Source organism: Molossus molossus, unplaced genomic scaffold, assembly GCF_014108415.1.
Source record: "Molossus molossus isolate mMolMol1 unplaced genomic scaffold, mMolMol1.p scaffold_m16_p_17, whole genome shotgun sequence".
Classification (NCBI taxonomy): domain Eukaryota; kingdom Metazoa; phylum Chordata; class Mammalia; order Chiroptera; family Molossidae; genus Molossus; species Molossus molossus.
In genome coordinates, this window is record NW_023425352.1 from 71,063,587 (window position 1) to 71,202,617 (window position 139,031).

A 139,031-nucleotide genomic window follows, 5' to 3' on the forward strand; every position below is an offset into this window, starting at 1 on the left:
GGTTAGAACATCAGCCTGCACACTGCAGAGTGGAAGGTGTGATTCCCTGGTCAAGGTCAAGGACGTGTACCTGGGTTGCAGGTTCGATTCCCACCCCAGTCAGGGCACATACAGGAGGCAACCAGTAGATGTGTGTCTCTCACATCCATGTTTCTCTCTCTCTCTCTCCCCCTCCCTTCTTCCCTTCCACGCTCTCTAAAAATCAATGGAAAAAAAATATCCTTGGGTGACGATTCAAAAAAGAAAACAAAATGCTGATGACTATTAAATTCTTTCTACGTTCAAATTCACCACTCACATTAAAGAATGTAAAGCAGTCCTGAGTTGAAAGAGTTTGAAACTGATGTTCTATGTAGTAATGGGTTATTCACTGTAGTATCAAACTACTGGAAACAACCCAGAAATACATCAATGACAAACTAGCAAAAATAATTTTGGTATATCCATATAATGAAATACTATGCGACAGTAAAAGAGAATGAGGAGCAGTTAGGCAATAAAATAAAGTAAAACACACCCAGATTGGACAGGGAGATGTAAAATTATTATATTCTGAGAAGACAAAACATTGCTTAGAGAAAATTTAAAAGATACAAATAAATTAAAAGACATCTCATGTTCATGAATCAGGAGATGTAATATTGTTAAAATGGCACTACTTTCCAAATTAATCTATAGATTTGACATAATCCCAATCAAAATTCTAGCCAACTTTTTTGCAGAAATTAACCACCTTATCCTAAAATGTCTATGAAAAGTCAAGGGACTCAGAATAACCAAACAATCCTGAAAAAGAACAAAGTTGGATGACTCATACTTCCTGATTTCAAAACTTCTGCAAAGCGACAGCAATCAAGACACTGTGGTACTAGCATGAAGACAGAGATATGGGCAAGTGGAACAGAAATGAAGAGTCCAGAAACACACCCTCCCATTCAGATCAACTGATTTTTGAAAGAGTGCAAAGACCATGCAGTGGGGAAGAAATAGTCTTCCAACAAATGTTGCTGGAACACATGGATGCCCACTCGCAAGAATGAAACATGCCCAGCTGATGTGGCTCGGTGGACTGAGCATAAGCCCATGCACCAAAAGGCTGCCAGTTCAATTCCTGGGCAGGGCATACATCTGGGTTGCAGGCTCAATTCCCAGTGCAGGAGGCAGCTGATCAATATTTCTCCCTCACTGATGATTCCATCTCTCTCCTTCTGACTTCCTCTCTCTAAAATCAATAAAGACATATTTTTTAAATAGTTGGAGTTTTTTTAAAAAAAGAAAGAATGAAAAGGAAATCTTTACTCCATATACAAAAACAAACTCAAATGGATCAAAGACCTACATGTAAAAGCTAAAACTATAAAACGCTTAGAAAGAAACACAAGTGTAAATCTTCATGCCCGCTGATTACACAGTGATTTCTTAGACATGACACCAAAAGCACAAGCAACATAAGAAAATATTTATAAATTAGACTTCATCAAAATTTAAAACTTCCGTGTTGCAAAGGACACCATCAGAAAAGTTAAAACACTTGCAAATCATATATCTGATAAGGGATATACATCTAGAATATATACAGAACTCTTACAACTCAACAATAAAAAGACAAATAATATAATTTTAAAATGAGGAATAGATGTGAATAGACAGTCTCAAAAAAGATATACATGGCCAATGAGCAAATGTAAAGCCACTCAACATCTTTAGCCATTCAGGAAATGCACATCAAAACCAAAATAAGCTACAATTTCACACCAGATAATAACAAGGGTTGAGGAGGATGTAGTGAAATTGGAAGCTTCATACACTGCTGGTAGGAATTAAAATGGTGCTGCAGCTGCTGGGAAAACAGTGTGGCAGTGCCTCAGAAGGTTAAACACAGGTTACCATATGACCCAGCAATTCCACTCCTAGGTATATAGCCGAGAGAATTTAAAACATATGTCTAAACAAAAACTTGTACAAGCGTGTTTATAATAGCATTATTCACAATAGCCAAAAAGTGAAAACAACCCAAATGTCCATCAGTGATGAATGGATTAAAATGTGTGAGCGATCCCTAGAATGAATATTCTTCAGCCATAAAAAGAAATGAAGTATTGACACATGCTACAATACGGATGAATGTTTACAACATGACGCTGCCCTGGCCGGTGTGGCTCAGTTGGTCGAGCGTCATACCATGCACCAACAGGTTGCCAGTTTGATTTCCGGTCAGGGCACAGGTCTGGGATGTTGGGAATGCAGGAAGCAGCCAATCAATGTTCCTCTCTCCCTCTCCCTTCCTGTCTCAAAAAACCACAAAAATCAATGAAAACATTTTTTTTTAATTATACTAAGTGAAAGAAGCCAGTCACAAAGGACCACATATTGTATGATTCTATTTAAATGAAACGTCCACCATAGCCAAACGTCAAGAGGTAGAAAGTACGTATTACCTTTCTAATTAAATTACTTTAAAAACAACTATGTTGTTCATGTATTTACGTTATGTCTTCCTACATACTAAATTCTTACTCTAGAATACTTTTAAAAGCACTTGGAAGCACAGAATGCTGTAAGAAGAAAGCCCGAATGGTAACACAGCTAAGAGAAACTCACAGACCAGAAAGGCAGACAAGTGATTTGTCTGCTGAATACTTCCAAATGACCAGAATTCCCTTCAAGTTCAATTCTGGCCTCCTTCTGAACTGGAAATGACTACCAATAATTAAACTTTAATTTGCAAAATTTCTGCATACTTTATAAGGGCAGTCACCAATGTAAAGCTGAAATTCACTAGATTTTTCATCATAGTAAGCAATTTTAAACTACTTAAAATATTTCTCAGAATAGTAAACACAGCATAACCTTGGAGTAGATACACGGGTTTGAATCTTAGCCTGCTGTTTACCAGCTAGGTGATCATCAATGTACTTGGTCTCTGTAAGCCTCAGCCCCTACTTTGGCTACATCAGAAATTAGAATACTAACTACTTTAGGGTGAAAAGAAACACTTCAACTATTTACAAAATGGGGGCAGGGGATAATTTCACTTTTTTTTAAACCTATCTGTACTGTTTGAAATTTTGTACATGTATATAATTTTAAAATACAGTGATTTTAAAAATAAAAATATCTGCTTTCTAGGGATCTTTGGAGCCATTTTGTAAGATATCCACACATAGCAGACTCCGGGTTAAAAATAATTTCCTCACTCCTTCCATAGCCCTCTGCTGCCGGAAAGGTGACCTGGCCCTTGGCGGGTCTGCCTCGGGCTGGCTGGTTCTGTGTGGGTTCTTGCTTGGTGCAGTAAATTTCACAACATGAGTCCAGGTAATTTTTAGAGGATGTTTATCAAAGCTGGGGACAGTGAAACAAGAAAGGGCTGGGGAAATGAGCCTAGGCTGGCCTGCTTCGGCTAAGAAGTCAGAGAAAAGGAGGCCTTGGGGACAGGTTCAGGGGGTGTGCCTGGGATGAGCTGCAGCTGCCCAGTGCTGCCCTGGTGGCAAGCCTCCTGTGGTTCCTTAGAGTTTAGGAGACCCATGCCTGTGGGGAAATGGGGGGTGCGGGCTTGCTCCTGGGGGAGAGAGCATAGTGGGATATTTGTTTTGAGAGGTTTAAAAGGTTGGGCATTTAGGGGGTCTTATGGAAGGATCTCAATAGAATATTCATCAGTTTTATGCTGCTGTACCAAAATGAGATTTATTCCCTTAACTTCATCTGTCTTGGGTGTGGTTGGTAAATGACACTAATTGGATTTCTGCTATCTACCTCCTTGAGTAGGGTAATTTAAGCTATTTACCCTCCAGCTGGGGAGAAGTGTAAACCATTTACTCTTAAGTGTCCCTAGTTTAGGGAAGATAGAACTTACCAGATGAGTGCAAACTGCTATTTAACGGTCTTAGTTACCCTATTCCACTTGTCAAGGAAGTGTTCTAGCTTCTTCCTGTCCTGCCTACTTCCACTTTCTTGAATTCGGTGAGCAAAACTTGGAGAAAGCAAAGTTAAACATTTATTTTTCTGAAGGCAATCGTTATCAAGAAAGAGATAAAAAAGGGCAATAAAACAAAGTTTTTAAACCACTTTCCTCAAAACATACCAAAGAAGTTCATGTAAAGAGGAAAAAAATGTCCACATATTTACTGATTCTAATCACTTTATTTTGGAAAATAAAGGTTTTGTGTTTGGGGAAGGGGGGGTTGGCCATGTTAATGACAATACTATCAGGTGACAAGGAAATGTGGTACCTTAATCTTTTGAGCAACAAGACAAATTCAGGATTCAGTTCAAAGAATATTTTTCACTAAAAAAACACAATACAAATATAAACATGACTATTTTATCAAGCAAATTTGGTAAAATATCATCTCCATCTTTTGAGAGTACACTGAGAGATGTCATTTAACTTATCTAGGTTGTCATCTTATACTTTGCAGGATATTGTTAAGAATTAAGAACATTCTCTTTCATATTCTCATGAGTAATAGAATAGATGAGTAATAGAGAGTAAAGCAGAATGTTCTAATAGATGAGTAAAGTGAAAGTCAGAAAGCAAAGTAGTTCTGCAGGTCAAAAAGGTGGTCTTTAAAACCTCCGAAGTCCACTGGGATCACTAGAGGCGGCAATGTGGCCTTTGGTAGCTGTCTTACGAACAGAGTTATTGCTTTTACAAGCATGAGCATACCCACAGGAGTGATTAACGTCAGCCTGTCTCATCAAGTATGCCTAGGTACATAATTAAACCTTCAGAGAGGGTAAAGTTCACAAATCCTCTTCTGGACCATTTAATACATACATTACTGAGAACGAATTTCCTGCAGGGTCTTTGTTTTTTTCGCCTGTTTCCGAAACATAGTTCTGTTGCGTAAGAAGCGTCAAAACCTGCAGCGAGTTTTTGAGTTTCTTTGAGCCAAAACTGAGGGCAGTGCCAGGAAGCAAGCTCTCAAGGGCTCCCCAGAGTAATACTTTGGCGGTTTCGTTTAGGCCGTTGGAAGGAACCGGGGACCACAGGGGAGATCCCACGGCCGCGGGAGAAAGCCGGCAGGGGTCGGAGGAAAGGAGAGATATGCGCTCCCTGGGTGGTGACACCCCTTACAGGAGGCCCCGGGGGGGGGGGGGCATTCCAGAGGGGTGCTGACCAGCAGCCCAGAAACAAAGGACGGGCTTGCCAAGGCAAAGGTGCCCTTACTCAGGCTGTGTGTCCGGGTGGGGCGACCCACCCCGACCTGTCGGGTCCGGGGTTCACGATGCATGACAGCAGCCCTGCTCCTCCACACTGAAGGGGAGCACGGTCCGGACACTGTAACAGCGAGCTCCGGGCCTTACGTAACTCCCTGATGTCAACATCCTTGAGCACCGAAAGGGACAAAGTTACAAAGTAGCACAGCCAGCGGGGAAGGGGTTGCCCCGCTGCCCGCCGCCTCCTCTCCGGGTCCTGCGACCCACCGCAAACGCGGCCCCGCGCCCACAGCCCGGCCCTTCCGCGGGCCTCCGGCCGCCGCTTCCCCGTCTGCCCCCGGGACGCCAGGACAGGCCGGGGACAGGGCGGCCGCCCCGCCCCGGGCGGAAAGGAGGGGCTCCGGTGACTCACACTCCCCGCGGCCTGCGCCAACCGCACCGCCTCCATCCCCGCGCCGCCCCGGCCCGCCTCTCAGCGCCCCACGCCCCCCCGAGGCAGGCGCGCCCGCTCGGACAGCACCCCCCGCCCCGGAGAGCCCCCCTCAAGCCCCAGGCACTCCACCGAGGAGGCCACGCACAGACCTGAGACCGCCTCCCGGGACTGCAGACAGCCCACGCGGGCCCTCGCCCCGCCCCGCAGCTCCGCGGCTTCGCGGCTCCGCGACCCCGTGAGCATGCGCGCCAGCCCTCGCGCGCCAGCCCTCCCGCGCCTGCGCGGCCCCGACTGCCCTGCGCGGCCCCGCGAGCATGCGCGCCGGCCCTCCCGCGCCTGCGCGGCCCCGACTGCCCTGCGCGGCCCCGCCGACCCGCGCCATCGCCCGGGAGGCTGGGTGAGGCCGCGGCGGAGGCGCGGCTCTGCGGGCGGCGCGCGCCCCCCGCCCCGCCATTCACAGGCGACGTTGCCCGGCGGCCCCGAAGTCCGTCCCCCTGGTTAGGCGGCGAGCGCCGGAGGGGAGGGGACAGCCGAGCCAGGCAGGAAGCCGCGGCTTAAAAGGGCAGCGCGCGCCGGCCCTTCCCCTCCCACGGCCCCGACCCTCCGCGAGCGCCTCGGCTCCGCGGCCTCCGCCCCGCCGCCATGTACCGCTGCCTGGGCGAAGCGCTGCTGCTGTCCCGCGCCGGGCCCGCCGCCCTGGGCTCGGCGGCGGCCGACTCGCTGGCGCTGCTGGGCCGGGCCCGCGGGCAGCCCGCCGCCGCCCCGCAGCCGGGGCTCGCGCCGCCCTCCCGGCGGCGCTACAGCGAGGCAGCGGCTGACCACGAAGATGACCCCAACTTCTTCAAGATGGTGGAGGGCTTCTTCGACCGCGGCGCCAGCATCGTGGAGGACAAGCTGGTGGAGGACCTCCGGACCCGGGAGAGCGAGGAGCAGAAGCGGAACCGGGTGCGCGGCATCCTGCGGATCATCAAGCCCTGCAACCATGTGCTGAGCCTGTCCTTCCCCATCCGGCGCGACGACGGCTCCTGGGAGGTCATCGAGGGCTACCGGGCCCAGCACAGCCAGCACCGCACGCCCTGCAAGGGAGGTGAGCGCCGACCCCCGCCCCGGCCTCCTGCGGGTCCCGGGCCGCCGCTCCGCCCCGCTGGCCCCTCCCCGGGCCCCCGCCCAGCCCCCGCCACGGACAGTGCTGGCTCCGGTGGGCAGTGATTTTTCCGCCTTAACCCTCCGCGGAGTCGGTCCTCCCTCCCTCCCCCTGGGGCTTCTGCGGGTGTTGATGCTGTGTGCAGAGTAGACACTGCCCTGCTCTGTGGATCCCAGTGTGTGTGACACAGGATATGGGTCCCGAGGAAATGCGCTTCTGGAATGGGGAATGCCTAGCCCGTCCGATGGTGCCTTCTGCAAGTTTTTGTGAGCTTCTATGACTCATCCGAATGCAGATTATGAAATAGTTTTCCGAGTTTGGGGTACTCTTTCCACACCGGTGACAGATACACAGTAACATACCAAATGAACTGCCTTCCAGGTTTGAAATCTAGACAGTTTTGTTAACCAAATGAGTGTAGTAATGACACGTTGATCTTTTACATTATTTTTCTACCCTGACAGCTTTTGTTTGATACAAAATAATAATACATGAGCAACGTAACATCTGACAAACACCGGGCGTCCTGACAGTAAATCTAAAGGGTGTAGACCGCAGGATGGCCCGCCAGCCAATGGAATGAAATAGCCTTGGGGGTGTGTACTGGTCCTGGCTGGCACGGGATTGAGCTAAGGGAAAAGATAAGTAGGTGAAGAAAGGAGTTGAGCGGTTACAGTTTGGTAACCACCAAGTTATCCCATACATGGTTTAAATTTTGGAATGTGGATTTGGCATATGCAGTCATATTGCTTTCTTTGAGAAAATAAAAGCATGGGGTTTGTGTGTGTGTGTGTGTGTGTGTGTGTTTCATTTTTTCCTCCACTAAAGTGCACAATACATTTTTCAAGGTGCTTAAAAGTAACCTAAAATAAGGTCTTGCTGGAGTTTGCAGAAAACTCTAGGATTGTGCCCTTTGTCTCCAGAAACAGGTTACAGCGTTCTGTTACACCTGCTGACTTCTAAGAATGATTTTTAGAAACCTCTCTAAAAAGAATTGAGCACTGCTGGCATTCTCCGCTGGGGAACAAAGGTTGCTTTAAACTGTTAAATAAATGATTTACTTAACTTGCTGAATTTGCATTGACCCCACCCACTCTTATGACTTAATCTACAGAGCTTTCTTTTTATCTTTTCCTCTGTTTCCTGTTCTAAAATCAACATTGAACCTCTTTGACCTCCGATTTCCCTTTCCAGCTCCAAAATTATATAAAATGTACATACTGTCAATCTCCTACATTGCCTTCCTTCTTGCCACTCTCTTATTCTCTTAACCAAGTATACAAATTCAGACTCCCAAGCAAAGCAAAAAAGAATGTTGGAGAAAGGAGAGTTAGCAAATATTAAGCTGCAGTGGTTCTTTAAATGGATGTCAAGTTCATATTACTATCTTGTTATCACTATTTCCCAGTTGCTTAAAAGATATACAAATAAACTTTCTTTCTGCAGAATCTGATCTGATTACTCCAGGTTCTTTATATTCTTCGGTTCTTTGTATGTCAAGCCCTCACCTATCTCTAAATCACAGCTCACAAACTCACTAAAGCAACTCAAGTTGACCATAGTTTGTCAGTCCTCTTCCTCTTGTTGCCACAGCAGTTTTAATACCATAATATTGAACCTAGCAACAAACTGCATCAGCCATCCTGAAGCACTGTTATCGTAGCACCTGCTGACTAGAGTGTGGTACGATTTTCTGTTCCATTGTGCCATTTACAAGACTGCATGCCACTGAAAGTTCTATTAACTCCAACATGTAAACATTGAGAAACTGAACTTTAATAAGTAGTAGCAAGCATTGCAAGATAGTGTACCATAAAAGAAGTTGACCTCTATAAAGTGATAGGTTTATTCTTTTTTTGGAATTTGCAAGTATGGAAAGAATAGGTTTGAGGAGGGCTGTATCGCTGTGAAAGTTCTACAATATTTCAGTGTGCTTAAGGTAATGAACAGTGTACTAAATGCGTGATCAGGAAAAGTGTGGGTACCGCAGACTTCCACGCTCTGCTTTCATGGCTCTCCAGGTCTGCCTACCCATGGATCAATCACCCTTGTCTGAGTGCAGAGAATGTATATTCTAAGAGGAACTTACTTTCAGTGGGTTTTTCTTCTCCAATTAAACATTTAAAGCTTATATTTATTTAAAAGAAAGTTGTTAACCTCTTTGGTTCCACTCTGGTCTTAGAAATACAGAAAATATTAAATATCGAGATTGTAAAAGATGCTTTGGATTATCCCTATAAACGTCACTAGGCCTTCCCCTCTTGAGCACACTGAGCACACTTCTCCCCCCCACTCTCTGCTGCCTTCTCTGACAGTCTTTACCCAGAAACCTTGTCTGCCCCTCTTTATCCTTTTCCCAACCCTCAGCCTTCAGTATCCAATCTGTCCTCAAGAGCGACTTTATACCTGAGTTTTCCTAAATAAAATTCTCAAGGTTAAAGCAAAGAAATAGAAGTTCTCATTATAATCTCTGTATGGGTAACAGGTGGTTTTAAGACCCAGGAGTTGACTGACGTGTACTTTATTCCCAGTAAATATTTAATAATACATGTTATTTCTGTCTTCTCTCTTCCCACATACCATATTTTACTGAAGCCATTAGATTTTCATCTGTTAAGGATTCGCAAAGACCGTGCAGCACACTCATAAGGGCATTTTAAGGGAAGCCTTAATATTTTCAGCAAAGATGAACACAGAATTTCTGCTAGAAGACTTTTTCAAAAGTTCTTCTTTATGTGTTTAAAAACATAAAGATTGTTTCTGTTAACTTTCTCAGAATAAATTCTGTATTTTATTGGCCATGGCTCTGCCTGAGACCAATCTAACCTTTTAAAGGAAGGTTATCATTTAAAAGTTAGTTTAAGCCCGGCCAGCATGGCTCAGTGGTTGAGCTTCAACGCATACACCAAAAGGTTGCTGGTTCAATTCCCAGTCAGGGTATGTGCCCAGGCTGTGGGCCAAATCCCCAGTGGGGGGCATGCAGGAAGCGGCCAAGGCCAATCAATGTTCTCTCTCATGGATCTTTCTATCTCTCTCTCTCTCCCTTCCTCTCTGTCTCTCTCTAATATCAATAAAGAAAAAAAAAAGGTTTTTTTTTAAGTCAGTTTAAGGGGAAAGTACAGATAATAGCAATTAATTGATGTTGGAGCAATTTGATTTTCTCTTCCAGCCTGTCCTTCCCCCCTCTTGTCTTCATAGTAAAACTATTAAGTTAAAATTTCCTGTGACTGATTCTTCCTATGGTAGAATTTTCTAAATTATCATCATTTAAATAAAGTTGATGGGCTGTAAGTAGAATCCTTTGCTATATTAACCCTAAATCTTCTATATACCTACAAATATAGTACCCCTCCAAAAAAGTGTTCCTTATATTAAACCATTGAGTTGTTTCTTAAGGGCCAGAATGCAAAAAGGAAACTGTAGGAGGTAGATGGTCATTGTTCTTGTCTTTGGGCACCAGGAGGCAGGGGTGGAGGCAGCTGTCCATGCCCTTCAGCCTCTGGGGCACTATTGTGTGGTGAAGGGTAGACTTTGGAGAAGACTGCAGAAAGTGCTGTAACACCTTCACTGAAGAAAGTGTTTAATCCGGAAGTTCAGTTAGATGACAGGAATTCATGTCTTCTACCTTGTAGCCCTTAGCCCTGAGGTTTTTGTTGCTGCTGCTGCTGCTGCTGCTGTTTCTCATGTTTTTAGTTGAAAGTGGAACTGTGTTGCTCTTGTAAAGGCGTCCTGCTCGCTCATGCGCATGCGCACTTCGCAGGAACTGCATCTAAAGCGGGCGGATAAGCACCAGTGTGTGTTAAACTCCAATAAAACTGACAGTGTTGAAATTTTAAGTTCAAGAAATAACAGTTAAACATGAACTTTCTAGTTTTAGTGGAAAGAGGGTTTAGCACTGTTTTGTTTGTTTTTAAATGTTTATATTGATTTTTAGATAGAGAGGAAGGGAAAAGGAGAGGGAGAAATATCAATGAGGGAAAAACATCAATTGGCTGCCTCCTACACGCCCCCTCCTGGGGATTGAAGCAACAACCCGGGCATATGCCCTGACCGGAATCAAACTGGTGACCTCTTGGTGCATGGGACAATGCTCAGCCCACTGAGCCACACCAGCTGGGCTGTTTGTTTTTTAAATTGATTTTAGAAGGAGAGAAATAACCATTTGTTCCACTTATATATGCACTCATTGGTTGCTTCTTGTACGTGCCGTGACCAGGGATCAAAACTTGCAACCTTGACATGTGGGGACGACGCTCTAACCAGCTGAACTACCTGTCCAGGCCAGAACTGGTCTTTTTTTTTTTTTTGGTCCAGTTATGTTAAAGATATTAAGGGTTCTGCCAGGAATCAGTAAAAACTATAACTTGAATGTTGAAGAATTCTTAGGCAATAGTCTCTGACATGAGGTTCTAGTATTTTTTTCCTATTTATTTTGCATAGTAATTAGGTTTTATTACCTAATAAAGAAAAAAGCCTCTAATATTTTAATGCAGTGCATCGATTCATAAGTGGCCTATAATCGCTCTACCCAGCAAACCCTAGGTAAGATCCGTGTGTGGCCCCGCTGGTCCACGCAGCGGGAACTGCAGAGTGCGAAGCAAGCGGCTAGGCCCAGTCCTTCCCCAAAGTAACTGAACAGTCTTAAACCCAACCCTTACTTAAAACCGGGCTAAATATCCAGATGAATCAGTGTGTTCCCCTTTTCAGAGACAGAAATGAATGCCTTTATTGATGTTCTCAAAACAAAGTATTGATGTGCAAAACCCTGTTGATAATGCCAGGAAAGGTTCTCTTAAGGGCGAGAAGACTGCCCGGGAGTGGGCTGCTCGGACCTTTGTAACTGCCTTCACAGAGGGATAGCAGTGATAGCTAACATTTACTGAGCTCTGTGTCCACCAGGCGTTTGCTAAGCTGTTCACGCACCGTCGCTTTTCTTCCTCATAGCAACCTCGTGAAGTGCACTCTTGTTTCCAGTTTTCAAGTGTGGGTCCCAGGCTGAAGTGTGAAGTCTCCTTTGGCAAGGTTACACAGCTAGCAAGCAGTGGAGTTGGGGCTTAGACTCCAGCCACCCACCTTCTTAATCTTATTGTCTGCGATTTATTCATGTCAAAAGTTACAAATTGTATCTGGGGATAAGCAATGATTGAGAACCAAGTCATGCCGTGGACACAGTGATTCTTAACACTTTGGATCATCTGAAATTTGTTAAGAGCATTAGAAGACCTACCTTATTCCCAGAAAATAAATGTGTGTTCAAACTCGGTCATAGGTGAAATCTATAGAGGCCCATCTATTCTAGTTAGTTAGTTAGTTAGTTAGTCAGTTAACAAAATAACATTTTGAAGAGTTTTCCATTAAAAGAGGTTTGAAGAGCTTTGATACGTGAATAGTTTAATGTGTAGCCAGAACCAGCATTTCTCTATTATATGTATCTTTAAGGGTTTTCAATGGAATATTTTTTAAATGGCTTTCTTCTGAGTGGCTCTTCCTTAAAAACAAACATCTTTGTTTATCAAGAATTGCTATTATTTCTCTTGATTGTTCTTAGAGTCAGACTCTGAGACCTAATTTTCTGAATTCTTGGCTGGAGGAAAATATGAACATGACACAAACAACAATTACGAAGGTTGTTAATAATGTGACCGCTTCTGCCATTTATCATTGTCACAGATGTCAACACACACCTTTCAGAAAGCATTTTGTACGCACTGGGCCTTAGGCTTAACATGAACCCTTTTTAATCTCTTACCAAGAGAGAAACAGCAAAGGAATAATCAAAGGTAATAGTACCCAAGTTGGGAACTATGTTCGTTACAAACTATAGACTGTTTTCCAAGTAAAACAGTTTTTCCATTCTGTGGGGTTTTTTCCTTGTAGGCGACAGCTTTAAACTTTATGTTTAAAGAACATTATTCAGTCCATGGGGATTTCTGATAGTTAACGTGTTTATTGCATGTCTGTAAATTGCCTTCTCTGTGTCAGGTACCATACTCTGTGCTGGGGAACTATCCATAAGGGGGTTTAAAAAACAAGAACAAGAACAGATTTTTGTTTGTTTGCTTGTTTTTTTAAATGTATTTTCATTGATTTCCCCCAAAATACAGCAGAATCCAAAATATCTTCTGCACTACATTGTTCTCTCTTTGTTTTAAGCTCAGTACGTTTTCCTTTTCCAGAATTGTCTTTAATGACAAGGTACAAGCACACCGATGTGTTGCTGCGGTAGGAGCTCGGAGATGCTCGGGAGAGGCTGTCTTGATCTGGAAGTGGGGAGGCTATAGAAACTGAATAGGGGAAAGGTCATGTACGAGAGAGAAGTGGAGGGTCGGCTTCAGTCCAGGCCTGAGCTGAGACTGTGTGATGGGATCATGGGGACAGGCTTCGTAAATGTGAGAAGTAAGGTTTTATGACATAATAATGTTAATGTGTTTGGTCTCTTGCACCACCCTCCCTCCCTTCCTAACACAGAGCTCCTAATATCTATGTAATTCCTGAGTGATAGGGATACTAGAAGCATCTCTTGTCCTAATATTTGGTCTTTAACTCCAGTTCCCCCTGCACAGAGCTTCTAAAACCCTTGTCATTTCCTGGGTAATGGGGACACCTTTTAATCTAATGAGGCAACTCTTGGTGGGCTTCTAGATGGCTTCAAGATGGCGCTGTCCCCCGAAAGATGAGGCCTGGTAAGAAGCTTGGAACTCTCAGCCCCACCATCCTCCAGGGAGGGGAGAGGAGCTGGAGGCTGAGTTAATGATTCATCAGGCCTGTGTGAGGGAGCCTCCATAAAAATGCCGGAAGGACTGGGTTTGGAGAGCTTCCCGGGAGGCATTCATGTGCCAGGAGGGTGGTGCACCCCAACTTCTCAGGACCCTTTCAGTAAACCAGTACACGTAAGTAAAGTGTTGCTCTAAGTTCTGTGAGTCATTATAGCAAATTATGGAACCTGAGGAGGGGGTTGTGGGAGCCTATAATTTGTAGCCAAGTTGGATAGAAGTGTGGGCACCCTGAGCACTCGATTTTTGTAACTGAAATGGGGAAGAGTCTTGTGGGACTGCGCCTGTACTGTGGAGCAGGCAACAGCTCTGGAGTCAGTGTCAGAAGTGAGCTAAGTCACAGAACACCCAGTGGTGCTCGTGGAGAACTGGAGAACGGCTTGGTGTGGAAAACCACATGCATTGGTGTGAAGTGTGTGAGCAGAAAGTTTTCCTTTGCTGTTTGCTAGGTGGGTAGTGAGAAGCCGAGAGGGCACAGAGAGCGAGCAGCAGTGGACCTGGGAATGAAGGGGCGAGTAGTATCAGAGGAAACAAAAGGAAGGGACAGATCAAACATTTTGAAGAAAGGACATTGTTACCCAACAAGTAGTATGTATGGATTGAAGAGTCAAAGATACCTCAAACTCCTAGCCTGAGACACTGGTAGGAAAAATGGTGATATCAGAGACAGAAAGGTGTTATTAGGAAAGAGGGATAGAGTTTGAAAATAAAGGAAATCTGGTTCAAAGTGATCCTTAGGAACATTGGAAATACAGGCAAAGACTTTCTCAACCTGCCCTTGCAAAGTGCTGTCTCTGCCCGCGGTGCTTGCCCCTGCCTTGTCTCCTGTCCACCTGTAACTATTTTCCTCCCTTAAGATCCATCTCACATATCAGCTAGACTTACGAATAATTTATATGAAACTGGATGTCTGAAATTTCGAGCCTTTACCCTTTTGAACCTTTTTATACCACGTTACTGTTACCTTTTGCTAAATGTTTTCCAAGTTCACAGTCATCAGTTTAACTGGCATCCTTTCCAATACCTGTTTGGGTTGAAGGTGTGACTAAGTTCACCGTTAGAATTATCAGAATAAGGAATCTATTAAAAATGAACAAGATTCCCCCTTTAAGTGCATATTCTGTGTTCCATTCACTGAGCAGTAAGTTAAATACTGAAGCACAAAACGAAGCTGTGTATCCTATAGATGTGTGTGTACATAGATGCAGGGAAGTGGTTTGGGAGGGCACATGTACACTCAGGTTGCTCAGAATGGTCACCCCACTGGGGTCACAGTGGTATTAAGGAGACTTTAGCTTTTTCCGTATTTAAATTTTGATAAAAACATGCATGTGAGTTATATAATTTTAATGAAAAGAAAGAATGACATATTTTCCATTTTATTTTTCAAACGCCAGTTAAACATTTGTTTCCCAGAAAACTTAAGTTTGTCTCTTCAAATTGCTTAAAATAAAGATTCTGATCATGAGTAAAACACTCAATTGTTTGTTCCCTGTGTTCTTTTTCTTTTCTCACCCGAGGACATTTTTCCCCCCATTTTTGTTCAGATAGAGTGGGAGGGAGGGAGGGAAGGGAGAGAGAGAGGGAGAAACATCCACGTGAAAGGTACACATTGAGTGGCTGCCTCCCCCACATCCCCAACTGGGGCCGGGGACAAACTGCAACCGAGGTGCATGCCCTTAGCGGACACTGAACCGGGCCTCTCTGGACCGCGGGCCGACACTCTAACCGCTGAGCCAAACCGGCCAGCGCTGTTTCCCTGTGTTCTTAAACAACAATGCTCGTCACTGTCTAGAACTAGTAACGTGTTTGACTTTGCTCAGCGCCCATACTGGAGCTGCGGGAGGCTCCCCGAGACTGCCAGCAGTTCACGTGCTCACCCCCATGCGCCCTGGAGCCTCTGTGTTCTGCCGCTCCGCTCCTCCTCTTTAAGTTGTCCCATCCTATTGAGAGTTAGGAAATTATATTCGTATTAAGTGAGAAAATAGATTCTACTGAGTAAATGGAAGAGTGCTACTGCATGAATTTTAAGAGTTCTGAGGCTTTTCTGGGGATTCTGCGGTTGCTTATTGACAAAAATAGTTTCTGAAAAGTGCGAGAATACAGTTGGAAATTGGATTTCTGATGGATAAATCAAACCCTGTTAAAAGATAAAAGTTTTGCCCTGGCTGGTTTGGCTCAGCGGTTAGAGCATCAACCTGCGGTCCAGAGGGTCCCGGGTTCGGTTCCCACTAAGGCACGTACCTCGGTTGCAGTTTGTCCCCGGCTCTGGTCGGTCATGCGGGTGGCGGCCACTCGACGTGTCCCTTTCACGTTGATGTTTCTCCCTCTCTCTCTCTCCCTCCCATTCTGTCTGAACAAAAAATGGAAAAATGTCCTCGGGTGAGGATAAAAAAATTAATTAATTAATTTAAAAAAATAAAAGATAAAAGTTTCACATAATTTTAAAAACCACTTGAGTTTTCATGAATGTGTTGAATGACTCACCCTAAGAAACAGTGCTGACCTAGTTGCTGGGAGCTGCGTGCTTCTGGCTCGTGTCAGCAAGGGGAGAACACTGGGCAGATGCAGGCTGTGGTTTCCAGCCCTTTAAGCTGTGCTGTTTTCTTCATCACCATGGCAACTCCCGCTGGTTTGTTCTTGGTTGTTATTTCTCCTACAAAACTTGGTGCGCACCAGTCGTCAGGCTCCTGCAGACAGTGAGGAAGCCGTTGGTAACGAAGCAAAGGGCAGACCGCTCTGTGCTGGTGTCGCTGGCGGAGGGCTGCATCTCATTAACATTCCGAGACATCTGGATACCAGTCGGCTCAAAACTCACTTCTCTTGAGAATAAAAGGGATGATTTCAAAGTTCCCATTGTAAAGTAGGTGCTTAATTCTATCACCAGCCCTTCCTCCAACTTGACCGAATTTGATAAATAATAAACATTGTCATGGGTGGTGTTTCCTTCGTTTCTCTGGTGAATTGAAAGCACAGATTACTCTGTAGTCCATCAGAAAGCTGTACTTGATTAACAGATACTGCCCTAAACTCTGGATACAAAGAAAAACAAAAAGGTTTTAGACTAAGGTTTTTACCTCCTCATTTCTGCCCCTGTGTCCCATCTGAGCTCTGGCCCTGCTCACCGGTAGCCTGGAGGAGAGGCTAGGTTTTATAGAAAGGGACAACGTTCAGACTGCAACTGTGATCCTCCTGGTTCATTTTGGTTTAAAACATTTTAAGGTTCTCCGGTTCCCTGTATGTATATGTATATTACCTGTTATTTGGTGTTATTGAAAACTTTTTTTTTTTCAAATTGAGTATTCTGGAAGTATCAGGCGTCCAAAAATGCTAGGTTTTCCCTTCCTTTCAGAACTTTGAAGTCTCTGCCATCATTTTGCCCTTCAGTACTCCAGTTCGCTCATTTCTCCTGATCCACTGAATTTACCATTTTAGTGAAGTGTATCTGCTTTTGCAGCCATTCTTGGGGCCCGGTAGAGTGTGCTGCAGAATCTTCAGGTGACAGTGTGTATTGAGGACTTGTCTTTGGTCTCCAAAGAGGGGGGAGAGCAACTAGCTTTCCCTGCCTGTGGTTAACACCTGCATTACTGGAGTTTGTTTTGTCTTGAGTGTTGCTTCAGAGTATTTTATTTATGGTACTTTGAGATTTTGTGTTTTTCAGATTAACAGTTTAAGTAATTTGTTCTAGCTTATCTGCCAAGTTCCAGAAATAAAAACATTTCTGTACCACTGATTAGTTAGAAAGTTAAAATTAAAACATGTTTCTTCTTCAACCCCAGCAATACCACCTGCATTGCCTCTGGGCCTCTCTGAGCCCCACCCTAGTCTGTGCGGCAGCTTCCCTTCCCTGACAGCTCCTCCCCGCCTCCAGCTACCGGAGGTTCTTCATTGGCTGGTAGCCTGCAGGCCTGCGGTGGGAGGTAGTTTAGTTTGGGCTGCTGCTGCTGCTTCCTCCAAGCCTTGCAGTGGAGCTGTTGATGGGTGTGACTAAGAAAGAAAATTTCACTTTGCAAACCAGAACTCCTGAGTTCTGTCCATTGGAAACCTGTTTTTTGTTTACATGTACAGTTCTGACTCATCATTCCAGGACTTTTGCAATGAATGAGACTTTTTATTTACACCCTTTTGTAGAAGGAGGGGTCTAGTTTCTAATTAACATCTGTGTCTAGAATACATGTTCCCCCTGCTGTCCAAAACTAGTGTTTCTGTGAAACCTTTTGTAAGGAGAAATGGCATAAATTATAGAAGAAATTACCATTAATTTACATGGGAAAAGTTTTGAACATTCTCAGATCCAAAAAATGACATGCGAAATACCACCTAAAGCCTAGAGCAACACTAACGTATTGGAAGCAGTGCCTTTTGCCCGCTCAGGGCGCCTGCTGCCCCCGGAAGGGCCGTGGCAGAGCCGGTGCTGAGCACCCTTCCGTGTGGTGGAAGTGCGTGTCTCTGAGTTTCTGATCAGCATGAACAGGCACGGCGTGGGTCCTTCATAAAGTGAAGAGGGATAACTCGGGCCACAGGGTGGCCGCAGCATTAGGATTGCTATCTGATTTATGAGTATTACTGTTTCAAGACACTTTTTAGTTTCCTGCTGAATGTATTAATTATAAGCATTGAGTAAGAGAAAGTAACTTAAGACAGCAAGGAAAGTTAAAATAACTTAGTGACTACTTCCACAGTCTCTAAAGGGTAAAAAAAAAAATCAAAGTTCATTAAGCTGCTTAAAACCTATCAGGTTAGACTTGAAAAGAATTCACGCTTGCCAACACTTTGTAATACTTGTAATAGCCGTGGTAGCAGTTGAAACTGAGGTGTCGCCTCACGGGCATGGTCCTATGCAGTCCTGACAGACGCCTGGGAGCAGCGGTTGCCCCTCCCCGGGAAGCAGGTGAGACACCCAGCAGATGCCCCAGGCTGGGTCAGTGGCCAGAGAGTGCTGGGCCCAGGCCTCTGGCCTAACGCAAGTTTCACTTTTCATTTGAAAGGCACAAACACTTGGGTTGGTTTGGTTTGGTTTTGCTTTGCTGCATAGGAGGCTTTTGCGGAGGAGGAGACAGCTCAGTCTTCCCAGAAGACAAGCCACGGACACATCAGGACCTGCCACAGGCCTCAGTGCAAATACTTCATTTACAAATTGTATTTTGATTTTATCTGGAGTACATTTTAGGTACTAGTACTTTTGCTTTTTAGTACTTTTTAGTCCTTTCATGATATATATGGACACTTGGGGTGAATCATGAATAATTTAACATGTATATCTGAATTTAGTGCCTGGCTTTTCTCCTTCCACCTTAGTTTTAAGAGTCAGTAAATATTCATATGTTGTTCAACACGTGTTTGAGTACCTAATGCATGCCATTTCCTGTGTCAGGAGTTGGAGCAGCAGAAAAAGCAGTCTGTCCTCATGGGGAGGCCAGGCTGTCAGCAGAGAGAGGACACGGTCAGTGGTCAGACACTGAAGAGGCTATAAGGGGCCGGAAGGTGGGGAGGAAGCAGGGTGGTCAGAGAGGGCTCCTTGGAATAACGGAGTTTTCAGTAGGGACCTGAGAGAAATGGAGAAGGAAGCAGGCTATGCAGACATGTAACCAAGTAAGTTTATCCCACAAGTATTCTGAGAACCCACCTTTCTAAATATAATTATTTTATTTTTCTAATAGGCCAAAGAAATATGTTCAGCCTCTGAAGTTGCTCTCTATGATCACATACACAAAAGATAAAATTCTCTTAAAACATATAGAATATGTTTTCTGAAACAGAAACTAGGTTTTAAAATGACTAGGGATGTTTTCTCAAACTACCAGTTCATTATTGTATATTTCTGTCTGGAACTCTCTGAGCTGTGCCTGGGTCCCCCACTTTTTGTGACTCCCCGTGGAAGTTGCACCCACCTTCACTCAGATGCCCTACGTCACACAAGCACACACAGTGCCCGGAGCCCCGCCCAGGGTGCGGTCCAGCAGCAGCCTCGCTCAGGCCTACAGGGGCCAAGGAGCAGTAGGCCCTTGGAGTACCACATGGCTTAGCCCTGCAAAACCTGGAAGGGTGATTGGCCAAGACCCCGAAAACCAGAGTGCTGGGCACACCTAATGTGTGCCCCTCTGCCAAACACCTGTGCCGCTAAGTACGGGGCACCACGGCTCAGAGGCGCTTGTCCGCTCGGCCACCGCCCTCCGCAGTGAGAGGGATGCTCATCCCGGGAGGGAGCCGACTTTCTCAGCTCTCGTTCCTGGTTGGAAGAGGCTGGCTGTGGGTGCGGGCAGGGACAGCAAGGCTCTGAGATTCCCATTTGCAGTGAAACCTCTGTTTAGCCATCTGACATCCCAGCTGAATCTGTCGGACCTGTTGACCACCCGTTCGCCCATATCTGTGTGTTGTCAGAATGCAAACTTCTTTGAGTCCCTGCTACCAAGTCACCCAAACCAAAAAGTAGAAGAAAATAAAGCTTTTGCTGAGTTAGTTGTCTTCCTAAAAGTGTAAAAACCATTCCTTTGAAAGTAATTTTTCCTGGTTTTTCAGAAGGATGTTCTAAATGCACCCCCTCTTTCTCGCCCCTCCCTCTGTGAACGCCAGGCATTCGCTACAGCACGGACGTGAGCGTGGACGAGGTGAAAGCGCTGGCCTCCCTGATGACGTACAAGTGCGCTGTGGTCGGTGAGTGGCCGCCTTTGCCGTCACCCGAGAGCTCTTGGGGAAGTGTCTGTAGACAAGGTGACTTTTAAGGTGTTAGAGAAATAGGCTTTAGCAGAACTGATCTGTTTGTTTTACAATATAAGGCTTACATCATTTTTCAGTTAGTCTTAATTAAGATTTAGTATTTTTTTAATGTTTGTGTATTGTTTTTTTATTGGTTTTAGGGAGAGAGAGACATCAGTATGCGACAGAAACAGTTGGTTGCCCTCCTGTACGTACCCCAGCTGGGGACCGAACTCGAAACCTTGGCCTGTGCCCTGGCCAGAACGAGCAGGTGACAGTTCAGTGCACGGGCAAAGCTCAGCCAGTAGAGCCACGCTGGCCAGGGCTCGATTTAGTGGTTTTTTTTAATGGGAAACTTTTTATATCAAGTGATTGGATTTTCTCGAAGCGCAGAACCTTTGTTTAAGGCCCTTTCCATATTCAGTACTTAGACCAGATCAGCAGAAGGAAAATAAATGTGTATTTGCTTTCAGAAGTAGTGAGGCCTACTGCGCAGGCCCGCGCGGTAGTGAAGCATACGCGCAGGTCCGCGCGGTAGTGAGGCCTACTGCGCAGGTCCGCGCGGTAGTGAGGCCTACTGCGCAGGCCCGCGCGGTAGTGAAGCCTACTGCGTAGGTCCGTGCGCGGTAGTGAGGTCTGCGGCGCAGGTCCGCGCGGTAGTGAAGCCTACTGCGTAGGTCCGTGCGCGGTAGTGAAGCCTACTGCGCAGGTCCGTGCGCGGTAGTGAGGCCTGCGGCGCAGGTCCGCACTGTAACTTGCCTAGGCTGTCATTTCTGCATGCTGGAATCTTAAAGTGCACAATTTCAGAAGAGGTCCATGTGCGTTTATTGCTCGACTTTTCTACAGTGAAAGCTCAAAGCCTCGCACATCTTTGTAACATTGTGCAGTGCCTTCTTCCTCTTTAAGTGTGTTAGCCTTTCTGCCAACAACTTTTGGCTTCTCTTTCAGATGTGCCATTTGGGGGTGCCAAAGCTGGCGTGAAGATCAACCCCAAGAACTACACTGTGAGTATCAGAGTGAGGCCGCACGTGGCCGTGCACAAAGGGCAGGGCCGCCAGGTGTCCGTCCCCCAGACCACTGAGGCTGGTGCGTGGTCTCCATCTATTGCTGTCAAAGGAATGGACAATCAAGTAGATAATTAGCTCATGAGTGTTCGCCATACAAGAGGCCCCCTGCTTAACGTCAGTGTCCTTCCTCATTTTCTTACTTGTTCAAGGGCGATGACTCTCCGTATTCTTAGGTGCTTAAATCCATGTTTATAGTTGACTACGATCTGAGATTTTTGTATCAAGGTATCAAGATTTAGTGACAAATAACTAATCTGGTAAAAATCTTACTGTTTATGCTGTCAGTCCAAGATAATTAAGCTAGTTGTTACTATGTTTTTTATAGTACCAAATTAATATCTGTATACAAATACAATAAATATGATTTTATTCTTTTAAAAATTTGCCACTTAAATGAAAGTATACCATAGAGATTGCTCACACGGTTTTATATTAATGAAGAACAGGAACTGAGGTTTGAGCCCTACTTCCACTCTATCGTCTGTGTAACCCAACCTCTCTTCTCATTTTCTCATCTTTAAAATGGAAATGCTGCTTTGTGAGTTGTTCTGAGAAAGCTGAGAAGCTACATAAAAATGTCCTATAAACAGAAAATCCGATGCGACTGTTCTCTGTGCACGCGGCCTGTCTGGCCAAGCCCCTCACTGCTTTGTGGGTTCTCCGCAGGACAACGAGCTGGAGAAGATCACGAGGAGGTTCACCATGGAGCTGGCCAAGAAGGGCTTCATCGGTGAGTGCCGCCTGCCGGCCTCGGCGCAGGGGCCGACTGCAGGGCGGCGGTCTTCGCCTGCATCCCGCTTCGCACATGTGCGCATGCGTAGGGTTTTCTGCTTGCTTGGCGAGGCTGGTTCTGTGATGAGTGTGGTGGGGAGCCCGGGCCTCGGCATGACACGCCGCTCGTGGGAGCGTTCAGGGCCCGTGTGCGGTGTGGACGCCGGAAGAGGCCACTTCCACCTCTTCTTGTACATGGTAACGGTGTTGGTCACTCAAACAGCACTGTACAGTCTATTACAACTTCCAGAAAGACCGAGGCCACGCTTTCAGGAACGGATAATGCCCGTGTCATAGACATTTTTACAATGGAAAAGCAGTCTGCATGGTCCTGCTGTTCTGATAGCGCTGAGAAACCTGGTGCCGTTTGGAACGGGGGCTCGCGCTCGCCTGTGCCTTCAGGGCCGTGGGCACCCGCAGAGGTGGGAGCGCGCTGGCGGCTCGCTCTGCTGTCGCTGGCCGGCTGGGTCCTGCGGGTCTTCTCTGTGGCTGTCTTGCACCCATGTCAGAGGCACTGGTTGTCGGCACACCTCCTCTTCCTCCCACCGCTGGGCTTGCACTGGCCAGTGAGCTGACTACCTCCTGCGCAGAAATGCCTGCTACTCCGGAGATTGTGCGTTGAAGTCATGTTCAGCCTATGGATAGACTTCACAATTTTTTATATCATATTTCCTTTTCCCTTAAATCTCAGAAGCATTTCATAGTCTTCAGTGGTTTCGTACTTTATTTAGTTGTATTTATTGCCCATTATCCAGAGTATATTCTGCTTAATTTTCTCTATATTGACAAGTATCTTGGAGTTCCAGAGGTTAAAAATCTGGAGTTCCAGAAGATTCATTGAAAGTGAAAGCTTAAATACCAGCAATTTGACTTGTGTGCAAAGAAACTCATTCCTTCTTAAACCACAATGCAGCCAAACCCTCCTCTGGTCCTAGAGATCTTTGTAGCGTAAGATGGAAGCAGAAAGATTCTTTCTCTCCCGCCAGGGCACACGCTTGTCCTGGCGGACCTGTGGACTTGGTGATGTTTATAGCTCTTGTGTTATGCCTCCCTTTCCACGGAGAGCAGCAGGGGTTTTGTTGTTGTTGTTGTTGTTGTTGTTGTCTTCTATTGTTTTTTTTTTTACAAAGACCTCTCCAGGGTTCTTAGGAAATGTTATTTATTTATTTATTTTATTATTATTATTTTTTTATCCTCACCGGAGGACATTTTTCCATTTTTTGTTCAGATAGAGTGGGAGGGAGAGAGAGGAAGAAAAAGAGAGAGAAACATCGACGTGAAAAGGACACATCGAGTGGCTGCCACCCGCACAACTCAACCAGGGCCGGGGACAAACCGCAACCGAGGTACGTGCCCTTAGCAGGGACCAAACCCGGGTGTCTCTGGACCGCAGTCCGACGCTCTAACCGCTGAGCCAAACTGGCCGCGGCGAGAGCAGCGGTTTTAGCCTGCGTCTGAGTCCTGGCCCTTCCACACTGCATCAGCTTTTCAGTTTCTGTGAATAGCCTCAGCCAGCGTTGACGGGGTCGCATTGGCTCTGAAGGCCAGTTAGTGAAGTGTTGCTGTCTGAACCATGTTAAGTCTCCCAGTCCCTGACACTGAGTGTCTTTCCATTTGTTTAGGGTTTTAATTTCTTCCAATGAAGTTTTGTAGTTTTCAGTGTATAAGTCTTACACTACTTTTTTAAACTTTATTCATAAACATTTTATTCTTTTTGATGCTCTTCTAAGGAATATTGCTCTGTGGGATCTTCTCTTGTGAGATCTTTGATGTCAGGATAGTAGTGGCTAATAGAATGAGTCAAGAAGTATTCTTTCCTTTTCTATTTTTTTAAAAATTTGTGAAAGGTTGGCGTTAATTTTGTTGTGTGAATTTAGATATCACCATTGTAAACTGTTATGTTTGCAACCGTTTACTTTGTAAACTTTGTTTAAAAAAAAATACCCTTGCAATAGCCCAATGTCTCCAGTAGAACCCTTTTGTCAGAGGATGAGGTAGAAGACAGCATTACTCCTTGTCAGTGGGAGGCTGGGCTTGGGTAGTGAGACTTCGTGAGATTTATAAGATGCCTGAAAAGGTACCAGGATGCAGGCTTCCAAACTGGATGGGGGAGGAGGGCAGAGTGAGGAAAGCAGACAGTGACGTTTCAGTTGCCTTAGGCCAGTCCTGTGTCCATTGCATCTTAACTTGTACCGAAAAGTGCAGTGTTTAGCACCTTGGACCCTGAAATGCAGAAGAACATTAAAATGTACCTATATTGCTGCTTTAAAAGGAAAAATTGTAGAAAGGACTTGAGTATAGGTGTTAGAACGAACTTTATTTTGGGGAGACTTAATACTTTAACCATTTTAAAGTTGTATTTTTCCTTTTATAAAAACACAGTGGATTTGTATTATACAATCGAAACAATATAGAAAGCTGTAAACAAGGCTGAAATTCAAACCCAATGAACAAGTTTGCACATATATTTCTAAACTCAACACGTGTGCACGTGGAAGTCTGTGTGCATAGATACTATACAGAGAGAGAGAGAGAGATAAATGGGATCATATACATGGTGTGTGGAACCTGTATATTCTCTCATGTCTGTTTTGGTGATGGTGCCAAGTCATTTGCATGGGTGTAGATCATCCTTTTTTTTTTTTTTTTTTTTCTTTATTGGTTTTTGGAGGGAGGAAGGAAGAGAGAGATAGAAACATCGAACATCGATGAGAGAGAACACTAATTGGCCACCTCCTGCATGCTCCCCACTGGGGATCAGGCCCACAACCTGGGCATGTGCCCTGACCAGGAATCAGACCAGCGACCTCCTGGTGCAGGGTCGACGCTCAACCACTGAGCCACACCAGCCAGGCTAGATCATCCTTTTATTCTCACTATTATTGGTACAAGTATTTCTACGTATTTCTGCCTTTACAGATTTGAGTGAGCATCATTTAACACATTTCTATCTGAATCTTACTGTGGCATCAGCAGTGTGTTGTCGTGGGCACCTGCTGCTGCTGTGGGCCAGCTTGTTATTCCCCAACTGTGATCTGAGGATTGAAAGCCAAGGCCTAGAACTTACATACACTGAGAAAGTTTGAATGGGAGGTCAGAGCTGCACTCCATCACGGGGAGAGGCGTTACGGGCGCACACCATTGCTTTGGCAATGTGTCTTTTTTCCGTCTTCTATTTGCTGAGAGGAGGGCTTACACCTCTAGTAAGCAGTATGTTGCTATGCTATCTCACACACATATACTCTCTAACCACAACAGTCCTCTCTTTTTAAAATGTGTTTTTATTGATTTTAGAGAAAGAGGAAGGGAGAGAAAGAGGAACATCGATCGGTTGCCTCCCATACACACCCAGACTGAGGATCAAACCTGCAACCTGGGTATGTGCCCTGACCAGGAATCAAAACTGGCAACCTTTCCGTGCACAGGATGATGCTCAACCAACTGAGCCTCACTGGCCAGGGCCACGGCAATCGTCTTCTTCAGAGCAAGATGGCATTGTCACCTCTGACTGCAGTTTAAGGGACTGAGATCGAAAAGGCACTTGTTTGCCTGTGCTCACATGTGCAGAAGTCCTGCTGAGGCTGTATCTGCACATACAGAAGTTCTGCTGAGTGGCTGTATCTGCACATACAGAAGCACTGCTGAGGCTGTATCTGCACATACAGAAGTCCTGCTGAGTGGCTGTATCTGCACATATAGAAGTCCTGCTGAGGCTGTATCTGCACATGTGCAGAAGTCCTGCTGAGGCTGTATCTGCACATGTGCAGAAGTCCTGCTGAGGCTGTATCTACACATACAGAAGTCCTGCTGAGTGGCTGTATCTGCACATACAGAAGCACTGCTGAGTGGCCATATCTGCACATACAGAAGCACTGCTGAGTGGCTGTATCTGCACACAGCTATTTTCCCAGTAAATGCCAGTGGGAGAAATGTTCATGTAACACTGTGTGTGTGTGAATCTGGTGGTGAAACATTTCATTAGTGTTTTTATGACTTCAGTTACCTAAGTGAAATCTAGTTTCCTTGCCATGGTAGCTTTGTTACAGAGAATTACAAGGATCTTTGTGTTTGAGATGAGTTTGTCTTCAACCTCAGGTGATGCCCTTTCCTTGCCCCCCAGGTCCGGGCATTGACGTGCCTGCCCCAGACATGAGCACGGGCGAGCGGGAGATGTCCTGGATCGCCGACACCTATGCCAGCACCATCGGGCACTATGTGAGTACCCCAGCAGGCCCAGCCTCATTCGCTGTCTGCAGGAATAACATGTGTGTTGTATGTGGAAGCAGAGACGTCACCGGGCTCATCTCCCCGCCTTGCATCATACCTTGACGTCCACGTTATTTTACTTCTGTGTCTATTCTTAACGTATAAATGTAGTGAACACGGATTGACTTTAACTTACATGCCTCCTATTCTGGATGCTGGGGTGGGACCCTCAAAGAGGGACCACCTCCCTGGGCAATATACTGTCCTAAGACACGAGAAAGAAGCATTCAATTCTAACTTTTTCCTCAAGAACTTTCATTTAAAGAGGAATTGAGACACATAAGCAAATAGGTTGTGGAGATCGTGGTACAGGGTGGGGTCACGGTTTCTGAAACGGTGCGGAGATCGTGTGGTACAGGGTGGGGGTCACGGTTTCTGAAACAGTGCGGAGATCGTGTGGTACAGGGTGGGGGTCACGGTTTCTGAAACGGTGCGGAGATCGTGGTACAGGGTGGGGGTCACGGTTTCTGAAACGGTGCGGAGATCGTGGTACAGGGTGGGGGTCACGGTTTCTGAAAAGGGTTTCCTGGAGGAGGTGTTGGGGCTGGATGTTGGAAATGGGAAGAATTGGAACATAGGGAGGTGAGGGCGGAGGAGGAGCAGCAGAGCCGGGGGGTCTAAGGTGAGGCATTCTTAGGAAGGGCTGTGTGAGGGTGGAAGGTAAGTGGACTAACGCAACAACATTGAAGCCTGGCGTTTTGTTTGTCCTGCTGGTCGGATGGGAGCCTCTGATGCTGCCCTCCCTCCAGGGGGTGGGCTGGAGGCAGCGTCAGGCTGAGCCAGAGCAGAGAGCCTCCCCTGTGGTCAGGACCGCGGGAGCCGGGCAAGCATTGGGCCGAGATAGACCAGCAGGATGGGCAGGGCCTGTGGGGTCGAGGCAGACGATGCGGGGTCGGAGGGAACCGGGAGGACCCCAGCAAAGCGCTGCCACGAGACAGAGCACAGGAAGGGGGGCACGTGTGTGTCCCTGGAAAACAGACATTCGAGGGGGAGGAAGAGGAAGGGAGCTGAGAGACGTCCATCTAAAACGCATGGGGCGTGCCTGCTGTGCGCAAGGCTGCGGTGAGCAAGGTGCTCCTTGCAGGGGGTGGATACTAGGAGTTTCCACGCCATGGAAACAACGGGAGCCTGGCGAAGACTTTGGGGATCAGATTAGAAAAGGCTCCTTTCAGACACCAACTCAAGTAAGGGCGGGGAGGGTTACAGGCAGAGGGACGCACCAGGCTGAAGATTCCAGTGTGCTTGAGGGGCACTTGAGAGAAGCCCAAGGGGCCAGAGTAGAGGGCCAGACTGTAGGGCCTAAGAGGCAGCAGATTACCGCCCTATCGTGACAGCGGGCTCCGCCTGTGCGCACGGATGTGGACAGGTGAGGGCGAAGTGTGCCTTCTCAGCCTCACTGCAGCAAGCATGGGATGGCAGGCAGGGCCCGAAGGGCCCAGAAGGAGCGGCAGCGCAGGCCTGCTCGGCCTTGGAGGGGCGGCCACGTGGTCGCAAGGGAAGTGCTCCACTAGAGGGGGGTGCGAGCACGGGCGTGTCCGTGTCGTGGGCGTGGAGGGGGAGGGCTTTCAGACGGGAGCAGCTCAGCAGCTGGCTGGTCCTGGGGGCGGGCGCCGCGGGGGGCAGGGTAGAGGGGAGGTGGGCCATGAGAGTAGTCTCCACTTGACAGACAGGACAACGGAAGGACGCTGCTGTCCCAAGAAGGGGGGTGTGGTCCATTCTGCACACTGAGTGGCTCTAGGCCACAGGCGCCCGGGCAGGGCCGGCAGGTCAGAGCACAGCAGCCGCTCGAGACTCCACAGGAGTTTTGGTTTTGACTGTCATTCCCAAAAAGGATGTTTTTCCAGTCACCTTTTTCTATTCGGTGAGCTCTGGGTTTGTTTTCCTCTTCTTTTTTTTCTTTTTAAGCAAGACACTAGACTGAAGAGTACACAGTAGTGGACAGGATCTTGTTCATAGCTCATTCTCAGTGGTGACAGCGAAAGAGTGCTGTGGGCCCGTCAGCTGGCACCTCGGGGTGGCCTGGGCACGGCCTTCCTCCTGTGGGCCCGTCAGCTGGCACCTCGGGGTGGCCTGGGCACGGCCTTCCTCCTGTGGGCCCGTCAGCTGGCACCTCGGGGTGGCCTGGGCACGGCCTTCCTCCTGTGGGCCCGTCAGCTGGCACCTCGGGGTGGCCTGGGCACGGCCTTCCTCCTGTGGGCCCGTCAGCTGGCACCTCGGGGTGGCCTGGGCACGGCCTTCCTCCTGTGGGCCCGTCAGCTGGCACCTCGGGGTGGCCTGGGCACGGCCTTCTCCTGTGGGCCCGTCAGCTGGCACCTCGGGGTGGCCTGGGCACGGCCTTCTCCTGTGGGCCCGTCAGCTGGCACCTCGGGGTGGCCTGGGCACGGCCTTCCTTTTCAGAATGATGGGAAATTCAGAACCAGGACTTAGGTAAGGAGCCACAGTTTCTGCCACTTGTTTGCAGACGTGGACCTGGACCAGGTAGCTCCCTCTGCCAGGCCCCCCCTGGAGAGCCCGGTGCGAGGAGACTGGCCCTGCCTGGGGAGCGGGCGGGCACCATGCCCGGCCTGTCAGCGCCAGCATTTGCATTTCTGTTGTTCAGAAGCACTTGGCATAGACTTGCAAGTCTGTATTCATAAGTATTCATTATTCAAGGGGGAAAACTGTGGGAAAACTACTCATTCTGTAAATCACTTTACCAGGCTACTTTTAAAAAATTACTTTTATTTATTTATTGTTGGTAATTATATGAGTAACAACAATTCTCAGTTCTCTCTTTAAAAATATTTAAACACTAGAAAAAACACCAGACCACTTTCTACCTCACTGCTGAGGACATCTGCGGGGTCGGGGCGAAGTGGGGCTGGTTCTTGTTCCCGTGGTGGCAGGTCGCCTCCGTTATTCAGTAGTCTGTCTGTACTTCAGCCATGATGCACAATGCTTTCTTCACTTTATATTGATTTCCTGTATGTAACAGGACTATCTAGTTTCTCTGTCTCACTGATCAATGTGTCTATTCTGCCCCAGGTGCTACAGTTCATAGTACATTTGAAGCCTTCCCAAGACCTTTCATCTTTTTCTAATTACACTTGTTTGGGAACAAGCACACATGCACACAGCTCAGTGTACTGAAAGGTGGTGTGAAGACTTACCCTCCCACTTCACTTCCCAAAGTGAACCCCTGACACCCCAGTACTCGACTCATGTAGGTATGGGCCTCGATGCCTTACCCATGTGTACTTTTTGTTTAACCCAAATGAAACCATACTAAATATACAAAAAAATTGAATTTCTCGAAGTAGAATTTCTGGGTTAGTGGGCATTCTTATTTTGGTAGGTTTTCTAAGTTGCCCCCTTTTTTTTTTTTTTTTTGTACGTGCCCCTAGCAGGAACTGAACCCTGGACTCTCTGGCCCGCAGGCCGACGCTCCAGCTGCTGAGCCAAACCAGCCAGGGCTGCCCCAAATTATTTTGATTTCTTTTTTTAAAGTGGCATTTTACTGAATTTGTAGATTCATTTGACAAAAGAATATCTTTACAACATTTAGTCTTTACATCCAAGAACACATAATGCCTCTTCCTGTCCGAAGCTCTGTTTGGGTGACATACTTGAGTCTTTTTATTTGGTACGTGCCCCTTAGCGGGAACCGAACCCGGGACTCTCTGGTCCGCAGGCCAGCGCTCCAACCGCTGAGCCAAACCGGCCAGGGCCATACTCGAGTCTTAATGGTAGATGTTAAGACACTTAAGGGTGGGATGTACCCTGACTTAGTGAGGCTTAAGTCTTTGTGGAAGGAATAATACTTTTAAGCTGAACTGTCTCTATTTTTGCGACATTGTATTTGAGGTTAAATTCCTAGATGCCGTTTCTCCACTGGGAAGTGTGGTCACTTTCATACACTCCTAGGAGCAGAACCTGAAGCAGCTGTGTGGCTCCTGATGAATGCACACCTCGGGCACACCCTCCTGACGAGCGTGTTCTCGTTCAGTACGAACATGTTGCTTTAATCCTTCATTTCACTGGTTCATCATATGGAATTCTCCTTGAGGGTTCATCTTTGAAGTCGGACTCTCCTCTTGCAGGACATCAATGCCCATGCCTGTGTCACCGGGAAGCCCATCAGTCAGGGCGGGATCCACGGACGAATCTCTGCCACTGGCCGGGGCGTTTTCCACGGGATTGAGAACTTCATCAATGAAGCATCTTACATGAGCATTTTAGGAATGACACCAGGGTTTGGAGATAAAACATTTGTTGTTCAGGTACAATTTTTGTTTCTTAAAGAATAACTGATCATATATATACATACACATGCACACATACATATAGTAAGTTTTTAAATGTTTTTAGATTTGCAATTTTTAACATGTTTCTTGTGTATCTCTTAAGTTTTAGAATGGTGGTTTTCAGAGTGTCACATCCTTTATCGTTTGAACCATTGTGATTTGTGTGACTAGACTCATTTAAGTGTCCCGGAGACATAGGAAACTGTCACAAGCTTCTTTGCTCGATATTTAAATTGAAACTGTATCCAGAAGGGGAGTGTCTTAAACTGTTCAGAGTGCACACAAAGAATTTGTCTGGTATTTGGTTATTTTATTTAGGAGGATTAGGTTGAGTGCTACTTTAAAATAGAATTCATATTCCTCCCAATTCGTGACTTACCTTTTTTGTATTTTTTCCATTGATTTTTAGAGTGAGTAGAAGGAAGGAGTGAGGTGGAGAAAAGGAGAGGGAAACATTGATGTGAGGGAGACACATCAATTGGTTGCTTCCCGCATGTGCCCCAACCAGGGCCAGGGATCAAACCTGCAACCCTGCGGTGCAAGGGACAACACTCTAACCACTGAGCCACACTGGCCAGGACAGTGACTTGCCTTTTTATGACCATAGCACTTCTGGTCATGAGGACCTGGTGGTATGGTTGACACCACTGTCATTCGTTAGAAATCAGCAAGGCTGCACTGGCTCAAGTCAAGGTCTCCTTATCACAGGCGACAAAGGGTGGCTCCACATTATTCAACACAGACATTTATTGTTGAAGAGGAACCGCTTAGTTCCTTGTTTCTTTTGGCAAAAGGATGTTGAGAATTGCTTCTAACAGAATGTCAGGCGCATTGGGCGGCATGTGACTCTTCCATTTACCTGTGGTGAGAATGTGTTTGTGCGCCGTCCGTCCTTGTCCCTGCAGGGATTCGGCAACGTGGGCCTGCACTCGATGAGATACTTGCATCGCTTTGGTGCTAAATGTGTTGGTGTTGGTGAATCTGATGGGAGCATATGGAATCCAGATGGTATTGACCCAAAGGAACTAGAAGACTTCAAATTGGTATGTTAATCTAATAGCAGAGCAGTTTAATTATCCTGAATATTGTAAAGTTGCTATGAGTTTTATTTAAATTTATTATTCTTTTAAATGTAACTCAAAGAGTCTTAAAGATAACTTCGCTTCATATCATAGACACCAAGTGTAAACATTTAAACTCTGGTGTGGCTGTTAATTCTGATGTTCAATTAATCACAGCAACATGGATCTATCCTGGGCTTCCCCAAGGCAAAGCTGTACGAAGGGAACATCTTGGAGGCCGACTGTGACATCCTGATCCCTGCTGCCAGTGAGAAGCAGCTGACCAAGTCCAACGCGCCCCGAATCAAAGCCAAGGTAAACGCAGAGAGGGGCTGGGCTCGCCGTCCGATCCCGTGGGCTGACGTGGGAGGGCAGAGAAGAGTGTTCATTCAGGGCAGCCTCTTTTTTACCTCTTCTTGGGGATATCATGCACATACACATACGATATAATGCACCCAAGTGTGCAGTTCAGTGGCTTCTAGTGTGTTCTGAGTTGTGCACCCATCACCATGGATTTCCTCTTAAACCATACTTCCTAAAAGTGGTCATGGAAATAGAAAGGTGAAAAATAGTTTTATATACTTTGCTTTAGAGCAAGATGGCTTTTGTTTTTGCTTTCAATTTCAGAGATAGGAAGGGAGAGAGAGAGGTATCAATGAGAGCAAAACATCTGTTGGCTGCTTCCTGCATGCCCCTGCTGAGTATCAAGCTCAAAACCCAGGCAGGTTCCCTGACCAGGAATCAAACCCGTGATCTCTTGGTGCAGGAGGCAGTGCTCCCCTGGCCAGGGCAACGTTCATTAATTCGCTAGGAACTCAAATTGCTCTCTCTCCACCTGCCTCCCGCCCATACGTGCACATCTCGTGCTCAGTGGGGGCTTTGGTGATGGGTTGTATTGCCCTGTTCCTGGCTTACAGATCATCGCCGAGGGTGCCAACGGGCCGACAACTCCAGAAGCTGATAAGATTTTCCTGGAGAGGAACATCATGGTTATTCCCGTAAGTCATCTCTGTGTGCCAGTTTTTATATGTGCTTGGAATCAGAATTGTTTTTGCAAGGAATTAGGGGGAGGGGCCGTTCGTTTCCCATGCTGTAGTGAATTCATCTTTAGTTTGCTTTTTTTTTAAGTGAATCTCTTCCCCCAAATCTCAGGCCTTGAGAATCCTCACCCAAGGGTATTTTTCTATTTATCATCAGATAGAGTGCGAGGGAGGGAGAGACTGAGGGAGAGAGAAACATCAATGTGAGAGAGACACATTGATTGGTTGCCTCCTGCATGACCTGACCAGGGCTGGGGACAAACCGCAACCGAGGTATGTGCCGCTGGCTGGCATCAAGCCAACGACTCATTCGTTGGTCCCCAGGCCAACACTCTAACCACTGAGTGAAACCGGCCAGGGCTTTAGTTTGCTTTTAAGAAAATAAAATAGAAGCATGATTGTTAGTGTCAGTTTTCACCTGAACATTTTCTTCTAATTTCAAGCTCTTTCTTGAGTATGTCATTAGCCTTCTTAAGAACCTGATTACATACATGTGTATTGTGCTAGAAATACTATTCTGACTTAAAATTAAAGATTGCTTTTATGATTCCCAACCTTCTACATTTCAAATGTTCCTGCTGCTATACGCAAAACTAATATGAGGAACACAAGTTGGGTGTTTCAGTGAGTAAGCATGAGGTCTATACCAAAAGGCTATTGAAACTTGGAAGTTAGTGTGGGCTTAGGGAGCATTTTGAAGAACCCCTTTGCTGAAAGCACTTAAAAATTTTGATGTAACAGAACTAGACTGCCCTGAGGCGGTGGCAGAGGGGCCATCCTCTGGCGAGAGGCCCAGGCGACCCGCTGCCGCCGGCAGCGCTAGGTCAGAAAGCAGTCACAGGAGAAGAGGCTCTGACCGTAGTTTATTAAATGCTTGATTAATAAAAAGTAAAAAAACTCAGATGGATTGGGAAGAGGTGTTGCTAAACTGAAGTGTGCCGTTCTTGATACTACCTAAGATACATTCGGAAGGTTTGAAGCCTAGTCCGCTTTGATATGAAAATTGAGATCTTACCTTCATTGTAAGCTTTTATTTAAAAACCACTGTCTCCCCACATGTTCCGTGTCTTCTGTTGCATCCTCGTGTCCAGGATCTCTACCTGAATGCTGGAGGGGTGACCGTGTCTTACTTCGAGTGGCTGAAGAACCTGAATCACGTCAGCTACGGACGCCTGACCTTCAAATACGAGCGGGACTCGAACTACCACCTGCTCAGTGCGTTCTGCCGCTCCTGTTCTCCAGAGTAATCTGTGGGCCGGCTGGGGGCTGGAACAAGCGTAAACTTAAGACGAGTTTATTTATTTATTTGTAATCCTAAGGAATTTAAATTAGTTTCATTACAGAAAAGTATATTATTCTATCTCATGAGTCTTAGACCAAAATACACAATTTCTATATGGATAACCAATATATTAGCTCTTTTAAATATATTTATAGTCAAATGTTTGTTCTGTGGTACAATGATCCGAGAACATGATCTACAGGTTGGTAGTAGAAAGGGTGTCGTTATAAACCGGGAACTGCTGGTGCGCACCCCACTTCTGCCTCCGGTTGCTCTTAGTCAAGGCCTGTTAGCTCGAGAATGCCCAGTGTTCTGGAGGACAATGCTGGTTTCCTTTGACAAGAGCGGCTGCAGAGTTCACAGCAGAATTCTCATCAAGCTGAAATAGACCAAGACCTCCAACCGAGCGTCTTTGCTCGGCCCCACTCAGTCTGGGCGGGGTGACCCGTCTGCTTCCCTCTTCTTCCCTCTGCGTCTTCTTCACAAAGAGCCCAGGGAAACCCTGGCAGCGGGTGCCATGGAAACAGCCGCGACCTCAATTCGCTTGTGCCGAGGGAGCGGGCAGTGCTGTCGGGTGGCAGCCCCTCACGGCACTGCTGTTGAGGCTCTGGACTGAGTCTGCAGGTTGTGAATATAGCTTGGGACAACTTTCTGTGCTACTTTATTATTGTTTGTAACGAGCATTGTCTTATCGTCTCTTGGCTTTCGTAGTGTCTGTTCAGGAGAGCTTGGAGAGGAAGTTCGGAAAGCACGGCGGGACGATTCCTGTCGTGCCCACGGCAGAGTTCCAGGACAGGATATCGGTGAGTGTGTGCCGACGCCCTCCGCACGCTGCCTCTGCAGACGCAGGGAGCGCCCTGGCTCACCGAGCAGCTGCGGCTCTGGCCCGGGGCTCTGGGTGCAGAGGCCCCACGGTGACGCGGCTGTGGCGGCGGACGGTGGTTCTGCCTCCGCCTCGCAAGCTGCTGAGGATGGGAAGTGCGAACTAGAACTGCGGGGATCGGAGTCGCCGGACGGACGCAAGTGAGAGTGAGAGCAGATTGGAGAGGCACTCACGCTAAGTAGCAGGCGGCAGGGCAGACGGACAGTGCAGACCGGCCACAGAGGGCTCCCCACCGGGAGACGACTGCAGAGAGACAGGTCGGGGGCATAGGCCTAGAAAAACGTTCAACCTCACTGTCGAAGAATACAGGTTAAAGTAAGGTTCCTTTAGTCCATTAATCTGACAAGAACAATAGACCTTATACTCTTACCGTGTCTGTAGGAAGCATTTGTACCTTTTTTCTTTTCTTTTTTTTTTTTTTAATTTTTTTTTTCCTTTATTGATTTTCGAGAGAGGAGAGGAGAGGGAGAGAGAGAGAGAAACATCAATGAAAGAGGACATCGACTGGCCGCCTCCTGCATGCCCCCCATTAGGAATCGGGCCCACAACCTGGGCATGTGCCCTGACTGGGAATCGAACCTGCGACCTCTTGGTGCAGGGTCGACGCTCAGCCACTGAGCCACACCAGCTGGACTGTACCTTTATTCTGATAAGAGTGCTAAGTTTGACTTAACTGTCATATACAGCATAAAAATGGCTCAGTTATAATGTATCTTCTTATGAAATAAAACATTCAGTCATGGGAATAAGACTATGTCAGTGGTTTTCAACTGTTGTCACCTTAGGCAAACATCAACTAATTACTAAAACTCTGTGACACACCAAAAATATTGAATTTTTTGCCGATCTGACAAAACAAAAGGTATAATTTTGATCCATTCACACTGGACAGTTATTGTTGTGTTGGCTGTTGTCATTTTTCCATTTGACAGTCTAAGGGAAAAGGGCCAGTGCCCCTGACTGAAGAGTCGGCACTGCATGTTCTAAGATTCTGGTGGCACGCCAGCGAGAATCGCTGGGCTGGACTGAAACGTGGCGAAAGTTAAGGGCTTGTTTGGAAGATGCTGTAGCCACTCTGGGTACTATCTCTTCCCCCGAATGAATCTTCCTCTGTCCCAGAGCCCTGTCTCTGTCGCGATTCCTCTCTCAGAAGTGCCCTGACCCTCCCCTTGCTCAGGTGTCTCTGCAACCTGCGGCCTCCCTGAGGTGCCCCCTGCCAGAGCTGCGTGCCTGCTCACGCCACAGGTGCCCTGGCAGCGCCGCTGCCCTTCGGGGGGCTCCTGCTCCTCCCAGTGGCCACCCCAGGTCCTGGCACCTGCCTGGCACAGGCCAGTCAATCAGAAACCTCCAGAATACAAAGATGGCAGCAGCTATGATGACTTTGATCTTATCCTTTCAAAAGAATCACCCAATGCCCAGCCGGTGTGGCTCAGTGGACTGAGCGTTGTCCCATGGACTGAGAGGTCCCGGTTCGATTCCCTCCCGGTCAGGGCACATGCCCGGGTTGCGGGCTCGGTCCTCAGGGAGGGAAATACAGGGGGATATTTCTTCCTCACATCGATGTTTCTCTCTCTCCCTTCCTCTCTCTAAAAAATCAATAAAAACATATTTTTCTTAAAACATGTTTAAATAAAATAATCGCCCAATAGGTTGGTCTCCCAATTTTCAAATGCTCTCGGTGCTGCTGGTTTTAGACGCCTGTGCTGTTTCCCACCTCTTACTTACTGTAGGAGTCTCGTAATGAAGTGCAGCTGAACAGCAGTTCTTTTCCAGCTCCTTCCTTCCACCTCCCCTTCCCCAGCCAGTCTGGCCCTTCCAAGACCTAGCGTCTCTCACTGTCCCTCATCACCACCAGTGTCTTCAGTTTCCTCTGTATCTGACTTCAGTTCCATGCTCCGTCATCACAGTGACTCCCTACTCCAGCTTTGCTTCATCAGGCCCCCTTGTTAACACCTGAACCCTGATAAAATCCAGACCTCTGCCCACTGCATGCCTGCCCCCTGTGGCTGGAGGCTGTGCATGCTGTTCAGATTCTAACCACTAGCCTCGGATCAGCCCTCAGAGCTGCCCAGTGTGATACTTTTCCCTGTTCCATTTATTTTCTCATCTCCTGAATGGATGTCCTGTCTGCTCCTCTCTCCTGCGCTCCAGCTCTGTGACCTGGTTATGCTCACAGAGAAAACTGATGCAGTCGGAGAACTTCCTCGTGTGCCCAGGTCCTGGCATCTTTCCTGCCCTGTGTCATCGCTCCTCCTGTTACTGAGCGACTCTCTGCCTTTCCAGCTGAGCCTCAGTCTCGCTCTGGGAATTGGATGGTCCATTTTCAACTTACCGAATGCACAGCTCAAGCAGATTGTCCCTCTTCTGAGCGTCCATCCCTCCCTCTGTGCGGTCATTGCTGTCAACGTACCGAATTGTCCTCTTCTGAGCGTCCATCCCTCCCTCTGTGTGGTCATTGCTGTCAGTGTACCGATGTCCTCTGCAGCGTCCATCCCTCCCTCTGTGCGGTCATTGCTGTCAGCGTACCGAATTGTCCTCTTCTGAGTGTCCATCCCTCCCTCTGTGCGGTCATTGCTGTCAGCGTACCGAATTGTCCTCTTCTGAGCGTCCATCCCTCCCTCTGTGCGGTCATTGCTGTCAGCATTCCGAATTGTCCTCTGCAGCGTCCATCCCTCCCTCTGTGCGGTCATTGCTGTCAGCGTACCGAATAGTCCTCTTCTGAGCGTCCATCCCTCCCTCTGTGTGGTCATTGCTGTCAGCGTACCGAATTGTCCTCTGCAGCGTCCATCCCTCCCTCTGTGCGGTCATTGCTGTCAGCGTACCGAATAGTCCTCTTCTGAGCGTCCATCCCTCCCTCTGTGTGGTCATTGCTGTCAGTGTACCGATGTCCTCTGCAGCGTCCATCCCTCCCTCTGTGTGGTCATTGCTGTCAGCATACCGAATTGTCCTCTTCTGAGCGTCCATCCCTCCCTCTGTGCGGTCATTGCTGTCAGCGTACCGAATAGTCCTCTTCTGAGCGTCCATCCCTCCCTCTGTGCGGTCATTGCTGTCAGCATACCGAATTGTCCTCTTCTGAGCGTCCATCCCTCCCTCTGTGCGGTCATTGCTGTCAGCATACCGAATTGTCCTCTTCTGAGCGTCCATCCCTCCCTCTGTGCGGTCATTGCTATCAGCGTACCGATGTCCTCTGCAGCGTCCATCCCTCCCTCTGTGCGGTCATTGCTGTCAGCGTACCGATGTCCTCTGCAGCGTCCATCCCTCCCTCTGTGCGGTCATTGCTGTCAGCGTACCGAATAGTCCTCTTCTGAGCGTCCATCCCTCCCTCTGTGCGGTCATTGCTGTCAGCGTACCGAATAGTCCTCTTCTGAGCGTCCATCCCTCCCTCTGTGCGGTCATTGCTGTCAGCGTACCGAATTGTCCTCTGCAGCGTCCATCCCTCCCTCTGTGCGGTCGTTGCTGTCAGTGTACCGAATTGTCCTCTTCTGAGCGTCCATCCCTCCCTCTGTGCGGTCGTTGCTGTCAGTGTACCGAATTGTCCTCTTCTGAGCGTCCATCCCTCCCTCTGTGTGGTCATTGCTGTCAGCGTACCGATGTCCTCTGCAGCGTCCATCCCTCCCTCTGTGCGGTCATTGCTGTCAGCGTACCGAATTGTCCTCTTCTGAGCGTCCATCCCTCCCTCTGTGCGGTCGTTGCTGTCAGTGTACCGAATTGTCCTCTTCTGAGCGTCCATCCCTCCCTCTGTGTGGTCATTGCTGTCAGCGTACCGATGTCCTCTGCAGCGTCCATCCCTCCCTCTGTGCGGTCATTGCTGTCAGCGTACCGAATTGTCCTCTTCTGAGCGTCCATCCCTCCCTCTGTGTGGTCATTGCTGTCAGCGTACCGATGTCCTCTGCAGCGTCCATCCCTCCCTCTGTGCGGTCATTGCTGTCAGTGTACCGAATTGTCCTCTTCTGAGCGTCCATCCCTCCCTCTGTGCGGTCATTGCTGTCAGCGTACCAGATTCTGTCTTACAGATACCTTCATCTTGGTCCCACTTCCTCTTCCTGCCTTGCCGTTCTACTTCCCTTATTGCAGCCTCCTTGAGAAGTGTATGGAGCCCTGAGCAGTGGTTAGAGCATCGGCCTGCGGTTCAGAGAGACCCGGGTTCGGTTCCCGCTAAAGCACGTACCTCAGTTATAGTTTGTCCCTGGCCCTGGTTGGGTCGTGTGGGTGGCAGCTACTCGATGTGTCCCTTTCACATTGATGTTTCTCTCTCTCTCTCTCTTCTTCTCTCCCTCCCACTCTCTGAACAAAAAATGGAAAAGTGTCCTCGGGTGAGGATTAAAAAATATATATATATATATGGACTCTGTGTCCAGTTCTTCTTCTACACTTGAACCTACTCCTGTGCCCATCGCTCCACTGAAGTTGTTAAAGCTGTTCTAGTCGAGGTGACAGTACCACCAGCACCACCAGGTCCAGTGGTCATTGCCCAGTCCTCGCCTGCCATCGCCGTCTGCCGGGCTGTCACAGTGCTCCCTTCCCCTGAAATGCCCTCTCCCCTTAGGCCCAGGACCACACGCATCTGGGCTTCCTGCCCCACTAGCCATTCCGCCCTGTTCCTTCGCTGACCCTCGCGGCCCTGCACTGCCTGCGCTGGGCTTGTCCCGGCCAGTTCTGTCTGAGTTCATCCTAACTTGATAGAACTAAATAAAGTTTAAACCAAATGTTTCCTAGTTGATACAAATGTTATAGATATATACCTTCTTAATTGAATTGTGTTAACTGGATGACGTTCAGCATAGATACCTTATATTGGTGACCCACTTAAAGTTTTAATCTAGCATGTCAAGATACGTGTTTGATCACTATGTATGTCATGTTAGGAGTGGTGGTGATAGTTAACTGTCCCAAAATGAGATGACTGGCATAGGAAAGAGATTATATCCTAGCTCTAAAAATAGCTATTGGTGAACTTGGTCAACTTCTCTGACAGTGTCCTCATCAGTAGAACCAGGGTTAGTGAGGGCTGCTGACATCCATCCAGCTCTAAAAGTTGGTGACACTGCTGAGTGGAGAGTCAGGAGTGTACCCCAGAGCTGCCCCTGGGGGTGGCAGGGGCTGTGTGGCTGGGCCCAGGGGTGGCAGGGGCTGTGTGGCTGGGCCTGGGCATGGCAGGGGCTGTGTGGCTGGGTCTGGGCGTGGCAGGGGCTGTGTGGCTGGGCCCGGGCGTGGCAGGGGCTGTGTGGCTGGGCCTGGGCGTGGCAGGGGCTGTGTGGCTGGGTCTGGGCGTGGCAGGGGCTGTGTGGCTGGGGCTGTGTGGCTGGGTCTGGGCGTGGCTGGGGCTGTGTGGCTGGGTCTGGGCGTGGCAGGGGCTGTGTGGCTGGGTCTGGGCGTGGCAGGGGCTGTGTGGCTGGGCCTGGGCGTGGCAGGGGCTGTGTGGCTGGGCCTGGGCGTGGCAGGGGCTGTGTGGCTGGGTCTGGGCGTGGCAGGGGCTGTGTGGCTGGGTCTGGGCGTGGCAGGGGCTGTGTGGCTGGGCCTGGGCGTGGCAGGGGCTGTGTGGCTGGGTCTGGGCGTGGCAGGGGCTGTGTGGCTGGGCCTGGGCGTGGCAGGGGCTGTGTGGCTGGGTCTGGGCGTGGCAGGGGCTGTGTGGCTGGGCCTGGGCGTGGCAGGGGCTGTGTGGCTGGGCCTGGGCGTGGCAGGGGCTGTGTGGCTGGGGCTGGGCGTGGCAGGGGCTGTGTGGCTGGGGCTGGGCGTGGCAGGGGCTGTGTGGCTGGGGCTGTGTGGCTGGGCCTGGGCGTGGCAGGGGCTGTGTGGCTGGGTCTGGGCGTGGCAGGGGCTGTGTGGCTGGGCCCAGGGGTGAGCACAGAGACATGAACGTGGAGCCTGTGGTGTGGTGGCACTTCTGGTTGGCTGGCGCTCACGTCACCCGGGCCTCGTGCCCTGTCCTTGCAGTTTCACCATGTGAGATCGCACTTCATGAGTATTTGTTTGCTATCAAATACAATGAAAAATAAATTATGGTTAAAATACAACTACCTAATTAGGCATGAAGGTATTATGGAGAAATTGGAGTATCTTTATAGTTCTTTCTGGCTGTATATTGACTTAAGAACCCTTTGTGCTCACACAGGTGGAGCGTGTTCGTGCAGTTTTATTAAATGTCTGTTCTCTCCCTAACAGGGGGCGTCTGAGAAAGACATCGTGCACTCTGGCTTAGCCTACACCATGGAGCGTTCCGCCAGGGTACGTGTGCCGCGTGCGCGTCTGCTGGGGCCGAGGGCCGGCAGCCGTCACCAGCCCTCGCTCGTGGGGAGGAACACAGGGAGCGGCGTGGCCATGGGAGACGTCGTCTGTTCACACGTCCTCGTGTGTGCGGCAGAAACGTGTGCTTTTCCCATCTTAAGTGATAAACATTGTTTCCGGGTCTTCGGTGTATTTGCCAGGCCATGGAGATGACGTGTAACACCGAGCAGGAGGAGTGACGTCTGGCAGGGAGGTAGATGTCAGGTAGTCGGCCGAATTGGACGGCCGCTCAGCGCATGCTCCGCTGTAGCCACAGGAAGCCGCCTCTGATTTAAACAGAAGGTTTTGACCACTCGATTCTTATTTCAAGAATTTAAACATAGTTTAAGTCCTAATTTCTAATTTCTTCTTGAGTTCAGATTCTGTCTGCTTGGATCTGAGTTGAAACAGCACACACATATTAAGAAGAAGGTTTTTGAGATGCCCCTTGGCAGCCTGAGCACTTGCCCAGCTGTGCCGTCAGCACCCCTGACTAGAGAGCGTTTTCCTCGCTCCAGTCTCGGTTCTTGGGAGTGACCGCAAAGTACGCAGAACGGACTCCCTCCGATAGCAGGGTGTCGGGGGGCACAGACACCCACACCTAGAATTCTCGGTTCTTGGGAGTGACCGCAAAGTACGCAGAACGGACTCCCTCCGATAGCAGGGTGTCGGGGGGCACAGACACCCACACCTAGAATTCTCGGTTCTTGGGAGTGACCGCAAAGTACGCAGAACGGACTCCCTCCGATAGCAGGGTGTCGGGGGGCACAGACACCCACACCTAGAATTCTCGGTTCTTGGGAGTGACCGCAAAGTACGCAGAACGGACTCCCTCCGATAGCAGGGTGTCGGGGGGCACAGACACCCACACCTAGAATTCTCGGTTCTTGGGAGTGACCGCAAAGTACGCAGAACAGACTCCCTCCGATAGCAGGGTGTCGGGGGGCACAGACACCCACACCTAGAATTCTCGGTTCTTGGGAGTGACCACAAAGTACGTAGAACGGACTCCCTCCGATAGCAGGGTGTCAGGGGGCACAGACACCCACACCTAGAATTCTCAGTTCTTGGGAGTGACCACAAAGTATGAAGAACGGACTCCCTCCGATAGCAGGGTGTCTGGGGGCACAGACACCCACACCTAGAATTCTCAGTTCTTGGGAGTGACCACAAAGTATGAAGAACGGACTCCCTCCGATAGCAGGGTGTCGGGGGGCACAGACACCCACACCTAGAAAGCTGAAGGGCAGCTTTTTACTGCTGCCCAGACACTGGCTTGTTTAATTCCAGCGCATTAGTCCTTCCTGGCTGGGGTTACTCTGCGCCTGAGTAGCTCCCCTTGGGCTGCCCACGGCCTGCACTGAAATGGTGACGGGTGGCTTGTACCCGCCCACAGTGCCTGGTGTGTGGGTGCCTGGATGCTAGAGTTGGGGTGGTCTTCACTGCTTTTTCTGATTCCTCTCAGCAAATCATGCGCACAGCCATGAAGTACAACCTGGGGCTGGACCTGAGAACAGCTGCCTACGTCAACGCCATCGAGAAGGTCTTCAAGGTGTACAACGAAGCCGGCGTGACCTTCACGTAGGGCGGGGCAGCCATGCTCCGCCGCCTCTGCCTGTCCGTCGCAGACCTGCACGCTCACATGTAACCGCCGACCTTCCTCATCCTTCCTAGCTAGTGGACACCGTCCTCAGCACATCCATCCCCGTCAGCCCGAGTTAGGGAATCGTGTACAGAGCTAACAGTAGGTGCCAGAGAGCCCTGTGGGTGCTTTGCCTTTACATAGAGTCCCTTCTACCTGGCTGCCCCGCCCCGCCCCGCCGCCCCCACGCAGCTGTGCGGGACACCTGTGGCCCACGGCCGTCCATTGCTCGTTGCTCCAGCTCTGGCTGAGTCTGAGACGTGCTGTGACTTTGACGCGTATAGAAGCAAGTGTGTGGCATTTCCCGAAGGCAGCGTGGTCCTGGTCCTCAGTGAGTTATTGGTATTTCATATCAGCAAAAGAACTCAATTCTATAGATGGATGGCAAACACAAATAAAAGCTGTTTTTCCTTATGCATTTATTCTTTTAGAATAAAACAAGTACATGCTGCTGTAATAAAATTGCCTTTAATCACTCAATAAGCCTAACCTTGACTCCAGCGGTGAATGCCTATAAACATGAAAGAAAAAGCTAGTATTTTTATAACACAAAACTGTCATTTATAGCCCATCAGTAGTATATTGTCCAACAAATCAGAAGCCAGTGGGTGCTCAGTCACCCTTGCGCATGGTCCTGAGCAGCAGATGACAGAGGCCGTTTCTGTTAAGACCGTTGGAGTCTATTAACCACGTTTATGACATTAGTCCAAAGGATGCAGTAACCTCCTCATGTTAATTGCTCTTCTCTTCAAAATCTATTGTGTTGACTGATTGAACAATAATTCAAGTAGTATCCCAGAAAAAACCACCTGGCTGCAGCTCTGAGCATCGCAATAACGGCCCTGACTGTGGGTCCTCTCCAGGGGCCTCCCCCAGCCAGCGTCACCGGCACGGCCGGGGCTGGTGGGGTCGTGTGCGTGCTTTGCCAGGGCCTTCTGAACAGCAGTGTCTCGATGAAGTGCTAGATATTTATGTAAGAATGAGCTTTTTCTTTTTTAACAATAATATCCTTTCAGAAATTTCTAACTACTTTGTAACTGCATGACTTAACCTGGTGATAAAAGCAGTTATTAAAAGTCTACCTTTTCCAAAGTTTATGTTTCTTTTCTGTTTCTATATTAAAAGTGTCTCTTAGATGGTAAAAATGCAATTAGGTTTCTGAAATTTTTGATGCAACCACCTGATAACATTACTTTCCACTGTATTGTGAGTGATCAGACTTTGTTGTTGAATTCTTTTGTTTCGTTCTGTTGAACAGTATAAGGGGCTATTCTTGGGGAAGAGTTTCTAGTGCTTAAAGCTGATGTACTGAAGTAATTTTTAATGCTTTTTTTTAATGAAGGAAGTTTTCATTGATTAGGATTTGCTTTTTTTTAATTTTTTAAAATCCTAATCAAGGATATTTTTCCATTGATTTTTAGAAAAAGGGGGAGAGAGAGATAAAAACATTGATGAGAGAGAACATCGATTGGCCACCTCCTGCATACCCCCCCCACTGGGGACCTCTTGGTGCATGGGTCGATGCTCAACCACTGAGCCACACCTGCCAGGCTAGGGTTTGTTTTTAATAAATTAGCCACACGTCCTGGTTTGTGTAGCTCAGTGGTTAAGTGTCGTCCCATGCATCTAGAGGTTGCCAGTTCGATTCCTGGTCAGGGCACGTGGCCAGGTTGCAGGCTCGATCCCCAGTGGGGGGCGTGCAGGAGGCGGCTGGTTGATGTTCTCTCTCACATCGATGTTTATATCTCTCCCTTCCTCTCTAAAAGAGTCAATAAAAACCTATTTAAGATAATAATATTTTAGGACAGAATCCTAACCATAATCAGCAGAAGTGGATTCGAGACCTGATCCCACCTATTACTTAGCTGCCGAATCTGGAGCATGACTTTGAGCTCGGCTCTGCTTCGCCCTGGTCAGGGCGGACGAGCAGGCCCGTGGGCAGCGAGCCCACACTCCCGGTGTCTGCACTCGGGCCGAGCACGAGCAGGCTGGAGGGAGGCACGACCAAGTCCCGGGCAGCACAGGACTGGGCGGGCGTGGGTTCCGGTCCCGGGCCAGCAGGGGCACGTCTCAGTCCTGGCCTTGGCTGGCAGGCTGGCAGGAGTTGGGGGTTTGGTTTTTTTATGGATTTGGTGACGTCGAAGTGTGCTCCTGGTGTTGACATTAGAAAGGTGGTGATGCCATGAAAGAACGTACACTAGTGTCCACTCGCTGGCTCCTGGAGTAGAGCTGGAAATTCTGGTCGTTCAGGTGCCTCGTGGACCCCACACTAGCACCTTTTCACCCCGATAGAGGGAGTGTAGGGAAATGAGAGGTAAAAGCTTGTTTTTGAGTTTTTTAAAGCTGTGCTTCTCAATTCCTTGGGTTGGTGATCTACTTTTTTAAGAAAAGAGCCTGGCCCTGGCCGGTTTGGCTCAGCGGTTAGAGCGTCGGCCTGCGGTCCGGAGAGACCCGGGTTCGGTTCCCGCTAAGGGCACGTACCTTGGTTGCAGTTTGTCCCCAGCCCTGGTTGGGTCGTGTGGGTGGCAACCGCTCGATGTGTCGCTTTCACGTCGATGTTTCTCTCTCTCTCTCCTTCCTCTCTCTCCCTTTCACTCTATCTGAACAAAATATCAAAAAATGTCCTCGGGTGAGGATAAAAAAAGAAAAGAGCCTGGCCCTGGCCAGGTTCCTCAGTTGGTTGGAGCATTGTCTGGTACACCAAAAGGTTGTGGGTTCGAGCCCTGGTGGGGCGTGTTCAGGGAGCGCAGCAGCCAGTGTTTCTCTTCACGTGGATGTTTTTCTTTCTCTCTTCCTCTCCCTCTGAAATCAGTAGACATATCCTCGGGTGAGTATTGCACAATAAAAAGCCTGGCATCTCAGCTCACAAGCTCTAAGTAGATTCCTTGCCTGCTCCTCACGAGGCCGTCGTGGTGTGGCTCGGGACAGGCCACGTCTGCGGGCGCACGGGGACCTGCACAGCGGCTGTGCCTCAACGTGGCGTACGGCTCGTCCTTGCGTCTGTTTCTCCGTCAAAGTTTACACATAGTGTAGGGAGTTTCTCAGTCTCAGCACTGTTGACATTTCAAACCATTTGTTTTGGGGACCATCCTGTGCATTGTAGGATGTTCAGCACCCCTCACTTGTGGTCATCAAAAATGTGTTCAGTAAAGTTCAACATAAGGAGTCCAGTCAGTACTGTAATAACTATGTATAGTGTCAGATGGGTAAAAAGAATTATCAGGATGATTTCATAAATTATATAATTGTCTAGCCAACATGCTGTACACCTGAAACTAATATAAAATAATACTGACTGTCACCTGTAGTTGAAAAAAATTACAATGAAAGGAAATGTTGAGTGTATTCAGATAGCCAAATGTCCCCTGAGGGGCAGAGTCGCTCCCTGTTGAGAATTGGTGGGAAGCAAATCGTCCTGCCGTGAGTGATAGACAGCTTGTCCCCTCTGATTCGGGTACTCGACTCACCATCTTCCACTCCCCAGAGCCAGCTACTTCCAGAAATTTTAAATATTTTTGTTCAAATCCTTTGCCCATGTTTTAAAATATTTTCTCTTTATTGATTTTATTTTATTTTTTATTGATTTTAGAGAGAGAGTAAAAGAGAGAGAGAAACATCAATGAGAGAGAACATCAATTGGCCACTTCCTGCACACCCCCCACTGGGGATCTGGCCCACAACCTGGGCATGTGCCCTGACCAAGAATTGAATCCGCAACCTCCTGGTGCATAGGTCGACATCCAACCACTGAGCCACACCAGCTGGGCATCCTTTGCCCATTTTTTATTAGGTTATGTATTACTTTATTGCGTTGTGAGAGTGTTTTATATAGTCTGGATGTGTGACTCATGATTTGCAAATATCTTCTCATCTATTTATCTTTTTTCTTTTTTTTTTTTTTGCATTTATCTTCAGATAGAGCGGGAGGGAGAGAGGAAGGGAGAGAGAGAGAGAGAGACATCGAGTGGTCGCCACCTACACAACCCATCCGGGGCTGGGGACAAAACACAACCGAGGTCCGTGCCCATAGCGGGCATCCAACCGGGGCCTCTCTGGTCCCCGGGCCCACCTCTACCCGCTGAGCCCAGCTGGCCAGGGCTTACGTAAGGATTTTTATGTAAAATATACATCCTCGAAGAAACGGAGAATATCACAAACATGAGCCAGATGAAGTCTTGAGGAAGCAGAGATGGGCGATTCTGAGCGTGAAATACATGATCGTGGAAAGAAAGCTAAAGGAGAAGCTGAAGAGCAGGAAGAGCGAGTGGAGACAGCACCTGGGAGCGCAGGGGACAGCCGCAGAGGCGTCCTTCCAGACGTGTGTCCGCGCTCCCCGCGCGCACACACCAGAGGGGGGGGCTCGGATGCGAGAGGAAGACAAGGGGAACGAGAGGAAGACAAGGGGAACGAGAGGAGCCGGCAGAGCCCTGGCACAGACCGCCCACGCTCTGCTCCGGTGCGGAGGACACACCCAGTTCTCCGCCTCTCGGGACCTTGTCTTGTAATCCTCACCTGAGGACAGTTCCGCATTGATCTTCAGGTAGAGCGGGAGGGAGAGAGAAACATCGAAGTGAGAGAGACACATAGACTGGTCGCCACCCACACGACCCCAACCGGGGCCGGGGACAAACCACAACCGAGGTACGTGCCCTTAGCGGGAACCGAACCTGGGTCTCTGGACCGCAGGCCGACGCCCTAACCGCTGAGCCAAACCGGCCAGGGTGGAAGTATTATTCTTTTATATGGAATGCTATTTTAAAAAGCAGTAACGAAATACATGAAATAGTAATAGTGTTAATATAGAATAAATTTGTAGATGTGTTTTTCCATTAAAAAATAAAAGTATAGCCCTGGCCGGTTTGGCTCAGCAGTCAGAGCGTCGGCCCGTGGACCAATGAGTCGTGGGCTTGATTCTGGTCAAGGGCACAGACCTCGGTTGCAACTTGTCCCCGGCCCTGGTTGGCCTTGTGTGGGAGGCAGCCACTCGATGTGTCCCTTTCATGTCGATGTTTCTCTCTCTCTCTCCCTCTTCCTCCCTCTCTCTCCCTTCCACTCTATCTGAACAAAAATGGAAATATGTCCTTGGGTGAGGATTAAAAAAAAAAAGTAGACTAGTGGTTACCAGGGGCGTGAGGGCGTGAGGAGTGAGCACTTAATTTTTTCTGAGGTGGTGACAGAGTTTTGAAACTAGAGAGAAGTGATGGTTGCACAACATTGTGAATACACTAAATGTCACTGAATGGTGTGTTATATAAATTACTTCAATTAAAAATAAAGGATGGGCCCTCGCCAGGTGGTTGGGTGGTTAGAGAGCCGTCCCACTATGCCCAGGCTGAGGCTCGGTCTCCAGTCAGGGCACGGACAAGAAGCAACCGGTGAAGGCATGAACAGTTGGAACTACAGACCAGTGTCTCTCTCTCTCTCAAAATCAATAAATTTAAAAAGAATAAATAATGGAAAAAAAAAAAAACCCATCAACTTAAAGTTGAACTTCAGGGACCGCCCAGGGAGCACCGCAATGTCGCCCTGTGAGCTGAGTGGACACGGGCGTCGCCCTCCCACCCCCACCCCCCGCCCCGGGAAAGCCTGCGGCAGAGGTGCTCGTCCAGGGCAGTGTTCTCAGGCAGTCACGGGAACCTGGGGGTGTTTGCGCCTTTGCGGCTCTGCAGTAGGTCCCGGAGCTGTGTCACGAGCCACCGCCTGGGTCCTGCAGGTCTCCCCTGATGACAGCAGGGTCAGCAGCATGGCGTGGGGGCCCATAGGTTAAGTATACTGTGCCCGTGTGAGGCAGGAGGCTGTGGTTGCTGGATATATGATTCTTGGTTGACAGTCTTGTTTTCCCAGCACTTTGAAAAGTCATCCCATCTTCTGGCCTCTATAGTTTCTGATGAGAAATCACCTGCTAATCCTTTTGAAGCTCCCTTTTTATGTGATGGCTTGTTTTTCTCCTTCTGTTGCAGGATTCTCTGTCTTGCAAAAGTTTTGTTTGTTTGTTTGTTTGTTTGTTTGATCCTCACCTGAGGACATTTTTTGACATTTTGTTCAGATAGAGTGGGAGAGAGGGAGAGAGAGAGAGAGAGAGAAACATCAACGTGAAAGGGACACGTCGAGTGGCTGCCACCCGCATGATCAACCAGGGCCGGGACAAACTGCAACCGAAGTACGTGCCCTTAGCGGGAACCGAACCCGGGTCTCTCCAGACTGCAGGCCGATGCTCTAACCGCTGCGCCAAACCGGCCAGGGCTGTCTTGCAAAAGTTTGATTAGGATATACCTAGTTGGATTCATTGAGCTTCTTGGAACTATAGATTAATGTTTGTCATCAAATTTGCTGTTTTCAGCGATTCTTCAAATAATCTTTCTGTCACCTTTTCTTTTCGCCCTGGTACCCCATTATGCATAAGGTGGTGCTCTTGATGGTGACCCACCGGTCTCAGTCTCTACGTCTCTTTCTTTCTTTCTTTTTATGTTTTGCTTTCTGTTCCTCAGGTTGAATAACTTCACTTGACTTATCTTCAAGTTCACTGATTCTTTCATATGCCTGCGTGAATCTGAGGTTGAGCACCTCTGATGAATATTTTATTTCAGTTGTACTTTTTACTCTAAAATTTCTATTTTGGCCCTGGCCGGTTTGGCTCAGCGGTTAGAGCGTCGGCCTGCGGTACAGAGAGACCCGGGTTCGGTTCCCGCTAAGGGCACGTACCTCGGTTGCAGTTTGTCCCCGGCCCTGGTTGGTCGTGCGGGTGGCAGCCACTCGATGTGTCCCTTCACGTCGATGTTTCTCTCTCTCTCTCCCTTCCTCTCTCTCCCTCCCACTCTATCTGTACAAAAAAAAAAAATGGAAAAATAGCCTCGGGTGAGGATTAAAAAAAATAATAATAATAAAATTTCTATTTTGTTATTTATTATCATTTCTTTTTATTTGTATTCTCTACTTGCTATTGATCTTATATTTCCTTTAATTCTTTAGGTGTGCTTTCTTTTAGCTCTTTGAATGTGTTTAAAATACCGGGTGGGGCAAAAGTAGGTTTACAGTTGTGGATATGTGAAGCACAGAGTTTATCCTTGTATAATTATTTATGAATTATTGTATTATTTTCCATATAAACAACTATAAACCTACTCTTCCCCACATTGCAGTTGATTTGAATTTTTTGTTTAGTTAGTCCAATTTCTGGGCTTATTCAGGCACAATTCCATTTTCTTCTTTTAAAGGGGTCATCATTTATTTCCTCACCCATCTTGTGACCTTTTTTTGCTGAAAACAGGACACGTTAAATAACAATGTGGCACATCTGGAAATCAGATTCCACACCCCTCCCCACCAGATTTGTTGTCGTTGCTGCTGGTTCAGTGACCTTTCTGAACGAATTCTGCTTTTTGTTGCTGCTGCTGTGTGTGGCCACTGAAGTTCTTACTCAATTTGCTTAATGGTCAGCTAATGATTGGACAGAGATTTATTTAAGTATCTAGAACCAGTAAGTCTCCCTCCCAAGAGACTCTGTGCACCTGTTGAGTCTCCCCTTCAACCCCTAGCCAGGCAGTTAACATTTTTCCCTGTGTTTTCATTTCCTGCTTGCACGGAGCCTCTAGGATAGTCAGAGGTGAGCGCTTCAAGCTTTCTCAGATCCTTTTCCTTTTTTTATATGTGATGGTATTCTTCTTTTTTTCAATTTTTATTCATTTATTTTTGTTACGGATGTTTCTCCTTTTGCCCCTCTAGATACCCTCGCTTTCTCAGATCTTTCCTGAACACATGCACCGTCCTACAGATGTACATGGCCTTCTGGATTCCCAGGAATGGGTTGGAATTTTCAAAGACCCTACGGACATTTTATTCCGCAGTTTTTCCTTTTAAGCTCTTTGAGCCTATTGTTGCAAACGGTTACCCACTACCTCATGCAACCACCAACTTAGAAAAGCGCTTCTAAGCGTTTCATGACAGACAGAGCAGGGAAAAGGTGTCTGCATTAGGTGAGCTCCTAGTCAGGACAAATAACGGCAGCCATGCAGTGGGCCTTCCTAGGAACCAGTCATGTTAAATAACGACAGTTCTCTGAGAATGAGGCTTCGAAGGAACTCCAAAGTCATGCTCTCTCCAGTAACTGCCAGGTTGTTGGTTTTCAAGGTTCCAGTAGAGCTGGAAAGGGGGGATTTAGAGGCAGATGAGAACAGAATACAGCAAGTTAAAACCATGACAAACCTGGATGTTCTTAACAAGATTTTGTATGTTTGTTTTTCATTTATTTTACTGACATAAATATTCCATTGATTGCCATAAGACTTCAGTTAATTTCCAGAGGTTCATTCTGAAAATATATATGTGTGTGTGTGTGTGTGTGTAATTTTTTTTACCAGTTTTTTTTTTTTTTAGTCTTTATTGTTGGATGTAAAATGTATTACAGATGTTCCACATTTTTCCCCCATTGACCCCCTCCTCCTCCCCTCCCACTTTTCCCACACTATTGTCTGTGTCCATTGGTTATGCATATAAGTTCTTTGGTTTATTTCTTCCCACCCCCTCAACCCCTTTCTCTTTGAGGTTTGTCAGTCTAGCAATGAACTTGTGCTTCTTAATCCCTTCAACCTTTTCACCCATTCCCCCAACCCCCCTCCCAACTGGCAACCAACAGAATGTTCTCTGTATCTATGAGAATGTTGCTGTTCTACCTGTTCATTTTGTTTGTAGATTCCATTGCCGATAGATATGTATTCATTGCCATTTTGTTTGTTCATACATTTTATCTTTTTCTTCAAAAAGACCCTTCATCATTTCATATAATAATGGTTTGGTCGTGATGAACTCCTTTAACTTTTTCTTGTCTGGGAAAGTTTTTATATGTCCATCGATTCTAAATGACAGCTTTGCAGGATAGAGTAATTTTGGTTGTAGGTTCTTGGTTTTCATCACTCTGAATATTTCTTGCCACTCCCTTCTGGCCTGCAAAGTTTCTTTTGAGAAATCACCTGACAGCCTAATGGAAACTCCTTTGCAGGTAACTAGCTGCCTTTCTCTTGCTGCTTTTAAGATTCTCTCTTTGTCTTGAACCTTTTGCATTTTGATGATGATGTGTCTTGGTGTGGGCCTCTTGGGGTTCATCTTGTTTGGGACTCTCTGTGCTTACTGGACTTGTATGTCTGTTTCCTTCACCAAGTTAGGAAAGTTTTCTGCCATTATTGTTTCAAACAGGTTTTCGATTTCTTGTTCTCGCTCTTCTTCTTCTGGCACCCCCAAGATGCGAATGTTGGCACGCTTGAAGTTGTCCCAGAGGCTCCTTACACTATCCTCATTTTTTTGGATTCTTTTTTCTTTTTGCTGTTCTGATTGGGCATTTTTTGCTTCCTTATATTCCAAGTCGATGGTTTGCTCCTTGGATTTACGTACTCTATTATTGAAGCTGTGTAAATTATTCTTTATTTCAGTTACTGCCTCCTTCAATTCTAACTGTGTATCCATGATTTCTAACTGGTCTTTTTTTATGCTCTTGAGGCCCTCCCTGAGTTCACTGAGGTTCTCACTAAGTTCATGGAGCATCCTTATAAGCAGTATTTTGAACTCAGTATCTGTTAGGTTGCTTATCTCCCTTTCGCTTAGTTCTTTTATTGGGGTTTTGTTCTGTTCTTTCATTTGGGACCTGTTTCTTTGTCTCCTCATTTTGGCTGCCTCCCTGTGTTTGTTTCTGTGTATTACTTAATGAGAGGTATGGGGCTCGCTGAGACCAGATGCTGCTCGTTTGAAAGAATTTAGGAAAAACCTGAAGCAGGATCCAAGATAGGCCAATCCTGTGGTTAAGCAAGTGGCAACAGCTGGGGTGGGCCTGAAAGTTGGGTGGGGTGGGGCGGGGCCTCATGGAGTCACCAGGGCGGGGCTACCAGGGTGAGCCAGGTTGCTGGAGTCCCAGATATGGCGACTGTCTGCCGCCCCAGGGAAGGGCTCACCAAAGGAACAAAGGCCTCTGACAACACGTTTGTCCCCGAGAAAGCCCCCTCTCCAGCCCTCGCTCCAGTGCCAAACAGCTCAGTTCTTCCCTGTATGTCTCTGGCGCCCCTCGAGCTGCCTCCCCTCCGAGCTTAGAGGGAGAGAGTCCGATAAGTCCGTGCGCGGGTCCTTTAAGGAGCTGCCTGGGGCTCTAGCCACTTCAGCCTCCCTGAGCCTCAGTTCCCGCTGGTTTTACAGCCATAAGTTATGGGGACTCTCTTCCTGGCACTGGGACCCTGATTGGGGCGCCTGGTGTGGGACGGGGACCCCTCAGTCCCCAGGAAGGACCTTCCCAGCTGAGGTCTCCTCCTGATTTTTATCCGCCACACGTGGGTGTGGGACCAGCCCGTCCCCTCCGCCCTCCTACCAGTCTGGATGTGGCTGCTGCTTTAATTCCGTATTTGTAGGACTTCCATTCAGCTTGATTTCAGGCGGTTTTGAATGATGGTTGTTCTGTAGTTTAGTTGTAACTTTGATGTGGTTGTGGGAGGACGCAATACCGCGTTTACCTACACCGCTGTCTTGCTTACCAGTTTTCTCATTACTTTTACGGAGGAGAGGATTTTTGGAGGTCTTTGCTCCACCATGTTCTCTGGCATCACTTTCTATTGCTTTTTAATATATTTTTATTGATTTGTTTTTAGAGAGAGAGGAAGGGAAAGAGAGATAGAAACATGGATGCTAGGGTGTAACATCCATAGGCTGCCTCCTGCACACCCCCGCTGGGGACTGACCCACAAACTGGGCATGTTCCCCATACTGGGAACCAAACCAGGAACTGTCAGTCCACGGGATGACACTCAATCCACTGAGCCACACCAGCCAGGCACTTTCTATTGCTTTTTTTTTAACCCTCACCCAAGGACATTGTTCCATCTATCTTCAGATAGAGTGGGAGGGAGGGAGGCAGAGAGAGAGAAACATTGATGCAAGAGAGACACATTGATTAGGTGCCTCCTCTATGACCCTGACCAGGGCCAGGGACCAAACTGCAACTGAGGTACGTGCCCTTGACCGAAATTGAACCCGAGACTCCTCAGTCTGCAGGTGGACATTTTAACCACTGAGCCAAACCAGCCAGGGCTCTATTGTTGTTTTTTTAAATCCTCACCCGAGGATATTTTTCCATTTATCATCAGATAAAGTGTGAGTGGGAGAGAGAAAAAAAAACAGCAATGCAAGAAAGACACACTAACTGGTCGCCTCCCCAACGACCCGACCAGGCCTGGGGACAAACAGCCACTGAGGTGTGTGCCCTTGACTGGAATTGAACCCACAACTCCTCGGTCTGTTGGTGGACATTCTAACTGCAGAGCCAAACCAGCCAGGGCTCTCTTGCTTTTTATAACGCATTTAGAATTTCTCTGAGTTTGATCTCATGCCCCTCATTGCACAACACATGCAGTCGAGAGAAAATGAGAGACGAAGTCCTTAGTCCAGAATAGCACACAGCAAGGGAACGTGGATACTGCTTCTCCAACTCCGTGGGGGAAGGCACAGTTTTGTTTTTTCGTTTCTTAATCTAATTCATCATGTATGTCATCCTACATCTTTTTTTTTTCCATCCTCACCCGAGGACATTCTTTCGTTTTTTATGCAGATAGAGTGGGAGGGAGAGAGAGGAAGAAAGACAGAGAAACATTGACCATTGACGTGAAAGGGAGACATTGAGTGGTCGCCACCCCCACGACCCAACCAGGGAGGGGGACAAACCGCAACAGAGGTACGTGCCCTTAGCGGGAACCCAACCCAAGTCTCTCTGGACCGCAGGCCAACACTCCAACCGCTGAGCCAAACCGGCCAGGGCTGGTCCTACTTCTTGTTACTAGTTCACGTACAACTTGCCACACAAGTTCAACAACCTGAGCTGCCCTATACCCTGTTGAAGAAGAATGGTCAACTGATCACACTCCTCCAGGTCCAGACAGTGTCTAGGTGTATTTACATGCAACAAAGTAAGTTTCTTGACTTACCTTGTTGCCAACTGTAACAAAGTTTGCAAACCAGCAAGCTTTGAGCATCACTTAAGTAGGAAACAACCTTGAATATGTTAGTAGGTACCCTACAGGACCATGTTATAAAATATATCTGGCCCTGGCCGGTTTGGCTCAGCGGTTAGAGCGTCGGCCTGCGGTCCTGAGAGACCCGGGTTCGGTTCCTGCTAGGGGCATGTACCTCAGTTGCAGTTTGTCCCCGGCCCTGGTCGGTCGTGCGGGTGGCAGCCACTCGATGTGTCCCTTCACATCGATGTTTCTCTCTCTCTCTCTGTTCCTCTCTCTCCCTCCCACTCTATCTGAGCAAAGAATAGAAAAATGTCCTCAGGTGAGGATAAAAAATTTAATTAATTAATTTTAAAAAAATAAAAATAAAATATGTCTGTATGGCCCTGGCTGGTTTTGCTCAGTGGTTAGAGCGTCAGCCCTTGGACCCAAGGGTTGCAGGTTTGATTCCTGGTGAAGGGCATGTACCTGGGTTGCAGGTTCAATCCCTAGCCCTGGTCCAGGTTGTGCAGGAGGCAACCAATCGATGTGTCTCTCTCACATCGATCTTTCTTTCTCTTTCTCTCTCTCCCTCCCTCCCAGTCTATCTAAAAAGATAAATGGAAAAACATCCTCGAGTGAGGATTAACAAATATATATTTGTTCTATACTGGTTTTCTCTTAAGTTCCAGCATCATGGAACAATGGAATGTAGAAAATGAAGATTCCTCATATTCTCACCGGCACACAGAGCTGAGCACTGTTCATGTTTGCTATATGTATGGTACTAGATCTTTAAAATCTTTATACAATCATGTGTTTGCTTTGCTTTGGAAAAATGAACTTACTCTATGTATGTGCTTCATATCTTGTTATTTGGCTTGTTCCCATATATGTACATTTCTTCATCCTTGACAGCCATGGTGTTCTGTTTCACACACAAGCAGATTGGTGGCCACCTAGACACAGGTCGCGCTTTCTCAGCTGACACTGCAATACCCGAGGAGTGGCGACGTCCTCTCTACATTGTATCTCCAACTTGCCACCCAAGTGACTTATGATGAGCATTTTAGGGTGTTTCCTTTCTCTTGCTGCTACAGACATGTCTCGATGAACCCGTGCTGCCCTTGGGACGCTGCATGTCCCTGTGCTCGCCTGGAGAGAAAAGCCTGCTAAGAAGAGGGGATCGGTCTGCACGGCCGCCACAATGCTCTCATCCTCTCGAGAGGAGCTTTGGGTTGGGGGACTTCGAAAGTCTTCAGAAATCAAACCGACACTAAGTGCAGATAAAGCCGGGCAGAAGGGGTGAAGCCAGGACGTTAGACACCTGGGCTTCAGAGACGTGTGCAGCCGAGTCCAAAGCCAGAAATACGGTGAGCAACGGACTTGTTGTTGTTGTTTTAATCCTCACCTGAGGACATTTTTCTATTTATCACCGGACAGAGTGGGAGGGAGGGAGAGAGAAACATCGATGTGAGAAGGACACATCGACTGGTTGCCTCCCGCATGGCCCAACCAGGGCCGGGGATGAACTACAACCGAGGCAGGTGCCCTTGACTAGAATCGAACCCACGACTCTTTGGTCTGCAGGCCAATGCTCTAACCGCTGAGCCAAACCAGCCAGGGCAACTAACTTGTTCTTTATTTTATTATTTTTATTTATTTATTTTAATCCTCATTTGAGGACATTTTTGCATTTATCTTCAGATAGAGCGGGGGGTCGGGGAGAGAGAAACATCGACGTGGGAGAGACACATTGAGTGGTTGCCACCTACAAGACCCTAATCAGGACCGGGGACAAACTGCAACCACGGTACATGCCCTTAGTGGGAACCGCACCCAGCTCTCTCTGGTCTGCAGGCCGACGCTCTAACTGCTGAGCCAGACTGACCAGGGCCTAACTTGTTCTTTAAAACACCTTTTCTTCTAATTTCCTCTAAGAACAACTTACTTTCAGCAAGGTAAATAAGCAAGGCCATATCTTGACAAATCATTTCCTTTATAAAAACCCAGTGTTGTCCTGGCCGGTTTGGCTCAGCGGTTAGAGCGTCGGCCTGCAGTCCAGAGAGACCCGGGTTCGGTTCCCAACAAGGGACGTACCTCGGTTGCAGTTTGTCCCCGGCCCAGTTGGGTCGTGTGGGTGGCAGCCACTCGATGTGTCTCTCTCACATCGATGTTTCTCTCTCTCTCTCTCTCCCCCTCCCGCTCTACATGAAGATCAATGCAAACATGTCCTCGAGGAAGAATCTAAACAAAACAACACAAAACCAATGTTAAGCTAAATGCTGCTTAAATGTACATTTACCCTTCATGGTCCTGACTCACTCGTGGACAGAAGGAGAGACGTATTCTGCCCACCACCCCCCTTAGGCCTGACACGCCCGTGGGAGGGGAGAGCCGGCAGCAGCCCCGACAGCCAGTAAGAGCGCGAAGCATCTCAGGCCATCGGGGCCTGTCCAGCTAACCCTGGACCCGGGGGATCTTCCCGACCCCCGAGGAACAGTTCAAGGAAAACGGAAGGCTGTGCAGGCTGACTTACGGCCCTCCCGTGGGGTGCCCTGAGCACGGAGTGTCGGAGAGCTACACAGTTTCTGGGGAAACAATCTTCTAAGAAATGTAGCCCAGACACTAGCAATCCTTACGGGGTCCCTGCTGAGATGAGAAATCTTTGTGTGAAAGCAGCACCTCCTGCTCATCGGGGCCTAGCAACCCCCACGGTGTCGGGGGGTCGTCAGGGACAGGACTCCGCTTCCACCCGAACAGAGCAAGCCCAGGCCACAGCGCACACGATTCACAGCTTTTTATTGAGATTCAGGAAGAGCCTCCCGGCGGCCACAGGCTCACTGTCCCAGTCTACCCAGGCCTTCCGCCGCGTGGGTGACCGCACTTGTGACCGTGTTGGTCACCGTCTCGGTGACTTCCTTTACGACTTTGTCTCCTTTCTCCTGGGCCTTCTTGAAGGCTTCTGAGATGGCTGTCAGGGGGAGAGAATGATGTCTGGGTGAGCAAAGTAAACACTTGAAGCCCCTTGCTGAGCTGGTGTCACCTGGAGGGGCCTGAGGGATGTGGCATCTTCTGGTCGTGCCTGGGGGAGCCCGGGGGTGGGGGCCTGAGGGATGTGGCATCTTCTGGTCGTGCCTGGGGGAGACTGGGGGTGTGGGCCTGAGGGATGTGGCATCTTCTGGTCGTGCCTGGGGGAGCCCGGGGGTGGGGGCCTGAGGGATGTGGCATCTTCTGGTCCTGCCTGGGGGAGCCCGGGGGTGGGGGCCTGAGGGATGTGGCATCTTCTGGTCCTGCCTGGGGGAGCCCGGGGGTGGGGGCCTGAGGGATGTGGCATCTTCTGGTCGTGCCTGGGGGAACCCGGGGGTGGGGGCCTGAGGGATGTGGCATCTTCTGGTCGTGCCTGGGGGAGCCCGGGGGTGGGGGCCTGAGGGATGTGGCATCTTCTGGTCGTGCCTGGGGGAGCCCGGGGGTGGGGGCCTGAGGGATGTGGCATCTTCTGGTTGTGCCGGGGGGAGCCTGGGGGTGGGGGCCTGAGGGATGTGGCATCTTCTGGTCGTGCCTGGGGGAGCCTGGGGGTGGGGGCCTGAGGGATGTGGCATCTTCTGGTTGTGCCGGTGGGGGGGTCCCGGGGGTGGGGCCTGAGCTCCTAAGGCTGCCTTCAGATCTGGTTTTATTTCCCAAACGACTCGCGTGTACCTTCTTCAGTGGCGAGTGGGGCTGAGGACCGGCCCGTGGCGGTCCTGCCCACTCGTGCATTTTCCCGGGACCTGCCTGCCACCCCTGCTGACCAGTAGCTACTGGGTGGTCATTGCCACTGCAGGTGTCCCCTCAGTCTGTGTTCTGCTTTCGGCTTGGCATACCACCTTTTACTGTGGAAACTTTGAGCTATCACACTGTCAGGTTTCCCCAGCCTCTCCTTCGTGGTCAGGGGTTCTGTCATAGTCAAGAGGCCTCCCAGGCTGCGATTACACTGTCATCTCCTGTCGCTCCTGAAATGGGCTGATAACGTCATGTACTGTCCGGAAGTCCTTGGTTCGTCTGCAGGCTGCTCTGCGTCAGGAGCGAGGTGCCCTTCCACATGGCCATGCCCACAGCACGCACACTCGGGGAGGTGTGTGTGGATGTGAGTGCGCAGCGTCAGTCTTCAGGGTTGCGTCCCAGCGCGCCGCCAGTGTTTTGTGACAGGCTTTTAGTGCTCTGCAGAGGCCTGTCTGGCCGGACAGTCTGCCCCGTGGCCTCAGATAGTGAGATAATTGCATGTCATCTGAAGGTGCGACAACTGGGTCAGGGGTGGGCCTGGTAAGTCACAGAACCAGCTGTCTCAGCACACCCCCCCCCCCCCGTACCTTTCTCTCCAGCCTCCTTGGCGTGCTCCACCACCTCCTTCACCACGCCCTCCACGACATGGACTGCGAAGGAGACAAGCCAGCGTGAGCACAGGGCCAGCCAGCTCCGCACCGCGGGCTCCGACAGCTCTGGGTGCTGCCTTCGCCCAGTCAGGCTAGCTCGAGGGAAGGACGCCCAGCTTGGTCCTCGAGGAGGAGGCTGGGGGCGAGGGCAGACAAGGGCACAGGGCCCTCCATGCCCTTCTCCGGGCACGGCCTGGAATGCCAACCAGCAGGCCTCCCAGCAGCTGGGAACCTGTGCCAGGGCTGAGCCTGTTTCCCAGGTCACCACGCCCCGGGGTGCTGCTCCCCTGCCTCAAGCCTGGAAGCCGCAGCCTCCTCGGCAGAACCAGTTCCCCAGCCGGAGGCTCCGCTCACGTCGGGGTGTCTGACGCAGAGTGGCAGCCTGCCCAGACTGGAAGAGCTGGGGTCAGGAGAGCCCCCTGCACTGCGTGGTCCGCTCGTGGGGGCGCAGAGGGCCAGAGGAGGAGGGAAGGGGTCCCTGCCAGCAGCAGAGTTAGCCAGCGACACAGACTTGTTGGCAGCCATTTAGAAAGAGAACAGCAGGCTTGAATCCCAGACACGTGGGGCCTGGATCCGCCTCCCCAAGTATAGCTGCTGCCGTCTGCCTGTGAAAAGGGGCTTCTGGGGACTTTGAAGACATTGAAAATGTCCTCTGTGTAGACCCCAGAGGCTGACTTTGAACAGAATCAGACTCGGTGGTTTCTTAATAGAGGAGTCTTTGGAGCTGTCCAGTTACGGTAAAAATACCATCCCGTCTTCCTTCTGCTGTGCGGGGTGTTCCAAACGGGCTGTGGGCACGGGGCGGGCTCCCGGGCTCCCAGAGGGGAGGATTCCGACACCAGCTGCTCACAGGACACCTGGCTCCCCTCCACGCCCCAGCCCCAGCCCCAGCCCCTCTGAGATGGCCTCCCTCCTGCCCTCGGCCACAGAATGAGGGCGCTTGGGGCATGGACCCCCCTCGCTCACCCCACGCTGACCTCCCCAGCTCTGCACCCCCCACCCTGTCCTTGTGGTGCTGATTGCCCGGAGCCCCTCCTGGGCCCAGGCCTGCCCCGAACCTGCGGGATCCACTTCCGACAGGCCCAGTCAGGGGGTCCCCAACCCCCAGCCCGAGGACAACGGCCGGGGGAAAGGAGCCTCAGGTCCTCACCAGCTTCCTCGGTGGCCTTCTCGGTCCGGTGGGCCAGGCCCTCAGCAGCCAGCTTCCCCAGGCCTCCCAGCATCGTGCAGACAGACAGGTGACAGGTGAGGACGGAGCAGGATGCGGGGCCCGGGCCAGCGTGCTTTTATAGCTGCCTCCGGTGGCTGGCGGGGCTCTGGGGCGCTGCCCTCACCCCGCAGAGGAGGAGGTCATCTGTGAGTCAGCGAGGCGTTGGCGGGAGGAAAGGCTGGGTGGGGCCACCCTAGCACCCCGGCTGTGGCGCTGCCCCTCTGGCGGCGCGAGGTCCCCATCCCCTATGCTCTGGGACCCTGTGAGGGGCAGGGACAGGGACAGGACCAAAACAGGACAAAAAGGCCAGTTCTGGGACACACTGCCCCCCAAGGCAGAGGCCGAGTGCCCTGTGGAATAAGAGACAGTTGGGGACGGCACCCTGCCTGCCCCCCAGCTTCAAGATCGCCACAGCCTGGACATAGGTGTGTGGCCAGACAGGGCCAAAGACTTCAGCCTGCTGTCCAGGGTCCCCACGGTGGCCTGCCAGAGCTTTGGGGATCCTGTGGGCCTATGGACCGGTGTGATCCCTTAGGCCAAAAACACAGGTGGCGTGGAGACCACTGCCTTCCCCATTCCCCAAACCTCCTCCTCTGAGGGCAGGTGGGGTCCGGGGGTGCCAGCAAGGCAGAGGAGGACACGCCGAAGGGTTTGTTCACGCTCACGGGAGAATGTGAGTGGCCCAGCGCCGGGCAGCCAGCACCTGAGGGGACCTGGCCCTCCCTGCCCCTTGGGGCCTGTCTCTTGGGAGGCCCTGTGAGGTCAGCAGTGCCCCCGGGAGGCCTACAGGGTACAAGGAGGACTCCACCACCCCCTGGGCGGTGCTCGTGTCCCCGGCCAGAACCAGGAAGCTGACCCGCGGCCTCTGGTGCCTCCCCAGTCACGCTCGGCAGAGAGATGCCCAAGCCCGTGCCACGTGCCGCTCCTCTTAGTCAATAGCTCATCCTGAGCCTCAGTTTCCTCATCTACGGAATGAGGACAGCCCTGCCCTTCTGGCCACTCACTGGTGGTTGTTGTTGGGATCACGCATGCTCGTGGCCACTGCTGCCCCTTGCCCTCGTCACCGCTGTGCCATCGGTAGTGAGCCCTGACCAGCCAGTGGGTGGCCAAGGAGTGCTGAGGGGAGGGGCTGCCAGGGCGCTGAGGGATTTGACTCCACCGGGCGGAGTCATGGAGGGAAGGAGGGTCCTTCCAGTCCCTGTTCATGCGGGTCCGGCCTGGGCAGGATCCCCTGTGACGGCCCGCATCCCTCAGAGCTGACCCCAGGCCTTCACAGCCTGGGCCCTGCAGGGCGAGGCCCTCCCACACTCCTGAGTGGCATTGGGAGGCCCCGGTGGTGGTCAGCCTCCCTGGGTGGGCAGTGGGCACAGGTGTGCCATCCGCATCTGGCAGGAGTGGTTGACAATTTGGAGAGGTCTCCTTAAGACAAAGAATATGAGACTACTCCTCTTGCAAGTCTTACAGACAGGGTGGGGCAAAGTGGGGTTCTGGGTGTTCCTGCGGAAGATAATACAGTTGTTAATCAATACTAACCCAAGAATACACTCTGCTCCTCCTATCCCGGCTGTAACCTCCGTGGCCCACCCTGGGCGCGATGACCCTGGACTCAGGGGCCGTGGGGTGCAAGCGGTTCTGATGCCTGTTCCCGCCGAGTTACAGCGAAATACCAGGGTGTCCTGCTCAGGGCGCCGCCGCAAGGGTGGGGACCTATGGGACACGGCTGGTGGGCGCTGGGCTGAGAGACCCCCGGCGCGCCCCGGGCCCAGCACAGCCCCTCTCCTCTCTCCTCTGAGGTTGTGCCCCCGCCCCCCCGCAGGTGCCCGTCTGCTGCAGGGTGACCCGTCCTCTCTTCTCTGAGGTTGTGCCCCCCCCCCCCGCAGGTGCCCGTCTGCTGCAGGGTGACCCGTCCTCTCTCCTCTGAGGTTGTGCCCCCTCCCCCGCAGGTGCCCGTCTGCTGCAGGGTGACCCGTTCCCACCAGCCCCACCCCGAGATGCTCCCCACAGGGCCCTCTCCGCGGGAGCTCAGCTCCTCGCCAGGCCCGCGTCAGGACTGGCCACCCAGCAGAACTCTGACCGCAGTGCCGGCCCAGAGCGGCCCCACGACGGCTTACAGGGCACCGCCGCTCCCCTCGCCCGCCTGGGGGCGACCCTGCTGCTCCGTTCCCGTGAGCACCCGACTCCAGTCACCGCGCACCGCGGCAGATCCCCGGGCTAGGCTGCGTCCAAACACAGACCCCAAGCCCCAAGAGGGAGACAGCCAGAGGCCTCGACAGGCTGCGCTGCCGGGGACCAGACGCCGGTCCCAGCCCACGTGGCCTTCCAGCTCCCACGCGACCAGCCACCTGTCCTCTCTGCCCAGCCACGGCTCCCCAAGGGTGGGCTCCTTTCGCTAGAGAACCGGAAACAGGCAAGACTCTCCCACCCGGGGCTGGATGCTTGGCAGCTCCCACAAGGAATAACGTGACCTGCCCGCACACCTAACACTAATACAAAGTAACATTGCATGTAAGGTCACTGAAAAATAAAATTGAAAATTAAAAATAAAAACACTGCCCGCCTGGATGACATGGAGAATGACTCAGGTGGGCACCACCCCGTCTTGGAAAAGGCCTGGCCCGGGCTGGGCCCCAGTGAGGCAGCCCGTGAACCCAGGCCCAGCCAGTCCTGAGTCAGAAGGTCAAGTCCAGCCCGTGGGGCAGGGAGAATCAGGCCCTGACAGGAGCCAACTAATTCTCCGAGTGGAATTTGCACAACAACCCCTTGGCCTGCATCATCAAGTCAAGGAGAGACCATTTTCCAAATAGCAATTCGCCGACTTAGCAATGACCGGTTCCGGAAACAGCTGTTTGTGTGAAGTGCTTAAGGGCTTAGGGCTGCCTTGCGTCTGAAGCATGGCGGCTTCTCGTGGGTTCGACCCGGAGGTGCCATGAATGTCCCGAGCTTCACGACTGTCCATCCTGCTGATGCTTCTCCCGCTTCTGCCTCGTGGGTTTGAGCTCACAGTACATCACGAGCCCACATCTCCGGCACACACGGACCCTCTCCGCCTCCGGGGAGCCGGACCGACTCCTGGGGACTTGGTGTGACAGTCAGCAAAAAAGGGCTTCCCCAGCCGGTCAGCACCCACACGCCCATGGGTGTCGGTCCGGTTCCTGGGGAAATCAGAGGGCGCATCAAGGTGTATCTGAGGACAGGGACTGTTTGCCCAGGTGTGGACAAAGGGATCTGATGTAGGGTGTCGAGGGGCCCAGAGACCAGCTGTAGTGGGGGTTGTGATGTCCCTGGACCTGGAGGGGCAGGGGAGGGGCTGCACAGACCCTGAAGACAGCTGTGCCTATGGGAGAGGGTCATTGGACAGGGACTGCAGCGATCGGTGGGGGGACACGACCACTGCCACTCGGGTCCAGCAAGGGGAGCAGGTGTACCTACCTCTCCTCTCCCCCTGGAGCAGCTCCTCATCCCCCATGGGCTGAACCCGTGGCTGTGGCTGAGGGAGCCTGGGCCACGCAGCTCCAGAGAGGAGGTTCCCCGGGCGAGGGGCAGCCCGTGGACAGTGGGTGTGGGTTTTCTGCACGTGGAGAATACAGCTGAGCCAGCCAGACCTCCAGGCCTGGGACAATGGGCAGTGGCTTCATTCTATGCGGTCTCGCGGTCTCGCTTCTCCTGCTTGGAACTGAGCCAGCTTGGCTCAGCGGCTGGAGCGCCGGCTCTAACCGCTGAGTCACTGGGTCAAGGTGGTCTCTGCCAGTTACTATTGTTCTCTTACAATTAATAAACTTACTATAGTAAAGTGACTGTTTTTCTCTTATACTTAATAAACATCTAAGGAGAGATACTTGGAGACTATGCAAATTCTGTTTCTCTTCAAACTTAAATTTTTAGTTGTGGTAAAATACACATGACATAAACTTTAGCATCTTAACTATGTTGAAGTGTACAGTTAAGTAGTGTTAAATATTCACCTTGTTATTTAACTAATCTCTAGACTTTTTTCACTTTGCAAAATTGAAACTCTGGACCCATTAAGTAACTCCCCGAGGCCCCTTCTCCAGCCCCCGGCCACCACCATCCTGCTTCTGTCCCCACAGCCTGACTGTTCAGAGACCTCACAGAAGTGGGACCACACGGGATTTGTCGTTTTGTAATCGGCTTATTTCCCCTCGCACGACTTTCCCAGGGCTCACCCACGTGACTGCACGTCAACAGTCCCTTCCTTCTGAAGGCCGAACCAATTCCACTTTGTATGTACACCCCACATTCTGTCTGCCCATTCATCCCTCAGCGGACACTTGCGTTACTTTTACTTTGGCTATTGTGAGTGGTCCTGTCGTGAACACGGCTCACAAACATTTTTTCCGAGACTCTGCTTTCCGAGACTCTTCCGAGTGTATACCAGCGTGCTGTTGCTGGGCGTGGGCCGCTCTGTCTTTCACTTTCTGAGGGGCTGCCGCACCGCTTTGCATACGGCGGCCTCATCCCACACGCCCACCGGCGTGCACAGAGGCTCCAGCCCCTCCACGCCCTCACCAGCTCCTTGCACTTCTGTCTGGTTTATGGCAGCCATCCTAAGGGTGTAAGGTGGCATCTCATTGCTGTTTTGATTGGCGCTCCCCTAATGACTGGTGATGTTGAACATCTTTGTTTATTTTTCTTTCTTTCTTTCTTTTTTTGTCTTCACCCAAGGACATTTTTCCAGTTTTTGTTCAGATAGAGTAGGAAGGAGAGAGAAGTAGAGAGAGAGACAAACATCGACATGAAAGGGACACATCGAGTGGCTGCCTCCCACAGGACCCAACCGGGCCAGGGACAAACCGCAACCGAGGTCCGTGCCCTTAGCGGGAACCGAACCACAGGCCGACACTCCAACTGCTGAGCCAAACCGGCCAGGGCTATTTTTATTTCTGTTCTAGAGAGAGGAATGGAGCAAGAGAAACATCAATGAGAGAGAAACATCGAACCTCCTGCACGACCTCGAACCCAGGTATGTGCCCTGACCTGGAATCAAACCAGTGTCCTCTTGGTGCCTGGGTCAACGCTCAACCACTGAGCCACACCGGCCAGGCTTGAACATCTTCTTATATGCACATCAGGCATTTACATATCATATTTGAAGAGCTATTAATTCAAGCACTTTATCGATTTAATTGGATTCTTGTTTTAAAGAATTGTTGTGGGAGTCCATTAGATGCTCTGGGTATGAACTCCTGTTCAGATAGGGCTTGCAGATTATTTCCCCCGGTCCGTAGGGTGCCTTTCCACTTGTTGGCTGTGTCCTTTGTGGTCCAACGTACCTGGGTCTGTCGTGGCTGCCTTCAGTGTCACGGAAAGAAGTCACTGTCACATCCACGGCCACCGAGCTTCGTCCCTGCGCTTTCTTCCTAAAGCTTCACAGTTCTAGGTCTTAACATTTGTAGGCTTTTCAAATCTATCTTGAGCTAATTTTTGTATATGGTACAAGGTAAGGGTTCAACTTCACTCTTTTTACATGTAAATATCCAGTTTTCCCAAAACGGTTGTTTTAAAAAGTGTCCTTTTTCCCATTGAATGGTCTCAGCAGCCTTGTCAAAACTCCTTCACCCTCTCCTCAGACTTGCACACCGATCTCAGCGTCCCATTCCTCAGTGAGCCCGGTGGTGACTCACTATCTCCCGTGTTCTTCCACATTGTTTAATTAATTAGAATTGTACAGCAGAGTTGCCCCTTCTTCACATTTATTTAATCCATCAGTTGCTCATATCCCTATGGGTTCATGAATAGAATATTTATGTTGTTCTGTGAGTGAGAGCCCAACACTATCATCATTTATTTGTTGCTCAAATCAATCCAGCTTTGGCATTAGGAACGCTTGCAGGCTGGCTCTGGGGTCTTTCAGTAAACCTGCATCTTCACTTTCTGTCTATCATCCGTCTTGTCTGTTTTAGCATTTCCTTGCTTTCTGGCATTGCAAGGATATTCCAGGCTGAGCCTGTATTTTCCCCTCCTTGGCCCAACAATCCACGCACGACCTCTCCTTGGAGCCTTTGCTCCTTCTGCATTGCTCCAATGAGCTCTGAGCAGATGGATCTAGAAGTATATGCATGTGTTTGCTAACTTTTCACACACACGCATGTATTTCTGTAGCTATCAGTACTTATAACTAAACACCATGAGTGTGCATTGATACTTCAGATTTCAGTCTAACACCACAGGCTTCATTTTCGTGTTTCCCATTTCTTATTTGTAATTTCTTTCTCCAAAAATTACTATCTATATCTACCTATGCATTTGATTCTAGTTCTGCTTTCCACGGTTTCGGTTACCCGTGGCCAACCTTGGGTCTAAATATTAAATGGAAAATTCCAAAGATAAACAACTCTTAAGTTTTAAATTGTATGCTGATCTGAATGGGATGATGAAACCTTGTCCCAACCTGCTCCATCATGCTCGGACATGAGTCATCAATTTGTCTGGCGTACCCATGAAGAATATTGACCCTGATTCGTAATATGCCAGAGAGAAGCCCTGAGGTGCTTCTGCAGGTGAACAGAGTATACAGAGTTCGATACTCCCTGCTGCTGCAGGCATCGTGGAGAAGGGAGAATGTCGGAACATATTCTCCATGAGTAAGGGCAGTATGTACATTTTTTCTGAACTGCTAATCCACAGTCCTGTGAGAAACGCATTTAGTGGCTAGATTACAGAATGTATGTAGTTCTTTTTGTCTTTAGCTCTAGACAATACAGTCAATACAGTCATATGCCACATGATGACATTTCAATGACAAGCCACGTGTATGACGATGGTCCCATAAGATTATAATGAGCTGACAAATTGCTATTGCCTAGTGACCTCACAGCCATTACAACATCGATGTGTCTGTCACTCACGTGTTTTTGGTGATACTGGTGTAAACAACCCTCTACTGCCAGTCATCTAAAAACGTAGAAATTTAAAAAAAAAAAAAAAGCCCGGTTGGTGTGGCTCAGTGGTTCAGAGTCAACCCTGCACCAGGAGGTCGCCAATTCGATTCCCAGTCAGGGCCCATGCCCAGGTTGTGGGCCCGATCCCCAGTGGGGGGCATGCAGGAGGCGGCCAATCGATGTTCTCTCTCATTGAGAGAGAGAGAGAGAGAGAGAGAGAGAGAGAAGGGAGGAAGGGAGGGAGGGAGAAAAGAAACATCAATATCCACCTTACAGGTTTTGAGTACAGAGATAAACCATGTCTAGAGGGTACTCAGAGACAATTGGGGACTTGAAGGCTCTAAGCAGCTAGAACCCGCCCCCCAAAAAAGTATAGCATAGACAACACTGTATAGTACATAATACTTGACAATGATAACAACGACCGTGTTACTGGTTTATGTATTTATTATGCTGTACTGTTATAACTATTGTATTTATTTATTTTTATTCCTCACCTGAGGAAACTTTTTTCTACTTTTCATCAGATAGAGCCGGAGGGAGAGAGAAACATCCTTGTGATGGAGCCACATTGACTGGCTGCCACCCACACGCCCCGACCAGGGCCGGGGACAAGCTGCAACCGTGTCCTTGGCCGGAATCAAACCCGCGACTCTGGTCCGCGGGCCGACGCTCTAACTGCTGAACAACACTGGCCAGGGCTATTATTATTTTAGGGCGCACTCTTTCTCCTTGTGGAGAGGTCAGCTGTGAGCCCCGCGACCCCGGCAGCAGGCTGGGACCTCGCGCGTGTGGTCCTCGGTGGCATCGTGTTCCTGCTTCACCGAATCTCGGGCGTGTGGCTCAGAACAAGCCGTGCGGACTGTGCCCAGGAGCTGCAGGGGCAGCAGCCGTGTGCGGCGGGCTGTGCCATCGGGGGGCAGGTGCAGTCTGAGGTCCACACAACGATGACCTGGCCTAACGCCGCACCTCTCACGCCGACCCCGTCAGCGACAGGCATGTGACGACGCTGTTCGCCAAAGCTATTCAGACGTTCACTCCCCTCTGCCAGATGCTTTCGGTGCGTGGTCTATCGGGGTAAGTGACACATTGCTATAGTTCTCAAGTCAGAACGACGCAAAAACAAACAAAAAAACAAAGGGCCAATAAGCTCATGAAAAAAATGTTTTTATTGCTTCTTTAGAGAGAGGAAGGGAGAAGGAGAGAGAGAGAGAGAGAAATATCGGCCCATCGGCTGCCTCCTGCACGCCCCCTACTGAGAATCGAGCTCACAACCCCAGCATGTGCCCGGAACAGGAATCGAACCAGGACCTCTCAGTCCATGGGATGACGCTCAATCCACTGGGCCACATTGGCTGGGCTCCACTGATTTTTAGATAGAGTGGAGGGGAGGGAGGGGGAGAGAGAGAGGAACATCGATGTGAGGAAGACAGATTGATTGGTTGCCTTCTGCACGAGGCCAACCAGGACCAGGGATCGAATCTGGAACCCAGGTACATGCCCTTGACCAGGAATCAAACCCACAACCCTTCGGTCTGCGGGCCGACACTCAAACCGCTGAGCCAAAGCAGCCAGGGTTGTAGTTATTTCTGTTAAGGAGGACTTCCCTGGTGTCCGAACAGCCTCGAGTACCTGACCCTAGCCATCGCATACCCCACGGCCACAGGAGAAAGGACAGCTGTTCCAGGGCGATGCTCATGAAAACGGCGCAGGTTAGGCTGTCTCCGCAGATGTTGGATGTTAGCGATAACTGCATTTTTTAGTCATCTGTTAGCACTAAGCAAAACTGTTTTGCAAACAGTTTGCACTCTTATGATGAGACTGAGAAACTCTGTCCAACATATTTTAGTTTTGCTTGTAAACTGTGAAGCATTCCCAAACTATTTTAGAGGAATTGATACTGCTGGCAAAAGAAAATGTGCAGTTACACATTTGCTTGTTACAGTTTCTTCTCTGTATAACCTTATTTTAGAGAGAGCTGATGGAAAGCATTATGGGATTCGAGATTTTACAGCTGTGTTTGCTGTGTGAGCTTAGGGTTTCCATTCTGGAGCGAGTTGTTTTTGGTGTTCTGAACAGCAGAGCCTGCCGGGTTGGGCAGAGAGAGACAGAGACAGACAGAGAGACAGGGACAGAGAGATAGAGAGAGACAGAAAGAGAGACAGACAGAGAGACAGAGAGACACAGAGAGAGACAGACAGAGAGACAGAGAGAGAGACAGACAGAGAGACAGGGACAGAGAGATAGAGAGAGACAGAAAGAGAGACAGACAGACAGAGAGACACAGAGAGAGACAGACAGAGAGACACAGAGAGAGACAGACAGAGACAGAGACAGAGACAGAGAGAGAGATAGAGAGACAGACAGAGAGAGAGATAGAGAGAGACACAGAGAGAGACAGACAGAGACACAGAGAGAGACAGACAGAGAGAGAGAAAGAATGAACATGAAAATGATTACTGAGCATGAATTAAATTCTAACATGCAGTGTTTTTGTTGTTGTTTTTAATCCTTACCCGAGGATACTTTTCTATTGATCTTCAGATAGAGTGAGAGGAGGGAGAGAGAGAGAGAAACATCTGTGTCAGAGACACACATTGATTGGTTGTCTCCCACAGAACTCCAACCACTGCCAGGGACGAACCACAGCCGAAGTACGTGTCCTTGACCGGAATCGAACCTGCGACTCTTTGGTCCGCAGGCCGATGCTCCAACCACTGAGCCAAACCAGCCAGGGCCATGTGCAGTGTTTTAAAAGGACACGTAACAGAGCGTTAGTGTGTGGTGTGCGCAGGAGGACGGAAAACAGAAATACCAGAATTCTCGGATAAGGTGGCAGACAGCAGGACTGAGCGGAATAGGGACTCACGTGACTCAGGGATAAAGTAGAAGAATAAAGAGAAAACAAGCCCATGTAGAAATGAAGACTAGACACAAGGAGCCACCGTAGGTGCCCATAGAACAGAAGTGGGGGGGGGAAGGAATCATATTAGAGATACCTAGTATTTGGGAAACAATGCAGACGCGGAGACTGGGCTGAAGGAACTTCCTGCCCACAGTTGAGATTCCCAAAAAAGAAAGCCAAACAATGGAATAGATCAAATATTTTAAAATACAGTTAGGAAATGTTCCTGAGGCCTGGCCGGTGTGGCTCAGTGGACTGAGCGTCATCCTCCGGACTGAGAGGTCCTGGTTCGATTCCCAATCGAAGCACATGCCCAGGTTTCGGGCTCCATCTCCAGTAGGGGGCGTGCGGGAGGCAGCCAGTCGATGTGTCTCCCTCACATCCATGTTTCTCACTCTCTGTCCCTTCCTTTCTCTCTAAAACATCAGTAAACATATATTCAAAAGGAAAAGAAATGTTCCTGAGCCCCGCTAGGTCACAGACCGTGTCAGAGCCAAGCCGGGCTCACCAGGATGGTCACAGATGTGAAGCTCACCATCTGTGCCAACATGCTGGGCATGTCGCGCCTCCTGCTGGTCATTCTGCGTCACTATGTGGCCGTCACCAATCCCAAGAAGCAGGAACAAAGGTGGTGCTTTCTCTGCTGCAGGGCATCAGGACGTGGTCTGAGGCAATGGAAGGTGTGAGGGGCTCTCACATGTCCCTGCGTCCTTCTACCCATCACAACACACACCTGAGTTCTTCCAGACAACTTCGACTTCCTCAGAGCCGTCCTTACCTCTGTGGAACTAGAAACTGCCCTGAGTAGGGCCCAGTATGGGGGCTGCTTTCTTTTCCACTCTCCCCTCCCAATATAAAAACATAGACTTTCGTTGTGGTCCCCCACCAAACAGGAGTGTTCCTGAAATGCAAGAAACCTAGAATCAACACCGAAAGGGCAAATTGCGTACTAGGCAACACTAAGCCAGAACAATCATCATGGAGACAAATTCTAGAAAAAAAAAAAATCATTGTACTTTTTTTTCTTTATTGATTTTAGAGAGAGAGGAAGGGAGAGGGAGAGAGAGACAGAAACATCAATGAGAGAGAACATCGATTGGCTGCCTCCTGCCTGTCCTCCCCCATCCTCCCCCCCAGGAATCGGGTCCACAACCTGGGCATGTGCCCCGACCAGGAATCGAACCAGTGACCTCTTGGTGCATGGGTTGATGCTCAACCACTGAGCCACACCAGCTGGACAAAAAAATCATTGTACTTAAAAGACGAGGTAAGATGGCCAGCGAGAAAGATCAAGGCACGTGTTAGAGATTCAGAGACTGCTCCACCTCTGTGCCACAGGGCAGTGCAGGGCACCTACAAGACACTCAAGGGAGATGGTGTGATCTGTACATTTCAGACCCAGCCAAGGACACATCATAAAGGCTATAGACCAACAAGACCACACACTTAGGTCCGGCCGGTGAGGCTCAGTGGTTGAGTGTTGACCAATGTACCAGGAGGTCACCGGTTCAATTCCCAGTTAGGACACATGCCCAGGTTGTGGGCCCGATCCCCAGTGGGGGGCATGCAGGAAGCAGCCAATTGATGTTCTCTCTCATCAATGTTTCTATCTCTCTCTTCCTCTCATTTCCTCTCTCTCAGAAATCAATAAAGGAAAAAAAATGTAAAAAAAAAAAAAAAAAAGACCACACATTTAAGAACTCAAAGTTCACACACGCCCTTCTTTTTTTTTATTTTAACCTTTATTAAAATGGAAACTTCCTTGCACAGAATAGAAAACAATGGACACTCGTGAATACTTTACAATAACCCAAGGCGCCCAGCTATAACAATTATCAACTCAACCCCAGCTGTCTTCTCAGTTTGTTGCGGAACTCATGGGGTTCGCTGCTTGGGCTGTTCTATTCAAGAACGAGACCTGGTTGTCGCAAGATCGTTTTACTTGCAGCAAGTAGAAGAGACAGAATTTACAGCCAAAGCTCTGTCTCCCGGAAGGGAGGCACAGTCATTGCTTATAGACACCATTTGGTCAATTATGTGTTGATTTCTTCTTTGCAGTTGACTACTGTTTATTGGGTTGGGTTCCTGTCTAGCACATCCTGTTTGTAGCTGGTTTTCAAAATACAGTGCTACATTTTAACATTTAGCAGAAATAACATTTAGACTGCCCAGACCTTGATATCTTTGTCCTCTCTAACAAGTTCATCTGTAAATACTCCATTCTTTTTTTTAAATATGTTTTTATTAATTTTTTAGACAGAGAGTGATAGAAACATCAATGTGAGAGAGAACCATCTATCGGCCGCCTCCTGCACGCCCCCTACTGGGGACCGAGCCTGACACCTGGGCCTGTGCCCTGACCAGGAGTGGAACCAGGGCCTCTCAGTCCATGGGAAGACAATTTACTGAGGCACCTGGTCGGGCAAATGCTCCATTCCTGGGGGAATTTCCAGGGGAGGAACTCCAGCCTTAGCAGAAAGCATCTCGTGAAAGGGAGGGAGAGCTTTCAACACTGCTGCAGAGCGGAGATAGAACGGGTGTGGCTCGGAGTAGAGGAGTGGAATGTCAATGCTGCGTGTTTTCGTAAAGTAGAAATGAGACAACTAACCAAAAATAAGAGAGCCAGAGAGAGGAGAGACGGTAGGAAGTAGAAAATGTTGCCCTTGTCTCTTCTCTCGCGTAATTTGATGGGAATCAGAGCTGAGAAGTCGAGTGGAACCAAAAGGTAATGCTAGTGACTGTGTTTTGCCAGCTGGGGACCTGGAATTTGGAGAATTGGGAATTATTTGGGGAATGGGGAATGAAAGGATTCGTCTTTGGAGACTTGACTGAGACCCACCAGCTGTAGTGGACACAGTGTTCCCCTCCTCAGTCGGGCTGGGCTCAAGCAGCTTCCTGAACCTCATGGAGGCGGGCCTAGTCTCCTGCAGGCTCTCATGGGCTCCCCTGGCGCCGTGCCCACACGGGGCACAAGACAAATCCGACCTGGCCCTGCTCCTCAGGACTCAGTCCTGGGACACCGGCAGAGGCACTTGCATGGTGCCATGCGGAGAGCTGCAAGGAGAGGGGGTAGTAGGAAAGAACTGCACTGGAGAGATGGTGCCACTGTGAACCTGACCACCCGTGAGCTCACTGTCACCCAGTAGGGGAGCCAAAGGAGTCATTCCTGCATCTATTTAGCAGAGGCCACCAGAACACCAGTCTGGGCAGGGCATGCACCCATCAGTAGAAGAGACCTGGTTGCAGCCCCTTGGACAATCATCACAGGGATGCCCCCAGGAAAGTGACTGATCAGTGTCTGTGGAAGGGAAGTAGTGACTGACAGCGTAGGAATCACACAGTGGCTCGGACAGGGAGGAACTGCACCGCCTCACCCAGCCTGTGGCAGCTGCCGGGCTGATTTAGGGACTGAGTAAAGGAAACCCAGGACCCAGGTTCTTTCTATATTTCTGCTCTGCCCTGATCAGCAGGTGGCTTTTCCTTAGGCTTGTTCCTCCTGTGGGTACAAGTGGCTGCCACAGTTTTAACCATCATTTCCAGGCACAAAAATGCACAGTGGAGCCAATTGATTGATGTCTCTTCTCCAACCCCCTCTAAAATCAATAAAAACACATCCTCCGGTGAGGATAAAAATAAAATAAAATAAAACAAGCACAGTGGAAAAGGAGGGACTGCTTCTTCCTGTCTTTTTGAGAATGAAAAGCCTTTCCTAGAAGTGCCTGGCCCTCAGAACAGGATGGAGACAAGCTGTTGGGCGAACTGGGATTTCTGCAGGGGTCACGCACACCAGGAAAGAGGCCAGGGCTCCTCCAGGCCAGCCCCGCCCACCTCCCAGTGTGGCCCCAGGCGGTCTCTTCCCACCACTGAGTCCGCTCCTGGAGATGCTGGGAGCGCCCCCTAGACGGCCCCTGGTGTCTCTTGAAGGACCTTCCCTTTGGGCAGGAGCGAGCAGCCTTGGCCCGTTTTGCAGACTAGAGGAAACATTCTTTGGGGACAGCAACAAGGAACCACGCAAGTAAGTGGGCCGGCCCTAGAGTGAGGGTGGGAGGTGCTGAGAGTGAGGAGAACCCCGATGGGCATTTGGGAGAGATCTCAGATTGGAGAAGGGACCAGCTCCCAGGGCAGAGCATCACACAGGGCGTGGCGGGAGGGGAGGTGGATAGGCGCGGGGAGCTACACTGCCCCTGCCGGCGGGCGGTGGAAGGCCTCCTCGGAGCCCGCCCCCTGCCGGCGGGCGGTGGAAGGCCCCCTCGGAGCCCGCCCCCTGCCGGCGGGCCGTGGAAGGGGTCCTCGGAGCCCGCCCCCTGCCGGCGGGCCGTGGAAGGCCTCCTCGGAGCCCGCGCCCTGCCGGCGGGCCGCGGAAGGGGTCCTCGGAGCCCGCCCCCTGCCGGCGGGCCGCGGAAGGCCTCCTCGGAGCCCGCACCCTGCCGGCGGGCCGTGGAAGGGGTCCTCGGAGCCCGCACCCTGCCGGCGGGCCGCGGAAGGCCTCCTCGGAGCCTGCGTGCCCAGGAAGGACGACGCGTTTCTCTGTCTCCCCAGAACTGGGAGAGCCGTGTCTTCAGTGAACTGAGCAGCGTGACCGCACACCTGCTCCAGAAGCAGAGAGGTCGTCTGGTGGAGAGAATAACGTCTGCAGAGGCGTGGAGGTGGGCAGGGGTGGGGCAGGGGGACGGGCACCGTCCGCCGAGGGGGGCAGATGGTTCGCATGAAAGCGGCTGCTGGAGCCCGGCCGGGGCCGCACCCCGTGGCAACTGTGAGTCACCAGCAGCCGGGCGTGCCGGCGCTGGTGTCACGCACGTGGACACGTGCTGGGGTGGGAAGGAACTGGGTTGGCACGAACTCTACACCCGGGGGACCTGACACGAAAATGCACGCCTCCGTCGGGGCCAGCGGCACCCGCGAGCTCGCACACGGGCACACGGGCACACGGGCCGGCGCGCTCCTCGCCGCGGGCACGGCCCCGCGCGCAGGCCGCTCGCAGGGAGTGTCGTGGGCGGGGCTCCCCGCGGCCACGCCCCAAGCCCTCCACCGGGCCGGGCGGGGTTTTCGGGGTCCTCGCCCTGCGGTGACTCACCGCCCACTGAGCCGGCACACAAACCCCCCACGGGACGGGCGTGGGGAGCGAGGGCGAAGCACGGGAGTCGCACGGTTGTTCCTGAGGCCCGGCTGGAGCAGCTCCGCCTGCGCCCAGAGCTGAGCCCGCGGGATGTGGGGACGGAGCCCTCCTGGGCGGGACCGCGTTCCCGGAGCGGGGAGCAGGGGCGGCCTCGGTCCGAGCCGGGAGGGCACGTCCCGGGATGGGCTCGAACTTCGCTGCTAGGGAGAACCTGGGTAGCTCAGCCGAAGGGAAAGGATCCCGGAGCACTGGGCGTGTCCCCGAGCGCGGACTGCGGGACCCTGGGCGGGGGCGGGGTTTCTGGACCTGGGGCCTCTGCTGGCGTCGAGGGGCCGGGCCCAGCGTGGCGAGGAGACAGGAAGTGGATACAGGATAGGAACATGTGCTTTAATGAGGCGGCAGGTGAAGGGGGCAGCAGCTGCCCCAGCCCAGGGCCCGCGGGGGAGTTGCCCATGGCGCCCTTTCTCACTTCATAATGCCTAATTTTTTCCCAAACCCTGAGAAAGCCTCAGAGGCTTGGTTAGCGGTCTTGTCCACGGTGTCCTGGGTGGATTTAGCCACCTGGTCCAAGGCTGGGGAAGGAAAGGAGAGGGCAGGTGAGGGAGGCGGGGAACCATAGCCATGCAGGGTCAGCCTGGCCGGGCTCCTTCCCGGGAAGCAGTGTGGATGGGCAGAGGGGCTGCGGAGGAGAGGGGTGCTGGGCCTGCCCACCTCCTGCCCCCCTGCCCCCCTGCCCTCACGCCCTCTAGCCCCAGCAGACCTTTCTGCCCCGCTTCTGTTGCCTGGTCCACCACTTGCTGAGCTGCTGCTCCGGCTGCGGTCACTGGAACAAAGAGATTTGGCCCCGAGCCTCTGTTGAGGCTCCATGGACCATGGGGGCCTCACCACTGCCACCACCCTCCACCTGTTCTCTGGGATAGTTTGTCCGACAAGCCCTAAGGACAGATGCCATCGCGGTAAATAAAGTCCCTTGACCAAGGCCACCCAGCCAGTGAGGGGCACGAGCACTTTTCATGCCTCTGGGGTGTTCTTGCTTGTTTATGACTCTGGGCTCCTCCCCTCTGGCTTGCTTCCCACTCCCATCCTGGGATGGCTGAGAAAATGTCTGACAGGGAGGGAGGCAGGGCTGGGCAGGGCTGGGCAGGGCTGGGCAGGGCTGGGCAGGGCGGGTGGGAGATGGCATCTGGGCTCTGGCTGCTGCTGCTGGGCATGACCCCCTTGAACACCCCCCCATGCCCGAATTCCCTTCAGTGCACCCTTAGTGCTCCTGCCCCGGGGCCTCTACTTCCCCACCACCTCCTCTGCTGTGCCTCGCGCAGAGGGCACGCGGTGATGGTGCCAATGCCTCCAGGGGCAGGGAGCTTAAGGCAAAGTGCAGAAAGGAGGTACAGCTTCCACGGTTAGGCCGCCCCCTCTGGACCAGAGCTCATGCCCGTGGGGAGCAGTGTTTCCAGGGCCTTGCTCGGGTGGCCGGCGGCCGGTTCCTGGCCTCCAGAGAGCTGACTTGTCCTTGTTTTTGAACGAGACCCACACCCTGGGGTCTTGTCCGACACAGCAGGGACCACGGAGAAAGAGCGTTGGCACCCAGCTTACAGATAAAGTGAGGGTCAGAAGGAGGGGTCCTGTGGATAGAGGCTTCCCGCTGGCATTTCAGACTTGGGAGCAACTTTGTGGGGTTTCCCTGAGGCACTGGTGAAGGAGGGGGCTGGTTTGGGTCTGTTTACTGACGTGTACAGGATGGATTGGGGGCCGCAGTCCCAAGGGAAGGTGAGCCCAGAGGCCCTTTCACATGCCCTTCTCCCCATTACCCCCGCCCCCCCCCCGCCCCCAACTGCATAACTTTGGGTTAGAGAGGGAAATGGCTGGAGGTGGAGACTAAGGGGGGGGGGCTGCCCTGCTGGTTCAGTGCGCTGTGCTGAATACTTAACAGAAAGGAAACAAACAGCTCAGTGAGACCTGCTGCCCATCCCGTCTCGTCTTGTGCGCTGAGGCCCGGTGGGCAGAAGTCCGTCTCAGGGTGACAGAGTCCGCACCCTTTGGGACCTTCACCCTCCCTAAGGACGCGGGTGGGCTGCTTCCCCCCGGGGCAGCCTCCGCAGATCGCCCAAAGTGTCACCCTGCTCCCAACCCCTCCCAAGGATCCTCTCCGGTCTGGGTCTGGTTGGGGTGGCGTCCTGGCAACGCCCCACTTCCTAGGGGAGGGTCCGCTGAGCTCGGGCCTCCTGCCAACTCGGGCGCGAAGACCCGGGTTTCGGCCCCACCCCTCCCGGAGCGGCCGCCGAGCGCCCCTGTAACGCCCGGCCTGGCGCCGTCCTCACCCGCCTCCTGGGCAGCCCCTTCCACTTGCTGCTTCAGGTCTTGCAGGCTCTTGCCGGCCATGGCTGACTGGGTCTGCGAGGTCGTCAGGGGCAGTGAGAACGATGATTGATCCTGCTCCCAGCAGGGACTGTGATTTTTAAAAGGAGCCGCGGGGCGGCCCCGCCCCGGTGGGAGGGTGCGGCTGGGGCGCGGGCGGGTCCCAGCAGGGGCTGGAGGAGGGACCGCGCCCTGCTGCAGGCGCGCTGGCGGGAGCGCATCCTGGCCCCGGGCAGCCTTCCCTGGGGAGGCAGCCCCCAGCCGGGTCGGAGCAGGGGCTGGGAACTGCCGAGGGACTGGGTCAGGGGTCCAGAGAGGGCATGGGGGCGGGAGGGGCCGCACACACCTCCTGCACCCTCAGGGCCTGCTCCCTCCCTCACCAACCCACAGGAACCCCCCGACCCGTGCGTGGGGCCAGTGCCAAGTCAGAATCTCAGGAAATTAATAGTAATGTCTTGCTGAGCACTTGCCGTGTGCCAGGCGCTTATGGGGCGCTTTCGAGTCTCCGGGATAATGTTCACAACGTGCGAAACGGGTGCTGCTGCCAGTTGTTAGGGAGAAACTGAGGCGCAGTGAAGAATGCTGCTGGGCCACCGGCCAGCCGCCACCAGGACGGGGGACAAGGGGTGGAGAGAGGCGGTAAGCCCCCCCCCGCCCCGCCCAGGGTGAGTCATTGGCGTGTGCCCGTGGGGAAGGTCGGCGGGCGCAGGAAGGGGGGCTGGAGACTTGCGCGCGAGTGGCGGATCAGGACCAGGCCTCGCGCACTAAGGCGAAGGTCCGGGCCTGCAGGCGCTCGCACCGCCCACTCCCGAGTCCGCTGGGGGCCTGGAGGCCACCGCTGCACGCCCCGCCCAGTGTCTCCGCGGGGCGTCGCCCCTCTCCAGTGCGGGTCTCTGACGCCTCCTCTCCGGGCCTGTCTGCACCTGTCAGAGGCGGCCCTGTACTGAGGCTCCCGGAAGCCCACCCACTCAGGTCCACTCCGCTAGCCCACGCCCCGCCTGGAATGGGGGCGGCACAGGGAGGGGGGCGGAGACACTGGCGGTAAACTGGAAGGGTCAGCACCGGGTGTGGGGGAGATGGAAGCACCTGCACGCGTGTGCACGCGCACACACACACACACGGGATGGATCGATGGAGACGAGGTTAACCTGGGTAAGAGGAAGGGGCAGGCACTGAGATCAGGTGGGGAGAAGGGACACCAGGTGGCTGGCTGCCGCCCCGCTGCTGTGGGCCTGGACCCAGGGCACAAAGGCACCATCCGAGCAGCCTAACGGGGGATGGGGGACTCTGGACATCCATCCTGGTCACTGCGCCAGGCCTGCCAGCCCTTCTGACCCCCACCAGGAACACCAGTCCCTTTAGCCTAGAAGCCAGTTAGCGCCTGGCTAGCTGCTGAGGCTGTTTGGCTGAGGCCGGCAGAGGGCCTGGCCCCCCTGGGAGAACAGAGACAGCTGTGGGTGGGAGCAGAGCAGCAGGCCCTGGAGTTAGACTCTGCTGCCCTGCCCCATGGCAGGTCCTTTCCTGTCTCAGCCTCAGCTCGCTGCCCTTGACGGTGGGGCGCAGTGGCACTGTAAGGGTTAAAAGGGCTGAAAGATGCCCCAAACTCAGCCAGAGCCCTTCAACAGGGGGCAGGGTACCCCAAGAGCTTCTCCTCAAGGGGAGGGACAGGGGGAGGGCAGCTACTTCTGTAAAGAAGTCAAATGCAGCCCAGCAGAGCTGAGCGCACACTGGGGTTCAGAGGCGGAGTGCGCTGGGGTACTTTGGGGTGTGGTGTGTCTTCCTGGACTGCGGACGGGCCCTGAGTGTGTGTGTAGGGTTGGGGCAAGCAGCAGGGACCCTTGCAAGCTCCCTTGGCTGAGGCAGAGGGCACTGGGAACATGGTGCAACACTGTCCCAGAGGCCAGGTCCGGGTGTCCCTTCCCCCTGTCACCTGAGGGGCCCAGCTCCTCCTCACTTCCTCTTACAGCCCAAAGAGCTGTCTGGCACACCCAGGCCCCTCGCGCGTCCTCCTGGGCAGGCCCGGACCTGCTGATGTGCCTGTGCGTGGGCCCAGCCTGGGAGCTGGCGCACCCTTGACTGCCCCAGCCTCTTCAGGTGCTTCCGGGCCTGGAGTGTGGGGGGGCGGGCAGCCCCTGCTTTCTCTGCCTCAGCAGTGGATGGCACGGCCAGCAGGCTGGGAGACGACCCAGCTCGGCTGTGCTTGCTGGTTTCCAGCCCCCAGGGCTGCCCTTGACCCCTGCGCCCCTCCACCAAGGCAGGATGGGAAGGCAGTGTGGACTCCAGTTCGGACTCTGACACCCAGGGCTGAGGCCCTGAGCCCAACTGTCTGGGTGTCAAAAGGGCGGGACTCCTTGGTCTCTGCTCAGCCACCTCTGAGCGAGCTCCAGGGTACGCTGCCAACAGCACCTCATGCAGGACGCCGACCAGCCCCATCCCAGGGTATCTTAAAACCGGGGAGCGGAGGCATCTGCCATAGCTCACTGGAGCCCACCGTCAGGGTGACCAGAGCAGAACAGGGCATGTGATCGAGAAAACCACAGACCCAGGATGGTGTCATTGGTGCTAAAGTCCGTGACACCAAACCCAGATTTAATACGTGATTGAACTGCAGCTTCAGCCTCTCCCAGAAACAGTCTTAATCATCCAGTCTGGAATTTTCTGGTCAAGCACCATTAAGGTCGTCTGTCCTGCGGGCCTCTCCGCTCCCCCTCCCCGTAGAAAGAAGAGGCAAACCCTCCCGTTCTCTTCCTCCAACGATGTTCCTTCCTCCCCCACCCCCTAAATCCTCTTTTTTCCCTTTCGTCATAGCTCCCTTGCCTCACCTTCTTCCTTTAACTATCTTCCATCTGGGTCCGGCCGGTGTGGCTCAGTGGCTGAGCGTCGACCCTGCACCCAGAGGACGCCGGCTCGATTCCCGGGCAGGGCACACGCCCAGGCTGTGGGCCCGATCCCCAGTGGGGAGGCAGCCAATTGATGTTCTCTCTCATCAATGATAGCTCTCTCTCCTTCTCCCTCTCTCTCTAAAATCAATAAAGAAAAAATATATTTAAAAAATCTTTCATCCCTCAGAGCACCTTTCTAATTGCTAAAGGAGATGCTGCCCAGTTCATGAATCACTTAACAAAACCAGTGAGATCTTGGCTGAGTCTCACTCCTTAGCTGTGTGCCCTTGGGCAAGTTGTCTAACCTCTCTGTTCCTCAGTGCATTCTCGGCGACGCTGCATCAGACCAAGGATTTGTTCCCAGGAGTGAGGGAGTAAAGCACTCCGAACTGTCCAGCATCTGGGAGGGGCTCGGCACGTTCATTTCCACTGTGCTCTCCCAAGGCGGAGGCTCAGTCCCACACATCTGGGCTGCTGTGTGTGCTAAGGCTACGGACGGACGCCTTGGTGCAGGAAGGTGGGAGCTGGACGCTGGGTGGGGCTCGCTGGAGGAGCCCAGGGGTCCTGTCCTTCTCTGTGGGAAGGAGGATGGAAGACCCCTGGCTGTGGGTTTAGACTTCACATCTTTGAAAGTTACCATCTCCTCCAGAGAGGTGTGCCAGCTGACCCTTTCTCCGAAAGACTGTGGCCAAAAGCACATGGCAGGATGGCCCAGGGGCCCACAGTCACCTTCTGCTGTCAGGGGCCATCCCCAGAGGCTGCAGCTCCTACCTGAGGCATTGGGTCTCATGTGCCTGAGGACATCCCGTCCTGGGAGCCCAAAGCTGGCCACCCCTCCGGTTAGAAGGCAATGATGGATAGGCTGGGGTGAGAGGGGTCCCCTAAAGGCAGTGCCTGCTCTCAGCAGGCTCCAGAAATGCCCGCTTGTCCCTAGGGCCCCGGTCCCAGCCCGACAGGCTGGCCCGGCTGTTTCTGGGAGGCCCGGGGGCGTCGTGGTGCCTGAGGGGCGCGCAGAGAAAGCAGGGGAGCAGGGCCGGGTTAGGACTTGAGTTTTATCTGAAATCATTGAGAAGAAAGATCCACAGCAGCACCTGTGGTCAGAGGCCCGAGGCCGGGAGGGGACGGGGCAGCACGCTGCAGCGGGGTGGCCATGGGAAGCACGGGCCTGGCCGCCCGGAGGGCACGTCGGGCCAGCAGGGGACGGTTCCGAGGCAGGTGGCGGCTCCTCCGGGCCTCCGCAGCTGACCTGCAGTCCACTAGTCTCCCCAGCTCTTGGCCTACGAGAGAGAGACCTTCACACACAGCTCCGGGCCCACCCCTCCGTGGCCACCCTGAGGGGGCAGGGACAGGCATCATCTACACCCTCCACCCTGAGGGGTCCGTGGTGAAGGGAGTTCAGGCTCCGGGGCAGCATCAGGTCAGGCGTCTCCCCTGAGGGCTCTGGTATCCCCGAGGGGAAGCAGGGAGTCTGAGGGCTGGGGGTCCCTGAAACCTCCTCTGGCGGGAGGCAGGGCCCAGGGCCCAGGTATAGCTGGGGAGCCCAGCTCCTACCTCCTCAGCCACTTCCTCTTCCTCCTGGGCCGCCTCGCCCTCCTTGGGGGGAGCTGGCTGCTTCAGTTCCTCCTGTGGGGAGCAGAGGGACCATGCGGAGGGCGCAGAGCCCCAGCTGCCCGCGGCCATGGCCTCCCCCACCCCAGCCTCAGCGGTGAGCAGAGGTGTTCATCACCTGCTGTGCATCATGGGCCAGGGGAGGAGGGCAGGAGGGCAGGGGAGGGCCTGCGGTGAGGCTGTCTGATGGTGCCAGGGCCTCTGGGTACCAAATACCTTGGAGCCCGGCTTTACCCCCGCAAGCTGATGCGGAGTCCCTGTGCGGCCCATGGCCACGCTGAGGAATCCTGGTGGGTGGGGCAGGTGGGGGAGGGCAGTGGCCCCTGAAGCCTAGGCCCCACCCCACCCTCAGTGTCTCTGAATCACGTTCACATACCCTTGTTCTCCAGAGTCCCCAAAAAGCACCGAGAGAAGGGACAAATTATCACTGTTCACATGGGTACCAGGGAGCCAGGGATGCAGCTGAGGCCTGAGAGCTCAAAGCAGTGGGGCTCACAGGGGTCAGGTCCGGCTTGCTCCAGGCCCTCCCCATCCCCAGTAGCATGAGGGCCTCCCTCCCTCCTTCTCCCTCCCTCCTGGACAGGCCAGCTCCAGGCTCAGGCTGGCCTGGCTGGGGCCCGCAGGGGTACAGAGCCCTCTCACTTCCTGTCTCTACCCCTACACGCAGCTGGACACTTGCCTGAGAGGGGGGCCTGCCTGGGGGTGGTTGTGTGACAGCCGGTGGCCAGGGCCAGACTGGGTGAGCTGCACCTTACCTCTGAGGGTCCATCACCTCCGTGCTACCACAGGCCCATCCTGCCCCTTAGTGGACTGAAGCATAAAGGGACACCAGACTGTCCGCTAGAGCCAGGCAGGCCCTCCAGGTGAGGGTGGGTGGCCACCTGTTCGGTCCTGTTCCCCGAAGCAGGTCAGATAGGCAGTGAGTCGTGACTGGCCCGGGGCGGCCACCTCTCCACCAGGGCCCAGTGGCTCCAGGCGGTCATCAGCCCTCCTCCAAGTCAGAAAGGAGTGCCCAGCAGCCAGGCCCCGCCCAGGGCTCTTTTGTTGGGAGTAGGGGAGGGAGAGTCCTGACTTGTCCTGCCCAGGGGCACTGATGAGGATGATGGTATCATCACCTCGCTTTGGGGGCTCACCACGAGCCGGTCCTAATGGCTCGGTGGGGGCCATCTCCCAGCGCCACACAGCCCAGGGGCTGCACTCTCCCCCTCCCACTACAGGGATGAGCAGAGGGTGCCCGGCCAGTGTGGCTCATTTGGTGGGAGCATCCTCCCATACACCAAAGGGTTGCAGTTCTGTTCCTGGTCAGGGCACATTCCTAGGCTGCGGGTTCGAACCTTGGTCGGGGCACATATGGGATGCAACTGATTGATGTTTTTCTCACACATCCATGTTTCTCTGCCTCCCTCCCTTCCTCTCTCTAAAAGTCAATGGGAAAATGTCCTCTGGTGAGGGCAGACAGCAGAAGATGGGGAAATGCAGGTCCAGAGAGGTTGAGGAGCCTCCCAAGGTCACCGAGCTAGGGAGGGGCAGAGCTGGGAGCTGAGAGGGAGCAGCTGCCTCTCCAAGGACAGGGGACCCTGTGTGGCCCTGGAAGCAGACACCCAGGCGCCACCCCAGAGCCAGGGGCAGGGCTACACCCTCCTCTCGTGCCGGGTGCCCTGGGCCACCTGCACCAGGTAGGGGGGCTTTCCAGAGGATAGCTTCGGACTGAGCTGGAGACAGCCCTCTGGGATGCAACACCTCCTGCCCTGTGGGCCTGCTCCCACCGCCACCTGCACTCTCCCAGTGACTGCCTTCGGAGCACAGGCTTGGGGCTGCGGGCTCACAGACTAGTCATGGCGCGTGGGCACAGTCCTGAATCTCTCTGGGCCTCATTTCTGCACCACGTCTCCTGGGTTTTGTGCCGATTCAATGAGTTAATAAGCTTAGGATGCTTCAAGCCAGCCTGCTCTGCGATGTGTCACCTGCCTGCCCCCACCTCCTGGGAGTGCCCCACACTCCTGTCCTCTCTGCTGCCAGGCAGCACACACACCCCCGTGCACACACACACACCCATGCACACACACACCCCCGTGCACACACACACACCCATGCACACACACACCCCCGTGCACACACACACACCCGTGCACACACACACACCCGTGCACACACACACCCGTGCACACACACACATTCCTACACTCCAGCTCACTTGCAGACAAAGGAGGAGGGCGGGGTCAGGACCTGTCTCCTGCCACCAGGGGGTGCTGCTGCCCAGATCCTCCAGGGAGGAGGTGGGGCCCACGGGGTGGAGGGGACAGCCTGTCACTAGGCTGTGGGTGACTCCCTGGTGTCCACTGCCTGGAGGCTGCCGGCCACCATGTGGGGTCCACAGTCGAATGTGGTATATCCTAAATGCTAAGCACCAATAAGAGGGTGTGGTTCTGGGACTCACTTTCTGATGGGGCCTCAGACTGGCTGATGGGGCTCACAGGGGTGGCTGTGGGAAGAGCCAGCAGGACCACCACGGCCCGAGCCTGTCTCCCTGATGTCGGCGGGCGACGACACCTCCTCCCCAGCGGGCCTCTCTGGGGCCGGAGGACAGGGTGGGACTGTTCTGAGAACCGTGCTGGGGACCAGGTCTCACCTTGCGCACTACTCCGGCGGTGACCACGATGTTCTCTGCCTCCTCCACGGTCTTGGTGGCCACAGTGTTGACGCTGCTGACCACCGCCTCACTCACAGCATTGGCCTGCTCCTTGGTCTTCTCAGCCACTGCGGGAGGACTCTGGCTGGCCTCGGCCCTGACCCCCCGGCCTGGCCCGCCCCGGGCCACAGCCCCTTGCCCGGGGCACTACCGGAGGGCCCAGGCTGCCCTTCCTGGTGCCAGGGGAGCTGGGACGGCTGTGAGGCCCACCCTGCGTCTGGCTGCGTCGGGTCCGTGCACAGCTCGGGACCCCAGTGGGGAGGTAACAAGGACCCCAAGCTTGGGCCTGTAGTGCTGGGGTACAGAAGTCCCTGGAGGTCCCAGCCCCTACCTGCATCCCCTGGTCCTGGGGCGCCTCACCTGAAGTCACGCTCTGCACAACACCCTCCTTGGTCTTGGCTCCTGGGGAGGAAATGGGGGGTCAGCCCAGACCCCTCCTCCTGGTGCTGAGAGTGGAGACGTCAGAGCACAGAACAGCTGGGTCAGTGGTGGGCGAGGACGGCTCTGGAGACCGGCAGCCCCTTCAGAGGGGCCAGGACGGGCCAGGACGGTGGGGTGAGAGAGACCAGCTCAGAGGTGGGGTCTGGCCCTCCTGGGTGTGGCGGGGCCTAGAAGCTGCAGCAGGACAGGCTGCTGACAAGAGCTGAGTCATCAGAGAGGGGCTGGGGCTGGGGCTGGGGCTGGGGCTGGGCACGAGGCTGGGCAGGAGGCTGGGGGTCCTCTCCCCGTCCCCCGTCCCACCCCTTCCCTCTGAGTAGGGCGGAGACCTGTGCCCTGGCTGAATGCCGGCAGCTCAGGCTGCAGGGTCTCCGGGCTGTGTCTCGTCTGAGTCAAGAGGCCCGTGGCTGGTGCGGGAGCAGGGGTCTGTGCATTTGTGCGGGTGCAAACAGGTGTGTCTCAGAGCTGGGTACCCCTCTTGCTGTCCTGCCCCTGAGACTCCTGGGGTCCTGAGGAAGTCCAGGTGGACACTGGCATGTGCAGGAGGATGGGGTGCTTCAGGGCCCGAAGACCCTGACTCAACAGCCCAAAATGCCACCCTGGAGCTGGCCCATGAAGTCAGACGCAAAGTGACAGCATCCCAGGCTCCGGAGCGAGCTGCCCCGCCCTGCCCGCCCGAACTCACCCACATACATGACCCCCTCCTTGGTCTTCTCCGCCGCCTCCGTCACCCCCTGCTTGGTCTTCTCCACAGCACCCACCACACCCTCCTTGGCGATGGAGAAGCCCTTCTTGAAGACGTCCATGGTGCTGGCAGGAACGGGAGCCGGGCTCTCGCAAGCTGTGGCTGGCGCTGCCGAGGACTGCCGCAGCCGCTGTCCCGCTGCTGCCTCTTATTGACGCCCGCCGCCCGATGAAATATTGATGATGCGGCGGCGGCCTGTGGAAGCCCAGCCAGTGTGGGGGTGGGGACAGGAGGCAGGGAGGGAGCGAGGGAGCGAGGGAGACAGGCAGGACAGAGGCTGGTAGCAGGGCCCTGCTGCCCCCCCTTCTTGCCCTCTGCCTCCCTCCGAGGGGCTGCAGAGGTTGGACACACCGCTGTCCATCACTGCCTCATTCACGCGAGGCCCTGCCCGCCCACAGGGGCCCTGGCGGATGCTCTCAGGCCTGGGGCTTTGTGTCTGTGACATCTGAGCACGAGGGAGGGAACCTTTGCTACCCGCATCCAGGCGGGGGAGGTGGGCCGCACAAGCTTGTCAGGCAAGAGTGGCCCACCTCCCGCCCAGCCTGGGCTGCCCACCCCTCACTGTGGAGCCTGTGCCAGGGCTGCAGCAAGGTGAGTGGAGGGGCTGGACGGGACCCCACGCCTTGGTCCCCACAACGCACCGTGTGGCCCTCAGACAGGCCCTTCTCTCTCTGAGCCCCTCCCCCTGCTGGCTCCCACAGCCCCAGGGTGGCAGGCGGCAGGTGGGAAGGGCCCCCACTTCCTGGCCAGTTCCCTGAGACCCTCCAGCCCCACTGCCGCCCTGTGCCCTCTCCTGACTCAACACCGTGAGGCCACCTCCTGGGCCTCCCAACCCTCCAGGGTCCCTGACCCAAGTGCAGCAGGACGCAGGAAGCAGCTGGGTTGTTGACTGCCTCTGTGGGGGTGGGGAGGGGGCAGAAGCACCGGCGGGCTGGCCTAGTCCACTTCCTCTCTTTGTTGAACCAGCTTCTTTTCCTTCTGAGAGTTCACTGGAAGCAGCTTCTGGAATCGGCCAAGATGAGCCTGACCCTGCTGCTCAGCCTTGGGGGAGCCCTGGGCTGGGGGCTGCTGGGGACCTGGGCCCAGGCCCCTGGTTCCAGGTTCCCTGACCCACAGAGCCCCAGGCTGCCGGGGGTCTGGAGGGCAGAGGCTGAGGACATCGGCAGGGACCCCGTCAGACGGTAAGGAGGAGCCTGGCCTTCGGGAGGTCTTGGGGCAGGTCTGAGTCCCAGCTCAGCCAGAACAGGGGCTGTCTGGACCTCAGTTACTCATCTGTGAAATGGGTTAATGATATCTATAAGGCTCCGTGAGGTGCTAGGTGCCAGGATCCCCTTCAAGAGGCCACCCCAGCCAGCCTGGACCGGGCACCACGTAAAGTTCTGTCTGACCTGTGGCAGGGAATGGGCCTGGGGGTTGGGCAAGGCTGGAGCACCCCTTGCCACCCACTGTCCAGCGCGGGGTGCTAAGGGGCTGCGATTCCAGAATTTTCCAGCTGGTCGGGCAGTGGCCCTGTTCTTGAGGTCAGTCTGAGGTGAAGCCCTGAGCCACCAGGGACAGGAGCTCACGGGCTGGGTTGGGCCTGAGGGCGAGGTGGGGCTCTCGCCGGGCTCTGCCAGGGAGGGCAGACAGGAGCGGTGCCCGGAGCTCTGCTTCGTGCCCGCCCGTCTTGCCAAGGCACCCGGACGCTACTTTCCAGCATCCTACTTTCCAGGGTCGGGGTCCTCCTTCTGGGGACCCCACGTCCACCGCAAGTGCTACTTCTTAGCCAGGCACCTTGCCAAGTGTTACTCCAGTTAACCCTTTCAGCAGCCCACTCACAGGGAGGACCCTGAGGCTCAGAGAGGCTGGGCAGCTGGCCCAAGGTCACACAGTAAGGAGAGCCTGGACCAGGACCTGAGTCTGACTCTGGAGTTCATGGTCCCTGGAGCACTCCAAGGCAGCCCCGCCCCGGCCCCCATGTGCCAACGCCCAGCTCACTGCCCCCTCATTGACTGAGGGCATCTGTATGGACGTGGAGGGTGAGAAGGGCTAACTCCACCTGCCCAGCCTCCCGTCTGGCTGTCTGGTTCACCTAGGCAGAGTGGGTCTGCCGGGGACAGCCCTACCAGCCCTGACTCAAGGTAATGTGTTTACTGGGCCGTTCTCCACAGCAGACTGGATGAGGAAGAGGCAGAGGGAGAGTGAGCACCGGCCCTCGGTGAGGGGAGGGCTGGCCCCATGGGGCGGAGTGGCCCCAAGATGACTAGAGAGGCCCCATTCTGGTTCTGTCCCCCCTCCCCCCCGCCCCGTTCTGCTCAGGTCTGGGAGGCACAGGGCACTCGGTGGGGAGCTCAGCCACGGGGCTCTGATTTCAGGACCTGGCACCACACCTGCCTCCCCAAAGCCATTAGCTCCACACCCCTGTCTCTGGGCCTTCCTCTCCCTTACTGAAGGGGGGAGGGGGAGGCAAGTGGATGGGAAGGAAGTAGAAGCAGCTCCTCCTTCTCCCCAAGCTCTCAGCGGTGGGAGGGTCTGGGCTCCCTTAGCCCAGGGAGGGTGGGGCCCTGGACTGCTCAGGTCTGTCCTGGGGGCTCTTCCAGCCATTGTCTGGGTGGCCCTGATGCGTGCAGAGATGTGTGATTGGGCACAGGTCCCTGGGCCCAGGCAGGGTTCAGCCCTCGACCCAAGGGCTCCTGGGGCTCCCAGCAGGCCTGCTGGGTCTGCTTCCCACAGCCCAGCAGCTTTGCTCCACCGCCAGGCCCAGGTTGTCAAGGCCTCTGGAGGGGCCGGTGGGAAAGGAAGGAAGGACTGCACAGCTTCCTCCTCCATCACTTCCCCTGCCTGGGAAGGGCGGCTGGGGAGGGAGACAGGGTCCTGCTGGGGAGGGAGACAGGGTCCTGCTGGGGAGGGAGGCAGGGCCCTGCTGGGGAGGGAGACAGGGCGCAGCTGGGGAGGGAGACAGGGCGCAGCTGGGGAGGGAGACAGGGCGCAGCTGGGGAGGGAGGCAGGGCCCTGCTGGGGAGGGAGACAGGGCGCAGCTGGGGAGGGAGACAGGGCACAGCTGGGGAGGGAGACAGGGTCCTGCTGGGGAGGGAGACAGGGTCCTGCTGGGGAGGGAGACAGGGCGCAGCTGGGGAGGGAGACAGGGCCCTGCTGGGGAGGGAGACAGGGCGCAGCTGGGGAGGGAGACAGGGCGCGGCTGGGGAGGGAGACAGGGCGCAGCTGGGGAGGGAGACAGGGCGCGGCTAGGGAGGGAGACGGCGCAGCTGGGGAGGGAGACAGGGCGCAGCTGGGAAGGGAAACAGGGCGCAGCTGGGGAGGGAGACAGGGCCCTGCTGGGCCTCCTGCGGGAGGGAAGGGTCCGCAGGGCTCTGTGCCCAGGCAGTGGGCATACCCCTCAGGCAATGGGCACATGACCAGGCAGTGGGCACACCGCTCAGGCAATGGGCACACCACCCCGGCTGCCAGAGCCTCCTGCCCTGCTTTGCGCTTGCGAGTTCCTGAGGCCCTGGGCCAGGCAGGCCTGGTCACAGACCCAGATAAGACCCTTTGCAAGGCGAAGGTTGGACATGTCCAGTAAGTAATCTCCAAACTTGTAGAGAATTTTTATGAGTTTGAGTCAAACTGACGCCAGCAGCAGGAAGCAAAGCCTGGAAGGTCTGAGCACACCCCAGGGAGGGCCGTTTGCAGCTTGTTTGAGCCACTGGACTCACCGCAGAAGACCTGAGGCGGATGCGTGGAATCTCCGCTGCAGACTGGGGTGGGAGAAGGCAAGGGGGCCTCCGGGGGGACCGGGACAGACACACATGGTCTTTACATCCGTGGGTGCAGGGTCATTAATCATTAACACAGCACGCAGAGGGGAACTGGGGGAACGAGGTAGCCATGAGGGCTTCTGTGGTCTCCTGCTCTGGTGTGGGGCCGTGCCCGAGGGGTTGGGAAGGAGATAGGGCTGACACCCCGAAGGTGTGTTTCTCAGGTGCAGAAAGACAGACAGGGCCCTCAGGTGAACACTGGCCTCTTCCCAGGAAGCCAGAGGCCTGGGACGTGAGTGACCGCAGGACCTGCTCTCAGCCAGGACGTGGCATGTCCGACCATTCTGCGGGGTTCCTTTCCATCTGACTGTGGGGTCCGCCATGCTGGTCACCCGGAGCTCATCAGGTTCCCTATGCAGCCCCGTTTCTGTCCTCAGACAGAACAGCTTGGTGCCCAGTGCCAGGTCCTGGGGTGGGGTCCTGGGGTGAGTTTTGCTAGGTCCCCGCGGCCCCCAGGAGTGGGGCCCCGTGAGCCAGCAGCGTGCGCCCTAGACTCGGTGTGGGAAGGGGCTTCTGTGCTCCCTGGCTGGGGCGGGGGTGGGGGGAGCAGCCGTCCAGGATGTGAGCTCAGAGGGGACTCTGGGCCCAGGCAGGCGCCCCATGTCTGCCTTGTGGCAGCACTGCACACCCCTATTTTCTTCACCTGTTGTGGGGCTGGGGTGGGGGACCGCCCTGCTCCTAGAGATAGATCAGAGCTGGGGCCCACACCCGCTGCGCTGCGCATCCAGGTGACCTCCGTCCCCTCTCCCTGCTGACCCCTGCTCAAGGAGCACCGTGACCTCTGCAGCCGGGCCCAGAGGGGTCATGCTCTGCCTGGGGTCACCCAAGATCTGGAGGGAGCCCAGGCCTGCACCGGCTCCTCCTGCTGCCTGGGGCCTGGGGCCTGGGGACCAAGAGGGAGGAGCCCGTGGCTCTGGGCTGGTGCCCGTGCTCGGCCCCCCTGCCAAGGCCAGTTTCTAAGCCAGAGACAAAGCTGCAAGTTCACACCTGGAGGGGTCACAGTCCCGCTGCACTCAGGACACGCCCTTCTCCCCAGGAAGCCGCTGGGGTGCTGAGGCGCTGGACAGGCTGGTTAGGAAGAGGCACTTAGTGCCCAGGGAGGTGGGGCCCGGGGAGCTGCCAGCCCTTCCCGAGAGGCACGGCCTTTCCCACAGCCTGCGCTCTGCCCCCAGGGCCAGAAGCTCCCATTTCTCCGCCTTTCCAGAAGGAGTCCTGCGTGGGCCACGCTCAAGTGCCACCTGAGCACAGGGAGCGGAGGGGGCCCAGGCCACCCTCCTCCCACTAGGAACTCAGGGGTCAGCCACCTCTCCTGCCTGGGGCCGCGTCAGGTCAGGGACACGTGGGAGGCCCAGGCCCGGCTGGAGGCTCCCACGCTCATTTCTAGCTGGCGCCTGCCTCTGCGTGGGCCCCTGGGCACACAGGGTACACAGAGGGCACGGCCTGGGACCACAGGCAGCGGGAACAATGGGGCACCTCAGCGAGCTGGGCTGGGGAGGGGGCGGCGCGGAGAGCCAGCCAGAAACTGCCAAGAGCTGGAGGAAACCGAAGCAAAGGTCAGGAATGTTCCCAGGGCCTCTGGGCCAGCAGCCTCGCTGTGCCAAGGGAACGGGCTGCCAAGGGTGGGGAGCGTGGCAGGGAGAATAGGGCTGCGGGGCCCGCTGGGGCAGGGCAGGAAGGGTGGGCGCCACCGCGGCGGAAAGTCCCACTGCCCCCTGGCAGGCCGGACCAGACCCAGCACAGCCAGGACCCGGGGCCCTGCACCCACCGAACGGTTCCGATAGTGGGCAAGGAGTGAACTCTGTTCTCAGAGCGTGTTTCTCAACCTTGGATCTGTTGACACTTGGGCCTCACTGGTTCTGTTGCTGTGGCGCAGGGCGGTGCCGTGCAGGGCGGTGCCACACAGGGCGGTGCCACACGGGCCTCAGCAGCATCCTCAGCCTCTGCCCACTAGATGCCATTAGCACCCTCCCCCTCCCGGTTGTGAAACCACAAATGTTTGTCAAATACACCTCAGGGGAAGTCCCCTCTCCCCCTTTGAAAACCACTGGTTCAGAGAAATAGTTCCTCTCGGGCTGAGCCCATGTTCCAGGAATTTCCGTGGGGCCCAGGGTGGGGACCGAGCCTCTGGTCCTTGGAACAGGCTGTGGCGGCTGAGCAGAGCTCTGGGCCAGCACTTCCCGGTCCACTGGTTCCGTGTCAGGTGGACGTGTGGCCTGAGCAGCGTACATGGCAGTGGCCACTCCCAAGAGCCCCGCTTGGTCTCCTCTCTGTGGTGACCTGCGTTGTCACTGAGCCTAAAGGACGTGTCATCCGTCTGGCCCTTCACAGGACAGCCGACCCTTTGGGGTAGAGTCAAACCACCTACAAGCTTGCTGAGACCATCGGAAGCCCAGGCCCCCTGGTCCCCAAAGGCAATGACTCGCACCCCTTCAGGGGATTCTTTGGGCATTCACCTCTGTCTCCAGCGTGCTTCTGAGGCTGCTGCTCGGCAGGGTGTTACCTGTGACCCGGTCTCATTGCTACTCCACACCGACCCCAGCGTTGTGCGGGTGTGCGGAGGGCACACTCCCCACCTACCACTTTCCCATGTTGTCATGTTTGGTGCCGACATTCACGGGACTGGCGATGCTGCTGGGAGTGGGTACCTCACAAAGCTGTGCCCCCCCCCCGCCCCCGGGCATTTCTGTTGTCCCTAGAGGACGCCGTTGCCTTTCCTTCTGTTCCTAGTTCGCTGCGCTGGGGTCACATTGCGAACTCAGCCAGCTGTTCGCATGAGAACCCACTGTCCATCCGGGGCAGGTGTTAGGCTGCTTGTGTCCCCTTGGGGACACCTCTGTCGGAGCTGCAGCTGTGCTCCGGTCAGGACGGGGCCCTTACCTGCTGTCCACCGCTGCCCACCGCTGCCCGCCGCTGCCCGGGCTCCCCACACCGCTGCCCACCGCTGCCCACTGCTGCCCGGGCTCCACACACTGCTGCCCGCCGCTGCCCGCCGCTGCCCGGGCTCCCCACACCGCTGCCTGGGCTCCCCGCACGCTGCCCGGGCTCCCCGCACGCTGCCTGGGCTCCCTGCACTGCTGCCCACCGCTGCCCGCCGCTGCCCGCCGCTGCCCGGGCTCCCCGCACCGCTGCCCACCGCTGCCCGGGCTCCCCGCACCGCTGCCCACCGCTGCCCGGGCTCCCCGCACCGCTGCCCGCCGCTGCCCGGGCTCCCCGCACCGCTGCCCGCCGCTGCCCGGGCTCCCCGCACCGCTGCCCGCCGCTGCCCGGGCTCCCCGCACCGCTGCCCGCCGCTGCCCGGGCTCCCCACACCGCTGCCCACCGCTGCCCGGGCTCCCCGCACTGCTGCCCGCTACTGCCCGGGCTCCCCGCACCGCTGCCCGCCGCTGCCCGGGCTCCCCGCACCGCTGCCCGCCGCTGCCCGGGCTCCCCACACCGCTGCCCGCCGCTGCCCGGGCTCCCTGCCAGGACGGAGTCCAGCCCCGGGCTCCCCTCCTTCCTGGTTGCTCACGTGGCTTCTCCCTCTTTGGGGCGCTCTGTATTTATTTTCCAAATGATAGTTCTCACGTGAGTAACAAATCAGCAAGGTTTTCTGAATTGTCATCACAAGCCAGCTTTTTAAACAAATACTATTTTGAAAGCCTGAGGAGTCCTAGAATAAATAAGAAAATGTTAGAGACTTCGCCCTGGCCGGTGGTTCCGGTGCTTGGAGTGTTGTCCCGTACACCAAAAGGCTGCGGGTTCGATTCTCTGTCAGGGTTCATCCTGGTTGGGGTGCGTATGGGATCTATGTTTCTCTCACACTGATGTCTCTCTCCCTCTCTCTCAAATCAGTAAAGTATCCTCGGTGAGGATAAAAAAAATTTTTAATTTTAATTTTAAATGATAATTTACATTGCCCTGGCCGGTTTGGCTCAGCAGTTAGAGTGTCCACCCGCGGACCAAAGAGTCACAGGTTTAACTCCGGTCAAGGGCACGGACCTCAGTTTCAGTTCATCCCTAGTCGGGCTCCTGGGAGGGAACCAGTCGACGTGTCCCTCTCATGTCGATGTGTCTCTCTCTCTCCCTCCTTCCCTCCCACTCCATCTGAAGACAAATGGAAAAATATCCTCGGGTGAGGGTTAAAAAAAAAACGATAGATGTATTTTTAAAAAGTATACTTTACATTCAACATTGTTTTGTATTAGTTCCAGGTGTACAGCACAGTGGTCAGATAATCGTACACGCTACAAAGTGTCCCCTGGTATTTCCAGGGCCCCGGCACCACGCAGTTATTATAATGTTACCGACTGTGTTCCCTACGCTGTACTTGCACCCCCGTGACTGTTTTGTGACCACCAATCTGCACTTCTCAGTCCCTTCACCTTTATCCCCAGTCTCCCGCCGCCCTCCCCTCGGCGACCATCAGTCTGTTCTCTGTATCTGTGAGTCTGTTTCAATTTTGATTGTTATTTATTTTGTTCTTCGGATTCCACAGATATGTTAAATCATACGGTATTTGTCTTTCTCTGACTGACTTATTTTACTTAACATTATACCCTCTAGGCCCATCCATGCTGTCACAAATGGTAAAATCTTATTCTTTTCCATGGCTTAGTAATATTCCATTGTGTGTGTGTGGATGTGTGTGTGCATGCGTGTGCGCGTGTGTGTGCCATCACTCTTTTATCCACTCACCTATGAATGGGCACTTGGGCTGCTTCCAGATCCTGGCGATTGTAAATAACGCTGCAAGGAACATGGGGGCGCATATATTCCTCCGAATTCGTTCTTCAGATATGTACCCAGAAGAGCAGTTGCTGGGCCATAAGGCAGCTCCATTCTTAATTTTTTGAGGACCCTCCATGCTGGTTTCCACGGTGGCTGCACCGAATCTGATTTCCCTCCGACAGAGCACGAGGGTTCCCCTTCCCCCACCCCGTCACCAGCACTGGCTCGTTGCTTTGCTCCTGGCAGCGCTCCTGCTCATTGTGCCTTAATCTGCCTCTCTCTGGCTGTGAGCGATGTTGAGCATCTTTTCCCATGTCTATTGAGATGCATGAGTTCTTTATAAATTTTGGATATTAACCCCTTATCCGATGTATCATTGGTGAATATCTTCTCTCATTCAGTGGGCTGTCTCTTCGTTTTGTTGATGGTTTCCTTTGCTTTAGTTTTTCTTTTGTGTCCCTTACCTGGGCCGAGGTAGCCAAAAACATATTGCTAGGAGAAATTTCAGAGATTTTACTGCTTATGTTTTCTTCCAGAAGCTTTATGGTTTCAACTCTTACATTTAAGGAATTAATTCATTTTTTTAGTTCATTTTTTTTTTCTTTTTAATCCTCATCCGAGGACATGTTTTGCTTTGTTTTTTAATTGATTTTAGAAAGAGAGGAAGGGAGAGGGAGAGAGAGAGGAACATCAAAGTCAGAGAGAAACATCGATCGGTTACCTCCTGCCCGCACCCCAGCTGGGATGGAACCCGCAACCTGGGCATGTGCCCCGACTGGGATTCAAACCCACAACCTTTTCAGGGTGTGCGACCACACTCCAACCAACTGAGCCACATTGGCCAGGGCTAAGTCATGGATTTATTTTGAGTTTATTATTACATATGGTGTAAGAAGGTGGTCTAATTTCATTTTTTGAAGGTATCTGTCCAATGTTTCCAACACCATTTACTTATTTATTTTTAAAAGATTTATTTATTTATTTATTTTGTTAATTCTTACCTGAGGATATTTTTTTCCATTGGTTTTTAGAAAGAGTAGAGGGGCCCTGGCCGGTTTGGCTCAGCGGTTAAAGTGTCGGTTTGTGGTCCAGAGAGACCCAGGTTCGGTTCCCGCTACGGGCACGTATCTCGGTTACAGTTTGTCCCCGGCCCTGGTTGGGTCGTGGGGGAGGCAGCCACTCGATGTGTCCCTTTCATGTCGATGTTTCTCTCTCTCTCTCTCTCTTCCTCTCTCTCCCTCCCACTCTATCTGGAAAAAAAAAAAAAGGAAAAATGTCCTTGGGTGAGGATGAAAAAAAAAAAAGAAAGAGTGGAAGGGAGGAGGAAGGGGGAGAGAGAGAGAGAGAGAAACACCGATGTGAGAGAGACACGTTGATTGGCTGCCTCCTCAACGACCTGACCAAGGATCAAACCTGAAACCCTTGACTGGAACTGGACCCGAGACCCTTCGATCCCCTGGCCATCACTCCAACTGCTGAGCCAATGCCAGGGCCCAGTGTCATTTCCTGAATACAGTCTTGGCCCCATTGTAAGCTCCTGCTCCTTTGTCATAGATTAGTTCGGGCACAGTGTGTTCTGGGCGTCCGCCCAGTTCCATTGGTTTGCACAACTGTCTTCATGCCAGCACCACGCTGATTTGATTGCTGTGGCCTTGCAGCACGGCTCGATGTAAAGTAGCGTGACACCTTCAACTTTATTCTTCTCTCCCAAATTGCTGTGGCTATTCGTGGTCTTCTGTGGTTCCATATAAATTTTCGGATTATTTGTTCTAGCTCTATAAAAAACACCATTAGTATTTTGATAGGAATTGTGTTGAATTTATAGATTGCTTTTGGTAGTATGGACATTATAAATGATGTTAATTCTTCCTATCCATGAGCATGGTATATGTTTCCATTTATTAGGATCTTCTTTGATTTCTTTCTTCAGTATGTTATAATTTTCCAAGTACAGATCTTTTACATCCTTGCTTAAATTATTCTTAGATATTTTATTTTTCTGATGCAATTGTAAATGGAATTGTTCCCGTAGTTTCCACTTCTGATAGTTCATTATTGGTGTATAAAAATGCAACTGATTTCTGAATATTAATTTTGTATCCTGAAACTTGACTGGATTCATTTCTCAGTTCAAGTAGTTTTTTTGGTGGAATCTTTAGGGTTTTCTATATATGGTATCAAGTCACCTGAAAATAATGAGTTTTACTTCTTCCTTTTCCAATTTGTGTGCCCTTTATTTCTTCTTGTCCAATTGCCATGCTAGTTCTTCTTTGAATGTTTGGGAAAATTCACCTGTAAAGCCTAGGAATTTTGTTTGTTGGGAGTTTTTAAAAAAATTACGGCTTCAATTTTGTTGGTTTTAATCAGTCTGTTCAGATTTTCTGTTTCTTCTTGATTCAGTTTGAGAAGATTATTTGCGTCTAGGAATATGTTCACTTCTTCCAGATTGTCCAATTTGTAGGCATGTAGTTATTTGTAAATTTTTTAAATAATCCTTTGTATTTCTGTAGTGCCCATTGTTACTTCTCCTCTTTCATTTTTTATTTTATTTATTTGGGTCCTCTCTTTTTTTCTTGATGAGTCTGTTTGAAAGTTTATTAACCTTATTAAATTTATTTTCTTTATTGATTTAAGAGAAAGAGGAAGGGAGAAGGAGAGAGATAGAAACATCGATGAGAGAGAACATTAATTGGCCACCTTGTACATGCCCCACACTCGGGATTGGGCCCACAACCTGGACATGTGCCCTGACCAGGAACTGAACTGAACTGGCGACCTCTTGGTGCATGGGTTGACACTTAGTCACTGAGCCACACCAGCCAGGCTCAGCTACCATCTTTTGATTGGAACATTTAAAGCATTTACACTTTAAGTAATTATTGATAGGTGCATATTTATTGCCTATTCTTTATAATTATGTTACTCTTTTTTCTTCTTCTTCTAAAAGAATACCCTTAACATTTCTTGTAATACTGGTTTGGTGTTGATGAACTCCTTCAGTTTTTTCTTGTTTGAGAAGCTCTTTATTTCTCCTTCAATTTTATATTATAGTCTTGCTTGGTAGAGTAATTATTAGTTATAGGTCCTTGTTTTACATCACTTTGACTATTTCCTTTTGGCCTGCAAAGTTTTTGTTGAGAAATCAGCTGACAGCCTTATGGGAGCTCCCTTGTATGTAACTAACTGCTTTCTTTGCTGTTTGTTTGTTTGTTTGTTTTTTTATCCTCACCCGAGGACATTTTTCCATTTTTTGTTCAGATAGAGTGGGAGGAAGAGAGAGAGAGAAACATCGATCTGAGTGGTTGCCACCTGCACAACCCAACCAGGGCCGGGGACAAACTGCAACCGAGGTAAGTGCCCTTAGCGGGAACTGAACCTGGGTCTCTCTGGACCGCAGGCCGACACTCTAACCGCTGTGCCTAACTGGCCAGGGCTCTTTCACTGTTTTTAAGATTCTCTATTTGTCTTTAACCTTTGGCATTTAATAATGATATGTCTGGGTGTGGGTCTCTTTGGATTAATCTTGTTTGAGACTCTTTGCACTTCCTGGACTTATGTGTCTTTTTCCTTCACCAGGTTAGGAAAGTTTTCAGTCATTATTTCTTCAAATAGATCTCAATCCCTTTCTCTCTCTCTTCTCCTTCTGGTACCTCTATGATGCAAATGTTGTTACACTTGTTGTCCAAGAGGTCCCTTAAACTATGCTTATTTTTATTTTATTTTTTACATCACTATTTATCCCCTCGTTCACTCTTCTACTTCCACCCCCCATCACCATACTGTTGTTCATTACATGAGTTCTGTTTATTTATTTTTTGCTCAAATCCTCTACCCCACACTTCACCACTACCACCAGAGCTGACTGCCTGCTCTTTTTTTAGACAATGTTTGAAAAAAATGTTTTAACTGATTTTTTTTTTTAAGAAAGAGGAAAGGAGAGAGAGATAGAAACATCAATGTGAGAGAGATACATTAATTGGCTGCCTTCTGCATGCCCCCTACTGGGGATTGAGCCCACAACCTGGGCATGTGCTTTGCCCAGGAATTGAATGGGACCTCTCAGTCCATGGGATGACACTCAGTCCACAGAGCCACACTAGGTGGGCTGCCTGCTCATTTTTTAAAAAGATCTTCTCCTGAGGATATTTTTCCATTTATTTTCAGATAGAGTGGGAGGTGGAAAGAGAGAGAGAGAGAGAGAGAGAGAGAGAGAGAGAGAAACATTGATGTGAGAGAGAAACATAGATTGGTTGCCTCTCATAAAACCCTAACTGGGGCCAGGGATAAACTGCACAAAGTACGTGCCTTGGCTAGACTCGAACCTGGGACTCTTTGGCCCATGGGTTGATACTCTAACTGCTGAGCCAAACCAGCCAAGGCTGCCTGCTAATTTAAAAAAAACCTTTTTTTCTTTTTGCTGCACTGATTGGGTGCTTTCTGCTAACTTGTCTTCCAAATTGCTGATTTAGTCCTCTGCTTCATCTAATGTGCTGTTTTTTTTTGTTTTTGTTTTTTTCTTTTAGTGTATTCTTTATTTCAGATAGTGTGTTCATTGTTTCTGACTGGTTCTTTTTTACAGTTTCTATGTCCCTTCTTCTTCTTTCTAAATTTTTTTTTCCTTTATTGATTTTAGAGAGGGAGGAAGAGAGAGGAAGAAAGAGATAGAAACATTGAAGAGAGAGAACATCGATTGGCCACCTCCTGAATGCCTCCCACTAGGAAGTTGGCCCACAGTGTGGGCATATGTCCTGACCAGGAATCAAACCAGGGACCTCTTGGTGCATGGGTCAATGCTCAACCACTGAACCACACCAGCCAGACTTTCTATGTCCTTTCTTATGCTTGATATGTATTGAAGTTCTCATTGAGTTCATTCATTCTTCCCCTAAGTTCTTTGACCATTCTTATAACCATTGTTTTGAACCGTGTGTCTGGTTGATTGTTTGTCACCATCTCAGTCCTTTTTTCTGGGGATTTCTCTGTTCTTTTATTTGGGGCATGTTTCTTTGCCTCCCCCCCCCCCCATTTTGGCTGCCTCTCTGTATTAGTTTCTGTGTATTAGGTAGATCTGCTGTGTCTCCAGTCTTGGTCTGGCGGCCTTATATAGTAGGTGTCGTGTAGGCTTGGGGCACAGTCTCCCTGATCACCTGAGGTAGGTGCTCCAAGAATGTCTCTTGTGTAAGTTATGTGAACCCTCCTGTTATAGTTGAGTCTTGATTGCTGCAGGTCATCCATGGGTGGGGTTGACCCTCAGGCTGGCTGACTATGAGGATTGACCCTGACCACATGAGTTGCTGTGTGGGGACTGAACCATGGGGTGGAATTTGCTCCAGCAGATCTGGTGTCTGCTGAGATTTTCCTTTGGGCATGCTGCTTGTGGAGCTAACTGGGTAGTGCTTTAATGTGGTTTGAATCCCACTACCGGAGGTGTTGGTCCTGGGCCTCTTGGAAGGTACTCCAGTGCAGGTCAATATCAGATGCTGCCTGTGACCAGTCCTGGGATACCTGTCTGGAGCTACAATATGATCCGAAGTTTGTGGCTGCCTCTGCTGGGCCTAGGTGTGCATGGGAGCAGCTAAGCTGCATACTGAGGCAGGCTTCCCCCGGCACCAAGCCCAGGGGCAGGTCAGCGAAAGGCCCAAGGCAGCCAGAGATTCATGTCCAGCTGCTGGCAGCCTATTAGTCCCAGTCACCGGTGGAGCCTCTGGCGGTACGTCTTTCGTGTGAGGCCGGTTGTCTGTGAGTCACCAGACAGGAATGAGTGGTTTAGCAGGTCGATACAGATTCCAGCTCCGTGCCAGCGCTGCGCCTTAGACCACTCTGCAGAAGTCTCAGTGTGCACCACAGCCAGCCACCGCCTGCCTGGCACCTGGGGCTTGGTGGTGGGGTGGGGGTTCAGGGAGTCAAGCAGAGTTCATCAGGCTGAAACACTAAGATTTGCCTGTGTGGAGGGAGGGCTCTGCTCCATCCAGGGAAGATAGCATTTGGGGGTGGTGTGGGAGAGGGACTCAGTACAGGGACCCTGGTTGGCTGTCCCTTTAGCCCTCTCCTCAAAGCCACACAACCCAGTCTGTCCCTGTATGGTTCCAGTCTGCTCTGAGCCACCGTCCCTCTGCTGGAGTCCAGGGTAAGTGGCCGCAGAGGAGATTTTGTGAGCTAGCCCTTTAAGCGGGCACCTGAGTTTCTAGCAGATTCAGTGTCTCCGTGGTGGATGGAACCTTGTTGGTTTAAACAGCCAGATGCTATGTGGGCTCCCCTTCCTGGCTCTGGTGCTCCAGGCCGAAGAGCCCAGTGTGGAGTTAAACCCCTAACTCCTCAGGGGGGACCTTTGCAGCCGAGATATCTCTTCGGGTTCTCCACTGCCGCGCGTGGGTGTGGGGCCAGCCTTGTTACGTCTCCACCTCCCTACCCATCTCAATGTGGCTTCTTTTGTAAATTCTTGGTTATAAGCGTTCTATGCAGCTAGTCTTCGCTTGGTTGTTCTATTCTTCTGTGATTTATTTGTGATTCTGGTTTGGTCCTGGGAGAAGGTGAGAGTAACTTCTCCCTGCTCCGCCGCCCTCTTCGATCGGCCCTGTCTCTGGTGTTGGTGGAGTCCTGGCACAGAGGTACCCAGTCTTGGGCAGCTTTGAAATACTGATGCCCAGGCCCCAACCCCAGAGAACCTCACTTAACTGGCCTGGGGCGGGGCCCTGATGCTCTTATTTTTAAAGTGTCCCTTGATGGTCTCGATGTGAAGACATGGTGGTGACGTTGAGAACCACTGCTCTAGTAGCTCCCGATGAGAGGGGTGGGTGACAGTGTTCTGAAACCTGGCATCTCAAAAATGTCTTTGCCCAGACAAAGTGGCTCAGGAGACTGAGTGTCGTCCTGTGCACTGAAAAGTTGCCGGTTCAATTCCCAGTCTGAGCACATACCTGAGTTGTGGGTTCGATCCCCAGTTGGGGCATATATGGGAGGCAACCAATTGATGTTTCCCTCTCACATCGATGTTTCTCTCTCTCCTTCTCTCTGTCTCTTCCTTCCCCTCTCGAAGCATGTCCTTGGGTGAGGATTTAAAAACAGAAAAATATATTCTGCTCTCCTTACCTTGACTGACAGTTAGGCTGGGTATTGGATTCTAAACTGGAAATAATTTTTATTCAATATTTTGAAGTCAGTTCTCCACTGTGTTCTAGTTTCCAGAATTGCTGTTGAGAGGCTAAAAGCCATTCTAATTACTGGTGTGTGTGTGTCCCTTGGTTTTTCTCTCTGGAAAGTATAAGCTCATTTTAATTCCCGGAGTTTAAAATGTCATGATGATGTGCTTTGATGTGAGTTTATTTTCACTGTATTGTGGGTAATTGATGGGCTTTCTGAATGTGAAATGTGAAATCTAAGTCTTTCTTTTTTTTTTTCTTTTTTTACTTTTTCCCCTTTATTAATTTTAGAGAGAAGAAGGGAGAGGGAGAGGGAGATAGAAACATCAAAAAGAGAGAACATGCACCCTCCTGCACGCCCCTCACTGGGGATCGGGTCCACAACTGGGCTGTGCCCTGACTGAGAATCGAACCAGCAACCTCTTGGTGCAGGGTCGATGCTCAACCACTGAGCCACACCAGTCAGACTAAGTCCTTCATTTCTGAAATATATATGTGTTATTACATTTCTTTTGTATTTCTACTGTTATCTTTTAATTCCCAAGGGTTCTTTTTTGTTCTCCACCCCCTTTTAAAAATGTTTCTTTAATTGACTGTTTAGAGAGAGAGGAAGGGAGAGAGAGATAGAAACATTTATATGAGAAAGAAACATTGATCACCTGCCTCCTGCATGTCCCCTACTGGGGATCAAGGCTGCAACCCAGTCCGGGACCTCTCAGTCCATGGGATGATGTTCAATCCACTTAGCCACACTGACCACCTCCCTCTTTTCTTTTCTTTTTTTTTTTTGGTACGTGCCCCTAGCGGGAATCGAACCTAGGACTCTCTGGTCCGCAGGCCGACGCTCCAACCGCTGAGCCAAACCGGCCAGGGCACTTCCCTCTTTTCTTAAAAAATTATTTTTATTAATTTGTTTTTGTTACAGATGTTTCTCCTTTCCCCCCATTGATACCCTTCCCCTCATCGCCCCCTTCTCCAGCTTTGTGTCCATGTCCATTGGTTATGCATACATGCATATAAGTTCTGTGGTTTATCTCTTCACCCCTAACATCCTCTCTTCTGGGGTTTGTCAGTTTGTACTCTACCTCTATGTCTCTGGGTCAGTTTTGTTCATCAGTTTGTTTAGTTCATTAAATTCCACAAATAAGTGAGATCATGTGATATTTGTCTGTCTCTAACTTGCTCATTTCACTTAGCATAATAGTCTCCAGGTCCCTCCATGTTGTCTCAAAGGATAAGAGATCTTTCTTTCTTACAGCTGCATGGTACTCCATTGTGTACATGTACCACAGCTTTTTTTTTTTTTTTAATCCTCACCCGAAGACATTTTTCCATTTTTCACTCAGATAGAGCGGAAAGGAGAGAGAGGAAGAGAAAGAAACATCGATGTGAAAGGGACACATCAAGTGGCCGCCACCCACACGACCCAACCAGGGCCGGGGACAAACTGCAGCCAAGGTACATGCCCTTAGCGGGAACCGAACCCGGGTCTCTGTGGACCGCAGGCTGATGCTCTAACTGCTGAGCCAAACCGGCCAGGGCTGTACCACAGCTTTTTATCCATTCGTCTACTGATGGACACTTGGGCTGTTTCCAGATCTTAGCTATTGTAAATAGTGCTGTTATGAACATGGGGGTACATATATTCTTTCTGATTGGTATTCAGGCTTCTTAGGGTATATTCCTAGAAGTGGGATCACTGGGTCAAATGGCAGTTCAATTTTTAGCTTTTTGAGGTAACACCATATTGTTTTCCATAGTGGCTGCACCAGTCTGCATTCCCACCAGCAGTGCACTAGAGTCCCCTTTTCTCCACACCCTCGCCAACACTTGTTGTTTAATGATTTGTCGATGGCGACCATTCTGACAGGTGGGAGGTGATACCTCATTGTTGTTTTAATTTGCATCTCTCTGATGATTAGTGATGATGAGCATTTCTTCATATGTCTCTTAGCCATTTGTATGTCCTGTTTGGAGAGGTGTCTATTTAGTTCCTCTGCCCATTTTTTAATTGGGTTCTTTGTCTTCCTTTTGTTGAGTTGTATGAGCACTCTATATATTTTGGAAATTAACCCCTTATCTGATGCATCATTGGCAATTATGCTCTCCCATATGGTAGGTTTCCTTTCCATTTTGATGATCGTTTCTTTTGCTGTGCAGAAGTTTTTGAGTTTGATGTAGTCCCATGTGTTCATTTTTCTCTTTGTTTCTCTTGCCTTCGGTGTGGTGTCTTCCCCTTTTCATTAGCTTCTTTTCTTGTTGGTTTATTGAATTCAGTAAGCTCTCATCAATCTAGCAATATTCATACAGATTTTGGGGAAGTTGTCTTCTCTCTGCACAGTCTTGGATTTCTCCAAGTTGAATTTTTCCTTTTGCTCATTTTGGCCTCCCTCTTTTGTGATAGAGATTTTTCTCAGGGGTCAGCCTGGGCTGTCTGCCCACTTGAGAGCAGAGAGACCGAGAAGGTGGCTGGACGCTGGGTGTGCGGACGGGGCTCTCTGACGTGTTACCGGGCGCTCTGCAAGGCTATTTCACCCGTGCACCCCGAGCACCCCGTGCACCCCGTGATGTCTGCGCCTTTGGGGCTTTCCTCCTGAGCAGGGGCATCTCCCTGACAGCTCACTCAGCCTGCTGCCACGTGGGTAAGGCTGCCAGGCTCCTGGGAGCCGAGCAGGACAGCAGGCTGGGGGTCTCTGCCCTCGAGGTACATATGGCACTCGGTCCACCTCAGTCCTCCCCTCCCTCCCCAGCAGCACGCGGTGTGACAGTTCCTGACGGCCGGAGGTCAGCTCCAGAGTCGGGGCCCAGCCCCAGCAGCTCCTCCATCTCCGAGGTCCCTGAGCACTGCTTCCTACCATGTCACAGGGTGGGGCCACGTCTCTCCATAGGCACCGCCACCGTCCAGTGCATGCTGCCACCATCTGCATCGACTCTTGACACACCTGCTGCTCTTGCCCCCTCCTGTCCCTTCTGCACTCACGAAGGAGCGAGGTGGCCCTTCCAGGTCACTTCCCTCGATACCTCCATGGCTCCTTGTGCCTTGAGGCATCGCTGAGCCTCAGGGGCATTCACGGCCTCAGGCTGGCTTCCGACCCTGCAGCCGCTCCTAAGTATCCCCTTCTCCATCCCTCCCTCCACACCTCTGGGGCCACACACCTCTGCCACAGCCCCTGGGGCTTCACCCCAGTTGTCGCCTCCTCCTGAAGGTCTTCCCAGGTCCCTAGCACCTGTCACACCCCCGAGACTGCCGCTCTCCCTTGGGACCCGGAGGGGAGGTCTGTACTGAGTGCTGCTGAGCTCGAGTCCAGCACCTGGCACCCAAGGGTGCTGGGCTGAAAGGAGGGGGGGTCCTGCCCCCCGCTGACTGGGGGTGGGGCCTTCTCCTGAGCCCGGCAAGTCTGCCAGCAGGTCAGGGAGCTCGGGCTCTGTCAGCAGTGAGCATCTTCACACTCAGGGACGTGCAAGGCCCAGAAGGAGGGCTTCCCCGGTATCAGGCCTGAGCAGCCCCCAAACCACCCTGTCAGACCTCAGTGTGGGTGGCCTTTCCCAGGGAAGGGACTGCTCGGCCAGCGGCTTTCCTTGTGACTATTTGAAAGTCCATTTCCCAGCCACAGCGGGGTGTGACCAGGGGTAATGCCCTTCCTGCCCGGGGTGTCTGGGGAGGGGAGATGTGAGAGGTGGGACTCCAGGGCAGCGCCCACTGCCAGCCGGGCCCACGCCCTCTGTGCCCCAGCGACCCCTGCCAGCCGGGCTCACGCCCTCTGCACCCCAGCGCCCACTGCCGGCCGGGCTCAGGGCCCCCGGCGCCCCAGCGCCCACTGCCGGCCGGGCTCACGCCCCCTGCGCCCCAGCGCCCAACCCCGGCCGGGCTCACGCCCTCTGTGCCCCAGCGCCCACTGCTGGCCAGGCTCACGCCCCCTGCGTCCCAGCGCCCACCGCCGGCCGGGCTCACGCCCCCTGCGCCCCAGCGCCCACCGCCGGCCGGTCTCAGGGCCCCCGGCGCCCCAGCGCCCACCGCCGGCCGGGCTCACGTCCTCTGTGCTCCAGCGCCCACTGCCGGCCGGGCTCGGGCCCCTGGCGCCCCAGCGCCCACCGCCGGCCGGGCTCACGTCCTCTGTGCCCCAGCGCCCACCGCCGGCCGGGCTCGGGCCCCTGGCGCCCCAGCGCCCACCGCCGGCCGGGCCGACGCCCCCTGCGCCCCGGCGCCCACCGCCGGCCGGGCCCACGCCCCCTGCGCCCCGGCGCCCACCGCCGGCCGGGCCCACGCCCCCTGCGCCCCGGCGCCCACTGCCGGCCGGGCTCACGCCCTCTGCGCCCCGGCTCCCACTGCCGGCCCGACTCACGCCCTCTGCGCCCCAGCGCCCACTGCCGGCCGGGCTCACGCCCTCTGCGCCCCAGCGCCCACTGCCGGCCCGACTCACGCCCTCTGTGCTCCAGCGCCCACTGCCGGCCGGGCTCAGGGCCCCCGGCGCCCCAGCGCCCACTGCCGGCCGGGCTCACGCCGCCTGCGCCCCAGTGCCCACTGCCGGCCGGACACAAGCCCTCTGCGCCCCAGCGCCTCCTGCCGGCCGGGCTCTCGCCCTCTGCGCCCCAGCGCCCACTGCAGGCCGGGCTCACGCCCTCTGTGTCCCAGGCCCCCTGCCGGCCGGGCTCACGCCCTCGGCGCCTCCGCACCCACTGCCCTCTTGGAGGGTATCACAGTCCTGTCAGATCGACAGACAATGGCCACTCTCGGGTGCCTTGTTCAAGGTCACACACTCAGAAAGGGTGATGTTCAACCCCAGGACTCTGCAGACACGCTGCCTCCGTGGGTTATTTTGCTGCGGGGAGGGGCGGGCCCCAGCCTCTGCTGGCCCCGGGGGGCTCCCTGAAGGCGGAAGCTGCCGTTGTGGGGTTGGTGGAGCCGGTGCTCTGGACTGAGGGACCAGTAATGCAGAGCACCCCTTCTCAGGCTGATGGAGCCCACAATCCAGGGGTGGGGGGGGCTCTGCACCGGCTCTTCCTCTGACCTCGCGGCAGGGTTGTGGGGTGCCTGGCGTGGCTCACAGCCCTCTCCTCTGGCTTGATATTTTTCCAGCAACTGGTGCCCCTACCAGAAGCCCAGGCTGGTCACCTTCATAGCCGCGTGCAATACGGAGAAATTCTTCGTCCGCTCGGAGCAGCCGTGCCCACCGGGAGCTGCGGACTGCCAGAGAGCCAAAGTCATGTGAGTGGGCGGCGGGCGGCCCAGCTGCGCTGCTCCCCGTGGGGTCCTGAGCTGTCCTCTCCCTGCAGGTACCGCGTGGCCCGCAAGCCGGTGTACCGGGTCCAGCAGAAGGTGCTGGCCTCCGTGGCCTGGAGGTGCTGCCCCGGCTTCTCTGGCTCTGACTGCCAGCACAGCGGTAGGCCCGCGGTCCCCCCAGCCCCGACCCCGAGGTCCTGCAGCTCCTCTGACTCCTGTGCTCATACCTGAGGCCTCCTCTCTGCAGATCCCGCTGCGGTGCCCGAGCCTGCGGACCCGGGGGACGGCCTCCACACAGCCTGGGAAGGGCCAGTTGTCTCTGGAGCCGGTATGCTGCTCTCCGGACGGTGTGGGAGGGCAGGCAGGAGGAGAGAGCCCGCTGCCCAGGCCCTTTCTCCTGGCACAGCAGTGCCCTTTCAGGACAGCCTTGTCCCTGGAATTGGCCGAGGACCCTCTGAGGCTCTCGCCACCTTACTCCACGCCTGGGAGGCCCGCCAGGTCGGCCCCAGACCTGCCTGCTGGCAAAGCACCTGAACCCTCCCTCCACCCTGACCTGTACAGTTCCCACGGCCGGAGGCAGCCTTCCAACGCCCCACCCTCAACCAGGGACAAGAGGTCATGGCGTCCCTGGTCGCCAGTCAGCACGGGAGAACCACCAAGGACCCCATTTGCTGGGCCTTTCAAGGCTGGGCCAGGGTTGGGGTGGCAAATGCGTTCCGTCGTGAGCTGAGCGCCTGTGTTGACCAGGGCTCTCTAGAATCATGTCCAGAGGCCGTGGCCATGAGGCTGAGGAGGAAGATGGGCCGTGATCGATTAGTCATGTCTGTTGAGGGTGTGGGCCACAGGGTGAGGGCTCACCTACCATGGTCTGCCCTTCTGGGGCGCAAGGCTTCTAAGCTGCTGCTCAGAGCGTATCGGCATACACCTACCTCTCTGCTCTCAACCCCGAAATCTTCTCTGTCCCTATGATCGGCTCAGGCCTGGGGAGTCAGCCCTCTCTCATGTGTCCTCAGGCCACCCAGCTGCAGAGACCAGCAACGCCATGGTGCGGCAGGGACACCCGCTGAGAGACCTCCAGAACGACATGCACCACATGGAAGGTAGCCCCCCAGGCCCGGAGAAGGCCCCGGCCAGCAACCTCACAGCTGCAGTGACCGAGGCCAATCAGGGGGAGCCCGGTGAGTGGCAGGCTCCAGGGGTTGTGGAAGGACCTGATTTCATCCAAGGGGAAGAGTGGGAGGGAAGAGGAGGGCCCACACCTCCGAGGACCCCTTGGCCCCGTCTGGGGAGGGTGTCCGCCCCAGCAGGTTTGTGGGAAAACACGCTTCTGTTGCAGAGTCTCCTGGCAGATCCTCGGAGCAGGTGCCGCATTTCAGCCCTGTTTGGAGTGACTTTAACCACAGCCTGAACAGCCTCTTTGAGACCATCAGAAACCTCTCTCTTGCGGTGGAGGCCAACCGACAGACCATCAGGATGGTCCAGGACAGCACCGTGCCCAGGGCGGACTTCCAGGAGCTGGGTGCCAAGTTTGAGACCAAGGTGCAGGAGAACGCCCAGAGAGTGGGCCAGCTGCAGAAGGACGTGGAAGACCGCCTGCACGCCCAGCAGCTGTCTCTGCACCACTCCCTCTCGGAGGTCCAGGCTGATGTGGATGCCAAGTTGAAGAGGCTCCTTAAGGCCCAGGAGCAGCTGGGGACCAATGGCAGCCTGGTGCCGGCAGCGGCAGGGGCTGGGGCCAGGCCGGAGCCGGAGAGCCTGCAGGCCAGGCTGAGCCAGCTCCAGAGGAACCTCTCAGCGCTGCACCTGGCCACCAGCGGCAGGGAGGAGGCCTTGCAGAACACCCTGGAGGACATGAGGGCGACTCTGGCCCAGCACAGGGATGAGATCAAGGAGCTGTATTCCGAGTCCGACGAGACCTTTGACCAGATCAGCAAGGTGGAGCAGCAGATGCAGAAGCTGCAGGTGAACCACCAGGAGCTGCGCGAGCTCCGGGTCGTCCTGATGGAGAAGTCGCTCATCATGGAGGAGAACAAGGTGGAGACTGAGCAGCAGCTCCTGGAGCTCAACCTCACCCTCCAGCACCTGCAGGGCAGCCAGGCCGACTTCATCAAGTACGTCAACGACTGCAGCTGCCAGAAGCTGCCCCTCGGCCCCGACGGCCAGGAGGACGCCCCGGCGAGCCCGGGCCAGCAGCGCCAGGCGGACGACCCGTCGCTGCAGGCCCTGGGCCGGCGCGTGGCGGCCGTGTCGCGGGCGCTGGAGGAGCAGCAGGCCGAGGCGGGCGCGGCGCGGGCCGAGCAGGCGCGGCTCCGGACGCAGCTGCGGGCGCTGAGCGAGGAGGCGGGCGCGCTGCGGGCGGCGGAGGGCGCGCTGCGCCAGGAGGCGGCCTGGCTGCGCGGCTCCTTCTCGGCGCTGCTGGGGGACGCGCTGCGGCACGAGGCGCTGCTGGCCGCGCTCTTCGGCGACGAGCTGGTGTCGGAGGCGGAGGCCGGGCCGCTGCCGCTGAGCTACGAGCAGATCCGCGCCGGCCTGCAGGACGCGGCCGTGGGGCTCCGGGAGCAGGCGCAGGCCTGGGACGCGCTGGCCGCCAGGGTGGCGGCCCTGGAACCGGCGGCGGGGCGCGGCCCGGGCCTCGAGCTGCCGGAGCCCGGCCCCCCGGCGGCGCCAGCGGGGCCCGGCGGGCCCGACCCCGCGGGGCTGGCGCGGGAGCTGCAGCGCCTGGGCGCCGACGTGCAGCGGCTGGGGCAGTGCTGCCAGGCCCCCGGGGCCGCCGCCCTCAACGGCTCCCTGGAGGCGCTGCGCGGGGCCCTGGCGGCCACGCAGCGCGGCCTGGAGCAGCACCAGCAGCTCTTCCACCGCCTGGTCGGGAACTTCCAGGGGCTCCTGGCGGCCAACGTCAGCCTGGACCTGGAGGAGCTGCAGGCCCTGCTGCTCAGGAAAGGGAGGAAGCAGCAAAAGGGCCAGAGGAGGGGCAAGAAGCAGGTGGGGCCTTGGGCCGTTGCCCCCGTCGGAGGACCGCTGCGCCCCGTCCCCGGCGCCGAGCTCCAGGAAGCAGGTGAGCTCCGGGTCCAGGGGCCTGGGCCAGTCTGAGGACAGGGCTGTCCGCAGGCAGTTCTCCTGCGGGGGGTGGGGGTGGGGGAGAAACAGGGTGCTGGTCGTGACTGCCCCGCCAGGCCACCTTGCCCTTGACCGACCTTCCGTTCAGGGGAGGGAGGGGCATCTTAAGCTCCCTGGAGTACAAGGAGGCAGAAATCACAAGAACCAGCCCTTGGTGAGCAGCAGGGCCCCTCCTTGTAAACATTTGAGGTGCACGGTCGCGTGCACACATGCACACACGTGCGCACACTCAGGCGCACACACACTTCTGGGCCTGCCCGCTGACTGGGAGCAGGGAGGTGAGTACCTCCTTTCCTTCCTTGCCACACCCCAAACCCCTCCACCGGCTCTTCACCCACTCCACCCACCCCCACATCTTCACCCAGGGTGTGGGTGGGGCTAGTGTCACTTGCCAAGGGCAGCACCCCAGGGAGGAAGGCCTTGGGCCCTGGAAGTTGCTCCTTCTGCCAACACTTGGCCAGTTTCTGCCCTGTGCGAGGCCCCCTGCAATGCCGCCTTGGGCTTGTCACACTGACTCATCAGGGCAGCTCAGCGATGCATTATCACTGCCGTCTCGGGGACTGAGGCTCCGTCGGGAGAAGCGTTCTGCTCACATGGCTCGTGAGAGGCACAGAGGGGCCCTGAGCCCAGTGCACCTGTCTCCAGGGTCCTGGCTCTTGCCCTGGGTGGCTGGTCCCTGCAGGGCCCCGGGACCCCGGTCTGGGAAGCTGGTTCTGAGGCAGAAGCGTGGTGCAGCCAGCCTGCCCATGCTCTCCCGAGTGCAGCCTGGGAAGGGGACCGCTAGGCTCTCTGCTTCAAGCGACTCTCCCCTGCCAGAGGCTGCCCTTGGGGCTCTGGCCACCTCCTCACGCAGACATGGGGCTAGACATGTGCCCTGCTGTAGCCTGGCATTGGGGATGTCCGAGGCCTTGCTGAAGGTCCCACCCAAGCCAGCTCTCTCTGACCTTCCACTGTGGCCCCGGGACCTGCGTCTCCTGGGGCAGTGGACAGAGCACAGGTTCTAGCACCACCAGGCTCAGTTTCTCCCTCTGTAAAATGGGAGAATCGTACCTACATCAGAGGGTTGTTAGGAAGGCGAACGGATATACTTACCAAATACCTAGCACGAGGCGTAACCTTTAGTAGAAACCATCCAGTGTGTTCCTGGTCCCCGGCATTTTCAGGGCGGAAGCAGGGTCCACCCACACTAACTCGTCCGTCTTTATTCCACCTGTGAGTGGGGCAGGCCTCCGTTGCCTGACGGTTGAGGAATCTGAGTTTACCACTACCATATTTTGTTTTAAAAACTTTACCCCTAAAATTGAAAATAAAAATTCTCCTTATTTTCCTCGCAGGCAGGCCATAGGGCTTGAATTTGTACCCTGCAGGGAAGCCTGCTAGCGAATCAGGAGTCACAACCCCTCCTGAGGCACGTTGGGCCCACGGGCTGGGGGGAGGTTCCCTTGAAGCTCCGCAGGCAGGCTGGCTGGACCAGGTGCAGGGGGCCCAGGGCCCAGCAGAGGGCGCTCTAGGCCGGTCTGCCTTGGGCTGGGCAAGCGCCCCACCTCCTGGGTGCTGGGAGAACTGCAGGGCCAGCAGCGGCTGTTGGCTGTGGCCCAATTTTCCCGAAATGGGAAAACTATTCTGAACTTTAATTCTCAGAAACCTTCCAGAAATAGAGAAGAGCGAAGTTTTGTCATTCACAAGGCGCTTGCTGAACTGGGAGTCAAAGATCCGGGCTCCAGTTCTGGGTCCTCAGTAACTAGCTGCACATGTGTTCCTCTTTTTGGCCTGGTCTCATCCCCGAGAAACTGGGAGGAGGGGGGTGCACAGGTGTGTTGAGGGAGCTCCCAAGGAGATGACCTCGTCAGTACTGAGGCCAGTGTCACGGGGGACCACAGTGGGACTCACCCTACCCCGGCCCCGGGGCAGCGTGCCCAGGCAGCCCAGCTGGTCCTTCCCTCCCGGACCTTCACCACGCGCAGAGCATCCTCTGCTCCAGGCCCGTGTCCGCTGTCTTCCCTCCCTGAGGCCGGTCCGTGTGTCTTCAGTGGGTGTAACACCAGGAATCGCTCCAGGGACAGCCCCCAGCAGGCGGATGACGAGTGTCACTGGGGTGGCTTCCCCTCTCTGTGCCTGTGCCCCCCCACCCCTGACCCCAGGGCTCTGTGCCACACTTTGAAAACATGCCCATGCCCAGCTTGAATAGACTTTTCTTCCCTCGTTCCTCCTTGGAGTCCTAAGGCCCGGCAGGAACCACTCCCCACGGTCCCTCGGTCCCTCGGTGGTCTCCCCGGGGTCAGTACTGTTACCTGGAGCACAGGCAGGTCTGTGCTCCCTTCACTCAGGTACCCCTAGGTCCCTAGCAGGTGCAGTAACGTGGGCGTCGGGGACCCGGGTTCGCCCTAGTCTGCATGGACAAGCCTCGGCCAGCAAGCTCTCGACTGTTTTCTCAGCCAGAGGAACTTAGTCGCAGGGTGTCGGAAGGAAAGGATCAAACGAAGGGTTTTGCAGACGTGCACCAGCAGAGACAACAGACTTGCATTTTTCTTTCTCTCAACTAGTGAAATCCTGAGTTGGCCAGTTGGCTCCCACTCTGAGACGCTCCTGGGAATGTCTAGGTTATCTAGCAATAGTGCCTGTTTGTAGTGTCATTAAGGCGAGGAAGGCAGGTCTCCAAGTTGATGTCCCATCGAGGGGGACACTGAGTCACTGAGCTTCCCTCCTGTGTTCCAGGCTCCCCTGTGGCCTTCTATGCCAGCCTTTCAGAGGAGACGGCCACCCTGCCGACGGTGATATTCGACACCACTTACATCAACATTGGCAGCAGCTACTTCCCTGGAGATGGCTACTTCCGAGCCCCGGAGCGCGGGGTCTACCTGTTCGCAGTGAGCGTGGAATTTGGCCCAGGGCCAGGCGCCGGGCAGCTGGTGATTGGAGGTCACCGTCGGACCCCAGTCTGCGCTGCTGAGGAGCCGTCGGGTAGACACACGGCGACCACCTTTGCTATGGCGCAGCTGCAGAAGGGGGAGAGGGTGTGGTTCGAGCTCACCCAGGGCTCACTAACGACGGGCAGCCCTTCGGGCACGGCGTTTGGGGGCTTCCTGCTGTTCAGGACCTGACCGCTGGGCTCAGGCGCTGGGACCAGGGTTGGCACGGACACCATCCACGTGGGTGCAGCTTCTGCAAAGACAGCGAGGCCGCGGCAGACGCGCTGGGCGGGGGTGTTTCACGGCGAGCAGGGCCGGAGACGTGGCGCCTGGCTCGCTGAGCCTTCCGAGGCCGTGTGGCTTGACCCGCTGTCCACGGCCCTGGGCTCTCCGGCCTCCTCGACGATCACCCTCCTGTGCTTGAAAACTGTGACACGAACCCCTCTCCGGCTTCCTCGTGTCCCCAGTCTTGTGCTAGAAAAGCATTCTTTAGAGAAGGCACCTGTGTATAGAGGTGGCATGTCGGACATATGGGCAACCAGGCTCCAGTCACTGCAGGGCAGTAGGAGACAATCGACCTGGCCGGTCGGTCAGTCAGAGTGAACACTGGGGACACGAGCCAAAGGAAGGAGCACAAGGAGTAGCTCCCCAGTCCCAGTCCTTCCTGGAATGTGTCTGCAACTTGACTCCGTTCCCCTGGCCTCACACAGGACGGAGTGTGGGTGGCTTTCACCTTTTGCTTTCTCCACAGCCTGAGCACCCCACTTCTTCTTAGCACCTCTGCCAGGAAGGGAGCCGAGGAGAAGGGGGGACTGTAAAAACTGCCCCGGTCTCACCATCTTTGGAATAGAGTAGTGCCCTTCGAGTCTCTGCCTGGCTTACTGAGTCACTGATGTGGTAGAGCAGGGTGGAAATAAGGAACAAAATAAAACTATTTGCAATACATGTGACTGGTGTTATTCTGTCTGGGGCACACCTGACGCACCATGTCAGGCCGCCCCATGAGACCCGCAGAGCCGCCCCTTTGGTGGGGCAAGTGGATTGGACAGTACAGGGCAGAGTTGCAGTTATTCTTCAATACCGATATACGGTTTTCAATTTTTTTTTTTTTTTATCCTCACCCGAGGACATTTTTCCATTTTTTGTTCAGATAGAGCGGGAGGGAGAGAGAGAGAGAGAGAGAAACATCGACATGAAAGGGACACATCGAGTGGCTGCCACCCGCACGACCAACCAGGGCCGGGGACAAACTGCAACCGAGGTACGTGCCCTTAGCGGGAACCGAACCCGGGTCTCTCTGTACCACAGGCCGACGCTTTAACCGCTGAGCCAAACCGGCCAGGGCCCGATATACGGTTTTCAAATGTGTTTTCTAAATTGGTTTTTTAGAGAGGGAGGGATAGAAACATGGATGTGAGAGAGAAACATGGGTCGGCTGCCTCCTGCTCGCCCCCTACTGGGGATTGAGCCCACAAGCCGGGCATGTGCCCCGACCGGGAATCACACTGGGACCTCCGTCCATGGGGTGCCGCTCAGTTCCCGGAGCCACACCAGCCCGAGCCCCACGTAAGGTTTTCAGACGACTCCCACGTTCCAGAGCAAACGCTGGGAGGGCAGCCCGCCTGCCGTCGGGATGCGTGAGTGGGCAGCAGGCGCTCCGTGCTTGTTGAACACCCCTCTCGCAGGGGAGCAGATTGGGCTGGGAAATGGGGGAGCACAGGCGCTGGCTGTCACTAGGCTCCAGCCCTCTCGTGGTCTCCGGGGGCAGAACTGATTTACCACTGCGTCCGGGGTGCTCCGTGTGCTGAAGCATGTTAGAGAGACAGTAAGCCAGGCCACTCTGCCACTGGGGGTTTGCTGTTGGGGTGCAGCACGACCTCCCTGAACGTCCTCCATGCGCAGTGGAGGTGGTCAGTCAGCTCTTGCTCAGCTCCCTCCGGCCAGGGTCTCCGCCAGCGCGGATGCCAAGTCCGATCCCGACCCGCAGCGGGGCGCAGGGCGCGGGGCGCGGGGCGCGGGCACTCCCAGCAGGCTCGGGAAGGCGAGCCCGGCCACCCTCGCTGCTAGACCTTGCCGGTGTTCCTTCTGTTCAGCGTTGCTGTTACTGGCCAGGTTGTGCTGATGACACACACTGGGGTAAACAGTCTCCTCATCTCAGATTCCCGCTTGGAATGTGTCGCGCTGAACAAGCAGAGTGCAGCGAGCGACCTCTTCCCTGAAGGGCAGGTCCTGCCACCTGGCGGCCCTGCTGTCCCAGAGGAAGGGGCAGCGCTGGTGGGGAGTCGGTGGGCAGCGTGGAGGAGCCGCTCCCGCCAGGCCTCAGGGGTGAGGAGAGCGACCACGGGCCTCTTGGGTGGGGTGCTTCCCGTGCAAACCCACCACACCTCACCTCAAGTCCAAGTGCACATTTCCTGTCTCAACACGTCTGTAACTGGGGCTCCAGCTCAGGAGTTCTAGTGTGCTCGAGGGGTGTGTGATCTCCACGAGGGCGGCTGTATCTCTGGGTGGAGACGTTCGCGCTGCTGCAAGCGGACGTCTGATACCCAGTCAGTGTTCAATCACCCCCGCGTGGAGCGTCCTGAACACGCTCTCCTACTGAGACACGGTGGTCAGACCTCCCCAGACCCGGTGGGAAAAAAAGGTTCACAAATACCACTGAAAAGCAAGAAAGGATACCATGAGCAGATCAGAAAATTTTAGTAATTCCTGAAAAAGAGGAAGTAAAAGGAATCAAGTGTAAAATGAAATTGCAATTGGAAACCCTAACCCCAAACATCTGAGACTGTTGGAGAAATGGGAGTGAATTCAAGGGGTTCACTGGGCTGAATGCCCAGTAGCCAAGTCTGGGTCAATGTGAACACTTGGGGGGTCAGGGCCGCCTCCTGCACGCCCCTCCACGGGGGATCGGGCCCACAACCTGGGCATGTGCCCTGACCGGGAATCGAACCGGGACCTCTCAGTCCACGGGACAACACTCAATCCGCTGAGCCACACCGGCCGGGCAGAAATTCTGTATCCTGGATGCAAAGTTAAGTTAAACCACAAAGAACTGAGTCAGACGCGTCCCCTTTCTCGCTGGCACAGATGCTGGCAGGGCATGAGTGCCTTCAAGGTCAGTCTCTCTCCAGCCAAAATGCCAGCCGAGGATGAGGACAGAACCAAGTAACAGGAACTGCTCTGTGGGTGTTTGACTGACGTGCCTCCCACATCGCTCCTTCCTGCCACAGCCCTTCAGTCCTCCCGACACGCACCCTTCCCGGGACCTCAGCAGGCGCAGTAACCGAAGAGCGACAGGTGCGCTGCATCAACCCAGCAGCAGCCGAGCCTGAATTTGCCTTTAAATTCCACAAATGAGATCATGTGATATTTGTCTTTCTCTGCTTGACTTGTTTCGCTTAGCATAATACTCTCCAGGTCCCTCCATGTCGTCTCAAAGGATAAGAGATCTTCCTTTCTTATAGCTGCATAGTACTCCATTGTGTACATGTACCACAGCTTTTTATCCATTCGTCTACTGATGGACACTTGGGCTGTTTCCAGATCTTAGCTATTGTAAATAGTGCTGCTATGAACATGGGGGTACATATATTCTTTCTGATTGGTGTTTCAGGCTTCTTAGGGTGTATTCCTAGAAGTGGGATCACTGGGTCACATGGCAGTTCCATTTTTAGCTTTTTGAGGTAACATCATAGTGTTTTCCACAGTGGCTGCACCAGTCTGCATTCCCACCAGCAGTGTACTAGAGTCCACTTTTCTCCACACGCTCGCCAGCACTTGTTTGATGATTTGTTGATGGCGGCCATTCTGACCGGTGTGAGGTGACACCTCTCCGCTTCTCTGAGTATGTGTGTGGACCCGCGCCCCTGAACTGTCTCCTCGTCCTGCCGCCCAGCCTCAGGGTGACGTGCCCTTTCTGCACAGACCCCAAGCTCGCAGGACTGAGGCCTCACGCCTGTGTTGCTGCCACTGGGCCACGCCCCCCGGTCCTGGCTGCTCCGGCTGAGACCCGAGCGAGGCTGGCCAGGCCAGCATCTCTTCACGTGGGCGAGACTCACGACCGAATGAGCGTCTGCCCGAAGCTGCCTACAAGGACTCCACTATTCCGAAGTTGTTGTTGTTGTTTTTTATCCTCACCCAAGGACATTTTTACATTTATCTCCAGATAGAGCAGGAAGGAGAGAGGGGGAAGAGAGAGAAACATCGATGTGAAAGGGACACATCGAGTGGCTGCCACCCACATGACCCCAACCGGGGCCGGGGACAAACTGCAACTGAGATACGTGCCCTTAGCGGGACCGAACCCGGGTCTCCCTGGTCCGCGGGCCGACGCTCTAACTGCTGAGCCCTACTAGCCAGGCGAAGTGTCATTTCTTCGTCTACTCCGGTACCACCGATATAAAGAGGGGGGACAGCAGTGGGCTGGGAGAGATGAACGTGTCCCCTGGGCCGGCCTCAGCCCACGCACGGCAGGAAGCCAGCAGGCGCTCGCTGGGCCCAGGGAATGCCCGACTCGCCGCCAGCTGCAGGGGGTGCAGGCTACGCGTCCCCAGACCAGCTCCCATGGACACCGTGTGGGGACCCCCAAAGGGACCTGCAACAGGCCAGCCCGAAACACGCATTCTTGTGGGAGTGACTAGTCCCCAAACTTTTCTGATTATTTAACATGTTCAGCTGCCCGAGAACAGGCACCCGGCACTGACTGACGGCCGTCGGGCAGCGGCGCTGGCGGAGGCCCGAGAGCAGGGTGCTGCCGCCGAGCAGACGGCCGCCTCGGACTCCCGAGCTGAGCCGAACAAGCACCTGCTGTCGCAGCAACACCGGGAGGCCAGACACGTGACTCCACCACCGTAAGCGAGAGAAGCCGGTGACAAGCCCCGAGACCAGACACTGTGCCGGCTGGAAGAGGTAACACGGGGAGCTGCCCACGCGGGGAGACACGGCTCCCACGCCACAGCAGGTGTCCGCGAGGAAGCCGCCGGGCAGCAACATTTATTAAGAACGCTAGTTTCTTTTTCATCTTCAGTAATCTTTTGAAAGTTCTTACCGACTAGGCCCACTTCTAGAAAGGTAACCTAAGCAAATAAATATGCAAAGGCTTATGTATAATGATGTTCAATGCGTTGGTTATATTTTCTAAAACAATGGAAAATAACCCCAATGTTGAATGGGGAATTAAAAAATAAATTATTCCATCTGCTTGATGGAATATTATGTGGTCAGTTTTTCTTAAAGTTATGCTTTCAGTGGCTACATAGTGACATACTGTGATCTCTATTGTAGAAAAGTATGCAGCAGAAAAAATGGAAACATTCAAATGTAAGGAGTGGTAACATCTGGCAATAGAATTTTGAATGATTTTATTTGCTTTTTTCTTTCCTATGTTTTTCAAAATTTCTACAATAGTACATGTTTTTATTACTAGAATTTTTTAAAAAAGAAAAACCACCTTTATTTTAATAGGGTTATGACCCCTCTAGCTACATGAAGGACAGGGAGTATGGCTGTCTGGTCGCTTACCTGCCCGTGCTCTGTACCGGCTTTCTGGTCACTGAAATGCACACCTTGGGGGACATATGTATCTACACGAACTCATGTGTTATAAAATCTCACCAGACATGTAATCTGATATACAGTACAGCCCGAGCAGAGCATCACAAAACACATCACTAAAGTATACTAAAATAAGGTTATTTACTTAAAAATGATACAGTGGACGTAATCTATATATAGAACAAAGCAATTAATGGTAAACTTAATAAGGCACCTTTCAAAGCAGATGCTGTACAAAATACATTTAGTGTGTTATGTATCAAAGATGCATCTATGTTTTTGGTGTCTTACAACTGCATAATGAAACTGCTCAACCATGTACAAGCGGTAATGGTGTTTCCATTTTATACAATATATACTACATTTTAGTTTTTAAGTGGGCAGGGTCAACAGTCACTGAAAGGGCTTAAATAATCCACTGGGAGCATAGTACAGAGCACAACCCAACAGGACAATGCAGTTAATCCTTTGCAGAAGCAGGTGTTCGAGACTTTCCTTACGGACTTGACTCGTGGCTTCACCAGATGCTGCCCTGGGCTGAACGTCGGTTATCCGCGATTTCCACCGACTCCCGGCAGGACTGAGGTGAGAACTCCCAATATCCGACCCAGCTAAACAATAAATATCACCACCTTTAAACAGTACAAGAGCTGCAACAATCCTTTTTAAAAATTAATTTGCATTTCTGCTGTTGAAGTTATTTTAGATATTTAGAAACAATGCAAGACAACATGTATGAAAAGAAATGTTAGTGACTTAATTTATAAAATATACCCTGGACTAAATTATTCAATATCAAATTTAATCTTGTGCCAATTTAGAGATGCATGATTCTTTAAAAACTACTGACTTTCTGTTTTAAATGGAAGCATAAAGAACCTAGGGGGAAGTTTTGTTCTTTTTGAGTGCATAATAAATCTGGCACATTCTAGGAAAATAATTTGCAAAAACGGTAAGTCACTTTCTAAGCTTAGAAAAACGTCTGGACATTGAAAGCAACATGAATGGAAAATATTCCCAGAGAACTGATTCAAATTCCACACTTCAGGAACGTGTTCGATACGGAAGCCGGGGGAGCGCAGAGTACGCGCGGAAGCCGGTCCTAACGAGCCTTGAACTCTGGAGGTATCGGCCAGTATAAGAAGAGTTCACAATAAGAACTTTCTTTGGGTTAACTTCTGCTATATTCGGAGTTCTGTTTTTGTTTCAGTTATTTAAAGGGATGACAGACAGAAGCCACGCGTTTTTAAAATGCTAAATCGTGAGACCAAATAATGGTTTCTAGGGTTTTACAAGTTATGAACTATGGTACTATATAATACCTCCCTCCTCTTACGCTTTAAATAGTTCACTGACCGGATGAAGTTAGAAATTTATGAGTAAAAGTAAGAAGGAGAGAGGAAAAGTTCCATGCAACTATGTTTAGACTTTAAAATTTCAAGTAATTCATCATCTGCTTTTTAAAAAAACATTATACTAGAAAATATTTATATTGAACAAGTCTCTAACATTAATTCTTGATAACACTTTTAATAGATCAATTTCATTTAAAACATCTTTATGATGGGCTTGTACTGATATACTATCTGTAATGTGTTGAGTTCACATCATTTTAACATTTCTAAGAACAGATGCCTTTTCTTACATACTTTCTTATAAAGGTGACAAATCATTTTTAAGATGTATAATTTATCAAATAAAAAAATAAATCAAGGTTAACCTTAGCCTAAGAAGATCAGAGCTCATAAGTGTTGTTAAATGGCAGGACAATTTAGATAAAAATATCTGTGAGTCTCACTGTGAGAGATGGGAAAATCATTCTGAAACAGCAAGTTACTGGGTAGGACCAACATGTAAATATTTACTTATCTTGATGAACATTTGAAACTTAAATTTTCTTAAATGAAAATTACTAAATTTAATAAAAACTGTTAAAGCACATTTTAAATTAGTGAAATTTGATGTAGCAACTATATCAGAGTTTCATCCTTAAGAGCAAGTCCAATTTTTGGAAATGAATGGGTTCGTGCTCTGATGTCCCCGCTAAAGTGTTCTGACCATGTTGTAATATAATCACATTTATTTTATGCTGTATTAAAAAAAAAAGCCTCACTCTCTGTGTAGGAGTTGCTTTTTCAGACTAAGACAGTGACATTTAGAGGCATCACAGACACGCAGGAAGTCTGACTGACTGACTGACTCCTTGGACTACCAGGCGCCCGGCGGTGTTTCCCGGCGGCCACGAGGTGAGAGGTGGGCACTGCCCGAGTCGCCACTGTCCTCACAGGTTACGGAACAGAAATCACACGGCTGAAACCGCAAGTGATTTCAACGCCTGAAGTAGTCGTTAATAAATTTGTATCAGCTCTGAAACCAAAATTTCTAATTAGAGGATCCTTTCAAAAAGGAAAATGGAGACAACATCTTAACGAGAGTCTGTGCCTGAAGAGCGAACTCGGGTTGACAGACTATTCTGAGTGGCTTTGCTCTAAGGATTCACGTGGGGTTCCACGTGACGTTTGCTTCTGACGACCTTGCCGCTTTCCCCCTAAGGATGGGGTGAGGACACGCGAGCGGATGGCTACAGTAGGGACGTATGTACAAAGATGACATATGGTCCGAAAGGAACAGGTGTTTGCAGATAAAGCATATGACACACAAAATATAAATAACTTCCCTTTGAAAAGTTACTGAGATAAGAGCACAGAACACGGTTATAGGCACTTAACATTCCATCGGACGCAGGGATCAGTGACGCGCGCGGAGAAGTGATTTCTTACAAGTTCGTGGCGCTGCGGTCCCAGCTTCGGACAGGATGCTTCCTCCGGGACGACGGCGGCAACTACCGGATGAAAAAGGAAAAGATGGGGGCGGGAGGAAAACGGTCCAAATTCCCAGGCACTTGAAACTTTTTTGGCCTTTACATCCACTTTTCTGTTAAAAAATAAAGTTGGTGGAGAAGCTAGGTCACTTTGAAGGTGAATGGCTTGGAGCGACTGGCGAAGCTTGGTCAGATCACACGCGTTTACAGCAGAAAACCCACAGCCACTGTCTCATCCTGTGTTCATGAAGCACGTCTTCATTCGATGGCAGCAGAGACCCTGGTGAGCGGGTACACACACCACGACCACGGCCTGACGACATCTCCCCCACGGCAGCGTCCCCGGCGGGTGGCGACCCGCACGCTGTCCACAAAGGTCAAGTACAAATAGGTTGCGTTCCCTCAGGTAGAAGGCAAGGTACTCTCTCTCCGTCTCTGCTGAATTCATTCATCTTCTCAAGACTTTCACAGAAAGCAGCACGCTACGAGCAGGTAGTTCAGTACCCAGATGTGACTGGAGACTCAGGGATCAGGACCGAAGTCTTGATGCAGTTCATAAAAACCCCATTTACAAAAGGCATCAGAAACCACATTTAAAGTGAAGCTGTCCACACACAAAGAACGACGTTCTAAGCTCCCAGCTGATCCCCTAGAGAACGGAAAGGTTTGACATTAGCAGCCTGTGAAGGTGTCGCGAGGAGTCTGAGAACCCAGTTGGCATCCACACTCTACCCTGACTCCACCCACGCCCTGGGGAACAGTCTCGCGTCCAGGGTTTCCCCTCGTGACCGCCGAACCTCAGATCTTCACATCTTGGGATTCGACCATCTTGGCGAGTGTCTTCTTGACCCTCAGGGCCGTGAGCCTGGAGGCCGGGTTGTGGGCCCAGCACTCCGACATCAGCTTCAGCACGGCCCGCAGACACTGCAACAGGACAGACCGCAGTGAGCACCGAGTCCCCGGGGCGCTCCCACCCCCACCGGGCGATCCCGCCCGCTCACCTCGTCACTGTTCCACCGATTGGACACGATCGGCCGCAAACGCTTGACACACACCACCTCGCGCATATCTTCATAGGACGGGTCGCTGGGCACCATGCTGTAGTACGGCAGCTGGTACTCCTCCACGATCCCTGCGGAGACAGGCGGCACCATTGGAGCTGGCCGAGGGCCGCCGATCTGCACAGCAGCCCTTACTAACTGCGAGACTGAAACTGACCCTACACGAAGGAGGACAGTTGTAGAGTAGACGAGTCTTTTTTATTTTTTTAGACAAAGAGGGAGAGTGAGTAAGCGAGAGAGAAACATCGATGAGAGAGAACATTGACTGGCCGCCTCCTGCACACCCCCCACTGGGGATCGAGCCCACAACCCGGGCATGTGCCCTGACCGGGATCGAACTGGGACCTCTCAGTCCCTGGGAGAACATTCTATCCACTGAGCCACATGGCCGGGCTAGATGAGTCACTTTTAATAGTAAGTGTATGTTGTTCTCATTTTACTTCTAATTGTTTCCCCTGTTCTATCAGGATCCCCATCACAGCTGAAAACATACAAATATTCCTAAAAAAAAAAAAAGGAGAAACACTTACCCTAAATTTTAATCTAATGACTTATTTATACAATTGTTCCTAGTAATAAATGCAGCAGAAAGACAGCATGACATGCAGGGAGGAGACACCAGCAGGCCCGAGACCATCTCCCGAGAACGCCCGCCGGCTGCTGGCCCGGGGCTGCTGGCTACCTGCCGACAGCGGCTGGCAGCGCCGGGTGCCTGCGCGGACACGCCGTCCAGGCCCTACACCTGCTCCCCGAGCGTCTGGGGTTTCGGTACACGCTGGGCAGAGGGTGCCCCGGTGCCCAGCCACCGATAAAATCTTGGAGAACAAAGTCTCTAACGACTTCCCTGGACGACAACAGTGCACCCAGGTCACATGCTGGGGCAGTGGGTGGCCCTGAGCCTGCCCTGGGAGAAGATCTGGGGGCCGGGTGACCTCTGAGCGTTGCCCTGGCACCTTCTCTTGTGCTGACTTACTTCGTACCCTTTGCCCACAGGACACTTAGCTGTGGGGACAACCGTGCTGAGTCCTGAGAGTCCCCCCAGGTGGAGAGGCGGCCCCGACCACGCCCGGACGCCCACCTCCGGTGACGCAGCGGCGGGCCATCTCCCAGATGATGAGCCCGAAGCTGTAGATGTCCGCCATGATGTAGGGCTGGAAGTGGCTCTTGTGCAGGCTCTCGTCCAGCACCTCCGGGGCCATGTACCGCTTGGTGCCCACCCGCGTGTTCAGGGGCACGTCCACTTCATTCGTGTCGCTGCAGGGGCAGGCAAGTCCAAGGGTGGTTAAGAACAAAACAGTTTCCTTCCGTCTGTTGTGATTTACGCAGGGTGACCGCTATTCACCCCCAACAAATAAATAATAGGAATCTATCTATCTATCTACAATTCTACATTCTTTTATCAGAAATTATTGGGGCCAGATGTATTTTTAAATTTAGCATCTTTCAGATTTAAAAAAAGTAACATACCCTTTAAATATATGCTACACATTACAGAACTTCCCCAGCAGAGTCTAGAGTAGTGCTCTTTTTTTGTTAATTCTCACCTGAGGATATTTTTCCATTTATCCTCAGATAGAGCGTGAGGGGGTGGGGGTGGGGGGAGGGAGAGGACAGAGAGAGAGACATCGATGTGAGAGAGACACATGGACTGGTTGCCTCTCACATGGCCCCGACCAGGGCGGGGGACCGAACTGCAGCCAAGGTCCGTGCCCTTGACCGGAATCGAACCCACAACTCTGGGCTGAGGGCCAATGTGCTAACCACTGAGCAATCGGCCAGGACTAGAGCAGTCCTCTAATCAAACGTACCACCCTGTGTACGTTAAAAAACTAGTATAGCCCTGGCCGGTTTGGCTCAACGGTTAGAGCGTCGGCCTGCGGTCCGGAGAGACCCGGGTTCGGTTCCCGCTAAGGGCACGTACCTCGGTTGCAGTTTGTCCCCGGCCCCGGTTGGTCGTGCGGGTGGCAGCCACTCGATGTGTCCCTTTCACGTCGATGTTTCTCTCTCTCTCCTCTTCCTCTCTCTCCCTCCCACTCTATCTGTACAAAAAAAAAAAAACTAGTATGAATATTGCTCTCAAGCTGCACACATGACAGACACCTGCCTGAGTTCAGGTCAGGTTCTGTCTCCAAACAAGTCTGCTGTCTCTCGGAGGAGGCAGTGCTGCACGTAGGAGATGTGCTCGACACCACGTCCCCGAGCCAGGGACCCTGCCGACAGACCGAGGCCGCTGTCAGCGTGCTCCGGAGACGCGGGGTCCGTTTCCTTCCTACGGGTCCAGCCAACTTAGTTCTGTCGTAATAAGTTGCCACAAGCTTACGAATTCTCAGGACTAAAGGATGTGTACTGGAGTAAATTTTATTTATTTTTATCCTCACCCGAGGACATGTTTGCATTTATCTTCAGCGAGAACAGGAAGGAGAGGGGGGGAAGGGAGAGAGAGAAACATCGACGTGAAAGGGACACATGGAGTGGCTGCCACCCACACGACCCCAACCGGGGCCGGGGACAAACTGCAACTGAGGTACATGCCCTTAGCGGGAACCGAACCGGGATTCTTTGGTCTGTGGCCGACGGACGCTCTGACCGCTGAGCCAAACCGGCCAGGGCTGTGGAGCACATTTGGAACTGGAAGACATGAGCACTGTGTTGCTTAGGCCCCCAGTTCTGGAAACTACTCTGAAGCTGGGATGAATGTATTTTTCTTACACAGCATCTGATGAGTATTTGAGCCCGTGAACACTACATTGACTGAAAACAAACACGACTGGAACAACCAGGGAAGATAATTTAATTTTTTAGTGTTTGTTGTACATGGATTAGGACTTTTATCTTATGGCCTGACATAAATTCTAGAATGTGAAAAGGTTGCTGTACTCTAGAGTTATAACAACATTAAAACAGTTTCAATATTTCCTAAAAATACTCTGATTCTGTTTAAAACCATTAACAATGTATCCAGTGGTGCTGGAGAAATGGACGTCCATTCCGCTTCCGGCAGTGGAAGTCCCTGCACGCCCTCTGAACGGGAGCTTGCAACTGACTTCCACTCACACGGACACTCCCTCCGTCTGGGCCCCTCCCGGGACTCCGTCATGAGGTACTTGTCTAAGTGCTCAAGGATTCATATATATGGATAAAATACAACGTCCATTAAAGCGTTTTTTAAAATAGAGATACACCATAGGCAACTCTAGTGCCCATGCGCTGGGTCAGGGAATAAGCTGTAGCACATCCTTATTTTGGGAAACGGCATCAACACTATTAAAAACAATGAAGCAGCCCCGGCCGGTTTGGCTCAGCGGTTAGAGCGTCGGCCTGCGGTCCGGAGAGACCCGGGTTCGGTTCCCGCTAAGGGCACGTACTTTGGTTGCAGTTTGTCCCCGGCCCTGGTTGGGTTGTGTGGGTGGCAGCCACTCGATGTGTCGCTTTCACGTCGATGTTTCTCTCTCTCTCTCCCTCCCACTCTATCTGAACAAAATATCAAAAAATGTCCTCGGGTGAGGATAAAAAAAAAAACGACAAAAACCAATGAAGCAGACCTTCCTCAACTGAAACAGAAGAATGGCTAAGATATAAGAAACAGGAAATAAAAAATTATGTAGAGTAGAATGTACTGTTTGTTTTAAAAAAATTTTTTTCTTTATTGATTTTAGAGACAGAGAGAGAGAGAGAAACTGATGAGAGAACACCAATTGGCCGCCTCCTGCACGCCCCCCACTGGGGATCAGGCCCACAGCCTGAGCTTGTGCCCTGACCGGGAATCGACCCAGCGACCTCTTGGTGCAGGGTCGACACTCAACCCCTGAGCCACACCAGCCAGGCTAGAATGTAATGTTTGTAAACAAAACCCACCCAAACAAACCAACCAGACAGAACCGCCATCGGACACCTACACAGAACCAGCACAAACACATTCCCGGAACCCTGCTGCCCTGACCACCTGCGCGCAGATGCCTCCAGAGATGACTGTAACTCCACCAGGAGGCGGACCCTCACCTGTTGAATTTCACAGCAAGGCCCAGGTCAGCAATACAGCAGCTTCCGTTTTTCTTAATGAGGATGTTCTTGCTCTTCAGGTCCCGATGCGCAATGGCGGGCTTCCCCTGGGTGCCGTAGATCTCCGTGTGCAGGTGGCACAGGCCGCAGGCGGCGGAGTGTGCCAGCCGGAGCAGGGCGCTGGCGTCCAGGGTCGCACACTTCAGGAAGTCGTGCAGGGACCCGTTTTCATGGTAGTCAGTGATCAGGTAGAGCTGGGTCCAGGAGCCGGTGCCCTTGATGTCTGCAGCTATGAAGCCTGCCGGTGAACAGGGGGCAGAGGCTAGTCACCAAGGTGGCCATGCAGAGCGACAACTCGGGTACGGTGCCCAGACAAGGGACAGCAAGTACGCCTAATGAATCTCTAGAACGTGTTCCCAAGATCTTTATTTCTACCATTTACACGTACAACTCTACAATTCTGCAATATAGTTAAAATCATATTAATAATCAACACAAAAATGATAATGGCATGACTGAGAAAATGGTGTGTCATGTCACCTGGGGGAACGGTGTCGTCTACGTGATTCTCTGCCCGTGAAAAATTATAAAGAAGAAATGTGGAAAAGGCTCAATTTCTAATTGAAAAGTAGACGCATTAAACCAGTTAAAAATGTTCACCTAGCCAGCCAAGTGCCCGAGCTGGCCAGTGCCACGTGCCCACGGGTGCCTCCTCCCATCGGCCTCCCACCGGCTCAGACGAGCAGGGAGGTAACGCGGGCCCCTTTCCTCCTCTCTCTCCCTTCCGAAGAGAGGTGAGCGCAAGTGCTGGGTGGAAGAGTGTCCCCTCCCCACCCAATTCATGTCTGCCTGGCACCTTAAGTGTGACCTTCCGTGGAGAAGTAATCAAATTCCGATGAGGTCATCCTAGACTCGGGTGGACGGTGACCCGATGACCAGTGTCCTTGTAAGAGGGATGTGGACACAGGGGAGCCAGGAGACGACAGAGACAGAGACAGGCATGCTGCCTCCAAGCTGAGGAACACCCCGGGCTGCGGGCCAGCACCAGAAGCCAGAAGGAAGGGGTTTCTCGAGCGCCTTCCGAGAGCACAGCCCTGCCGACACCTTCATTTTAAACCTCAGCCTCCAAACCACGCAGGAGGAACTTCTGTTGTTTCAAGCCACCCGGTTGTGGTACTTTGCTCTGACCCCCTCAGGAACCCCTACGCTCAGCAATGCACTGTGAAGGAAGGAAGGGAAATCGAGCTGGAGAGTCGAAGCTCAACGCTCAGATCCTGCGCACGCGGTTCTGCTGTTGTGTGAGGGGGCTTGTGCGGCGGGGGGACCTGCTGGGCACAGGCCATCCAGCTGCAGCCTGTGGTCGTGGTGACTGAGCTTACAGAGGCGAAAGGCATGCGAGAAGCTGCCCTAGAAAACCGCTTCAACTGCCCACAGGACGCTTGGCTGTTGCTGGGTGAGTGAGCCCAACGAGGTGGCATCACCCAGAACCCTGCTCTCGGGGGCATCAGGAGGGCAGCTGGGCAGGGCTGCGCTGTGCGCGCTGGGCCCGGCCGGGTTCCGTCAGCCCGGCGTTACCGAATCCACGCGTGTCCCCAGCCCGGGCAGGCGTCCACCTGCACCACTGGCCGACCGACGCGGGCCGCGTGCTCACCGAGGATGTTTTCGTGGCGCATCAGCACGGTCTGGTAGATCTCCGTTTCCCGGAACCAGCTGGCCTCCTCGGTGGTGAAGAAGACTTTCACCGCCACCTTCTCGCCCCGCCACTTGCCCATCCACACCTCTCCGTACCGGCCTTTCCCAACCTGCCGGACCATCTGGATCTGCTTGGCAATGGTGCGCTGGACCTTCAGGAAGGAAGCCAATGTTTCACTTATCGAAGAAAAGAACCTATTAAAACTGAGAAACTGGTCTGATAGCTCATCCCATCAAAAAGGATGGCACACATAACCAATCCGCCCCAATGTTAACACCTAAAACCTATTTAAAAGATGAAACGATACACAGTATATTCTGAAATCACAAACTGTTTGCAAAAAAAGTTCAAAATAACTCCCCTCCCTGTACACACACAGACCTGGTGTGGCCACGTGCCCTGCTCTGGGTGACAAGGAAAAGGGGGTGCAGGCGCAGAAGGGCGGGGCCACGTGCCCTGCTCTGGGTGACAAGGAAAAGGGGGTGCAGGCGCAGAAGGGCGTGGCCACGAGCCCTGCTCTGGGTGACAAGGAAAAGGGGGTGCAGGCGCAGACCCGGGAAGCACTGCCCGGAGCCTGGCCCCTCGTGCTCGGGGAGCTCTGAGCATCGCCAGCGCCGAGCTGACCACATGCACAGACCACACCAGTTGGCTGGAGCGAGCCCCGAAGAAAGCGGCCCAGCAGACCCACAGGATCACGGGAAGCAACACGTTTGTCGCTCGAAGCCCCTGAGCGTCGGGTGGCTGATCATGCAGTGAAATCTAAGTGACAGTTAAAAGCCTTCAGCTCAGTCTATTGGCTCCTACACGGTCTGGCCCTGCCCCTCCCCGGTGCATCACTCGTGATGACCACACCATCCTCCCCTCGTCTTTTCTGCTTTTGCCTTTAACTGCTACCATTCTTTCTCTTGCTGAACTTACTGGGGTGACATCAGTTAATAAAATTATACCGGTTTCAGGTGTGTATAATTCCATGACACATCATTTGTGTATTGTGTCCACCACCCCAGTCAAGCAAGTGCTCAAGTTTTCAGTCAGCTGTCAGACTGCCTCCCGTAGCGGCTGCACCGCTCCTGCCAATCGGCAGCGCCCGACATGCTCCGCGGGCCCGTGCTGGCGGGTCTTACTGTGTGGCCTGCACTCCCCAGGGACACTGAGCATCGTCTAGACGCCATCTGCCCTTCTGTATTCTCTCTGGGAAAGTCTCTTCAACTTTTGTCCATGAAAAAAACTGAATTTTTGTTACATTACTGAGTTGTAAAAGTTCTTTATATAGTCCACAACACAAATTCGTGACTTGTTTTTTTTCATTTCCTTAACAATATCTTCTAAATAAAAGAAGTCTTAAACTTTGAGAAAGCCTAGTTTATCATTTAAAAAAATGATTCACGCCTTTTGATTTCCCAAGGAACCTGTGCTCAATCAAAGGCCACAACGATTTTCTAAAATGTTTTTTTTTAAAGGTTTTATACTCTTTTGCATTTAGGTCTACGATCCATTTCAAGGTAATTTTGCGTATGAAGTGAGGTGAGGGATGAGATTTGCTTTTCAGCAAATAGATGCCAAGTTTCCTGTACCATGTTTTATAGATGGTCTTCTCCCAACGAACCACTCTGCCACCCAGACCACCTGAGCCCCCGGGGCATCTCCACTCCCGGCCCTCCCCTGCCTCCTGCTGCCCCTGCTCGTCCTCACGGGCGCCGCAGCAGCCCAGCTGTGCCCTTCAGAAACCAGACAGTGAGCCCTCTCTGTTCTTCTTTCTCAAAATTGTTTTGGCTCTTTGGAGCCTCTGTTTCCATATAAATGGCAGCATCAGCTCATTAACTCCTACAAAAGCTTGCTCTGATCCTGATTGCACTGAATTGAAACTGTAAGCCCATTTTAGGAAAACTGGTATTTTAATGCTGGGCCCTCTGACTCACATAGGGTACATGTCTCCACCTCTGCAGGGCTGTGCCCATTGGTTTTGGCAATGTTTTCTAATCTTCAGGGTGCAGGTCTTACCTCATTTTGGTAAGCTTATTGCAAAATATTTAATGTTTCGATGCTATTTTTAGTAATACAGCTCTTAAAACTTTAATTCCTATTTGTTTGCCAATGTACATAAATTCAATGATTTTTGTACAATGTGTACTTGCAACCCTGATAAACTCATTTATTGGCTGCAACAGTTTTATAGTATCATCCTTGAGATGTTTTACACAATCATGTTGCCTGCCTACAGGGACAATTTTACTTTACCTTTCCAATTCAATTACGGAAATTATATAGTTCGATTAATTTTTAAATTAGCGATGAAGGTATTTCAACAAATGCACTTAAACAATTAAACATCTATCTGAATATCTGGTGTGTATCGTAAGGGTCCTCTCAACCCCTAACCCTGAGTCTTTCCTAACGTCTAGTCCTCTTAGAATTGTTCACAACTCCTTCCAAGATTCTTTTTACGAACTGTGTTTTGGTGATATGGTGTCATACTGAGGGACGTCTCTTCTCTACGAAGGCATGTGGGAGACACTTCCTTCTGATTTCAGAAACAGTCAGACTTCGCCCAGAAACCAGCTGAGCCTGACAGGTGTGAGGAGTCACACCCGATTCCCCGCCTACACAGCTGTGACAAGAAAACCTGGGAGCTACCTCCAGCACCATGCAACACTTCGTGACCACGCTTTCTTCCGTAACTCAGTTTCATTATTTTTGACTAGTTTCATCTTGCGTTAATTACTGCAGCCATCCTTCTGAACAAGGAGGCAGAATATGTGCAGTGATGTCCCCTAGTCACGCTGTCACCGTGCAGGGTTCATTCTGCATCAGCAGACCACTACGTCTACGGCATTCCATCTCACCAGCAGGGGCAGGCCGGACCCACTACCGGAACTCTGCGACTGGTCGATGAGGTCCTTCAGGGACTCTCCCGCGGGGATAAACGCTTCATCCTGCTCCAGGTCACGGTTGTAACGCCGTCTGCTGGAGATGCTCTTGCAATAATGTCTTTTCAAACAGAAAAGAATCTCCATTAAAATTCTCAAACTATAAATTTAAAGGTAAGAAAATCTTCAGATTGTCAATAGCATTATCCTTCCTTCAGACAGGATCATATCAAAATCAGTCAGCGTGGGGTAATATACCCTCTGCCAAAATAATCTATACAAATGGAGTTTATGAGGTGAAGTTTTATATGTTATTCTAAAATGGAAAGATGTCCATGATGTACCAACAAGTGAAAAAGACAAATGAAAAAAAAGCATGTGAATTGTGATCTATCTATAAAGATTTTTAAATTATATATGTGTGTGTGTCTGAAAAGATCAGAAAGGATATTAACAAGTTGTAAATAAGTTTTTCTGGGGACATAGGAATATCACACTTTACACAAATATTTTCATTTGAATTTGTAAGTATTTACATATCAAAATGAAAAATAAATATATTTCCATTTTTTAAAAAGGAAAAAGTATATGGAAAAGAAATCAAACAAGTTCTCTTAATTCATTCTGATATTCTGAAGGCTTCTCTTTGTAGAAATATTTGAAACATACAGGAAAGAAGAGATTAATGTAACTAACACTCATGTGTACACCATTTAGATTCAATAAATATTAACATTATGCTGCAATTATCTTAGATATATTGAAAATAAACATTAGGAATATTTGACGCTCCAGCCATTTCCCTTCTTCACTCCAAACAAACACTACCCTAGAAGTGTTTATATCCTTCCGGGTATGTTTCATATTTCTACCATAACTATATATATTCATACACAACACTGTTTCTGTGGGTATAATTTCACATAAATGGCATCTTGTATTACTATTTTACACCTTGCTTTTCAGTGAAAAAACACTCTCATGTTTTATATATTTATTCATGTTGATACAAATGAAAAAAAAAAAAAAAAAACGGCTCATTTTTGTTGATGTCAAGTGTGTCTGGCATTGTTCTGTGACTCACTTCATGAACACATCTCCCGAGATAAGTGCTATAGTTCCCACTTCACTGAGCAGTAGCGCAGAGGGTCTTCATGGGCCGAGTCACACAGCTGGCCACGTGGAAAAGCAGGGTCCAGCCCTGCCAGTTTCTCAGTGGTTAGAGCACCACCCGCTGACCAGAGTCCCAGGTTTGGTTCCCGCTAAAGGCATGTGCCTTGGTTGCGATTGTCTCCGGCCCCTGCTGGGGTTGTGTGAGTGGCAGCCAGTCAATATGTCTCTCTCACATCAATGTTACACTCTCTCTCTCTCTTTCTATCTGAAGATAAATGCAAAAATGTTGGGAGGGGAGGGGAGGGTCCAAACTCAGAGCCTAGATCTGAAATCCATGGTCTTAGTCCTTTCTATTCTGTCAAGGAAATTATTTAAAGGGTCTTCATTGATCCTGTTACAACTTTGCCACAACTTATCCTGATGCCATAGTTCGTTTATGTCCGAAGGTTTGTTCACATAAACAGGGCCCAAAACCCCTTCTGGTGCCTCTCTTGTGCAGATGTATAAACGTTTTCTTGATGGTATACATACTTTCCATTTTATTGACATCCACCAAATTGCTCTCTAAAGTGAAACAATGTATACTTCCACCAAAAGTGCAACCTCCAAAATCCCTCTCCCCACACTCCAATCTAAACTTGGACTGCCACAGTTTGGACTTTTGCCAACCTGGTGGGTATAAAACAGTGACTTGTTTTCATTTGTTTTCCCTTAATTATGAGGGAGGTTGAAATTTTGTTTTTTTTTTACAGTTTTCCTTGTGAACTGCCTATACATGTTTTTTGCATATTATTCAATTGGGGTGATTTATCTTCTTTTTCTGATTGAGTCGTAGTTCTTCATAGAAGCTGGATATTAAACCTTTGACAATCACATGTTACAACAGTCTTCTGGTTGGCATTGACATGCCATTCCATGTATGGTGTTTTATGTTAGTTTTTTATCTTAATGTTATCCAATTAAATTCATCAAAGTTTCTCTCTTTTGATATATGTTTTTGGGTCCTGTTTAAGACAGCCTTCCCAATCCTAAAGCCATAAATACATTGTCAAGGTTTAAACATTTTGATTCTCTCACCTAGTCCTTTAATCCATTTGGAACTTCTAGTACAGAACAGAAAGTAGAGAATAAATCAAAGCATTTTCCTATGAATAGACCAATATACTTAACCATTTTTATAACTGTATATTTACAACTTATATGGGTACTGACTCAAACAGTTTAAATCCCAAAGGCACGAATGGGTGTGGGGTGGGAAAGCGTCCTCCACCCCATCCCCGAGACGTCCACTCCACTTCCTAGACGAACCTGGAACTCGAGCTGCTTCCAGCTTCGCGCGTACTCTTCTGGGGACCATTATGCATATTCAAACAAAACATACACACTGGTGATGGTCTCCCTTCTTCTGTCCTCCCAGAATCGGTAGTTCTGCACCCTGCTTCCCACGTGGCTGGTCTCCGAGGGGTCATGCCACGGCAGGGCATGAACAGCCTGTTTTCTTCCATGGCTAAGCCAGATTCATCGTATGCCTGTTCACCGCTCCCTACTGGTAACATTTAGACTGGTTTTCGTCCTGCTCCACACAAGGCTGGAAGGAAAACACCCCCGGCACGTCCGCCGTACAAGTGGGGACTGAACCTGAGTGCTGACGGGGCACTGCGACCTGCAGCCGCACCAGTGATGTTCTCTCCACCGCGAGTCCCCGCCCCGCGCTCGCCCAGCCTCGTTGTAACACTTTCAGAACACTGGTCTTATTTCATCGAAGTTCTGTATTCGTCTATTTAGCAGGCCTTCCAATGACTGACATGGCTTCATCATGATGTCATGAGTTGCCAGGGTTAAAACTGATGTCATCACACTTTGCTTCACCTGAAGGCACAGGACCTACGGACACTACATGAGGACACACTGCAGGCAGCTCTCCGGGCTCAGTGACCAAGCCCCCGTCTCACCCCATTTCTCCCCCGACTTTGCACTCCGGGAACCAGACCTTTCCGCCTTCCTGTGCCGACTGGCTCCATGTTGGCCTCGTTATTCGTAAATAACATGCTTATGAGACATTTTCGGTCTCAGAGTTCACTACTGACTTCGTATGTGGAAGATGAGGGTTTAACTCATCAGTGAATAAATACCCTGCCCCTCCCCAAACAGAAATACCTCTGTCCTTCCCTCCTCCCAACACGGTTCCCAGCACAGTGTGTCTTCCGGTCAGTACCCGTGTCTGCACCGAGGACTAGGCAGACCCCACTCACACAGGAACCCCACCGTGTGCTGGGTGACCACTGGGTATCCCCCACCCCCCCCGCGGCACAGGCTAAGATTCAGTACTTCTGGGGAAGAGCGGAAGCAAATCCCTCTGCCCTTGGGGGTGCATCGGAAGCATTTCCCTGCCCCTGCCAGACAAGACCCACTGATGCTGAGAAAGGGTGCACACCCTAAGAAAGCCTCACCCTAAGGACGAGATGCTCCCTCCCCCTCTGCCCCCACGAGAAACATGCAGCAGCGGGCTACCTGTGGGTGACAGCGGAAGGAGGGGGGCCCTGCTGCGGGGCAGGGCTGCAGGGAAGGCGGGGCGCCGAGGGCCAGCGGGCCCGCAGGGAAAAGCCCGACCCACGCACAGCGCAACATCAGACCTTCGCCACCAGCCTGCGAGGCACAAAGGAGCCCTACTCAAGTCCTCGCCAGCCTGGCTCAGCCCCAAACACTAGCAGTCTGGGAAGAGGCCCGTTTGGGGGTGCATGTGTGTGTGCGTGTGCGTGCGATGCACCACATTCAATCAGCAGTCACGAGACTCACTGAAAAGCAAGGAAAACAGCCCACTGGCAAGAGGCGAACCAGTCAACAGAGCCCGTCTGCAATCACCCGTGTTGGAGCCACCAGACGAGTTCCTTGAAGTCACCACAATTCAGATGGTGAAGCGCCGAGCAGAAAAGGGGGACAGTCCTTTTCCAAAGATGGAGATTTTCAGCAGAGAAATGGATACAGTCAAATGGAACTGCTAGAAATAAAACAATGTCAGAGATGAGGAGTCCCTGGGACAGGCCCTCGGCAGACTGGACACGGCCGAGGGAAACGAAAGCTGGCCGACTCCACAGCAGGTGAACAGAAATGACCCGAACTAAGCAAACAGAGGAAGAAGAACGAGAAAAATCCAACACAGAATGAAAGAGCCATGGGACTACAGCAAGTCATCTGGAACATGTGTACTTAGAGTCTCAAAAGAAAAGAGAGGTAAGTTCGGCTGGTGTGCTCAGTGGGTGAGCGTCGACCCTGCACCAAGAGGTCGTCAGTTTGATTCCAGTCAGGGCACATGCCCAGGTTGTGGGCCAGACCTCCAGTGGGGGGTGTGCAGGAGGCGGCCAGTCGATGTTCTCTCCCATCAATGTTTCTCTCTCTCTCACTTCCTCTCTCTCCCTCCCACTCTATCTGAACAAAAATGGAAAAATGTCCTTGGGTGAGGATAGGAAGGAAGGAAGGAAGGAAGGAAGGAAGGAAGGAAGGAAGGAAGGAAGGAAGGAAGGAGGGAGAGATAAAGAAAAATATCTGAAGAGACAACAGACAAAAATTTTGCAAAATAATGAAAGACATCAAGTAATACGTTCAACACGCTCAGTGAATCTCAATGAGAGTAAATACCAAAAAAAACCCCACACACATATCCTCAATACATTGCAGTCAAATTTGACTTAAAACCAAAGGAAAAACCTTGAACAAAAAAAAAGAAAAAGAAATTACATTCAGTGGGCCAAAGATAGGCATTAGGAAAGAAATCCCGTACGCTAGAAGACCAGAAGGCGACATCGGCAAGAAAAAACAAGTCAAACCAGAATTCTACATCCAGTGCAAATACCTTTGGAAATACACGAAGGCAAAAGATTTTTCACACAAAAAAGGTTGCGAGAACTGATGACCAGTGGGTCTCCATGCCCGAAACGGAGGGAGTTCCTCAGGCAGAAGGAATGTATCAAATGAAAACTTGGACCTAAAACTTGGAACTAAACAAATAAATGGAGAGTGCTGAAAATGATCAAAATAAACATTAACATAAAATACTTTTTTCTTATTTTTAATCAGTTTAAAGCTGGTTAGCAGCTCCTTTTTTAGGTACACAACAACTGTTTATTGTCTTTTTTACTGTATGAACAGTACTTGGCAGTATTTTTTGCTCTGATGACCTTACTTTGAACATCACGCATTTCTGACACTGAACCGAGTGGGCCGAGACGCCCTCAGCGGCCGTGGGAACGGCAGGCCGACGATGGAGCCGGAAGTGGGTGTGTGCCTGATACACTGATCTGTGAGAGCAGACACTCGGGGTCAAGGGGAAGCTGATGAACATCAACACATTTTAACGAGTATTTACTATGTGCCAAGGATGGAGGACACACCTATTTACCATGTTCATTCTTTTTTTAAAAGTGTGTTTCCACTGATCTTTAGAGAGAGAGGAAGGGCGAGGGCAGGAGAGAGGTGAGAAGGAAACACCTATCAGCTGCCTCCCCACGCACCCTGACCAGCCGGGGACAGAAGCTGCAACCCGGGCACGTGCCCTGACTGCGATGAACTGGCGACTTTGGTGCACGTCATGACGCTCGACCTAAACCACAGGGGTCAGGGCAACCGGGTTCATTTTAGCACCCGAACAAGAGAGCGGTCGTCCTATCAGCTGGGCATCATCAATGGCAATGAACAAGTAACCTCTGCTGTCACGGAGGTTCCTGTCCAATGGGAAAGGCAGACTTTAGGGAAACAATTATAAACAAGTAAACATATGACTGTAGATGACAAATGTTAGGGAAAAGCAGTAAATGCCTTAGGTGTGGATCATGGGCTCTGACCAGTTTTTTTTAATCCTCAGCCGAGGATATTTTTGCATTGAGTTTTTTAGACAGAGTTGGAGGAAGGGAGAGGGGGAGGGAGGGAGGGAGACAGAGAGAGACAGACACAGAGGTCAGAGTCAGAGAGTGGACCACCACTGTGAGAGACACTGAGCAGCTGCCTCTCATACCACCCGAAGGCCGGGACTGAACTCACAGCTCTAAGGGCCAGCGCGCTACCTGCTGCGCCAAACCAGCCAGGGCTCTAGCCCGTTTTCTAGGGTCGAAGCAATCACTTACAAAGAGCACAGCAATTCCATGCCAGGGGAAGGGCAAGACCAGCCCCGTGCGCGGCAATGACAGCTCCCGAGTGAGAGCGACAGCAGCGGAGCCTGGAGAGCGGGCACTGCCTTCCAGGGCTGTGGCCTCCTGAGCGCAAACCAGATTCAAGAAAACAACTGCAAATGTTTCCAGACTGGAACAAAACGGTCATCAGAAAATAACTGAAACAGGGTATTAATGAAATACATAGACGAGACTCATCGCAACACGTAGAAATATATAACCCTCTCTAACTTTAATTTTACCCTTTTATGGTTATAGATAGAAATCTGTGTCTTGTTAAAACTGAGCTAAATGTAAATGATACATTAAATTATTAACCCGGTAAGTGTGCCCGATAACTGGCCTTCAAGTAAATAAAAGTAGCAAGGAAATTCAAAGCCAAGAGTACAGGAGGGGCACGGGGCTCTGTCACACTTAGTCTCAAGCTTGAGGAGCCTGGAGGAGCAGCGGGTGCCTGAGTCTCTGAGCTGCTCCGGTCACTCGCTGCGTGTCCGTGGCTGGTTCCAGGTGAGTTCTTCTCAGCTCATCTTCCAGACTCAGCGCGTGGGGGCCCCTTGACCTCATCCCAGCCCCCCTTTCCAGCTGGCAACGTCTGCTTGCCTCTGACTCCCTGCACCGTTTCCCTGCGGACCTGCTGGCGACGAGCTCCTGCAAGCTTCGTGTGCCTGCCGGTCTTCCTCTGGCCTCCACGCTGGAGGCTTCCCCAGGGCAGGACTCCGCGTTCCCGCGCTGCGCAGGGTCTCCAGCGGCGGCAGGCTGCCGGCTTCCCCGTGGCTGCTCTCTCTTCATCGCTGTTTCCAACAACTCCACTACGGTGTGAACTGGCGTCGTTTTCTTCGTGTTCCTTGTACCGAGAGTTTGCTGAGCCTTTTGGATCTATGGGTCTATAGTTTTTCACTAAAGTTGGGAAAATTTTGCTCATTATTTCTTAAAATATTTTTTCTGTCGCCTCCTTTTTTTTGGGACCTCCAATTTTATATACATGTAAAGTACCACAGCTCAACGATGCTTGGTTCGCCTTTAAGTTCTTTTTTTAACGTTCGTTAGTTTCCATCGCTGGCTTCGTGTCCACGCCACTGGTCTCACCCAGAACGTACTTCATCTCAGGTACTACAGACGTCATTCCCTGAGGTCACCCAACTTACCCTCCAGGTCCCTACCTCTTTAACTCTGGAACACATGAAAGGCAGTTACAGTAACTGTTCTGATGCCCTGTCTGCTAATTCTGGAGTTTCTGTCAGTCCTGGCCATTGGCACTGCCTGCTTCAGCCTGTCCGCAGGCCGGGCTGTCTTCCCACCTGCGCACACCTGGGAGTCTGAGCGCAGGTGCCGTGATTTACCGTGTGGTGCTGGCATCTCTGTAACCCTGCACGTGCTCCTGAGCTCTGACTGAGAACGCAGCCATCTGAAGAAGGTCCAGTCCTTGGGGTCCTGTTTTCGAGGCAGGATCAGAGCCACGCCGAGTGTGGGTTCACTACTCCCCAACGCGGAGGCCAGAACCCACGCTGTGGACTGTGCAGTTCTCCAGGCCCACAGTGGGGGACAGCCCTACCCCCTACCCCCAGCCTCGCAGCTTTCTCATGTGTCCTCGCTGACAAGACAGTGGAAGACGCCACAGGTGCCCCTGCGGACTCGGTGCTCTGCCCAGAGGCCTCTCCTTGCCGGCACCCCGTCCACGAGCCCCTGCTGTCCCCACCCTCAGCTCTGTCCTCCACTCAGACCTGCTGGGTGCCGACTCCTGTCCTGCAGCCAGAGGCTCTCTCCAGGCAGCGAGGTGGGCGACTCTGACTCCCTCGCTCCTTTCCTGCTTCTAGGGGACGGGTGTCCTTGACCATCTGCTGGCAGCTGGCAGTGTGTCAGCGGGTCGTGCTGACTACAGGCAGCTGTCAGCGTGTCC

General features: G+C 52.4%; 7 protein-coding genes across 7 annotated transcripts in view; 3 read left to right on the forward strand and 4 right to left on the reverse strand.

Moving 5' to 3' along the window:
• Positions 1-6,220: 6,220 nt before the first annotated feature.
• On the forward strand, positions 6,221-43,843 carry GLUD1 (glutamate dehydrogenase 1). Its single transcript, XM_036265016.1, has 13 exons — positions 6,221-6,680; positions 20,084-20,164; positions 21,155-21,210; positions 21,940-22,003; positions 26,165-26,259; positions 30,390-30,569; positions 31,499-31,636; positions 31,832-31,969; positions 32,572-32,652; positions 33,786-33,909; positions 34,688-34,779; positions 41,022-41,084; positions 42,589-43,843. The coding sequence occupies exons 1-13, from the start codon at positions 6,236-6,238 to the stop codon at positions 42,706-42,708; spliced, it is 1,677 nt and encodes a 558-aa protein (XP_036120909.1). The 5' UTR covers positions 6,221-6,235; the 3' UTR covers positions 42,709-43,843.
• A 13,664-nt stretch (positions 43,844-57,507) lies between these two features.
• FAM25A (family with sequence similarity 25 member A) lies at positions 57,508-60,394 on the reverse strand. The gene is made up of 3 exons (XM_036265849.1): positions 60,285-60,394; positions 59,072-59,134; positions 57,508-57,696 (listed from the first exon to the last, which is right to left on the reverse strand). The coding sequence occupies exons 1-3, from the start codon at positions 60,355-60,357 to the stop codon at positions 57,563-57,565; spliced, it is 270 nt and encodes an 89-aa protein (XP_036121742.1). The 5' UTR covers positions 60,358-60,394; the 3' UTR covers positions 57,508-57,562.
• Positions 60,395-70,660: 10,266 nt separating this feature from the next.
• Positions 70,661-72,210, forward strand: LOC118632126 (dolichyl-diphosphooligosaccharide--protein glycosyltransferase subunit 4-like). The gene is made up of 2 exons (XM_036264867.1): positions 70,661-70,776; positions 72,207-72,210. The coding sequence occupies exons 1-2, from the start codon at positions 70,661-70,663 to the stop codon at positions 72,208-72,210; spliced, it is 120 nt and encodes a 39-aa protein (XP_036120760.1).
• A 3,427-nt stretch (positions 72,211-75,637) lies between these two features.
• ADIRF (adipogenesis regulatory factor) lies at positions 75,638-77,710 on the reverse strand. Its single transcript, XM_036265522.1, has 3 exons — positions 77,583-77,710; positions 76,025-76,087; positions 75,638-75,836 (listed from the first exon to the last, which is right to left on the reverse strand). The coding sequence occupies exons 1-3, from the start codon at positions 77,641-77,643 to the stop codon at positions 75,730-75,732; spliced, it is 231 nt and encodes a 76-aa protein (XP_036121415.1). The 5' UTR covers positions 77,644-77,710; the 3' UTR covers positions 75,638-75,729.
• Positions 77,711-81,655: 3,945 nt separating this feature from the next.
• SNCG (synuclein gamma) lies at positions 81,656-86,114 on the reverse strand. The gene is made up of 5 exons (XM_036265571.1): positions 85,922-86,114; positions 85,159-85,200; positions 84,739-84,866; positions 82,053-82,124; positions 81,656-81,778 (listed from the first exon to the last, which is right to left on the reverse strand). The coding sequence occupies exons 1-5, from the start codon at positions 86,040-86,042 to the stop codon at positions 81,758-81,760; spliced, it is 384 nt and encodes a 127-aa protein (XP_036121464.1). The 5' UTR covers positions 86,043-86,114; the 3' UTR covers positions 81,656-81,757.
• Positions 86,115-86,890: 776 nt separating this feature from the next.
• On the forward strand, positions 86,891-113,784 carry MMRN2 (multimerin 2). Its single transcript, XM_036265386.1, has 7 exons — positions 86,891-87,162; positions 106,699-106,827; positions 106,896-107,002; positions 107,090-107,170; positions 107,856-108,020; positions 108,179-109,897; positions 112,675-113,784. Exons 1-7 carry the CDS (start codon positions 86,999-87,001, stop codon positions 113,058-113,060), a joined length of 2,751 nt encoding a protein of 916 aa, XP_036121279.1. The 5' UTR covers positions 86,891-86,998; the 3' UTR covers positions 113,061-113,784.
• A 5,826-nt stretch (positions 113,785-119,610) lies between these two features.
• BMPR1A (bone morphogenetic protein receptor type 1A) overlaps positions 119,611-139,031 on the reverse strand; it is a 152,706-nt gene continuing 133,285 nt past the window's right edge. The window contains exons 8-14 of the mRNA XM_036265410.1: positions 130,836-130,980; positions 127,951-128,143; positions 126,300-126,597; positions 123,379-123,554; positions 122,241-122,371; positions 122,037-122,163; positions 119,611-121,888 (exon numbers count right to left, since the gene is read on the reverse strand). Of these exons, the coding sequence (XP_036121303.1) occupies positions 122,038-122,163; positions 122,241-122,371; positions 123,379-123,554; positions 126,300-126,597; positions 127,951-128,143; positions 130,836-130,980 (1,069 nt within the window). The 3' untranslated portion in view covers positions 119,611-121,888; position 122,037. The remainder of the gene's footprint in view (positions 121,889-122,036; positions 122,164-122,240; positions 122,372-123,378; positions 123,555-126,299; positions 126,598-127,950; positions 128,144-130,835; positions 130,981-139,031) is intronic.

Bases quoted from the DNA above. Each gene is read 5' to 3' on its own strand.
- GLUD1 (XM_036265016.1), top strand. From the start codon at position 6,236: ATGTACCGCTGCCTGGGCGAAGCGCTGCTGCTGTCCCGCGCCGGGCCC. The intron at 20,165-21,154 runs GTGAGTGGCCGC...CTTCTCTTTCAG, and splicing joins GTACAAGTGCGCTGTGGTCG to ATGTGCCATTTGGGGGTGCC. The intron at 22,004-26,164 runs GTGAGTGCCGCC...CTTGCCCCCCAG, and splicing joins GGCCAAGAAGGGCTTCATCG to GTCCGGGCATTGACGTGCCT.
- FAM25A (XM_036265849.1), bottom strand. From the start codon at position 60,357: ATGCTGGGAGGCCTGGGGAAGCTGGCTGCTGAGGGCCTGGCCCACCGG. The intron at 59,135-60,284 runs GTGAGGACCTGA...TCTCCTTCGCAG, and splicing joins GAAGGCCACCGAGGAAGCTG to TCCATGTCGTGGAGGGCGTG. The intron at 57,697-59,071 runs GTACGGGGGGGG...TCCCCCTGACAG, and splicing joins CAAGGAGGCTGGAGAGAAAG to CCATCTCAGAAGCCTTCAAG.
- LOC118632126 (XM_036264867.1), top strand. From the start codon at position 70,661: ATGGTCACAGATGTGAAGCTCACCATCTGTGCCAACATGCTGGGCATG.
- ADIRF (XM_036265522.1), bottom strand. From the start codon at position 77,643: ATGGCCGGCAAGAGCCTGCAAGACCTGAAGCAGCAAGTGGAAGGGGCT. The intron at 76,088-77,582 runs GTGAGGACGGCG...TCTTTGTTCCAG, and splicing joins AGGGGCTGCCCAGGAGGCGG to TGACCGCAGCCGGAGCAGCA. The intron at 75,837-76,024 runs GTCTGCTGGGGC...TTCCTTCCCCAG, and splicing joins AACAGAAGCGGGGCAGAAAG to CCTTGGACCAGGTGGCTAAA.
- SNCG (XM_036265571.1), bottom strand. From the start codon at position 86,042: ATGGACGTCTTCAAGAAGGGCTTCTCCATCGCCAAGGAGGGTGTGGTG. The intron at 85,201-85,921 runs GTGAGTTCGGGC...TTTCCTCCCCAG, and splicing joins GGAGGGGGTCATGTATGTGG to GAGCCAAGACCAAGGAGGGT. The intron at 81,779-82,052 runs GTAGGAGCTGGG...TCTCTCTCGTAG, and splicing joins AAGAGGAAGTGGCTGAGGAG to GCCAAGAGCTGGGGAGACTA.
- MMRN2 (XM_036265386.1), top strand. From the start codon at position 86,999: ATGAGCCTGACCCTGCTGCTCAGCCTTGGGGGAGCCCTGGGCTGGGGG. The intron at 106,828-106,895 runs GTGAGTGGGCGG...CTCTCCCTGCAG, and splicing joins TGCCAGAGAGCCAAAGTCAT to GTACCGCGTGGCCCGCAAGC. The intron at 107,171-107,855 runs GTATGCTGCTCT...ATGTGTCCTCAG, and splicing joins GCCAGTTGTCTCTGGAGCCG to GCCACCCAGCTGCAGAGACC.